At 40.9% G+C, this 120,427-nt stretch overlaps 5 protein-coding genes across 6 annotated transcripts in view; 3 read left to right on the top strand and 2 right to left on the bottom strand.

The window, feature by feature from the left end:
• The first annotated feature begins 20,943 nt into the window (after positions 1-20,943).
• Positions 20,944-23,047, top strand: LOC117488314 (calcium-activated potassium channel subunit beta-2-like). Its single transcript, XM_034137142.1, has 4 exons — positions 20,944-20,993; positions 21,547-21,720; positions 22,324-22,519; positions 22,763-23,047. The coding sequence occupies exons 1-4, from the start codon at positions 20,944-20,946 to the stop codon at positions 23,045-23,047; spliced, it is 705 nt and encodes a 234-aa protein (XP_033993033.1).
• A 5,696-nt stretch (positions 23,048-28,743) lies between these two features.
• On the top strand, positions 28,744-52,579 carry LOC117488737 (phosphatidylinositol 4,5-bisphosphate 3-kinase catalytic subunit alpha isoform-like). Its single transcript, XM_034137802.1, is given in 21 exon segments — positions 28,744-29,095; positions 31,767-31,915; positions 31,917-31,977; positions 32,071-32,321; positions 33,095-33,340; positions 33,554-33,639; positions 34,349-34,454; positions 36,544-36,696; positions 39,170-39,304; positions 40,080-40,204; positions 40,330-40,411; positions 41,555-41,719; positions 41,867-41,970; positions 42,874-43,045; positions 44,608-44,714; positions 46,584-46,705; positions 47,069-47,147; positions 47,338-47,508; positions 48,616-48,733; positions 48,817-48,968; positions 49,748-52,579. Coding segments are annotated over 21 exon segments (3,207 nt in total). The 3' UTR covers positions 50,019-52,579.
• A 4,111-nt stretch (positions 52,580-56,690) lies between these two features.
• LOC117488631 (calcium-activated potassium channel subunit beta-3) lies at positions 56,691-61,705 on the bottom strand. Its single transcript, XM_034137640.1, is given in 5 exon segments — positions 56,691-56,852; positions 56,854-57,057; positions 58,687-58,894; positions 60,203-60,409; positions 61,594-61,705. Coding segments are annotated over 5 exon segments (867 nt in total). The 5' UTR covers positions 61,680-61,705.
• A 1,955-nt stretch (positions 61,706-63,660) lies between these two features.
• On the top strand, positions 63,661-77,894 carry mfsd8l2 (major facilitator superfamily domain containing 8-like 2). The gene is made up of 11 exons (XM_034137098.1): positions 63,661-63,736; positions 63,916-64,101; positions 64,636-64,698; positions 64,798-64,917; positions 65,095-65,174; positions 68,957-69,239; positions 71,836-71,909; positions 72,933-73,146; positions 75,878-76,000; positions 76,117-76,247; positions 77,814-77,894. The coding sequence occupies exons 1-11, from the start codon at positions 63,661-63,663 to the stop codon at positions 77,892-77,894; spliced, it is 1,431 nt and encodes a 476-aa protein (XP_033992989.1).
• A 37,015-nt stretch (positions 77,895-114,909) lies between these two features.
• ephb3a (eph receptor B3a) overlaps positions 114,910-120,427 on the bottom strand; it is a 40,709-nt gene continuing 35,191 nt past the window's right edge. For both annotated transcript variants that reach the window (XM_034138182.1, XM_034138183.1), the window contains 3 exons: positions 120,073-120,222; positions 117,318-117,511; positions 114,910-115,278 (listed from right to left, as the gene is read on the bottom strand). In XM_034138182.1, the coding sequence (XP_033994073.1) occupies positions 115,167-115,278; positions 117,318-117,511; positions 120,073-120,222 (456 nt within the window). In that variant the 3' untranslated portion in view covers positions 114,910-115,166. The remainder of the gene's footprint in view (positions 115,279-117,317; positions 117,512-120,072; positions 120,223-120,427) is intronic.

Raw genomic sequence — 120,427 nt, 5'->3', positions numbered from 1 at the left:
TTCCCCGGTCATGTTATTTAATATCAAGGATTCACTTGAGGATTGTGTGCTGACCTTTAATGTTGCTGTATATGTTATTTCGGTTGTGATTGGTGGCTGTCCCTGTTTAAGTGGCTGCATTGCCTCTATGCCTTTTCCTCTGCGAGATGATGACATAGCGTGAAATGTGGAATCAGCGAACCATTCTATTAGCTGTGCAAGAGCAGTGACTGTGCTGCATATTCAGCATCAATGGCACTGTGACTTTTTATCGTTACCACAAATATTTATTATGTGTCTCTTTGTGGTCATTATGTTTCTCATCATGATGGATCTCTTTATAGTCAGTTTGGGGTTGTTTTGTCTCTCTCTGTAATCATTTTGTGGCTTTTCAGTGTCATATTTTGTCTCTTTGATTTATTTTTTGTTGTTTTTTTTGTTGCTATTTTGTGGCCCTTTTGGTGGTATTCTGTCTCTTTGCTTATTTTGTTTCAATGTTTTGGTTATTTTGTGTCTTTTAGTGGTCATTTTGTAACTGTTGGTTGTCTTCTTGTGGCTATTTTTACTTATTTTGATTTTCTCTTTTGGTGATTTTGTGGCTCTTTTGTTTATCTTGAATCTATTTATTGATGCTTTGTAGTTTCAGTCTGTCTTTTTTTGCACATTTTTGTCTATTAGGGACTTTCCCAAAAAAATGTTAGCTGTAGCTTCAGACAGAGGCCCTGGCCCAGGGGCCTCCTAACCTGTAAGGGTCTGTGCCCTGTAGACCCAAGCAATAACCCATCTATCACTCTGTGCATCCTCACAAACAACACAAGATCATAATAACATCTGTTAGCCAAATTGCAAAAAACACTCCTCGTCAGCAGCCAACATTGATAATATACCAATAGAGCAGCACAGGCAGTATGGGAAAAATAAAGAACTTACAGTATACAGTATTTGCATGCAATCAGATGGTAAAAGTCTCAAAGGATAGCCTATCCGTTGTTAGTTGATGGATGTGGCTGTAACAGACAGACACTCAGGCTACTGCAGTCCACTGACTTCTTCCCTCTGCTGCCTCTGAGCTGTTTATCCTCCCACTGCATTATATCAGTGCTTATCTTTCCTTATGTCCACATCCATGCTATTAATCCACCACACACCTCTATGGCTCTAATATCTTGTGCCACACATTCACCAAATGAAAAATTACGCTTTTTGGGGTTTTCCCTTTCCTGTAGTATTGTATTGGTTTTAGTGCTTTTAAATGGTCTGCAGATGCTAGTGATTCCTCGAGAGGGATTTTTTCTCCCACACACTCCCCCCCTTCCTGAAACAGCTCCATATTGTTAACTTCTGTAACTAGGAACATCACTATGTAACACTCACACTTCTATTGGCTACCGCTCCAACACATTGTACGTGATGCCAGCCAGCCAGCTAACCAATCAGAGCAGACTGGGCTCTGGTTTCAGACAGAGGGTGAAAAGAGGTACTGCAGCACAGGCAGTATGAGAAAAATAAAGAACTTTTTGAACATTAAAGCATGGAGACATGTCACAGTAGAGGCACAGAATGAATCTGAAAGGAGCATAAAAGGGCTCCTCTAAGAAAAACTAAGAGAATTCCATCAAAAGTGATCTGAATGTCAACAAATCTGATGAACTGCAAAACATGCTTCACTTTCAGTACTGATTACTGTTCATTTATGGGGATTTCCCACATTCTCACGCCTCTCACTTATATCTCCTCAGGCCAGGAGAAACAGAAATATGTGCTCCTCCCACTGCGAGCGTGTTTTGGCTGCCAGTGAAGAAATGTGAAGCAAATTCCTTGGCTCCAATGCCAAGCTTTCCACAATATATGATTCACTCTAGGGGCCAAAATAGTGAATCGACTGACCTCTTCTCTGTGAATGTATCCTACTTGAACATTGTTTACATGCACCATGTACACTGAACATACATTTGCAAAAATCTCTATTTATTCAGTTTGTGCCGACAGTGGATCTCCATGAAATGAGATTAGCTTCCCTCCATAAAGTGTGTGAGACTAGAAGGAAATATAGCAGTATGGGATCTGTGTGGGGGCGGGGAACAGATCTGCAGGACAATAACACGAGGTTGCTATGGATGTGAGCACAGCGACTCACTGATAAACGTGTGCTCGACCTGTTGGCATTGTGTAATTGCTTGGAGACTGCCGCACAAACAGCAGTATTGTCTTTTCTTTCATTTCTGTGTGAAGAGGGAAGACAATTATCAGGAGATTAGTGGCTACATCTAAGATAAGGATGAGTAGTTTAAGATTTTCAACACCATAAAAATGACATCAAGGTTCAATAATAAATGGATATCAGCTATATTTAGTTTTTACTTGCAAACCTATTATAGTATTTGTTAAGTAATGCATAAAGAGAATAATCTGAAAAGCATACGTTTAATAGTTTTCTTTATGTGCGATACCAGATGTTAGACTATTGTAATTGTAATGTTAACTGTGTTACTCTAATAAAGAAAAAAGACTGAAGCTAATTTTGACCCTTACTTAAATCATGTTTATTTATATTGCTTATCAATTATATGTTCACATATGTAAACTATTTATAATGCTGTATTTGTATCTTTACTAGGAAAAGCAGCATTATCTATTATTGGTGTATTTTTTATGAGAATATTTAAGGGTTTTTAGTGCATGTAAATGGTCTGCAAATGCTAAAATCTCTGTATTCCCTCCAGAGGGAGTTTCTCTCCCACACACTCCCCCCCCCCCCTACCGGGGGAAACGCTTCCATTGGACTCCTTTGTTTACCGCCGTCACATAATGACATAATTATGTAACACTCCCACTACTATTGTCTAGCACGCCAACAAATTGTACATGATAGGCTAAGTGGCGGGAAATCTCTAAGTGGCTGACCAATCAAAACAGAGCCGGTCAGCTAACCAATCAGAGCATTGATCAGTCTGAATAACAAAAATATTGCATTTTTGTATAAATAAATGTGTACATTTCAAATGTACTAATTATAGTGAAACTATGTGACTGAAGTGAAATGTGTTACTTGTTGCACATTTTACATTTTAAATCTATTGTTTATTTTTGTATTTAATTCTGGACAGATTTTTCCTTGTGTGGCAAAATAAGAATCGTTTTGATTTGATCTCTTTTATAACAATGGCATTGTGGCCGTAGATAACCCTGATTCACAGCAGGTGACTAACCCACCACACAAAGATCAATAACGGTCCTTCCTTGTTTCCTACATAATAAATAGCATGCAGTAACCACGTATAGTGTCAGACCAGCTCACCCTAATGGCTGTACTACATTAAAGCCCATCTCACATGAATCATTAACCTGAGAGAGTGAAGGACAGAAAAAGAGGAAACGGAGCAGATTGTGCAGCTCAGCCTCACTGCCTGCTCAGCAAGACCTATTTTTAGGTTCCTGTGAAACAAAGGAGCAGAATCTCCTTTCATCCCCCCCGTCACCATGTCGTTCCATCTCACATTGTGGAACTGGAAGACAGTCTGCGTCTGTTTGGAACTATGTTTAGGCCTAACCTCAAATACATATCTGTCTGCCCTTTTCTTTTTTCTTTTCATCCTGCTATATTTGTGCATGTATTTCCTGCTGACTGACTAAATGTAATTAATAAATATATATTTATATAATTTTTAAGAAAATGATTTGCCTTAACCTTAACCTTAACCCTAACCCTAACCCTAACCCTAACCCTACACAACAAAAAGGGATACAGACTAAAACTAAGACACCTCAAATGACTAAATGTCTCCAAAAGTAAACCAAAATGAATAAATAAAAAAATAAAAAAATATAAAATCTAGAACAGAGACGAAAACATGAACAATAATTTGCAATAAAGTATACAGTTCTTTATACCTCCACCATTTTTCCATATGGTCAAATAAATTACCTTTCTTATTCTCATGGTTATTTAGTCCATTACATAACATTCATTTACAAGATCCGATACATTATTTTTCAAGCCTATTTCTTAGTCCAGGGTATATTTCAATGGGGAAGCATCAGCTAAGAGGCAGTACAGAGGAGTTTTTCTGGATAATTGTCTTGTATTAATGTGTACTATCTGAAGAACTGATGTGATGCTGCTGCCTGGACACATTTTCATAATCACACACAGACAAACACACACTACCTTCAGAGAAGTCATTGCATTGAAAACAGCTCCTAAATATGACGTTTTCTGGAACATATATGCCATGGTCAATTTAAAAATGATATCAATGTAAACATATCTCACAGAGGTCTGGCATGTAAAGCAGAATATGTAAGTAAACAAATCTGTAATAAAGAAAAAAAACAAAGCAGTTCACAGTTTTCAACATTCCTTTCATTCTCCTGCTCGAATTTGCGGCATTTTTGCAGCGACAATACAAACTTAAAGGGCCCATGTCATGGTCATTTCTACTGATCATATTTCCATTGTTGAGGTCTACTAGAATAGATTTATACTGTGCAATTTTCCAAAATCACATTGGTTTCTCATACAGCATCTCTGTAAAGTATGTGTATTCACCAGGTATTCACTCTCTGCCCTAAACGGCTTGTTGGAGCTCCTGCCCCCCCCCCCCCCCCCCCTCCCTGTGAGCCCAGTGTGCTCTGATTGGTCGGGAAGTTGCGAGGCTCGTTGCTGCGAGCTGCTGCGAGGAGCAGACAGGCTTCCGGGTCGGCGATACAGCGAGAACAAGCGAAACTCATCCTGAGCACACACAAACACTCACAGCCGAAGTAAAAACAATAAGTGTGGCTTGATATTGAGTAAGAAAAAGGTTTATAACGCTGTGAGAATGGGTCTGCGGAGAGCATTTCTCCGTGATCCCAACTCGTCTATTACCAGCGTTCAGGGAGCTCTATGCAAGTCAATGGGGACTCCCTGTTAGTTAGCCAAGGGATCCTGGTGTGTGAGGTGCTCCGCGGATTGGTCCATTTGGACCAATCCGGTCATTTGTTGTTGATTTGGGTATTCACACGTCACAGAACCCAGGAAGAAAACAATGGAAAATGAGAAATCTCCAACGAGGCGTTCTGGGGCAGCAGAGACAGGTCTTTTCTGTGTTAGAGTTTTACTCGCTACAGGGTGTACTTTGAGGGTTTTGACTCTGCAGACCGTTTACATGCATAAAAACCTTCATAACACACAAGGGGACGGGTAATAACCGGAAAAGCATGACATGGGACCTTTAAGAACAATGGTGATGGTGTGACTTTTCTTCAACAACACATTGAGAAGTAACAATAGCTTTTATATCTGCAAAATAAACTAAATGAGAAAAAAAGTGAAAAAAGCATAGAAGTAAAAGTTTGTAATGATGTGCAAATAAATAAATAAAAGATATATCTTTATTAACAACACACATTCATCAACACCCAACAGTGGTGGAAAGAAACTTAGTTAATTTACTCAAGTACTTAAGTATATTTTTGACATACTTGTCCCACTTTATGCTACTCTATACTTTTACTCCACTACATTTTGGAAGCAAATATTGTATCACTACATTTATTTGACATCATTAGTTACTTACAGGTTCATATTATAAATATATTTAAAAAAATTGACCAATGATTTATGACATATTATTGTGGATTAAGACACCTAGCAATATAAAGTTAGCTCCAAATGTACCAGCTAGGCATTCTGCATAATAGTCGAATAGTAAAAGTTTGGGCGCTTCAATTTTTGTATTCTTTATTTATTTTGATGCAAATACTTTTGTACTTCTATTAATTAGTTGTTAATGAATTAGCCTCTGAATGCCAGACATTTACTTGTAACAGAGTATTTATACACCGTGGTATTATAACTTTTACTTAAGTAAAGGATCTGAGAATAAAATAAAATGTCTCACATTTGCACTTTCACCAAAATATAATCATCACTCAAAGAAAATGAATACAGTTTCTGAGGCTGCAGCGACACCTAGTGGCAGGATGCGGCTGTGTTTTCTTGTCAGTTCTTGAAGCTGTGGCCTCCAGGCTGTCTACACATACTGAACATATATCACATTTAAATTCAGAGGTGTTAGAAATAACTGCTTCTAAATTCCTCTGTGGATGTGCAACAAACATATCCACAGGCCCAGAGTGCAGCCAGTCAGAGGCAGTTATTTGGAGGTACAGTGGACATTCATTTTAAGCATGACGACATTGTTCAGGGAACTCGTATTACTGTCACAGGTATGGCAGGCATTCTGTTCACTTGGGTGAAGAGTTTAAATAAGAGGTAGCCAGCTGCTGACCTGGGGAGAGAGCGTGCTGGAGACCCACTGCTGACAGTTGTAGCACAGAGTCTGGATTATCATTACAACACCGCAACAAGAGGTAGGATCCCACAGATATTACCACTGCTGCTTTAACTCAGCACACACAGGAGCTGGGGCTTACTGTAATGTGGATATGGAAGGATAAGAGATGATTACACGAACTACAGAGCGTGTGCTATGAAGTAATCCAAAAGGGGTTCCACACAGCAAGTACCTGGGAATTCTGGAGTTTTATTTTCATACATGTGAAATGGATTTCTACAATTATAACCACCTTGATGACTCTTGACTGCATAATAATGGTAGGAGTAGCAAGACACTAAACAATTGCAACATACGAATGGATGACTGTTTTATGACCAGCGGTGGAAGAAGTATACACACTTTTCTCTATTGTAAAGGTCTTGAAATCACAGTGGAGAAATACAATTTAATTCAAGTTTATCATTCAACATTTTATTTAGGTAGAAGTACAAAAGTACCATCAGTATTCAAATACATTTTAAGAAATAAAAACAAGTACTTATTGCACAAATTGGCCCATTTTAGAATAATAGTAGATTGGTATTATTGGATTATTATTATTCATGCATGGGTTAGTGTGTAATGTGTTCACCACTTTAATGTCACTGGAAAAAGAGGAGCATGCTTTTTCTTCATTTATCTATCTATCTATTTATTCATCTTTTTATTTATTGTATTACTTCATATGCTGTAGCTTGTGAACACCAAAGGAAAAATACAGTTTTATCTTTACTTTTCAATAGAACATGTTCAATTATGTGTTGATTATATTTTGTATCATTAATATAAATCTGAATGTTCCAAGTATTATTGTCAAATGAATTGTTCAAAGGGGTTAATGTAAGAGTATAAACTGTAATATTAGCCCCTGAAATGAACTGAAGTGGACTAGAGTAGCAAAAATGGAAATACTTAAATGAAGTCCAAGTTCCTTAAATGTGTACTAAATTACATTACTGAATAAATGTTCTTACTATCCACCTACGGTTTTAACATATAATATATAATGCATGTTTAATGTGACTGACATGCCATTTTGAATGCCTTTCATTGTTGCATTGGCAGTGTTTGCACCTCAGGTAAGTGTTTATTGATCGGCTTTACCTCTGTGGCGTGCCGTGCAGTGGAGCATGTGGTTCTTTTTTAAGGTTCTTTAACACTATGACACATGACAGGGGAGCAATAATCACTGGAAGGACGAGGCAAAAAATACATCATGCATTCCTTTTCAAAGAGCGTGTTGATAGTGGGTCGGGCTTTGAATTCCACAGCGCTGTTAAAACATGGGGCGAAAGTAAACACCATAAAGCAGGGTTACACACACATTATAAATCCATAGGATGTTGCTAATAGTCGCATGAAATAATGTATATATTATGAGCAAATGGGTCCCTGAGCACAAACATGAAAAAGCCCCCTACCCATCATGTATTGGAGCAAAACAGCCTGACTCAAAAAGACACACAATGTTCAAGTCATTTGTATTTCAGTTATGTGTCTTTGTGCCGTTTTCTTTTTTTTTTTGGCCTCCATATACTTTTTTGCATCTCCTTGTCGTTGCGTTGTGTCTCTTTGTAGTCAGTTTGCATCTCTTTGCAGTCATTATTATATTGTTTCACATTATTTTGTCATTATTTTGGGGTTGATTGAGTGTCTTTTTATTCAATTTGCATCTCTTTATGGTTGTTTTTATTTGTAGATGTGTGGTGTCTTTTCGTGGTGATTTGTGTCTTTTCGAACTCAGTTTGCGTTGCTTTGTATTGTGGTTGCTTTGTGGTTGCTTTGTGTTGCTTTGTGGTTGCTTTGTGTTGCTTTGTAGTCACTTTGCGTTTCTTTAAATTATTTTTTTGACGTTACGGTCATTTGTGCTTTTTTTAATAATAATAATAATACATGAGACTTGTATAGCGCTTTTCTAGAAACTCAAAGACGCTTTGACAGAGAATAAAAAACAAAAACAAAAAACAAAAAAAAAAGTATTTTGCTTTCCATCCATTTGTCAACACTGCGGTTTCATATTTCTTTGTTGTGTCTCTTTGTTGTCAGTTTGCGTATCTTTGTAGTCGTCTTGTGTCGTTTCACATTCCTTTGTAGTTATATTTTGTCTTTATGTTCACTCATGACTCTTTGTAGTGAGTTTGTGTCTTTTCAAAGTTCTGAGTTTTAATTGTGTTACTTTGTGGTAACTTGTTTTTTCCTTGTAATCCATTTAGGTATTTTTGTCCTCACTTTGTGTTGATTCCTATTGTTTTATATCTGTTGACGTTGTATGTCTATTTGTAGTTGTTTCGTGTCTTTTTGGCAATAATCATGCATAGAAGCAATGCTTTTGTAATGCTTTTGTTTGAAAAACTGCTAATTAACACATGTATTTATCATCTCGTACCTTTTCCTTGTAGCCCATGACAGAAAGATAAGCCTCATGTTTGAACACTCTTTTTGTCTGTTGTGTACATTTGTATTTTTCCCCATTGTTTTCTTCTATTTCTGTATTTTTCAAATAGGCCAATAAAACATGTTTTTTTTTTTTTAACTCAACTGTGGAGTGGAGATAAAGAAACAATCCCTCTGTGTGTAAGATAACACCTGCTCCACAGTTATGTGGTCCACCACATGCCATTTAGGTTTATCACTCATTCAGTCACGTTTTCACTCTCACAATATACGGGACAGAGGCAGCTGGGAAAAATATAAACCAAGGACACACCCATACAGTGAGGTCGGCTGATCCTATCTGCCTCTGGCTCAGGATATGTAGTTCATTAAACTGATAATAGGAAAATGTGAACAATAACTTCCTGCTGGTGTAAGCAGTTTCACAATAGAGCTTCCCCTCACACACCCACTGTCTCCCTCCAGTGCTTCCTCCGGGGACACTGCAGACTCAGTAGCTTTTTAAATAAGCTGTGATATGGAGGATGCAAATACATGGAAAATACATTTAGGTTGCTGACCATCATTTAGAAACAATCTTATCCTATGAATATTATTTCAGTCAGACAACTCATGTGTTTCTTAATATGTTTATTAGAATCAGCATATAGTTTGAGTTTGGCGTCTAGGCTCGGGTCTCATCACTCCACAGATTTACAAAGAACATTGAGTGATGATTAGATAATTATCCCCTGAGCCTACAGGTGGAAGCTGGGGTGGAAGCTGGGGTGGAAGCTGGGGTGGAAGCTGGGGTGGAAGCTGGGGTGGAAGCTGGGGTGGAAGCTGGGGTGGAAGCTGGGGTGGTGGTGGGGCAGGCGAGCAGCAGCAACATGAAACACAGCAGCAGGAACATGAACGTAGCAATAGCAAGTGAACACAGCAGTGGCAGCAGCAGCATAGCGAGGCAGAGGCAGGAAGACCTGGCAGCTTAAATAGAGCGGCATGTTTAGGAGAATGTGTTTGGTTGGTTGTAAGAGGGACGAGGTGCGTCACGTGTTAATGTATCATTGGTGCTCGAGTTGACTGCCTGAACTAGCTCGTAGGCTTCGCCCCATTTCTGATACAAGCCATTTTAGTTTTTCAAGGGTGTCAGAAACTTTACTTGAATACACTTTTAGTTGCCTAAAAACATCCACTACTTTCAATGTTTACCATTGAGAAAAAAAGAAGATCAAATGGCTAAATAAAAAAAATTAAGACAATTATCTTAAACCAGACCAATGTCTGTTGTGAAAGAAATATTAAACTTTTTTTTTAATGTAATGTGTGAGGCCAGGTTAACTGTCTATTCCTTATAAGTTAATAATCAGAATCAGAAAACTTTGTTTAATTCCGGGAGTTATTAGGTTTGGGGATAGTTGCTCCATTATAGAATTAAATAAATACATACAAATAAAACAATACAATAATAATATATGTTTTAATATAAGGAGGTAAGAGAAGGAATGAACAATAGAATACTTTTTTAAATATAAATAAACATGTATGGAAACATAAGAAGTTAAAGTAAAAATGTAAAGTTAAACATTTATTTATAAACTAAAGATATTTATCACATAACATAAGAAGCTAAATAAAATGCCAAAAAAAAGTGAATGAAAATGTTCGCATAAACATAAGAAGTTAAAGTAAGAATGTGCAATACAAATATTTTAGAGAGCAGAATACAAATATTTATATTAATATATTTATCAAAATATAATTGAAGTAAAAACTGCACAGTGTACTGCTGAATTATTTAGGTAGTCACCTGCATACATGAGGCACGGATCCAAATTCCTTGCTCTAAAAACCCTTTAAAACAGTTGGTACAAGGAGTAAGGCAATCTTTCTGAAAATGAGTGTGTTTAGCTGAAATCAATACGCGTGGAGCTTGAAGCACGCAGTCATAATGGCAAGCGTTTACAGAGGAGAAGAATTGGACAGTTGTAAGACAGACCATAAATCTCATGAACCTTTGTTATGGGTGTGAATGCAAAAAGCGCATGGACTGTTTCCAAAAACATTTATGGTTTCCTTCAGATTCCCTTTGTCTCACTGGGCCGGTGTTATCTCCCAGCAACATCTCCCCCAAGCAGCTGGGAATGTGATACAATGAGGAAATTACTCATCCAACAGGAACTTGATGGCTTGTTTTCCAACTATTCTGCTCCTTGAAAGGTTGTTTTCTCCTACAAAAATAAAGAGCATACTTAATGTACTAACATGTTAAAGGGCTACAGAAAATCCAACAATATATCATCAAATCCATGGGGTATTGAAGGGGAGTCAAAAAACATGAAAAACGATAGTTACGGCTGTAACTACAGTTCTATGAGTCCCGGATGACCGCCAGAGGCGGTGCTTTAGCACTGGATATATCCATCGCGCGCATGCGCAGCTCGAGTACCAATACCAACAAAGTCACCTGTGACCCACGTGACACCGGCTAAAGCAGCCGGTGTCGTCAGAGGATCTGTTCCCAGAATCTTCTCGCGAGCACACAAGAATTCTGAGTGACAGGAAACTCTGGCGGTCATCCGGGACTACTGACCGCCAGAGGCGGTGCTTTAGCACTGGATGACTTATACCAACCATGTCATGAAGAATCCAAACACTTACTCCCCTAGCTGGAAGCAGCGGAGCTTGGCAACAGGACCACACCCAGAGGGTGAGGAGTGGTGACATTGACCCGGTAGAACCTGGAGAATGTGCCAGAAGACGCCCACGACGCCACGGCGCAGATGGTCTCCAGGGGCACCCCTCTTAGGGCAGCCCACGATGTTGAGATGCTTCTTGTAGAGTGGCATCTCACCCCTGATGGTGGGGGGCGGCCACTGGCCCCATAGGCATGTGTGATGGTATCAACCACCCAGTGGGACAGCCGCTGCTTAGAAAGAGCATGCCCCTTCCTAGTGCCGCCATGGCAGACGAAGAGCTGCTCTGACTGCCGTATACAGGCCGTAGCCTCAATATACGCCCTTAGGACACGCACAGGGCACAGCAACTCAGGCGTGCCGCTCTCCTGTGGAATGTTAAAGCGTGCCAGTTGGATAGGCCGATTGGAGTGGGCTAGTGGAAGCACCTTGGGCAGGAACGCCACATTCGGCCAGAGGGCAACATCCGAGCCATCGGAGTTCCACCTCAGGCATGTATTGCTTACGGAGAGGGCATGAAGCTCCCCGACTCGCCTCCCTGAGGTTATGGCAAGCAGAAATGCTGCCTTCAGGGACAGCCACTTAAGCCCGACCTGGGCCAGGGGCTCGAAGGGAGGAGATGATAGGGCATCCGGCGGCAGGGGCAGGTCCCAAGCCGGAGCCCTCAGGGTGCTAGGGGGACGCTGCCGTAAAGCCCCTCTTCGGGAAGAGGGACACCGACCTGTGTCACCCCGCCGTGGCGCCGTCGATCCGAACATGTCGGGCACAAATAGCAGCCACATAAACTCAGACTGGAGTGAGAACATCCACTATCTAGAAGGGACTGCTGTCTGGGCAACAGTGTACATGCTGTCCCAAAGAACAAGCACATGCTTGCCCCCCAGTTGGGGTAGAAAGTGCGTGAGTGCAAGCTGCACAGCCCGAAGCTCTAGCACGTTGACATGGCGTGCACCCTCCTGGGCAGACCACTGGCCCTGAACAGTCCTGCCCTGCTGCACTGCCCCCCACCCTGATAGACATGCACCTATGGTGATGGTCTCCTGGCGGGATGGGATGGCGCCCATGGGCACGCCCATCAGGAGATAGGCCCTGCTCCTCCGGCGTAACAGAGAGTGGAGGCACGCTGCGGCACCCTGACTTTCCTGAGCCTGTGCCACTTGGCATCCAAGTGAAGGCTATTCAGCCACATTTGCATGGGACGCAACGACAGCGGGCCTAAGGGCCCAACGGCCGAGGCAGCCAACAGTCTGCCCAAGGGCCGGAGGAACTGAATATAAGGCACCATCTTGCCCGGCCCACGTGGAAGTAGGCCTCCCTCAAGTTCACGGTTGCGAACCACTCCCCCTGCGCATGTGCTGTGGTCAGCATATGGAATGGCAGCACCCTCAGGAATCTGTTGATTCCTCTGAGGTTTAAGATCAGGCGAAATCCGCCGACTTTCTTGCTCACGAGAAAGTACGCAGAGTAGAACACCCTGGGCTAAGCAGAGGGTCTACTGGCTCGATCACGTCCTTGGTCAGGAGGACGGACAACTCTTGGGCCAGAGCTAGGGCCTCTGCCGGATCGCTGACGACTGTCATTTTGGCCCGGCCGAAGGCTAGGGGCCGGAACTGCGGTTCGTACCCCCGGGTTAAGGTGAAAACCACCCAAGGGCCGGAAGTACAGACAGCCCAGTAACTGAGCTCCTGCTGGGAAAGCAGCCGACGACCGGCCCCGAGAGTCTCGGGGCCTAACCTCCCGGTCTCCGGAGCCCCCCTCCGGCCGCCGGTAAGGCTCTGAGGCACGAGGCCGCCTAGAAGGCCGGCGGCCGGGGGCACGCAAGCCCCCGGGAGGCGGATGAGTGGGCCGCTGGGACCTGCGCAGACCACCACTGTAAGCTGGTGGCTGAGTGCGGCTGCTGGAGGGGCCCCTGGGCCTGCTGGGAGTGGGCACAGGCCTATAAAGACCCGAGAGCTGCTGCCTGATCTGCCTAGCTTGGGCAGCACGCTCCAGTGCCTACAGGGCAGCTGCCCCAAACAGCTCCCCTGGCTCGACTGGCACACTACGGAGGACATGTCTCCGACAGTGGTGACTGAGCAGGCCAAACCTGGCTGAAGAGTCTGCACCATTAAGGGCATAACTCGTCCAAATTCCCTAGACATTAGGGCAAAGGCTTACAGTGATGCATTACTGAGGCCCAGCAAAGAAGGCTCAGCCGGAGCCTGCTGCAGAGAGGTAGAGACCGTCAGCATCAGATGGGAGAGGGAGTTTCCATGCCGCTGTGTCGTAGGCCTTACAGAGCAGCTCGTTTGTGACCCTGCACTAAGGCCGAGGGCACCTGGCATCAGGGGGTGAGCGGGGCCCCGCCCCCCCCCCCTTCACATAAGAGGTTTAGCCGGAGCCGCTAGCGACATGGCATCCTCAAGCAGAGGTGTGGCAACCGAAGGAGGGCTGGGCGGCAAGCTAGTAACCCCCACACCGGCCCCTGGCTGAAGGGCCAACAGGAGCGACTTTGTCTGCTCCATGACGGCAGCTAACCGATCCACCCTAGAGGACAGCCTGTTTCTAGTCCTCTACCTGGGGGGTGAACCCAAGCCATCACTCCATCAAGTCGCCGGGAACGGCCAGACTGAACTGGAGGAAGTTGTGACGAGGAGAGGTGCCACCTCTGCGACTCTAGCCACTCTGAGCGCCCGAGGCATGAAGCTACAGCTCATGCAGGCGCTTACCGTGAGAGCCTCCCTTAGATGCTCGAGGCCGAGGCAAGAGGGGCAGCGGTCATGGCCGTCCTCGGGCTCAAGAGAAGCCATACAGGCGCTACATGAATGAGCCATTCTGTAGGTAGCCAGATGCAGCGTAGCCGGGAGCGGGTGCGGGAACACAGCCTTCATCAGCTACCTGCTTAACGGAAAGAGTAGAGCGGTGCTGCTACTCGCCGAACAGAAAGAGGGATGAAATTACACCCACGTTACCGGCAGAGGGAGCGGGAGCGAGAGCACTGCCTTCACCTAGCTGGATTAATAAACAAGGGGGTCTAGCGTCTACCAGGAGACTGGTCAAGTTCGAGACGAATGCCAGATGCAACGTAACCGGGAGCGGGTGCGGGAACACAGCCTTCACCAGCTACCTGCTTAACGGAAAGAGTAGAGCGGTGCTGCTACTCGCCGAACAGAAAGAGGGATGTAACTACACCCACGTTACCAGCAGAGGGAGCGGGAGCGAGAGCACTGCCTTCACCTAGCTGGATTAATAAACAAGGCAGTTTAGCGTCTACCAGGAGCGGGGGCGAGAACACTGCCTTCACTGGTTGAGTCAGAAACGAATGCCAGATGCAGCGTAACCGGGAGCGGGTGCGGGAACACAGCCTTCACCAGCTACGTGCTGAACGGAAAGAGTAGAGTAATGCTCCTACTCGCCGAACACAAAGAGGGATGTGAATGACCTACACCCACGTTACCAGCAGAGGGAGCGGGAGCGAGAACACTGCCTTCACCTAGCTGGATTAAATAAAGAAATTTAACAGGACAGTTTAGCCGGGTGGCTGCTGCTAGAATCAAGTACACGTCTACCAGGAGCGGGGGCGAGAACACTGCCTTCACTGGTTGAGTCAAAGACAAATGCCAGATGCAGCGTAACCGGGAGCGGGTGCGGGAACACAGCCTTCACCAGCTACCTGCTGAACGGAAAGAGTAGAGCAATGCTCCTACTCGCCGAACACAGAGAGGGATGTGAATGACCTACACCCACGTTACTAGCAGAGGGAGCGGGAGCGAGAGCACTGCCTACACCTAGCTAGATTAAACAAAGAAGCTTAACGAGGCAGCTTAGCCAGGCAGCTGCTGCTAAGAATCAAGCAGCACGCAGAACACGCCAGATGTTAGCCAAGCGGCCGCTGCTAACAATCAGAGCAATACGTTACAGGGCAATACATTACCGGGCAGCTGAGTTAATAATGACGCTTAACAGACCATGCAAGGCGTTAGCCAAGCGGCTGCTGCTAACAATCAAGCGAAATCAAGTCAAATAACACAAATGTTTAAGACCAGATAACTAGCTTCCAAAGAAGAGAACAGCAAAGAGCCGTAGTTACAGTAGTAACCATGGCCAGTGCCTACACGGCCTAGAACCGTAGTTACAGTAGTAACTATGGACAGTACTTACACGGCTTAGAACCGTAGTTACAGTAGTAACTATGGCCAGTACTTACACGGCTTAGAACCGTAGTTACAGTAGTAACTATGGCCAGTATCTACACGGCGTAGAACCGTAGTTACAGTAGTAACTATGGCCAATACTTAAACGGCTTAGAACCGTAGCTACAGTAGTAACGATGGCAAAAGTAACCGTGGCCGGTGCTTAAAAGTGTCAGCCAAACGGCTGCACACTAGATAATATAATCTTGGGAGGATAAAATCCTTTTAATGGCCACACATGCAGAGCACACAGCACACACAGTGAAGATTGTTCTCCGCATCTACCCATCCTAGTGCCAGGAGTCTAGTACTAGGAGCGGTAAATACAACAATATAGCGCTACTGCAATCAAAACCATACGTTACCGGGAGCAGGAGTGAGAGTACTGCCCTCACCGGCTGAGTTAATAATGAAGCTTAAAGGGCCCATGTCATGGCCATTTCCACTGATCATAATTACATTGTTGAGGTATACTAAAATAGATTTATACTGTGCAATTTTCCAAACTCACATTGGTTTCGCATAGAGCATCTCTGTCAAGCATGTGTATTCAGCAGTATTCACTCTCTCCACTAAACGACTCGTTGGAGCTCTTGCCCCCCCCCTCCCTGTGAGCCTAGTGTGCTCCGATTGGTCAGCTCGGCCACTCTGTTCTGATTAGTCAACCACCAGAGAGGCTGCGCCCATGTCTAAACGGCTGCTCTCAGCCGAACATCAGTCTTATCATGGCGTCGGTACAGCCGTATATTTTATACGCCAACTAACCGAACTGTAGCTACAACTGTTGTTATAGAAGAGTGTGACGGCCCCAGGGCCTTTGTCTTACGATGGGGTGGAGCTGAAGAGGCTAATCAGCGCGATCACGGAAACCTGGCTGGAGCCGAGGTGCTAGCCAGCTGCCCGGAGTCAAACGGCAGCCCCTCTCTCCCTCCAAGCAGCTCAGCAATCCTCTCCCCTGACCACCTATCTCTGCATTTACCACAATAAATGTGCCGTGGTTTTGTAAACTCGTGTATGTCTCCTTGTCTTTCCGTTGTGGCCTACGAGCCGGTCATAACAAAGAGTAAGTTATTTTTACCCGTTATAAACTACTACTGTTTGATGAGAAATCAAATCATGGTTTGCTATATATGAATGATATGTTATAGGAGCAAATAATTCAGGGAAGAAAGGATAGGCCTACTAAGTATTTCCATTAAACTTTATTTTTAGAAATGTACAAAATGAACGTAAATATACATATATACAAGGTATATCGTCAATTACTCCCCGTTGTCGGCATCTTGCTTATAGCAGCCGGGGCTTTTTGAGACGATGCCTCAGTGTGGTCGTCCAGTCATGTATTGTCCGGCAGGATCTGGCTGGACGAAATAAAATGCAAATCACAAAATATTAGAGAAACTTAGTTGTTTTAGATTCGTTAGTAGTAGTTGTGGTAGGAGTGTGGATCTATCTAATGAACAGCTTGCCTGCTAATATGCTAACCTAGCTTTGTTTACCTTGGTAGCTAACACGATATGAACGTTAGCTTGGAGGAACGGCAACTATAATAGAGTGTAATAAAACTACTATGAACAAAAGCTAGTGGTTCATATTAGGCTAGCAATAACGTGTTTATAATTGCAATATTATACGGGTATTCTGCTACGTTCGGTCATACATTGTAACTTGCATGAATACATTGTTTTGCGCTAGCATACAGCTAGCCTCGTTAGCTATACATGTACTGTCACAATGTACGGTAAATCACCCGGAGTATACTGTATGAGTATTCCGTGTGTGTGACTGCAGACATTCTCCTGCCATGACAAACATGTAAGGCCATCTGCTGACATTGTAGTTGATATTTAAACGCTAGCAACGTAGCATAACAAAAATGTTTTTCCGACCAAACTAAGGTCTAGCTCCGTCGGTAGATCGGTAGCATACACGCTACGCCAGCTATAATGTAATTACGTTTCGCGACTGACCAAACGGTAAATCACCAGGAGTATACGTCTATGACTATTTCGTGTGTGAATGCAGACATTATCCAGCTATGAGGAACATGTATGTAAGGCGATCTGCTAATATTGGAGTTGATATATGGAAACGCTAGCAACTTAGTTAGCACAGTTAGCACTGGCTTAGCAGTCCGAAACATGTTTACACATTTAAACAGTCGTGGTAGCTACCTTGTTTGATAAATACACAAATAACAATGCAAACTTACAGGTTGTGTACCCGAATCTTCCCCTGCTCCAAACGGTCCAAACAAGCTGTGCATATCCGGCCTCAAACTGGGCAATGTTTTGGAAGCTTTCGTCTGTGAAATGCCGGTTCTTCGAACCTCTGGAGGAACAGTGTTAAAAAGAAATTTCAACCACTGACTTCGTCGTGGTTCTTCCGTCGGTAGGACAAACAGCTCAGATTTCTCCTCACATTTCAGGAAACAGGTCCTTGGCAGTGGCATGACTGGATCGATTGTGAACTGAACCAGAGCTTCCAACAGTAAATGTTAGGCTGGCAGAGGGTGCGGCCAGCGCCGCTGGGTGTGGCCATAGCTCTTTGGGATTGGTCCATTTCGGTCCTTGGCAGTGGCATGACTGGATCGATTGTGAACTGAACCAGAGCTTCCAACAGTAAATGTTAGGCTGGCAGAGGGTGCGGCCAGCGCCGCTGGGTGTGGCCATAGCTCTTCGGGATTGGTCCATTTCGTTCCGGGTACCGCATGACATCAGGCCGTACCCGGAACTAAATGGAAGACTCAAATGGGCAGTGACGTATCTCCAACGAGGCGTTTTGGGGAGGTATTTTCTGTGTTAGAGTTTTACTCGCTACAGGGTGTACTTTGAGGGTTTTGACTCTGCACACCGTTTACATGCATAAAAACCTTCATAACACATGACATGGGAGCTTTAACAGTATATGCAAGGTGTTAGCCCAGCGGCTGCTGCTAACAATCCAGCGAGACCAAGTCAAAACACAAATGTTAAGACCAATAATTAGCTTCTAAGGAATAGAACAGCCCGCATAGAACCATAGGCCATGGTTACAGTAGTAACCATGCCGTAGTTACATGGCCTAGGACCGTAGTTAGTAACTATGGCCAGTACCTACCTTACTCTCTGCACCTAAACAAAAAATGGGCAAAATATGGCACCGTGGGCTTTCCATACTAAATTGAACGCAGCTAAGTTGGGAACCCAAATGCTAATAATAGCTCGGGCACAACGCCACAAGCAGAACTTTCAAAAGAGCCTAATAAGGGCAACTTTATGGGAGAGGAAGCGGGAACACTGTCGTCACCAGAAAGTAGCCAAACAATAAACAAGACAGCAATCAGGACAACTTAGCTGGGAGAGGGTGCGGGAACACAGCCATCACCACAAGTTGACACAAACCTGTCCGTCGAGGCTCTGCACGGCGCACAGCCGGCCACAGCTCCTGGAGGACGCGTTAACAACCCGTAGCTCCGACTATCAGTCGCGAAGCTGCACGCGGCCAGCTGTATGCAGAGAAATCCCTCAGATCAAACGTTCAAACCTGAACGCTGTAGGCTACAAGAATGTAGCCACGGTACTCTCGCGCAGCGAGAAGATGAAAAGGAACAGATCCTCTGACGACACCGGCTCCTATAGCCGGTGTCACGTGGGTCACAGGTGACTTTGTTGGTATTGGTACTCGAGCTGCGCATGCGCGCGATGGATATATCCAGTGCTAAAGCACCGCCTCTGGCGGTCAGTAGGGACGAAATAGAACACTTTTTACGGTAATTTATTGATTTTCTAATTTCATATCTTAAAGGTAGGGTAGGTAAGTTTGAGAAACCGGCTCGAGATCGCTAGAATTTGAAAATACACAACCGGAGAAAATCTGCCACTTCCTTACAGAGCCCCTCCTCCAACACACACGAACGCGCACATGACCAATGAGGGCACGAGATAAGTTTGTGCACAGATGGAAGGCTGACAGGCAGGTAGGCCATCCAGTTATTTTAGCCGGGCCGGCTAAAATGATTGGTCATACTTTTTACAGTATTACGGCTTCCACAGATGACATTTTTTTATGGATTTTTTGTCAAAGCACTTAAGATATTAATTGCTATCGGGATGTTAAGAGCATTCCATGGAATATAACAAAAACTGTATCTCGAGCCGGTTTCTCAAACTTACCTACCCCACCTTTAATATCTTTGTTCCCAGTTATGTTTCTGTTTGTTTCAGGTTGAATTTATATTTAAATTCACTATCATGTCTTTGAGTGGGAAACATTTACATAAAGTCACATTACCTTTTCGTTAGATTTAATTATTCCTCATTGCACTTTATACCTATATCTTTAGTTGAAACACGTCAAATATCCGTGAATCAGTAAAGATTTTATAATTTACAACCAAATAGTCTTGGATGCTCTCCAGGCTGCAAAGGTAGACGACTTCAATTGAAAGTAAGCTGGATAGCTATTGTTTCCTTTTTGTATTCCTGCTTATTTTTTTGCCTTATCCTTGAAGAGCAACAGATATTTGTATTTCCACATCACCAATATTTGGTTTCTTAACCGGTGCAGAGTGCAGCGATCCCTATTCTTTCTTCGATATCATTTGATTGATACTGTCTTGATTGGTTGGTATTTCTTATTCAATTTGGGCTTATGATGGAGCTCACCCCTGATATACAAGAAGATGACCAAACATTACTAGCGGAAATACATTTGTCCTAAATTGTGTTTTGGAATAACTGCCTTTGCATCGACCCTCACCATAACCCTTTGGGGACCCACAATAAGTCACAATGTCTCACTTACCCATTTATTGGCATCTGAATCAAGGCTAATGTTATTTATGGGACCGAAACAACATGTGAACTCTGTTTTCTGCAAACTGTAGGACCAGTACAAAGCGAGAGGAAGCATGTGCAAGGTGTCGTGCCAAGAGAGGACCCAATGACTTTGTGTTGACAGCAGAAGTGTTCGGGATACAGCAGGTAGGTTTATCACAAGCGCCTCATCAGCATGACCACCTTTCGTCTGTGGCTATCTGTCATCTTGTTTACCCTTTGTAGCGTTGCTTTGTGTGCAAAATGAGATGTTTACCTGGTGGAGACCACTACGTGCTTTCTGTCCCCACTCTGCACCACACTCTGAGAGTCAGGAACTGCAGTTTGTAGGCTAATGAAGAGGCATATAGTTAGAACTTACAAAACTAGACATATTTAGCGACTTTGACAGCAGCTATGCACCAAAGGTACAGTGTGATTTGTCGTCTTACACATTTGCTTTGTAACCAGTGATTTGGGACTGGGATTTGTGATCCATATAGTAAAAGTGCTTCCGGACAACTAACAAACTCCATTTCACAGGTCTTTTCAGCAATCCTACCGTTCCACATCAGCAAGCAAAGGAGGACGTGGATCATCGAGAAAGATGTTTTTTGTGGCCGGGGCCAAAAATAATGCAGGACGAAATGAAAGGAGGTAACCAATTCATGCATTTGAAAGGGGACCTATTCTACAAAATGTCAGGTTCATATTTGTATTTTGTGCCTCTACTGTGGCATGTTTTCATGCTTTTATCTTCAAAAAGCTCTTTATTTTTCTCACACTGCCTGTTCTGCAGCACCTCTTTTCACCCTCTGTCTGAAACCAGAGCCCAGTCTGCTCTGATTGCTTATCTGGCTGGCTCTGTTGTGATTGGTCAACCACTTAGAGATGTCTCGCCCCTTAGCCAATCACGCATAATGTGTTGGAGGGTTAGGCGAGATGCAAATGTTACATAGTGATGTCATTTTGTTATCGGATGTAAACAAAGGAGTCCAATGGAGGCGTTTCAGGGGGGGGCACAAAAACATTTCATGCACAAAAACCTATATAACACACTATTGGAAAGGGAAACCCCCCAAAAGCATAATAGGGCCTCTTTAAAATGCAAAGGGGAGGAAGGTCATACCTATCGTGCAATTTTCATGTAATAATATTTGCACTGTAAGTTAAACTAAATATTATATTGTCTCCTTTTTTAACTCAGCAGCAAGTCAATCTACCAGAAATTCCGTCAGGTAGATTTGTTGGACAAGAAGAAGACGGTGACGGCTCTGAAGCCCGGTGAAGATCGAGCCATTTTCCTGGGACTGGGAATGATCCTCTCTTCAGTGATGATGTACTTTGTCCTGGGGGTCACTATATTACGCTCCTATGCAGACAGGTACAGGCCTGTTGTTTGATATCCCTTCATTTGTACACCCCATGAAGGAAGCTAAGTGATATAACTATCAGATACATCTTTTATTCATCAGATGCTTTCAGTGCTCTATCAACCTGAAAATTGCAAAAATGAATACTTTATGAAATCAGGAACAAATTATACGTTAAGCCATTTTCTTACCATGCGGAGGACTATTAGTGCCAGGAAAAAGGACAAGACGAGAGAGGGAATATTTTTGTTTTACTTTCTTTTTGGAGATTAGGGAAAGGGATTAGGGAAATGTAGTTGAATTTATTCAAGTTTGGTATTTATTCCAACATATTTTGACTTTACTGTCAAAATGTTGGTTTATTAACACCATTCCGACACTATTCCCTATAGTTGGACTTTATTAAGTAGCATTTCTTAACACATTGACTTTATTCTCCACCTTTTAATACTTAATTCTAAAAATAATATTTCCCAACAAAAAAAATACTCCTTAATTTTTCACATTTGAGCTTTTTTACCCAACATTTTGACTTTATCTGAATTGTAGAAATGTTTTTTCTGTTTATCTTTTTTTTGGTATTAAATCGTTTTTTCATTTAAATCTCATCACAGTGTGTGGACAGAGGAAGGTGTGTGTGTTATACTGAACTCCACGGTCACAGCAGACATGAACTGTTCCTACAACTGTGGGTCAGAGTGCTGGAGAGACTCCAAATACCCCTGCCTGCAGGTCTACGTGAGCGTCAATAACACGGGCCGTGTCAGCCGTTTATCTCACAATGAGGAGACACAGGACACCAGCTCTGAAGTGAGTACAGTGCCAGAGGGGAAAATACTGAGAATTACTGAAGCGTTACAAATGTTGACAATGGCTGTCAAATGTTGGCTTGATTGTAGACCTGCTCTGTTTCCGATTCAGAAAATGTTAGTTGATAGGATTATTTCTGGTCAAGCTGAACGATGATACATGAAGGTTGATGTATTCAATAAAGAACAAACCAACTGATTGCCCCCTAGATAACCTAAATGTCTTTCAATCCTGTCCTTGCAGTGTTTCTACGTGCCAAGGTGCCAGAAAGACAGCGTCGCCATGCATGTCATGATCATGAACATCTCAGAGCGTCTGAAGGTGAACCAGCAGGTCACGTGTTACTACGACCCCAGCGAGCAGCAGGAGAACGTTATCCTGGCTCGGCTGTACGACCAGACCGTCGTCTTCCACTCGCTGCTCTGGCCCTCCAGCATGCTCATTGGAGGGGCCCTCGTCATCGTCATGGTGAAGCTCACACAGTACCTCTCCAGACTGTGCGAAGAGATAGGGAAGATCAAGAGATGAAATGCAATGCAGCAGCTGTCAAAGCCAAGCATATGGTGGCTGGTGATGGACATATGACATGAAAGGGATTAGTGCACCTTCTTCAGATGATAATCAGCTCATTCAATGGCCGTCATCAGTGGCTGAGAGTCAGTATCAGTGTAAATATCTGGGTCAGAAGGGGCTTGACCTGGAAACCCATCGGCCATTGTTGTGACAATGATGAGTCTCTCAGGTTTCCGGTGTAGCCAGTGAATATCCGGGCCATGATTTTTTTCTTCTGTGTGCCAATTGTTTACAGACTGATTTGCAATTTGTGATGCGATATTGAAGTTAGATTTCAGAGACGACATCTAAGATTGGATTTATCCACAAGCTAATTTTAAGTTAATTTAAGCTAAATTGTTGCGAGATGGTAGCCAATCGATTCTGAGATTGCATTCCACCAATGTGTTCCCCCTATTTTGCGTCACACAGACTTCCTGCATCAATCCAAAGCTTCCTTAAGCGGGTTTTGCCCATTGTACCTGGACTTCAAGCGCAAACCAGAACTCATCCAATACCAAATTCTTGTCCAATGCTGCAGATTTATAATAATCAATAATAATAATCAATTTTATTTATAAGCGCACTTTTCATTTGCGTAAACAAACTCAAAGTGCTACAGAGTAAAAAGGGTGAAACAAAACAACAAAAACAATTAAAACAACAGAATAAAAGCAGTGACATTTATGCCGGCATGGCAAAATGTGGGGGTTATAGGATTTCATAATCTCTTTTTAGAGACTAGGCTCTGAACAAGATTATCGTCTTTTCAAACAGTAGCTCACCGATACAGGAACAACAAGGTGGTGACCTCTAGTGGCACTTATAATGACGACGGAACAACGTTCGGTCCCTCAAAATCTTCTTAAGGGTGGGTGGGACTGTTCGATGAATGGGTCAAACAATCACAGGACTTTAGGTCACTGGTGTTTATGTGTGAAACCAAAAACTCAATGTTGAGTTTTTTTTACTGACGTAGCCTACGAAAGTAGGTTACATTATTTACTTAACGTGACTTTCCGTAAGATAAGCAGAGATACTTATTTTTTAACCCAGACCATGACATTTTTCCTTAACCTAACCTTATCATTTTGGAGCAAAACCATTGACTGTAAATAAAAAGTGGTTATAGTCACCAATTGGTTTGGTTTGGGTTATTTCTAAGCTCAGCATTTTGGTTGTCACCATATTGTTTTTTTTGGAAGAAAATACAAGAAACAATATTTGGACAAAATTGTGAAGATAAGAACAACTGAGACTGACTTTTTAGGTGACCAAAATTGTTAAAACTTGTATTAAAAGACACTGAGAAGGAGTTGAAGTTGTAAAACGAAAACATGGAGTATACTTAAACCAGGCAACACCCAAATTACAATTGGGACCATAAACTCATTATATTTACTCAGATAATTACTCAGATGAGATGAAAGGGTATTTCCTCATAGGCTTCTATACAATATGAGTCACCCTTGCTGGCTATTGAAAACAAAAATGAAGATTTAAGAAGCTTCCGTAATGTCTTCACTTTTCAGAACTGGGGGTTTTTCGCTCGGTGAAAACAAAAATATGAGATATGTTTACTGAAGTATTCTATTGTAACAACAACGTAGGCATACTTATTGTATCTTATTAAACCATGATCTTATACCTAAATCTTACCACACTGTAATTATGCAAAGATCTAAATAATTTAAAGTAAAACATAACAAAACTGCAACCCTTTCATAATGTTTTATATGAACCTTCTGGGCTAGGCAAATAATGGGAGCAGTTTGCCCCTTCTGAAGCAATAGAGTGAAAGTGAAAACAACTGAATAGGCCATTTGATGGCTTGATAGCACTCATAAAAGGTAATTGTTTAAACCCAACAACCTCGCTGTGACCTCTTACAAGCTTCCTCAGGTTCAGACATTTGGAAGAGCTGACTATTTGTCCGGAACGAGGATGTGACTGTTTATAAATGTGAAGTGAATGTTTCAAGGCGGAAACTGTCAACAAAAACACTGCATTTTGCATGGTCTTTAAGCATTATGAAGGGTTTTATGGATATTTGTTCACAAGAGTTCTTTAAATGTGTAAAAATTATATGTTCTATAAGTGTACGTTTGCTTTTGCACATATAATACACAGGACAATACCAGCATGTATTTAAGCCAAAGGGAGAAAACTCTGATGTTAGTCCAAAAATGTCCTATGTGGTTGAGGAACTTACCATTTTGAGAACTTCCCCATACTTCCTATATTTTGATAATAACATGTAATCGTAAATGATTTTATTTTATATCCACTATGTTAGCGACCAAATAATATGTGTAAGCCTCTCATTATGAAATGTATTTAATAAATAAACATAAGGTGATGATGATTTTTGTTGGTCATGAGGTTAAAAAAACTATAAAAATGAAGCTCACCAAACCACAATAAACATATAAATGCATAGTATTTAATATACGCTGCATATGCTTGACATTTCTTATGTATTGAGATGTTATAACACAATTTATACTTGCAGATTTGCAGGATAAACATATAGGAAGTCAAATAAATAAATTATCAGGTCAGGTTCTCACAAGTTCACCTACAGGTCATCTCATGAATATAATCAGTAAATAAATCAAAATCAAAAATACACACAAGGCCTCCTATATGTCCTATTAGACCAATACAAATATATTAGGCAAGGTAAGGTTTGTATTTATCCACAGAGGCGGTTCAATGTGCGTTATATAATGACATTTAAAAAAGACAATGATAACACAACAGTGCATAAAACATATTTTTAAATTAAGGAAAACAAAGAAAAACAAAAGGGTATAAATTAAAACAAAAATAAATAAATAAATAATGCTAATTAAAAAGACATGGATAATAATGAAAAAATAAATTGCTATTACATATATCATTATATGTGTAATTTTGTTTAAAAGGCAGTCATGAACAGTCTTAAGCTTGCTTTTATAAGTAGTTTCACTTAGTGCCAATGTAAGATATTCAGGCTGTAGGCCTATGGTCCAACAAATGTCATAATAACTAAAATAGTTTTATTTTATGCGAAGCAAGGGTCGAAAAGGACAGTGGGTGTCATATGCTGTATACATTGTAAAAGGCACATTTGAGGTTCGTGGTATTGGGGCATTTATATAAATTAAACTGATTTGTCCTAACTTAACCTACACATCTAACTGTCTACACAGCATTACCATATATTGTTCTGGAAATTATCTGACAGTTCCAACTTACCCAAGGAAGATGTGAATTCAGATTCCTTCAAAAATTCAGAACTTCTCTCTGTAGCATAAATAAATGTAAATTATATAACCGAGAAGAAGCCAGCAGAGACTAGGGAGTCATGTGTTCGGCTCTCTTGGCCTTTGTTCGAACTCTAGCAGCCTCTCTGAAAGAACTGAAGCCTTGGAGCTTTCTCTGAAAGATCTTTGATATGTTGCTGACTTGTAACTCTGCCCAAGGCCTGCTATAAGGTCCAACTGAATTCCATTGAAATGTAACTTCAAAGTTACACCATAAAAAGCGGGGGAAATATAGTGTCAATGTGGAAGCATTAAAACATTATGCACTTAAAATGAATGACTCAGTCTCAATAATACTTCTCCTCATTCCAGTTTGTATCTGGGGGCTCCATCCACACACACATGCTGGTAACGGGATTTGCTATGAGCTCTGCGGAATATGACCGTATCAAATAGTGACATAACATATTTGGGAGTGTTTTTCATGTGCACTTAAGTCATATTTTATAGAGGTTTTTCATGTCCAATGGCAGAAAACAGCGAACAAGCGGCTTCCCTTCCTATTCTCATGTCATGACGCTTCCTCCAGCTAACGTAAACTCGCTGTATGTGGGACTTCCATGGTGTGGGAGGGCGCTCCATGATGATGAGCCTGCTAGCAGCCTTTGAGCAGGATAGCTGTGTGGAGCTAGCGTGCTACCAAACTGTGCAGTTCATTTTCGGGACCGCACGATGAAGAACATCATGAAGTATTATATACTTATTCCGCCTCAGCGTTTTGACAACATCACTGGGAGCTAGGGGCGTCTTTTTTCCTACACGGCGGGTCCGTCCCGACCCCTCGGTGTCATTGTTTGGATGGATTAACGTTAGAGCTAGCCCCGCTGTTTGAGACTTCCCGAGCGGGCACAAACGGGACACTCGGCTAGCCGCTGCTAATGATTCTGCTGGAACATTAGCTTGGCAGCTAACCGGTTGGCTAACTGACAGAGGTAGCTTTATATTTGTTTTTGTCATGGTTTGTTGAATGTTCGCGTTCCCTGTTTATCAAAGCAGCTACCCACTTACTTCCACGACACATGGTCGGGTCGCACCCTTTTATTGAAGTAACGTTAGTGTAACATGGTTATGTATCAGGCGAGGTTTTTATATTGTAGATGACATTGGTCTGCTTACTGAACTTGGCTAGCATGGTAAGCTAGCAAGCTAAGAAACAACACCTAACACACCAAGCAGCAGCACAACATAGTCGAGATGACTGTCAAGCCCAGGCTACAAATCTACAACTAAGCCATTATTTACTAACGAGTGGGTAATGCTTGTTCGTTAATGTGTTTGTTTACACTATTTTTGTCCCTAAATTCGACATCACTGGACATGTCTATCGATGCTCTCTTTGAGTTCACATGGGTTTAACACCACATCACTAAAGCGAAAGTTTCTTTCATACGTGTTTGCGGTCTCTGATGTGATGACACGTTATGTTGCCTTGCTAAAATGATAATAATTAAAACAATACAGTAAAATGTTGAATTTATGCTAGTTACAACGTTAGTTAGCCAGCTCATTTGTTATAAATGTGTTGCTATCTTAAATGACTATACATAATGGCTATGTGCAGAGGTGGAAGAAGTACTCAGATCTTGTACTTAAGTAAAAGTAGAAGTACCAGAGGGTAGGAATACTCTGTTACAAGTAAAAGTCCTGCATTCAAAATATTACTCAAGTAAAAGTAAAAAAGTATTAGCATCAACATCAACACCAAAGAGTACTCATTATGCAGATTGGCCCATTTCATATATTATATGTTTTGATTATAATTATTGATCATTAAAGTGTTCTCAAAGCTGGTAAAGATGCAGCTAATTTTAATTACTTTATATACTGCAGGGTAGCTTGTCAATTCTCATCAGGTGTAACTAAAGTCTGATTTAAATGTCTTGATTATATTTCACATCATTAATCCAAATCTGCAAAGTATCTAGAGATATTAAATAAATGAAGTGGTGTAAAAGTAAACTATTTACTCAAGTAAATTACAAGTCTCTCAAAATTGTACTTGAGCACAGTACTTGAGTAAATGTAATGAGTAACTTTAACCCACTGGCTATTGGCAATATGGTTAGCTCAAAAACAATATGAACAATATGCAGTGGTGCTACAGAGATTCCTCTGTTATGCAATTTGGGAATTTCACAATATTTTTGGCATCCCATGTTAAATTGGTGAAGTATGTATTTAGAATTGCTGCCTCTATGCAACTCTAGCATCACTTAGGTCAAATGGTTACCACAAGCGTTTTGCATTATTGTGCACAGGTCAGTGGTTCTTATATAATTCTGCTTCCTTCTTTCTGGCAGTTGGTCGGCATCGCTCATCTGATAATTACCGGGCTCTGAAAATAGCAGATTTGTTGGCACGACCATGCCTCCAAGGCCCTCCTCAGGAGAACTATGGGGGATGCACTTGATGCCCCCCAGCATCTTAGTGGATTGCCTTCTGCCAAATGGCATGATTCTCACGTTGGAGTGCCTCCGGGAAGCCACGCTGATCACAGTCAAGCATGAGCTATTCAAAGAGGCCAGGAAGTACCCGCTTTACCATCTGCTGCAGGAGGAGAGCTCCTACATCTTTGTCAGTGTAACCCAGGAGGCCGAGCGGGAGGAGTTTTATGATGAAACCAGGAGGCTGTGCGATCTCAGGCTCTTCCAGGCCTTCCTCAAAGTCATCGAGCCAGTGGGAAACAGGGAAGAGAAAATTCTCAACAGAGAAATAGGTATGGTTCTTCAATTATTATACAGTTACAAACACCTTACTGTGCTTTACACTAATATAGTGTAACAACCATTTGCCTTGGCGATGTCATTACCAGCAGAGAGGACTATACATAACACTGTTGGCTGGAAGAGAACATTTGGTACCTCTTTATGTGGATGTCCAATTAGTGTTTATTGTAAATGTAGTAGGGCTCAGGCTGCACAATGAATATATATATATATATATTTCAAATATGGACTAGTTTTCCATAGACATCGCAGTAAACAGAATATTCAGCAAAGGCAAGAAATGTGAAAATGTCAATCTTAAAAAGTATTGTGGTGCTGCAGAGAAATCTCGGCCTACAAACCGTATTTTATTGTCTTAAAAACACCCCCGTGTTAGGTCCACAACCCCTCTAAAATATCACATCATGATCATTTTAATATCTTTTTTTAATGATGATCTGAACTATGTTTAAATCTAATATTGCAAAACATATTGCGCAATTGCAATAACAGAATCAGAATCAGAATACCTTTATTAACATATATTCACAAAATTCACATTTGTTACAGCAAAGTTAAAAAAGTACACATCTAGGTAAAGAAAAATGAGTAGCATTATCAGATTTTAGAAAAAAGAAGTGTAGAATGTAGTGTGATAGCAGTCAGATATCAGTAGTTAAAACATTAGTAAAAGTATATATCAGCCAATATAATCGCCACAATTATTTTTCTCCAACTTGTGGAGCCCTAAAATCTAGTCTATTGAAACAGATAATTCCTCAGTGCTTAGTTTATCTGCACGCAGCTCCTTTCCTACATGTACCAGGATGCATTGCTCTGAAGTGGCGGCACATTACAGCTTCACACTTTTCAGTTTGTATGTTTCACATTAAAGCCTGCCTTAAATTCATTCAGCCTTGGGCTTTTCTGGCTGCATTTTCTCAACAGCACACTCTGGCTCTAATAAATAGTGCTGAATATCCAAATCAGCCAAAACACTGTACAATGCATCATCTTCCATGACATCCTCTACACTCATGTGTGGAGATTACATTTTTGGTGTTGGAAACTAGTCTCCAATGTGAATAAAGCAAACAAGGAAAGTAGGGATGCTCCGATCGCCAATTTTGGGGCCGATCGCCGGAATCAGTATCGGCCGATACCGATCGCCGATCCGATCGAGTGGGCGGGGCCTAAATGGAAGATTTAAACATCACTTTAAATCTTCCATTTAAAGTGATGTTTAAAACTCAGTTAATGGGGCTCATTCACTGGAGCTTCCACAACAATCAACTTAATTATTACATTCAAATGATGTATATTATTCAAGTTTACATTCACTTTGGATAATACCACGGGAGAAATGAGCAAGCGCTCTCTTTTCCTCTCTCTCCCTCTCTCTCCCCCTCTCTCCCCCCTCTCTCTCCCCCTCTCTCCCTCTCCTGACAGCCCGTCAGTATCGTCTCATGCAGCTCACTGATCCAGTAATGAGTGACCCGACAGTGAAGAATAAACATATTTATAACTAGTTTAGCTTGTTCCAGAGGTAGATAAAATAGCTAAGTGTGTTAGGTCTAACTCTTAGTGAGTGTTCTGCTCCGCTCACCGGTCCGTCACAGCGGGTGGAGCTGCAGGATTTCTGCTTCACACACACGTTGCATACCGCTATTTTACTGTCTTTTTCGGACACCTTAAAATAATGGCAGATCGGTGAAGCCATTTTGGCGAGTTTGTTTTGCCGCGCACAGAGAAAAGTGTCATGTATTTTACGTCATGCGATCGGCCCTCGCGATCGGCATGTTTAGAGAGCACCGATCGATCGGTAGAGAGTGAGTATCGGCAGATCTCGATCGGTGACCGATCGATCGGAGCATCCCTAAAGGAAAGTCTGTTTATTTAATAACTTTGTTTACATAATTGAAGTTACGACAAGGAGTTTTTATTTAAGCGGCTCTAGAGTACGCCCACTGAATATCCAGAGAAATCTGACCTGAGCTAGTTTGTAGTTCTTCCTTGCCACCAATTATGTCACAATCTTATCAAATGGCCCTGCTGGATGCAGGAGAACTCAGAATTGTTGCTAAATCTAGCACAAACTAAGGAATGTATTACTCCAATCGACTACGTTTTACACCATCATCAACACCGATGGATGTGTGAAAAAGTGGCAGATTTCTATATGTGATCAGATTCACATATATAGAGTGGTGCAGTGACGCGTCCTACAACCCGGAAGTAAGCTTCTTCCGGTTCCCTCGACAAAAAAGCAATGCAATTTCTCCATAGGATTTTGGAAAATAGCGCGAAATAAGGTCTGTGGTTGAGACACATTTAAAAGACGGATCACGTTTTGTTCAGTCGGATAATCTCCACATGTCTACCCATCTTTTATAATTTTCGAATCATAAATCTATCGATCATAAATCTATCGATTAGATTAAGAATTTAAAGTAAAAATGTACCACAATATATTAAATGTATACTACAGTATATACAGTGGTGTAAGATTAAGACTAAAACATACTTTGATATAGGTGTATTAGTATAAATAAGATGCTAATGCTACATTTCACAGTTAAAAAGGATTAGGCTGCTTATAATTAATAATGAATACGCCATGGCTCACATTTCACATGTCCCGACAAAGAAAATGTTTTATTAAGCATTATTTTTTCCTTTCAGGTTTTGCGATTGGAATGCCAATATGTGAGTTTGATTTGGTGAAAGACTCAGAAGTGCAGGACTTCAGAAGGAACATTTTAAATGTTTGCAAAGAAGCCATAGACCTCAGAGACTGTAACGGACCCCACAGCAGAGCGCTGTACGTGTACCCCCCCCAATGTAGAATCCTCTGTGGAACTCCCCAGGCACATCTATAACAAGCTAGATAAAGGTAAGACATTTTATATGAGGCAAACATACACACTTTTGCTATGTGTACAAAAGAATTTTCTTCAATTTCGTCTCTTTTATTTCCATCCCTCAGGTCAAATCATTGTCGTCATATGGGTGATTGTGTCACCCAGCAATGACAAGCAGAAGTACACCCTGAAGATCAACCACGACTACGTGCCGGAGCAGGTGATCGCTGAAGCCATCCGGAAGAAGACGCGCAGCATGCTGCTCTCCCAGGAGCAGCTGAAGATGTGTGTGCAGGAGTATCAGGGGAAGTACATCCTCAAAGTGTGCGGCTGCGACGAGTACCTGCTGGAGAAATACCCTCTGAGTCAGTACAAGGTAATCTGATTTAATCTCACTGCGTCTGATGCTATTGTATTTAGGAGAGATACACGTCGCATTACATTATCATCCCACATAAATATGCCTGGCATTTGTCACATGGAATTTGATTTAGGAGAAAAGGAGCTGACTCGAGAGTAGACTGTATACACGTCATAATCTATAAGTAATAAGAGCAAATATATATATATTTATATTTGATAAAGAGGCACACATTTATACAATAAAAATAGTACACAACTAAGGTATAAAATTAAGTAGCAGTGAATATATGTTAGTGTTAAAAGTTAGTGAATATATGTAAAACAGTTAACTAGCAGCCAGTAATAACAATATTTAAATAGAACAAGTAGATATTGCACAATGTTATTTCACAAAAGTGTTGTTACAGTCTAAGGTATTCAAGTAGCAGTCGGTTGTTACAATATTAAACTAGAAAATGTGTACAGTGTATAAAATGTTTTGAATTTTATATATATATATATATATATATATATATATATAATAGAAGTGTTATTGCACAACAAAGTTTGAAATGTATTAAAAACAAGATATACACATACATTATTAGACATAATTAGTCCATTTAGATGTCATGAAATGTTTTCTCTTCTGCCATCGATGCATGAATAAAGACGTAAACAATAAACAATACTAATATATTCGCTGTTTATTTTTCTGTTGCTTGGTTGACTAAACGTTGCAGCTCTGTTGATGAAACTGGAAATATTTGCATGGCTTCAAAATGTCACTCTGTGTGTCCTTGGCAGTATGTGCGCAGCTGCATCATGCTGGGACGGATGCCCAACCTGATGCTAATGGCGAAAGACAGCTTGTATTCCCAGCTGCCCATAGACAACTTCACCATGCCGTCATATGCCAGGCGGATATCCACAGCCACGCCCTACATGAACGGGGAAACAGCCACCAAGTCTCTGTGGACCATCAACGGAACGCTGAGAATCAGAATACTGTGCGCCACCTACGTCAACGTCAACATCAGAGACATTGACAAGGTACACCGCCGCGGTGCTGTGACGACTACAGCGTGTTTTATTTATAGCCCCCCCTGCTTTGTTCTGCTTTGACGAATATAAAATGTGACTGTCTCACACCTTCTGTCTTGAAAGTATTAGAAGATCTTGCAAAGTGTTATGTAGTCAGTGAAAGATATCCTCAACTCTCGAAGGATTAGTAAAGAAGAAGTGTCTTTCTTCGGGTTGCTCTAGATCTACGTCAGGACCGGGATATACCACGGTGGAGAGCAGTTGTGTGACAACGTCAACTCCCAGCGCGTTCCCTGCTCCAACCCCAGGTATGAACAGTGAAGAAAAATGTGATTTCATTTTTTGTGATATTTTTTTAATTCTTTTTATTCACATTGACCAGGTGCAGGGCCCTATTCTGCTCATTTTCAGGTTTCATATTTGTATTTAGTGCCTCTACTGTGACATGTCTCCATGCTTTAAAGGTCCCATGTCATGCTTTTCCGGTTATTACCCGTCCCCTTGTGTGTTATGAAGGTTGTTCTGCATGTAAACGGTCTGCAAATTTACAAACCCTCAAAGTACACCCTGTAGCGAGTAAAACTCTAACACAGAAAAGACCTGTCTATGCTGCCCCAGAACGCCTCTTTGGAGATTTCTCTTTTTCTTCCTGGGTACAGTGACGTGCCCATACCCAAATGGACCCATTGGTCCAAATGGACCAATCCGTGGAGCCGTTACGTTACGTCCGCGGAGCCGTTAGGTTAAGTCCGTGGATTGGTCCAAATTGCAGTGTGGGAGAGAAACTCTCAGGAGGGAACACAGGGATTTTAGCCTTTGCAGACCATTTACATGCACACAAAAAAAAACAATATAACAGAAAAAGGAAAACCCCACAAAGCATAATAGGACCCCTTTAATAATAAGGGCAATTGAGGGAGAATTCTTTGATACTTGTGCCCATAATAACCCTTCAAAAGGTATGTGTTGCATTTTTGGTGGTTGGTTATGCTAATAGCCCCTTCCTATTTCTCCCAGGTGGAACGAGTGGCTGAACTACGAAATGTACATTCCAGACATCCCCTGCGCTGCCCGGCTCTGCCTCTCCATCTGCTCTGTGAAAGGAAGGAAGGGAGCTAAAGAGGTTAGCAGCTTGATCTTTGAGTTGGTTGATTTGACAACATCGTGGTTACTGGTGGTTATGACAAATGTGTCGAGCAAAACCTCCTTGCATACATTATTCATGAACAATAACCTCAGGGACAAGTGCGTTGCGGTTCCTGTGTCCATGTGCTTCATAATAAAAGCATTCACCAGATAAACACTTGAAGCAACAGGAGGAGGACATGTTGTATAAGCAGTAACTGAATACAGCTCTGACACTGGGAGAGTACATCATAAACAGTGAAGCTGGATTATATACATGCATCATTATCCTGTGACCCCTCATGCGTAGGTAGGCGACTTAAATCTAGGGCTGCATTTGTGAACCTTAGATGGGAGCAGCGCTACGTGACTGCCTGCCGAAATAACGGCCCAGCCCACTTTAGGGTGAAAACAAAGAATTGGTGCCAAGAGGAAAAAATAATTGTATCATGCCTAAAAGCTGCCATGTCATATATATTGCAGTCAAACAACAAAAAGATCATATTATTTATACTTTTACTTAGAATAAAGGACGATAGAAGTAAATATCTGTGGCATCAGGCCCTCCACAGAGAGGAGGGAGATTGTATTCAATGGGACAGTGAATACTAGACGTCTGAGGGAAACACTTTATCACAGTTACATTATGATGCTATTGAGGTTAATCACAATCATGAAAGTAAACAGTTGTAGTGTTAACAGTCAAAGTAGTGACTGTAGATGCTGCATTAGAATATAAAACACTGACAAGCCAAGGAAATCCCAGTTTAAGTGTTAGCCTGCTTCCTGCCACTCGTCCACCGGCAGACTGACAGGACATCCATCCTCTTTAGCTTTCAATTTGACTATATATCAACGCCAATCATCTTTCTCAGATGACATGTTTCATTGTTTGCCTGACTGACCATCATAATTCTGCTCCTTGTGAACGGTATTCTTAGTTTGACTTCAGAACCTGTATTTACTGCCAGTCAAATGACAGCGAATGTTTTAACCCCAAAAAGGAGCGGGGCCCTTACGTAGAGGGAAGGTTCCCGGATGGGTTGCTCCCATCTATGGGATGAAGAGAAAATATATACTAAAACCATTGTCAACCATAAATAAAATCAGAAACTAGGTTTGATTTCATGAAACCCTTAGGCATGGTTGCCCTAGGGTTCTTTGAATAGATATATATGATAGATGGATATAAACTTTATTTATCCAAAGTTGGATATATTCAGAAGAGTATCTAAGAATACACAATATAAGATATACATAACATTAGAATACTCTCTCATAGACCAATCGACTACATGGACAGATACATATACACATATTGTACTATATACATAACAAATAATAATACATCAAACACAGGGGCAATGAAAATGCTTTTATTTGCAGTATATATATATACTATATATATATATATATATATATATATATATATACATATATACATATATACATATATACATGTGAAAGAACTGAAATTATTTTAAGTCGCTAAATAATGTTATTTTTTTTCTCTCACTGGAACACACTGGGAACCGTTCACATATACAAGCCTCTTCTTATTAATTGTCGCCTGCGAGTTTCTGTAAAACCTGCTAGTTCTCACAACAAATTCCTAATGTTGTTACATTAATTATCAATAATCTGTGTCTTAAACTATGCCTATCTAAGTTCATGAACTGTAGCAATTTGGGTCTGGAAAATCCTCAAAAAGTCAGATATTAAACTCAGACTTTGTAGGGATTTTAATTGTATATGTTTAAATTCAAATAAGTGCTGTTACGATTAGCTGATTTACAGAATTTTTTAATCCATTAGTCGTTATTGTTTATTTTGTACAAACATGACAGAAAGGGATGTTCCATCAATTCATCAATGATAATAATCCTTAGTTGCAGCCCTTAAGTTGTTATTCAAATCTTTTCATGCTTCTTGTTTGCATTTAATCAGTTAACAAAGGATAATGAATGGGTGGATGGGAAGTAAACCACTTCCTCTTGTTCAACACCGCACCTGTTTGTTCCATAGCCCCGAGCGGTTGCCTCTCATATCATTTTCATATGCATCATCTAAATGGTATTTTCCTGCAGGAGCACTGTCCTCTCGCCTGGGGCAACATCAACCTGTTTGACTACACCCACACACTGGTAGCAGGGAAGATGGCGCTGAACTTGTGGCCTGTGCCCCACGGCATGGAGGACCTGCTCAACCCCATCGGAGTCACAGGCTCCAACCCCAACAAGGTGAAAAACTAATGTCATCATGAACATCTTTTGTCATAGTTTTTTTTAAGGGTAAAAAACAGTTTGACGGACAAGTATAGAGCGGTGCAGAGACAAGTCCTAAAATCCAGAAATGTCTTAATGATTTTTTATTAGATGCCTCAAATAAGATCTATGGTAAACACAAGGTTGGGATGTTTTACTCTACGACATAAAGAACGTCAGTAAATACCCCACCGTTGAATGTCTTGAAAAGGGCCGTTGCTAACAAGTGGCAAAATGAGACTACTAAACATCATTATGTCGCACATTACCCGTCTTCAGCTTAGCGGTGGTGATGCACAGCAAAGCGACTGTGATTTACTTTGTTTATATGTGTCATAAAAGCGGCGGTTGCTAACAAGATACTGGATGAGAGTACTTAGCTTGTGTACAGCCTAACGTTAGCTTTTCACTTCAGGCGATTGCATTTACGCTCTTAAAAAAATCATAAAAGTGGTGTTAATACGTAGAGATAATCCTGATGAATAAATCGTGTAAGTATCATAAACGTGTGTTTGCCACAGGATTCTTTCCCGGGAATATTCTGAAATCCAAGGGAAAAATCCCATTGCTTTTTGTCGAGGGAGCCCTTGCAATACTACTTCCTGGTCGGCCTCCACAAATATTCTCTCTTTTGGAATGTTTTCTCAGTGGAATAGAAAAGACATAATTGCAAACAAAATACAAATGTCTTTATGCCAAAAGTACTCGCATATAAATAATAGGATTTGAATTGCAGTTACTTCAATCTTGAAATTCTAAAATGGTAGAACAACGTGGCACTAGGGGTGTAACGGTTCACAGAATTCACGGTTCAGTACGGGTTCGGTACAACAAGAAAAAGCAAAAAAAAGTCCCTAATGCATAATTCCAGGTTTGTTTTTTATGTATTTTGAACAGTAGTGCAAGTTTCAGTTTAAAAATAAGGAACTTTAAAATGTTGAATGATTAACTTTATTACACAGTTACAAACAAACCACAGACAGTACCACACACACTCAGATGGCCATATTATCTATAATGGCTGATATCAAACAAAAAGGTTTCATCAAGCTGTAAAACTAAAAAGAATGTCTTGAAAATATTACAAAATAAATAATAAGATAGTGTTTCAATCACTGTCAATCACAATCAATAAAAGCCGGGGTCCTCTACTATTGCATAAGGGCGCAGCATAGCTGTTGAAAAAATAGCCTTCTGATATGATTTAGCATGTTTGGCTTGTGTTACCATTAGCATACCGCACCGCTGTCGAACAACGCCGGCACACCGTCCTCGTCCGATCCACCACACACACTCCCTCGTTATTCTAGTCCACAGGGAACCCGAAATGTTCCCACACAGCTGATTTAAAAGAAGCAGGTGGCCGGGTCTTCTAGCTCCTGTGTGATATCTGAACTCGCAATACTAACTTTTCTTCTTCTTGTATTTTGTTTGCGTTGTTGTGTTTTCTTCTTCTTCTTCATTTGTTGTTTAAGGGCGGCTGGCAAACAGCTTTTAGGTGCAATACCTTCCCGTGGATTATATATAGTGTAGTGCAGGGCTATTCAATTGGCGGCCCGCGGGCCAAATCCGGCCCCGGGGTGATATTTACTGGCCCTTTGAGTATAATGTTAAAAAGTCATCAATTTTTTTTTTTTAAGATTTATTTATTTTTATTTTTTTGTGCCATAGTGCCTTTATTCCAGAGAGGGTGTTACATTGAGAGATAGAGGGGTAGACAATGCCTGAAAACTTTGACGGGCTTGGGTTTCGAACCCACCTACTATACTGTAGTGACAACTCCTGTCATTGATTGCATCTCTGCGTGAATGATTAGATAATTTCACCTAAATGAAATCAAATGAAACATGTAGGCCTACTGAGTTCTGAGCCATTTAGATCTAGAAAGGCCTTGGGGCTATGTTGTTTGATTGAATTAAACACAATATATGCACTCCACTATGCTGTTGTAGTATTTACTGTATCTGAAGCTCTTAAATATGAGTGCTCATATTTCAAGCCATCTTTTTCCCGGCCCCTTGCTTTGGATCATTTTCATCAACCGGCCCCCATTCCAAACTAATTGAATAGCCCTGGTGTAGTGGATACTACCCTGAATGACAGACTTTTTTCCCACTCGTAAAAAAAAAAGGCGTATTCGTTGTGTGACTGCATGCACCGAACCGTGACGGTACGGGACGAATACGGATACCATTACACCCCTACGTGGCACCAAACATAATCTTTTCAAAGCTTTTCAAATATGTATCACGCTCGTGTCTGCTCTGACCTCTAAGCCTCATGACTCATTTTTAATCTAAGTGCTGATGACCTGTAGAATTTCAGAGGCGAATCTAAGCCGCCTCGGTTTAATCAGCCAAGCCTCTTATCTTACTTAATTAAAGACTCATTGACACAGGCCTTGTTCTTTGATTACTAATTCTCCTTCCACAACCTTCTCAATCTGCAGGAAACCCCTTGTCTGGAGCTGGAGTTTGACCACTTCAGCTGCCCTGTCAAATATCCTGATATGACCATCATCGAGGACCATGCTAACTGGAACATTTCCAGAGAGCTGGGCTTCAATTACTGCCACACTGGTTTGGTAAGATAAGCTCATGTATTGTTGTGTTTCCCTGTCAGATTCATCAGGAGATCAGCTTTGTAGTTCACTCATACACAGACAGTCACTTAAAAAGTATGATATGAATTAGCTTAAAATTACTACACCAATGTTGTTTTGTTCTTACATTATCCCAAATGTTGCCAACATATTCTAAACCAGAGAATTCTGTTATTTTAATTGAATGTATAATTTTAAGGAAATGTGGTCTCCTGTAATGGCGTCTTATCCCCTTTGTGTCAGTTTTGTTGTTGTCATGAATTCAACTTTTATCCAGTTGAAAGACGCATTTTAACAATTAACTCTTAAAAATGTTACTATTTTTTAACTATATCATTCAACAAGATAAGAAATGTTAGTCAGACGTCTGGAAGTTGTCAGAGAAACAAACTAGCTATTGTTAGCCGTTAGCTTACAGCCTCTCTGACTTTGTCAGCAAGATAAACACTTATTTTTTTACATAAAACTCTTTTACAGTGTTCTTTCATGGGCTTAAATCGCTCTGTCCGTTTGTTTTGAAGAAGAGCATAATTCTGTTAATAATTCAACTCTGGGTAGAAACCCTCTGAATACAAAACAATAAATATTAGCTGTAGAAGCTAACTTCACTCAGTGAGAGACCCCTATTGGCAGAAAATGACATACAGTGCATTTAATATCACATGTTTATTATATTATGTTTCATGTGACACAATGAGGTGTTGACATTGTTGTTAGGTTAATTTTATTTAACTATGTTACATGTGCGGTGTCATAGAGTAACAGACTGGCCCGTGACAACCCCCTGACGGACACCGACAACGAGCAGCTACGCCAAGTGTGTAACAGAGACCCGCTGTCTGAGATCACTGAGCAGGAGAAGGACTTCCTGTGGAGGCACAGGTACGAGTGTGTGGCTGTGTTCTGTTATGTTGGCTTTATGAGGGTTTATTGTGTACTGTCATTTGAGGCTGATCTATATGTCATTAAAGTTCTAACAAATGTATTCTCTCTGTCTACCATTTCAGACAAGACTGCGTCAACATGCCGGAGATCCTTCCCAAGATCCTCCTGGCTGTGAAATGGAACTCCAGAGATGAGATTGCACAGGTAAGCTCCGGTTTCTCCTGCTGACACACCTTTATTTGAAGGACATCACGCCAGTGGCTCAAACATGCAAATCAGCTGATATATACACAGATAGCAAAACTTGCTTGCAGTCAAATAGTCTTTTTTGATCAGGAAGCGTCCTAGCAGAGTGAAATGACCGGGAAGTATTTAAATGTCAGCCGTGATAAGAGCAGTTAGAATCCTCTATATGATGGGAAAGAAGCTTCAATGCTTCCTTTATCATCTTGTTTAGCGTAGGATACAACGGACCATCCTTTACCAAAGGAAAGGAGTTAATGCTGTCCTACAATTCCTTGCACAACATTGCGAAGCACCATTTGGCTTTGCACAGATATAACTAACATCCAAGGGACATAAGTTACAGTGCTTAGTGCATATTCCATCTTATGCCATAACTCGCAAAAGTGTTGATATGTTTTGAACTTTCAACAATATGTTAAACCAAAAGGCAAACAATGAGCGTTACGCTAGTTACTTTAAAATGACCAAGTAAAGTTTTACAGTGTTTACTAAATGGGATGGCGTTTCTTAAGCTTTTTTTATTTGTATTCAATATTTTTGAATTTTGATATGCACAGTAATAGATGTCTAATCCAAACAAATGATGCATATATTGCCTACAGTATTATTTATTCAAATAGTTTCACACGATCATACTAATTGAATTAATGTTGATTTAATACTAGTGGACAGGAGTGTGAGTGCAAGTTTCACTTTCCTTTATTTGAATTCAAACCTTGGTAATGAAGTTATAAAGCCTGCATGAAACAACATGATAAGAATGCATAATGCTAAGTATCTAGATGCACCTCTGGTAGTCCATTCACGTCAAATTGTGTTTTTCACACGGCAAAAGCCAATAAGTAACATCTCAGCCGGTGTAAGTGCAGTCGGATTCGCTGAGGACCGCAGTTGTCTTTTCTAAAGCCCCGATGAATATTCCTTCACATCTTTTCTTAACCCCGTGACCTTTTTCAGGAAGGTAAAGGCAAAGTGGTTAGGAAAAGACATAGGACCTTATTTTATAGACAATTTGACCGTATCCACTGTCTCTTGTTTAATATTTCCCTCCTAAAAAATATATATATATTGGAAGTAAATGTAAGATTTCTTTCATTTAAGATGTACTGCCTCCTGAAGGACTGGCCCACCATCAAGCCAGAGCAGGCCATGGAGCTGCTGGATTGCAACTTCCCTGATCCTATGGTCCGAGACTTTGCCGTAAAGTGCCTTGACAAATATCTAACTGATGACAAACTCTCGCAGTACCTCATTCAACTTGTTCAGGTGTGTTGCATCCTCATTACACTTTAAATATAATTTAATCAAACATTCAATCAAGGTTTAGGTTTCATTTCATATACTGTAGTTGTGTTTTTTTCTGTCAAATAATAATAATGATGTTAAAGTATTTTCTCTGTTTTCTGTGCCCAGGTTCTAAAGTATGAGCAGTACCTTGACAACCCTCTTGCACGCTTCCTGCTGAAAAAGGCATTAACCAATCAGAGGATAGGACATTTCTTCTTCTGGCATTTAAAGTGAGTTCATTAAAAAAGGTCTTCTTTGAAGAATTTGAAGCTGTATGGGACTTGAAAGGTTAAACTGATGTTTGAATGTCACTTCGCTGTCTGGTCTCCAATCACGTTGAAGACAGTTCTGTGAAGACTGCTTTGTGTTTCATGTGTATTTGTATTGAGTCTGAACATATTCTACTGAAGCCATGGGAGGCAAATAAGAAAAACTATTATGTAAAATCCACTTTTTCATGTCTTTTATACATAAATATGTGTCCCCTCTGCGTTAAAGCTACAGACAGAGAATCAGCACTTTAGAAGCAGGGCTGGAACAGAGGGGTTTATGGGATGCTACAATGATCAGTTTGGTGTTTTTGAGCCAAACCCTTCAGAGACATGTTTTGTATATATCGGAGACCTTTAATATATTGTTGAAAAAGAGTATAATAGAGGACTTTTTTGTTGTTTTAATACTCCTTTCACCCACAAGAGGCACAAGTGCACCACTACACCGTTCTGAAAATAGCATTCATGTTTTCTTTCAGATGAGCTTTAATTTATTCTTATACTATAAACATGTATCCATACATGTGTGCTAAAATGATTATAACACAGCAAAAACCTGAGAAAAACATAAAATCACTCAATTTAATGGTGAAATAAAATAAAAAAATGTTACCATGCAAAATTCAACTTGTTTTCACAGATGAATAAAAAAATGATAAAGGACAATAATCATAAAACATAATCATAATTCAACTACCAATTCTTAAGCTATAAACATAGGAAAACAAATATTTAGATCAAACTTAGAAAATGGATGACCAACATATTTCCCCTTTAATTGCCTCCCAGGCTTTCCACACATTTCCCATTCAGACACGGACAACCTCATTAATGTTTATTTTCGTGTCTTCATGTTTGTAGGTCGGAGATGCACAACAAGACGGTGAGTCAGCGCTTCGGCCTGCTGCTGGAGTCGTACTGCCGGGCCTGTGGCATGTATCTGAAGCACCTGAGCAGACAGGTGGAGGCCATGGAGAAACTCATCAATCTCACTGACCTCCTCAAACAGGAGAAAAAAGACGAGGCGCAGAAGGTAACCCGACAGCTGCTAATCCTGATCCACTGAATCCTTCACTTGAATCTTTTTCAACATCCAAACCAATCAGGCCAAAATACAGTAGAGAGATACAGACAGCTTCTATTTTCAGTTTGCCTGCATCTAAACGTCAACCACACATTTCTGAAAGTGTGAGTGAGGGATTTTTGTATTAATTACCATAGATTCATATGCACTATTCTTCAATAAAACCTGGCTCTAGGGGTAGTAAGATATTGAATACACTCCACTGTATCTCAGCCTGTTCTACGTGGGATCATTTGCCCACTCTAAAGGATTATACCACGAACATCTTGTACAAATATGAATTGGCTGGTGATTCTTTAAGCCGCCAGCATGAGACTCGCTTTGGTGTTCCGCTGCTTTCACGGCGTTCTCCCCCTCACACACACTATCCTGGGCAAGTCTTATAGTGTATGAGCATGGATGTGTGTATAGGACTCGTGTTCTTACATCTCAAGGGAAGCAGGGCACAGGGGAAGACTCCAGAGCCAGAAAGTGAAGCTGCAAAGCGATTTTATACATTTGAAAAAGGCAGTTACATTAGACCCCAAGTTGTTCGGCGGTATATCTATTTGTGTATGAGAACTTAATTTCACATTAAATTAATAAGGTAATACATAATAAATAAATTAGGCTAAATAAATACAACTGAATGAGTAAGTATTGAATAAAATATACATTTATGGGAATTCAAAACAAATCTAAAAGAACTACCGCCTGCAAAGCCTGCTGTTTCTGAGATAAATGTGATTATAATTGTGTGAATAATAAATCAAACTTGAAAAAAAAAGATCAATCTGATCTCAAAGTGATGATAAATACCACAGTTTGTTCAGATTAATTTACAAGAATGATCAGGCTGGTAGTGCTCATATGCCATTTATAAGCCGTATCAACTATCGAACTTTTAATAATGATAAAGGTTTAGTTATAAAAACAACAGCATGACATGTGATGATGTCTGCCAGTACTTTAAGCATCATTTTTAATACCAAAATACTACTTGGTATTCTGTTTTTAACAAAAAACGTTTTCAACAAAATACGTATTTTACTAAAAACTCCCTAGGGAAATCAAAAGAGCAGAAATAATGCTGATCAGAACACAGAGATGCTACTTATTAGTATATGACAAGTGGGTTTTTTTAAATAAAAAACTGTTAAGCAGAAAAAGACCCATCTCTTATTATTGTTTTCAAATTAAGGCCTTTTCTCAAGACAATGTAAATACACTTAAATGATGGCACTATTTAAGAATTACCCGTGTTTAAATAGTTTGTAGACATGGCAAACAGTATTTAAGTGTTACTGCCTAATGTCTAAACAAATGAATTGATTAGCTAGCTACCTAGCAAATTGACTTAATATCTAAATACATCATCATCAATGAAATACCATCCTTTTTTTGTATTTGTATGTAAAGCCACACAGCACCAAACGGCTCAGCTGCATCACCTCGTTGCTACAGTTGAATCATTCTGCTGAGGGAAAGCAGCAGAATGTTTTTGAACTTTACATGGGTTTCTCTGCTTTAAGGTTCAAATGAAGTTTCTGGTGGAGCAGATGAGAAGGCCTGACTACATGGACGCCCTGCAGAGCTTCACCTCCCCTCTGAATCCTGCACATCAGCTGGGAAACCTCCGGTACATCTCTCATCTTAGTCTCCCCTCTTCAAAGCCTGGCATTTACTATTAATATTTCATATTTATCTGTTACTTTTCAAAAATATTGATCAGTCACTTGTTTGAAATCCACATGAAACACTCTTCACATGAATTAAAACCACTGCAGCACTTTAGATTTAAAAATAAAATGTTACCTTAAAGCTGGTTCTCAGCTACTCCCTCCTCCTTATTTCCTTGTACTAAAACAGTGATAATGAACACCAGCAGCAAATGCCAGGAGTTGACTTTTCATTATAACTAATTATGGCTGGTTGTTAACTGCATGCCAAATTAATGAGAGCACAAAAGGCCAAATTGCTTCCTAAGTATGACCGGTTACTGACAGGCAATGTAGCATTTAAAAGGCTATTATTTAAATGGAGCCTGGCACAGTGCTCACTCCACCCTAAAGCACCACGGCTACAGAAACATCCCAACAGCCCTCAGGTCACAACAGTATCACAATGTGTTTTAACCAGATTAGATAACACTCATCTGTCCTGTTGTTACAACAGACATGTGAATTAACCACAGACACTTGCCTCGTTAAGAGGACATATTCTTTTTGTTCGATATTTGTTTTTTATGCATCAACTGGGACATGTCTCCATGCTTTAATGTTCAAAAAGCTCTTTCTTTTTCTCATACTGCCTGTGCTGCAGCACCTCTTTTCACCCTCTGTCTGAAACCAGAGCCCAGTCTGCTCTGATTGGTTAAGTGACCGGCTCTGATTGGTCAACCGCTTAGAGATGTCCCACCTCTTAGAAAATAACATACATTGTGTTGGAGTGTTGCATAGTGATGTTACTATGTTCGGATGTCAACCAAGGAGTCCAATGAAGGCTTTCAGGCGGAGGGGGTAGGGAGTGTGTGGGAGAGAAACTCCCTCTGGAGGGAACACCAGGATTTCAGCCTTTGCAGACCATTTACATGCACTAAAACCTATATAACACACTACAGGGAAGGGAAATGCCAGAAAACATAATAGGGCCTCCATATGGACTCGCAGCAGAATAAATAAAGGGAAAACGATTTAGGATGTGACGAAAAATTGCAAAATGTGCTCCTGGGGGCACCTACTGTATGGGAACAACCACAGAGGCAGTTTGGAGTAGCCCTATTTCTTTATGGATGTGGACAAGTGTTGTCATCACAATGCATCAAAACGTTGCAAAATGCACTTATGAAATGTGCAGGTGGTTAGTGTTCGCCAAGCGGCCATTGTCCTCCTCCTTTCTCTTTACGTTCCCGGCCTAATCGGCATCCTATCGCAAGAATGCCTGCATTTGGCGGCATTTCTGGCATTACATTAAAACAAATTGTCAGGGGATCCTGTTCCATAACTATAGAAGCAATACTGATGTCTATATTGTTTGGAGTCAGGGCTCAAAAGCACAGGTTGCCTGGGCCCAGAACTTTAACTCAACCTCCTCCATCAAGTTGACTGATGGGTCTGGCATTGTGACATGAAAATAGCGGCTTCTTGTTTGGAAAAACAATCCAGCCAACAATCGCTATGGGGAACAAACTATAAGCCAATCAGCAGCAAGGGCCAGACTGACGCTGTTGTCAAGCTGTGCAACAATAGACGGCCATATCGCCCAACATTGTTTTTACCGGACTCTGAACTGTGTTTCCAGTCAGCTCCATGGAGTGGGCGGATTCAAAGGTCCGGAGAGGGCAACTCAAACTCTTAAAGCCCCGCGAGTACAGTATGTTGGCATGGCTACGCATCAGTGTCAATGTATAATGCTCATGGGATTGGTTAGGAAGAATCTGAGAAGATGGAAACTTGAGTGTAATGAGTTGTGGTCTTCCTCTTTAAACATATCCCTGTCTGTGTTTCAGCCTGGAGGAATGCAGGATGATGTCATCAGCCAAGCGGCCTCTGTGGCTCAACTGGGAAAACCCGGACATGATGTCAGAGCTGCTCTTTCAGAACAACGAAATCATCTTCAAAAATGGAGATGGTGAGTTTAGTCTCTGTGTTTTCCGCCCTTGCTGCCCACCCTCTGCGTATCACACACACACAGATTTGGAAGAAGCTCCTGCTGAGCCTGCAACATAATTAACTCTAAGCCTCTGGGGCATATCATGGCGCACAAACACAACCTCATCCATGTTCTGTACACAGATTTCAAAAAAAGAACAAGTCACATTATCGGAGTGGCACTAGCTGCGGCTGCCAGAGCGTTTTGCTGCACCATCCGTGACCAAAACTGCCTCTGACAGCTCTGCTCCATAATGTATGGTGGATTGATCAAAGAGCAGCTAAGCAGCTAATATTCACCTGACTGTCACCCACCTCCTCGTCTCTCTCTGTGCCCCCGCAGATCTGAGGCAGGACATGCTGACGCTGCAGATCATTAGGATAATGGAGAACATCTGGCAGAACCAAGGCCTTGATCTCAGGTAGGCTCGGCGCTTCTCCATGACAGCGAGGATGCAGGTGCACATTAAACAGCCGCTGGATGCTTTCATGTCTCTGCGCCTCTGTACCTGAATGCAGATTATCGGCAGGCCACCTCGAGTCATGTAATATGAAGTCCATCACTGACGCCCTAATTATTTTCTGCCCCCTCGTTATGTCTTCCTCTCCCAGGATGCTCCCGTACGGCTGCCTGTCAATCGGAGACTGCGTGGGCTTGATCGAGGTGGTGAGGAACTCTCACACCATCATGCAGATCCAGTGCAAAGGAGGCCTGAAGGGGGCGCTGCAGTTCAACAGCCACACGCTGCATCAGTGGCTCAAGGATAAGAACAAGGGGGAGATGTGAGTGGAGAGAGCAGTGATTTATAGTGTGATCTGCAGGCTGTAGGGAGTGTTAGAGATAATGTAAAGACTAATGTGGAGACTTAGGGTGCTTTCACTCCTGCAGCTCGCTCCATTTAGACCCAACCAAGGAGAACAAAATATGCAATGTGGCATTTTAGTTCTGGTCTGGTTTAAGATATTATAAATGCACCAAGAGGAGAACACTTCAAATGATACAGGCTGACAGGTAGAGCATTAACAGTTAGTTTGTTGCATTAACAGAAAGATAATCGGCAATTATTTTTGGCATAAAATGAAGCCTAGTAAATACAGTATGTAGATTTCCCTTTTCTCTGTTTCAAATCATAAAAGTGCATAACCTTGGGTTTCTGGCCTGACAAAACAAGACATGTAGCATATATTCTTGTTCTTTGGTGTGATATATGCTTCCAAAGTAATAACTGATATAAGAATGATTCAAACTATTAGACAGCAAACCGACCGCATCTCATGAATAATGACTAACAGGTGTAGTAATGACTGCCTGCTTCTTACTGCGGGATTGCTTTCACACAATTTCTAATGTACTTAATGACCTGACTCGGTACTAAAAAGTCAAGCACAATACCCATAATAACACATGCATACGGGTTACCATGGTTACCAAATGAATTGTATAAATAAGTCATGCCTTACACAGATACAATTTAAGATTGCTTTCTGAACAGATTTCACAATCAGCAAATGGATTTATTTTTATTTTAGCTTTGACATCATGCTAAATAAAAAATAATTTAAATAATAAAAGTGAAATAAATGTTATTTATAGAGTGCTTTTCAAGGTATTCAAAGACACTGTTCAAGAAGTCAAATTCATTAAAGAAATCACAAAAACAACAAAGCAGCTCTGCGTAGGTTTTGTTTTGTGATTTGAATATAGACAGATTGGGGAGGCATGAATGTGTGGAGGCAGAGTTCAAGGCAGTTATGGAACAATGTTACAATCTTTTTGCAGAGTTGGCTTAAGTGCTGGAAGGAACATCTTGTCCTTCTTTTGATGGGAATGCATCAAGCCCCTTCATCATTTGGGAGACTGAAATGTTTTCCCTCTGATTGATTCTCCAGGTATGACCAGGCCATAGATCTGTTCACGCGCTCGTGTGCGGGCTACTGTGTAGCCACATTCATCCTGGGCATCGGGGACAGACACAACAGCAACATTATGGTCAAAGATGATGGACAGGTACAGATTACACTCTGATATCCTCTCAATGTTATAAACTCTGTTTCTCTCTCGTTGATGTCCTCATTTTCTTTCTTTCACAGCTGTTCCACATAGACTTCGGCCATTTCCTCGACCACAAAAAGAAGAAGTTTGGCTACAAGAGGGAGCGCGTGCCCTTCGTGCTCACACAGGACTTCCTGATCGTCATTAGCAAAGGAACTCAAGAGTGCACCAAAACAAGGGAGTTTGAAAGGTAAGACCAGCAGCAGGGGACAACAAACAATTATCAGTGACTTATAAACAATTCCAAAGCCAAATCAAGATATAAAGATATATTGAGTAACATATTTTGACATTAAGATATCTAAAAACAACTTGTACTGGTTTCCATTCTGAGGAGCCAACACAATAGACAAAAAAGTGAAAGGTTTATGTAACATTTTCGCTCTAAGATTACTCAAAACAACTACAGCTATGTTTTATATTTAGTTGAGTCGTGTAATTATATCATATCCAATGTTCCAAACTATTTTCATACCTGGAGAAATTGGTAATCTTAAGAGGGGTAAAGTCCATGGCCACCCCTTTTAGCATGACTGATGATTTTGATCTAGTTTTATTCCCCTTTTTCTTATAACTCATTGTTTTTAACTATATATTTTTACTGGATTAAGGATTTTCATATTCTGAATCTGAAGTTATCAGACAAAACAAGCTAAGCAAATGTTAGCGGTTAGCTTGTAGCCCCTCCATCCTATGTCCACTGAACCGTATCAACAAAACAGGAAACTGCTTTATTCAGTGTTATCTCGCTTTTACTCACCTGGTATGTTTGTTTTGGAAAAGAAGAAACCTCTGAAGATAATCTGCCTCGGTGTTAAACCTCCTGAACAACAGAGGACTAGGGCTGACTGCTATGACGGAAATAAATGCCACTTCCTACGTGGAAGATTTGTAGAATATCCTACTCATGTGATTGTTTCCATATTGTCATTTTTACCCCGCTTATATCCATTTGTGTGTTTTCCCCAGGTTCCAGGAGATGTGTTACAAGGCGTACCTGGCGATCCGGCAGCACGCCAACCTCTTCATCAACCTGTTCTCCATGATGCTGGGCTCCGGGATGCCCGAGCTGCAATCCTTCGACGACATCGCCTACATCAGGAAGACCCTGGCTCTGGACAAGACGGAGCAGGAGGCCCTGGACTACTTCATGAAGCAAATGAACGACGCTCACCACGGAGGCTGGACCACCAAGATGGACTGGATCTTCCACACCATCCGCCAGCACGCCATGAACTAGAGCAACGAGAGGACTGTGGCAACATCCGCACACTAAGAACCAAAAGAACAGAAGAGCCAGGTGGTCTTCTGCCAGCGTGTGACTCATGAAATAAGGGTGCTCAGAAGGGACAGTTTCAGGGACACAATGCCTAGATGCTCCTGTTTCTACAGGCGTATGAGCTTCAGAAGGCAGGGTGGAGTTATATTTCATCAGTCGTCTTCATAGGAACTAAGCAAGTGTAATGGACCTCGACAACGTTGGCCTTCTCCCTCGTGTGAACAAACTACGGGCAACATTTTATTTTGTATTTGATTTGTATTCCCTTTCGGTACATCTACAACCATCAGCATTAAGGAAGGAGCATCATGAAGCGGTGTACCTTGAGCACAGCCAGCTTTTTCTAAGATTTCCACTACCTATTTTGGGGATATCACTCACACAGACTGAAAGGGGAAGATAAGAAAAAAACTAAAAAACAATCAACACTACGACAGGACTGACGGAGGACGCGTTGTTAAGCTAGCATTTAACGCTTCTGGTACTCAGATACCACGATTATTTTTACCCTACAGTTTAGAATTGACGCTACATAACAGACTTTTGTACAGCAGTATATCCTTAGACTTGTATGCATTCAGTGCACATATTCCTTTTTTTTTTCTACTGAGCCAAAGTACTACATGTGTAACCCCCCACTACTCAGCAGTCTTATCGTGTGAAAAAAAAAAATTCCAAGCCTCTCGTGTGTACTCATAGCACTGATCTCCGCAGTATTTGTTTTTGTCTATCAGTATTATTCTGTGTCAGCTGTCGGGGCGCGACTGTCCATCAACACCCCCCCCCCCCCTCCCCCCCATGCAGACGGGGCGCGGACAGACCCTGGGAAGGATGGTCAACATGTTGTGAGTTGTTGTGGAGCTGAGGAAAGGCGAGAGACGCAGAGGGAGATGTGCTGCGCTGTTACACTATGCAAGTTGTGATATATGTACTGCAGAAAGGAAAAGAAGATAAGTTGAAATGCTTTTACCCCGACATGCACACACAGACAAGTGGACTTTGTACATGGAAGAGAGAAAAAAATGCTGCACTGTAACAGAATCGGCTGCTTCTTCCCGAGAAAAAAGAACTGAAAAACCGCCTTCGGACCCCGCCTTCTCCGCTTCTCCTCACCGGGTTTTTATTCTGATCTTCAATTTTAAAGCCATCTGTAAAAATGTTAAGAGTTTTCTCCTTGTCCTACTTGTCCTCGATCACACAAAAATAATTCACAACTGATCATTTAAAGGAGAACTTCACCCCCAAAATGTGTTGATCAGTAACTCACCATGTGCTACCTTGGATTCTGGGAAATGTAGTTTTTCACGCATGCCTCCGCAGGTCTTAAAGAACTATTTTAAAATATCCTTTCCTAAACTCTCACCCTCTTGCACTTAAACCCAAGTCTAATATATCTAGTTCTTATGCTCATTTCTTCCGCATCTTCACTAAAACCTTACATTTGAATACCAAAGTTCTTCAGGTCCTTAAGAAAATTGGGAATTTGAAGACAACAAACCTTGGAAGTTTTTGAAAATTTACATAAGGAAATTCAAGTTCTATTGTTATTTGTGAGCTTCCGTAGAATTTGCTAGATCTCATTGTTTACATTCTACGATTGTGTCTCAATCGATGTGTCGGGTCCTGGAATTTGAGGGAATATGGCCTCGAAAGTCCTTGAATGTTAAGGGGTAAGTAGGTGAGCGATACACACTTCCGGATAAACAGTGTCAGGCAACTAATGCGTTTGAGTGCAAAGTGTGTTGAATAGTTTCACAAAAAAATACTTGTGTTTGGGAAGTAGTGAGCAGATGTCTTGATATAGTAAGATTGACCCTATTTACTTCTATTCATCAGGCTTTTTTAATTCTTCGTTGACCGTCGAGGCATGTGAGAAACACTTTTATTCAAGGTGACACGGGGTAAGTAACTGATACAGAAATGATCGTTTTGATGGTAAAGTATTCCTTTAAGACGGCCCGTTTCCTCACATTTGCCACATCGTGACATCCAGGTAGAGAAAGTAACCGGAGTGAATTATTTTTGAACCAAGTGTCTTCTTCCCTCCACTCTCCTATGATTGTCGCGCTTATGTATGGACGGTTGCAGGTTTTGCATACGTAAGAGGTCAGTTCATGTTCCAGCTTTACCAAATGATACCCAATGGGCGGTTTCCTGGACACTGGAGTCTGTCTGAAAGTCCATTTGATTCTGTACGTGGGAACAGACTGAAACTGCTCAGAAAGCCGCCCCTGCTGAGATGCTCCTGTACCGGCTACAGAGCAGTGGGCCGGACCCAGACAACAAAAACAAAAGACCCCATATACTTTATGGAAGAACTCTCTGAAAAATGCTATTTCCCTTTGTACCGTTCTGTTTCTCACACTGCATTATGCATGAGGTCCTCGAATATCTACTTTTATTTGTTGTTTTTTTCTGTTGGTTGACCTGATGTTGTTTACTTGAATCTCATGTATAGAAATGACCTTGTTACTTGTGTGAGGTACAACAAAGTCACAATGAAGATAACCGAAAAAATACTACATCATGTGCTTTCCTTGAATAACTACAGAGGTAATATATTTTTGTATTTTTAAAATGTACGCAAACTCGTATATATGTAACTGCTAACCAAAAGAAAAAGGAAAAAAAAGAGGAGGCGGAGGAATCATGAATTAATGTGCAACATCCTCATCCAGAAGCTAGTATAATGAGAGAAGAGTTGTCCAATGAAGGACGTCGGAGTACGCTCCTCACATCAAGTGGAGGTCTGTAAGCACAATACAGAGGAAGACCCTACCCTGCATGTTTAAAAAAAGATCCAGTCATGTGTTAGTTATATATCCATCTGTATATATATCATTAAACCTTTTCAATTATTCGTTTTACTCATCCGCATATGTCTGATAAGAAACATGCATTCATTTATTGTACTATTGAATAAAAACATTTCTCCCTATTGAAACACATTTTATTATTCTGTTGCTTTTTATACATGTAGACAACTGTGAGTCATTTATAAGGCACTTCTTTTGCATTGTGTGGATAAAGATTGACATTCATGTGGGATAAGGCTTCAAGTTGTAAACAATTCTTACATCCATCTTCCCACAGGCGACAAAGACTTGATGAGATGGACTGGTACACACTTTGTTGTTTTTTAAATACAAAATGGGGCTGAATGCTATAAGTAACATTTAAAGAGTCCTAATCTGCTTTTGGGGGTTCCCTCTCCTGTAGTGTGTTCCATAGGTTTTAGTGTATGTAAATGGTCTGCAAAGGCTACAATCCCTGTGTTCCCTCCAGAGGGAGTTTCTCTCCCACACCCTGCCCCCCCCCCCTCCCTGCATGAAACGCCTCCATTGGACTCCTTTGTTTACTTCTGTAACATAATGACACCACTATGTAACACTCACACTTCTATTGGCTAGCATAATATGATATATCCTCTTTAACAAATATGAAATGTCATTAAATACTGACAGCATCCTTTCTAAATGTGTTTCCTTGTGCATTGAATCAGCCAATGGGAGTTTCACACCTGGTTAAGCACAGTCAAGATGCTACAAACTCATTCATTCACTTTGGAAATCAATATTTGCCATGTTTTTCTGAATGTATTATCATCCCAAAGGTTTTAGAAACTGTTTCTAAGGGAAAATAAATCTTCTCTTGTTTTTCCAAATAACGAGATGCCTCAAAAACCAAAGACAAGCTCTCAATTTCATGGAAGCAAAGGCCCTAGACCCGCGATTTTATGAGGCCAGAAAAACTGTGAATTAGGACCCGCCGGCCGGTACTAGGCCAAGTGGAAACGCAACCAAAGACGGGCCGCTGACGTCACAGCCCTCTTAAACCGTGCTCCGCGCTGTAGTGGAAACGCGCCAAAACATGTCTTGCTGTTTACTTAATTTAACACTGAGAAGAATGACATGAGTGCAATTGCCGGAGTTGCCATGTTACCAACCTGAATGTAATTTTAGATGCATTTAGATGAAAGGAGCTGTATAAATAAACTTGCCTTGCCTTATTTCGGAACAACTGCAAAGCCCTGGAGTGCCTGCGCAAGGTCCAAGGTATAACATTATTTATAGACATCTCCCGATGTCTCAAACCTAAGATAAAAAAAGAAATCTAGCTCTGGATTTTATTCAATGAAAACCTTTGTCAGAATTCTTAAACAGCAATCATGTAAATTCAGAAAAACTGGGCCCATAAACATTACTACGCTCCAGTATTAACATCATACAGTATGTGCTTCAAAATAGTGAAGCATGCCTTGAGTGATTTAGCCAATATCGGCTCCTTTTTAAATTCCTGTCAGCATTACATTGTTTTTCTTGTTGAAATGTGTGTGTGACTGTACCAGTTATTCGCTGGTCACTCCTCAGTGAGCTCAGCAGCCTCTGGAGTTCTCTAAATTAATTTGGGAGCGGTGATTAATTCTTTAAATGTACGATTTTTCTGCACGGCTCAAGAGAATAAGGCTAGAAAGAAGCCTTTCTTTGATGTTAGACTCTCGTGAGCCCTGGTTCACATCATGTTGCTATATTGACCTTTGGTTTTGCATGTTGCACAAATGAAGGATTCTTATATAACATATATTGTTGTACATTGTGCACATTTTTACATTAGCTTGTTATCTTTATAAATATTTTAATTCTAAATTTGTTAATTATTTTATCGGAGATTCTTACTTTAACTCGTCATGTTTTTTTTCTATCTTTTCTATTTCTATTGGACATTCTGACTTGAACCTTTAGTGTTTATATACATATTTGACTTTAACTTCTGATCTTTAAATATATATATATATTTTTTTGTCATATTTTAATGGTACATTCTTACTTTATTTTCTCACCTTTGAATAAATATGTGTGCTCTTTTTTTTTAATATTTATATCAGACATTCTTTAACTTTTTTGTTTCTATAAAACATTGTTTTAATTATGTTTATATACATTTATTCCAGTACAATGTGCACATTTTACTTTAACTTCTTGTTTTTATTTTAATATATTTCATTTTCACATTCCCACTTTAACCTTTAATGTGTGTGTGAGTGATTCTACAATTTAGGGTACATTCCATGTCCATTGATGTCCATTGATGATAATTATAATTATTCTAATTATTTTCTTCAAAAATATCATATTTTGCCTATTATTGGAAAGCATGTTATAATATCACACAAACATTATGTGTATCCTATGCTTTATTTAGCTTGAAATGTGTCATGATGTTCTTAAATTGTCAATTTTTGCTCTGTCCGTTTTTCAGTTGAGGGTGTCTTGGTTTCAAAATAATGAATAAAAACCATTAAAGTAAATAAAAAAAAGTATTCATTTATTTTAAAAGTCTAAATACTAAAGAATAATAACATATTTTTAATTGATTTCCTCCTTTAAATAATTTAAATATCTTAATATATGAATGTCCGCAAAAGTTCTGTCAACTATGTTACTAAGAGAACTCCCCCCTTTAACTCAAAAATGGTTTGTCCCAATACCATGTCACCAGCATCACATGATGCCATGTTCCTCTTTGGCAGACATTTTGAACACACTGTGGTGATTGTCCTCTAATTTTTTACAATATTTTATGTATAATAGCACATGGTCAATTAATATACTCATTGACAATCAACAATGTTACGTACATTGTTATGGTTTACAATTGTTTAATGATTTTAATTCAATTATATGTTCAAATGTGATGTTAACCTGTTCAAGAAAATGACATGTGGTCATCCAGGCAAGGCCTACCATTGAAATGATGGGTCAAAATAGGGAAATTGTCAACTAAGTTACCTGTCAACTGAGTTACCCAGTACTGTAATAACTGTAGTAACTTAGTTGACAGGTAACCTAGTTGACAATTTGTAGGACATGTAGACGTCATTACACATCATTATCAATGGAATTTTGCACTTCTGCCTTGAAATTAACATAGTGCTGATGGTTAATAATGTGTCCAGTCAACTATGTTATTTGCGTCAAATGTTTGACTTTCATTGTCAACTATGTTGCACCTCATTTTTTCAAATTTAAAATATCTAAAATAGTGCTTCTGATATCCTTTATAGTATAATGTATATCTACACAGGTTGGAGTTTTACATGACATCTCTTAAAACTATCAAAATGACCTGTATGGTAGTTTTATAATACAAAATATCCCTAAACTTAATGACAGTGCTGAACATATCACATGAAAAAACAAAACTTTAATACAATTATTTTTTAAACTTTAAAAAATCTTTGGATATATGGTAGAATAGACTCAAGAGCCTTTCAAATGTGATTTTACTTGAAGTGCAGGACTTAATCAAATGATTGTAATGACATCAAGTTTGTCCGTAACATAGTTGTGAAAACATCCTTTCCCTTAAAATAAAATAAAATAAAAAAATGTTTAAGCTTTGCAACTAGTGGATATGTTACACTGAGGAATATACTAACTTGAACCACTGATTGTTCTATTGAGAAAGAACACTTTCTTTGTACTGTTTTGTTGATGTGAAATGCACCCTAAATTATAGAATCACTCGTGTATATATATTGTATGTTTATAGAAATCTTTTTTATTATATTTTTTTAAACTTAAACCTCTCACGTTTACATAAATATGTTTGATCTATCTACAGACCCTGATGTTAGGGAGGCGTCTGGGAGCTGGACCTGCGCAGCACTCGGTACAGTTTCCCCTGAGAGTGTCTGGATGTACGCCGGCCCTCTGCAGCCTCACTGCTCCCTGAGGAGAGGTGGGCTAAGCACTGCGTCAGCTTCACCAGCCCCACCAGCAGAGCCCCCCCCCCCCAGCATCAGGCCGGGCCACAACAGGGTAAACAGAGCGATCCTCAGGGTGTACTTCCTGTTTAGGATGACGTCCCTGGGGTGCCCTGAGGGGTCAGCGATGCACGACGAGGTGACCCCCATCTGAGAGTCCAAGCTGCTCTTCACCTTCAGGACTTCATCCTCCAGCTCTGCTCTGTCCGTCTGACATTTGGGAACGTAAAAACACTGAGAAAGAAAAAGATGATTCAAGTGTAATTCTTTATCAAGGGGGCTGCTTGATACAGTCGGCTGATTGCAATCAGGGAGACGAGCTGCAAGGTTCTTTTATGATTTAGTATTTTTTCTCTATTTTTCATGTGCAGAACTGGTACAGAATTGTCTTTCCTATAATTCCTCTGAATGGAGCAGAAGTGCTGCATGAGAGTGTCTCCTTATAATATCTGCTGTTTTACTCACAAGGGTGCAGAACGTTTCCACTTGTCCATCCTGTCAGTTAGTTCAGCTTTTTACTTTCACTTCTTTCTCAGAAGCTTACTAATGTCCTTGCTCGGATGCCTGCCATAAAGATATACTTCACAGAGTAGTCCTACTGTAAGATGTAGCACATTAAGTCTTAATGCTCAAATCCACTATCCTACAGTCTGGTAGGAGTCTACTACGGTGGCTGACAGGTGCTAACGCGTTTTTCTTATTTTATTTTTTATGTTAAAGGTAGGGTAGGTAAGTTTGAGAAACCGGCTCGAGATACACTTTTTGTTATATTCCATGGAATGCTCTTAACATCCCGAGAGCAATGAATATCTTAAGTGCTTTGACAAGAAATCCATACATAAATGTCATCTGTGGAAGCCGTAGTACTGTAAAAAGCACGACCAATCATTTTAGCCGGGCCGGCTAAATAACTGGATGGCCTACCTGCCTGTCAGCCTTCCATCTGTGCACAAATTTATCTCGTGCCCTCATTGGTCATGTGCGCGTTCGTGTGTGTTGGAGGAGGGGCTCTGTAAGGAAGTGGCAGATTTTCTCCAGTTGTGTATTTTCAAATTCTAGCGATCTCGAGCCGGTTTCTCAAACTTACCTACCCTACCTTTAAGTATACTGTATGTATACTGTATGTAAGTAATTTAGCTTCATCACCTGTGTATATACAACTTCTTCCTATCCTTTATCTAATAGTGGCATTTCAATATGTTCTGTATTTGTTTTATACTGTGGCAGGTGCAAACGTTACAACGGCCAAAAAGATTTCCGTTTGGGGACAATGTGCTGCACTTTTAAGAACGATGCAAATAAAAAAAACACAAATGTTCTAAAACACATAAAAAAGAAGAAACTTTTTCACCTAAAATGTACATTTGATTGGATTATTATGTGATCACATGATTCCTTAAGATATTATTGCAGATCTGCTGTAAGCTAGCTAGCTAACAAAGCTAATATACTGACAAAATACTTACAATTATAAAACAGACTAACTCTGCGAGAGTGACAGGCCAACTTTTTAATCCCCAAAAGTCAACAAGCGCTTCTAGTCCCAGCTGTGTGCATCACTTTTTATTGTCCCCGTTTCCATAGTTTTTTGAGCTTCTTGCAGCTATTTTTGATTTGCTGCGTTTTGTGTTTACAGCGTTTAGTTTATGAAACGCTTTTAGCAAACGATGCGCATGTTTTTTGGTGCTTTTTTTATTTGCATAGTTTTTGAAACTGTAGCGTATTTCTCTTAAATGTAAGTGTTTTGGGTCGTTGTTACGTGTTTGCCTCTGTCGGCCACCATATAATTCAGATCCAAACCCACAGTGCATTCAGCTGAAGGGTGGGACTTTAAACCTGGAGTTGACTGACATACAACTCTACCTCAGGAGCGAGGAGGAGAGGCTCCTCGTCAAAGTGGAGGAGAGCCCTCTGATTGGAGTCGCTGAGGTTCACCGTCACCCTGAGGCACGGCACGGTGCTCACACCTCTGCAGTCCACCCACTCCTCCAGGATGTCAGCCTGCAGCAGCACACAGCGGACCCCCTCCTCCCAGTTACTTGAAAACAAAGAGGAACAGCTCCAGTATAGACAGATTCACACCAGAAAGGCAGTGTCTTCTTTTGTTTCCTTTCTTAGATCTCTGATGTGAGGTATGTTTTTGTGTGCTTGTTTTAGCTAATTGTATGGAAGCCCATTTCTTCCAAAAAATAGATTAAACGCTATGCATTATAATACTCAACACACACAATTATAAAATACTTACTATCTTAAAAATGTATATTGTCTTATTTTTGACACGTCAAACTTAACATTTGATTTAAACATGCTACACATGGCAATGCTGGTCTGTCAGTTGGTCGGACTATCACTTTGGTCTAAATATCAACTCAACTATTGATTTTTAGCGTACACAGAGGACAAATCTGGACGTTGGTGATCCATTAGCCTTTCTTCCACTTTCATAGGTCAACATCGTGACATGCACATGGTAGTTTGCCATTACAAGTTTTACGCACGTGCATTTGATTCCTTAGAGTATTTTAGCTTATGACCAAAAAGCTGCAAAAAAAATCATTTTCTTTTGTACTAATCTTTAAAAGTGGCATGCTAACATGCAAACATTGGAAAAGCTAGCATTGGTTCTTTGAGCACTTGTGATTTTTTTGTGAGTAAAAACAGAATGAATGGATCTGGTATAAATCAACTTGGTCCAGGTTGGAGGAAAATAAGGTTTGCTGTTTTGGTTCTAACTATGGAGTCTACAAGATCATATAAATCTGTACACACCATCATTGGTTGATGCCTTTATTTTCTCGTGTGAAACTTTCGCCTTAAAACATTGTTGGTCCATGCAAGTGTTTATAGCAAAAACGAGTGCCAAAAAATACATTTCAGTCAGACAAGTTACATTTGCAATGTTTATCAACAGCAGCAAATAGTTTGAGTTTAGCCTCCACGCAAATATTTTTTACATAACTGTTGAGGATTAATGATTAAATAGCTATCCCCCAGAGCCTACAGGTGGATGATGGGGTGGTGGTTCGGTAGAAAGCAGCAGCGTTGCAGAAGCAGAGGCAGAGAGGTTGTATGAGAGGCTCAGACCTGTCACGTGTATATTTATCATTGATGCTAAAAAAACAACGCCCTGGTGGGTAAAGGTCTTTGGTTGAGCTTTTGTTTTTCTTGGTAGAAATGGGCTCCCAAAACATGTAGTTTGCATACAAACTCTGATAATAGATTTTAGATTTTGGTCAGACATTTAACTAAACAGTCTCCCATTGAAGAAAAATGATAATCACCAGTTCAATCAAAGAAAAATGATTAGTTTCAGCCCTAATTGTATTGTTAAAAAGCACATGATATTCTGCCATTGTCAAAAGTCATCATCACAAACTACCTGTTCACATAAGGTTGGACCATAGTGATGAAGACCACAAAGAACATGAGCACGGAGAAGGCCATCATGGCGAAGCTCAGCAGGATGGCTCGGTCCTCCCCAACACTCGACACCGGCGCCTGGGTCCGAGCTCGCTGCGGCCGCCCCCACACATCCAGCCCTCTGCTCCACTCCTGCTCCTGCGCTGCTGCTGTGTGGAGGAGCTCTCTGTTTCTCCCACATACACACACACACACACACACACATACACACACATACATTACACACACATATACACACACAAATCTTGTGCACAGACACCAGGGTAGTAACGATTTTATCCAAGAGTGATACAAATTAGAATTTTGATTCAAGGCGTCAACAAATGTAATGTGCAACATAAGATTTGGTTTATTTGATGAATTTTCTATTCAAACTACATGATTCCCCTTCAGGGCTGAACATCTTCGATTCAAATCGTTTTGGAAACAAGGCACATTTGCATTTTTTCAGATATATTGCATCAGGATTTTCTCTTTTTTCATTTAGCTTTTAAAAAAAAGAGAAATTAATATATAGAGTTCCGTTGGCAATGTTTCAATGAGAAGGAACTTTAAAGGAGGACTCTGCCAATTTAGTATTTTACTGCCATGTTTTTGAGAGAGCAGCTCTTTGCGGCTAAACTTATGCACAGTGGTGCTTTGGGCTAAATGCTAACATTAGCATGATAACATGCTCACAATAACTATGCTAACCCACTGTTCTTTAGCAGGTAGAATGTTTACCATTTTCCCAACATGAAAAGGTATCCCCTTGTTGAAGGAGGTGTGAATCTACTGTAGACATGAGGCTTTCTTGAGCTAGCTAACGTTAAAGCTTAGACAAGGGCGCTATTGATGTTAAAATCCCACTCTGCCACAAGTCTCTATTTCATGAGTATTTACCAGTTCCTTTTGTGTGGTTATACAATAGAAATAAAAGTTTCTTTATTTAACTGCTTTCAACAAGTCTGTGGATTATCTTGAGTAACAGGGCCAATATTAGAAAAGGCATTGCTTTTCAGTTTTGCAAATGCTTTTTTTTTGTGCCTTTAGCAACTTTACGGTCAACATCTCCAACTAACAGCAACTCACACTAAGACTAGGGTTGATAACAATCAGTACGGGTAAGAGGACAAATCGGAACTTTTCATATTGGGCTAACCGTCTCTTTAATTAGCTTTATCTGCAGGATGTCCCTTTAATGAAATATGAATCAATTTTTGTCAATCCAAACTTTTCTGATCTGACTTCTCAGACAACGTTTGTTTAATCATACATGCCAATATGTGTCCAAGAGTTCTAAATCCGAATGTGAAGTATTGTTAAAACTTATGAAGGCCACCCAGTGTTTTTCAGTCCTTGCTCTCCTACCGTGTCTGCCGCCTCCGAGCACCCTGCAGGTTGATGTTGATGGGGATGGTGAACGACCTCCGGGGAGACGCTATGTTCAAGAACATTCCCACTCCTTTCTGTCTCAGACACCTCCCAGCCCAAAGTATGTCCACCTAACAAGCTGCTCACTATCTCAAAGTCTAATGTCCTGTCAACAGCTGATCTTTCACTGTAGTGTGCCAGATGACTGACCAGATTGCCGTTTGTTCACTGGGGGACTTCCTGTTGTTTACCAAGGCTCAAAGGTGACTGCGACAACACCTTCCACCCTCCTGTGTGTTTCTATAGAGACGAGCACAGGTAAGGCAGGTAGGATGCTAATGGCCTCTCAGTGGGCCTGTGGTGCTCAGCTGTAGCAGTTTGTCATGGAAAAGATGAATGAATCCCTTCTTGATCACATGTTACATCATTCAATTTGATTACTTTTAAATCCCCCCATTGTGGGCCATCCCTCTGAGGCTGACAGTTGGGAAATAGCAGCATCTATTTGAAAATGACTGAAAGTACTTTTTTATGACTAGAAGAATACAGCACTACATATCCCAACCCCCCAGACTCTAAACAAAGTCATATTATTTGGTTGAAAAATAGTAATACTGTAATATTGTCTTTTTGACTCAACCTATTTCCAAAAAGTTGTTTTCCTGTACAGTAGCATTTTTTAAATGTATTCTAAAGATGTTTAGAAAGAGTACAAGTGAATAATTAAAATAAAAGTATTATACTGTACACAACATATGGAGGGAGATGTCCCGCCCCTTAAACTATCATACAATGTGTCAGAGCACTGCCAATAGGAGCAAGACTGTTACCTAGTGATGTCACTATGTTACTGAAGTAAACAAAGGAGTCCAATGAAGGTGTTTCAGGCGTTAAGTTGTCTTTAAATGTATTTTTCTTCAGTCCAATTGTCAAAGATTTTGACATTAATATGATAAGAAAACTGGGTAAAGCAGGAAATCTCTATAATTTGAATAAAAGCTGAATTTTCGGACATTTTTACATGACAATATACCTTTACAGTAAGAGATACTGATCCGAACATGTGTGTTCTGCCACATTTCCTCTCCTGCAGGCCTGTTTGAGCAGAAACCTCTCAGATTGTCCCCGCACCGTGTGACACGAGTGCAAGATGCTGAGCGAGTGTATTTGCGTTATTCAAACACTCAAACACCCTGTATTATTCATGGGTTTCTGGAAAAACACATGGAGGTATTAACGTGGTGACAGTTCTGTTTATTATAACAAGCCCAGGGCTAGGAGAAGCACAGCAGCTTGAAAATCGAGCCACCCGTTCAATAAAACAGACAGCGCTGTCATACCTAATGTATTCACTATTTAATACAATACAGCGTTTTGTTTTTGGGGAATATTTCCCATAACCTTTTACTGCACATTTGAGGGTACGGCTTTACATAGTTTATCTGATTTCATTTCACCCATATCTTTTTATTACTGTGTGTGATGTATGGTGTTTGTGAATAACCGAGTCTCTTTTGTACAAAGTTCTTCACAGTTTGAACCTACAGGAGGGCAGATAAGTCTGGCACACTTCTTCACTTCTTCTTCGCAGCAGTGCTAGCATCAAGTGCTAGCATCAAGTGCTTTTGATGAAACCGGAGAAAACACGATTAAATATTGATGAAGCTCAGTGCACTTTACCCCACCTGGTAACTGGAGACATTGCCCTGACCGTGAGGCTGACAGCGTGGCGCTGCTCCTCCAACGGGCCTCAAACAGAATTCCATTTTTAACATAAATGCCTAATGGGAACATCTCAAACTGGACCGTGTTGTTTTCTTCGCAGGTTTTTATATATTCAGTTTTCACGTCTCGCCCCTGCTGAGCCTCGTGTGATGACGCTTTTCAAAGAAGTTCTGAAATGACCTCCACAATGGCGGGACAAATTCCTTGCAGTTTCCCCGGCCTGTGTTGTAATTGGACTCACAGTGTGTCCTGTTATCTGATTATGCCTCTGAACAACATTTCTGAACAACATGCGTAGCCAGAGGTCTGTGTATAAAAAAGAGGCAGAAATAAGTCGCTATGGATAATCAGCAGAAGAGGAATCTAACTTTTCTCACCATCGGACTGATATTTATGCTGAGCGGCATTGAGTACGGTAGGTGGAATCTGACAGCTTTATGGATTTGAAGACGTGAGATAAAAAGCTCATTAGATTAGAATCCGCCTGGCATTTTGTCTGATATTTAATAGAAATATATGTTTTTGTGGGTAAACAAAGCTTGTTGTTTACACATCTTCCCTCTGTTTCCCCCTCCATCCTTCTGTGGTGGTCAGCCGTCATTCTGCCGACAATATGGAGGTATCTGCAGATTTTGGAGGCCCCCCCCTACTTCCTGGGCCTGGGTCTGTCTGCCTTCAGTCTGAGCAGCCTGCTCACCGGCCCGCTTTTCGGATTGTGGTCCGACCGCAGCAAGACTACAAAGACCATCATCCTCTTCTCAAATCTATTTGAGATCGTCGGTGAGTAATAAAACACGAGACAAATCACATGATGACACAGAGTCAGAACTTAGGAGCCATTGGCATGACTGTAATGGTGTAAAGTAACTAAGTACATTTACTCAAGTACTGTCCTAAAGTACAATTTTATTTTATTAGCTGAAACATTAATTCCATTAAAACATATTAACTTTTCAATGATTATACTCAGTGCTAAAATATATGATTCTGAAATGGGCCATTCTATACAATGAGTGCCTTAACTTGTTTGTTTTTTAAGTATAAAAGTATATTTTGATTCTAATAATTGAAATATTTGACTTAAAAACCTTAATTGCATGACTTGTATTGGAGTACTTTCTACATTGTGGTATTTCTAAAAACGAAAAATAGAGTACCGACTCTGCTTTTTACAAAAAACTATCAGCGGATCAAAAGGTAATTTGGCTTCATAACCTGGGTAAAAAACACCATTGCTATCTGTAGTGGTGGGGTTTTTTCAAAATGTCTTCACTCTGAATTTGCATTACTCAGCCTGATGATTTTTCTCCTCAGGTAACTTCATGTATTTTCTTGGATACTCAAAATGGCTGTTGTTAGGCAGTCGGCTTGTAGCAGGTGACACAAACACACACACACACATGAAAGAAAACTGAAAGCATGTACAGTATCCATGGTATCAGCATGTGGAGGTGTAACACGAGGCCTCCCTCTCAGGTGTTGGTGCGGGAGCGGGCTCCTCCATCTTCAGTTTCCTGACTCGGAGCACGCGGCCGGACGAGCGCGCCGGCATCTTTGCCGCCATCATGGCATGCCGACAAGCCGGCCTGCTTGTGGGTCAGTTTCATTTCACCCCCCTCTGTCTTCTGAGAGATGTCAGTCACTGGGGAGGATGTGATATCTTCTTTGATGTTCACTTTCAACTCTGAGGAGACTTTCAATAAAATCACTAAGGTAGTGGACCCTGTCTCCACACATCCTCTGTTTCTAAAGTTTCTCCCCCTGTCTCTCCAGGGCCGGCGTTCAACCTGTTCCTGCGGCTGTGTGATTTCAAACTGGGGCCCTTCGTTGTGAACAAATATACATCTCCTGGGGTAACAGCATCCTGATAATCAGTAATCTAATGGCGCATTTCCACTGCAGGGCGTAGCACGGTTTAAGCGTGCCGTGCCAAACCCGGACCATTTTTTTTTGCTTTTCCACTAGGTGTAGTTCCGGCTCAGGGCTACTTTTTCACCTTTTTTCTGGCCCTCCAAAATCGAGGTTCTTACCGGGCCATCAACCGGGCTGAATATGCTAAACTAGTGATGTAAACACTCTCGACTGCTGAATGGTCAGAGAGAATCGCTGGCAAGGGGGCTACAACTACAACAACATGAACATATTTGACCGTGATTTAATTGTAATACACGTTTCAAAATGATGCCAAAGTAACAACATACTGATACCGGTTAGTAAAAACCATACAGACAGACGGCAGGCGAAAAACCTTTTAAAATGCGTGTTTTCTAAATGGAGATCGGCTAAGCTAACGCAGTATATGCTCCGACCGTCCACACTCACAACAACGGCCTACAGGTAAGGGATAATGTGCAGCGACGCGGTCATTATGGGGAAAAGAACACCGACAGGCAGATCAGGAGCCCGACGCGAAGCGGAGGGATCTAGATCGGCATGAAGGCTGCTTTTCGGCCAAACTGTATACAGTTAAATCGAACGGACTTGTTTGTGCAGATGTGAGCGTCCTTAACAACGGTCAATAAATCCTTGACAGCGGTCTGTCTGTTCTGGATTAACAACGTGTCACGTGTTCTGAATTGACCAATCAGAATCGAGTATTCAACTAAGCCATGTAATAAACATAAATAAACAACCCAGTCTCACGGCATTTCGTGTTTAATTTAGAAATTAATTTAATCTATTGATTCGTGTTCACCAACACGATTTTCACCTTTTTTTCGTGTCACACAGAACGATTTGAAAAGCAATGTATTTCTATTGGTAGTGTGTTTCGTGCCTGCAACACGTCTTTTTGTCCGGTCGGGTCTTGGAAGACCGGAAGCTGTGTGGTTCATAAAAACATGTTCTTACTCAATATCTTACCCTAAGCCTAACCCTATCCCTTTATTTTAAATTGTATAATGTCTGAGTTTTTTTGCCGTCCGCGAGGAAAAGAAATGGGGCTCAGAGCCTCAGAATACTGAAATCTGTATTTTATGTCATCTTTTTTTCCTTCTAATTTGTTATGATTTGGTGCAGGCACGAAACATACTACCAATATAAATACATTGCTTCTAAAATCGTTCTGTGTCAGAATACTTAAATCTGTATTTTTTTAAATGTCTTTTTCCTTCTAATTTGTTATTATTTACATTGCTTTTAAAATCGTTCTGTGTGACACGAAAAAAATGGTAAAATCGTGTTGGTGAACACGAATCAATAGATTAATTTCGTGACTATAACACGAAATGCCGTGAGACTGTGTTGAAATAAACCAGCGACTGTACTCGCCATGACACAGACAGTCTGTGGTTTGTACTTGTTTAACTTTTGTCTAGTTTCTGAACAGATATGAGGAGCTGTGAGCTCTGAGTGTGTGCTAACAGCTAACGGCTGATGTTGGTTTTGTGGTTCGCATTGAAAATTACGTCACGGCTCCGCCTACACTGCGTTACTATAGTTACTGCCCCAGCTACTAAACTGTAATGGAAACGCAGCATAAAGTGAGCTTGTCCTACCAAGGCCTAACTATACCGTACTAAGCCGTGCGAGGCCCTGCAGTGGAAATGCGCCATAAGGTTCTCCGAAAGCCTCATGAATACAGAAACAACAGAAATAGTCCCTCTGCATTATGCCCTCCTACTGTCTCACATGTATTATATCTTCTTTCTTTGTTCTGCTCCGAGTAAGAAGAATACAAAACTCCTGCAGTGATACTCAGGCCCATAACAACTGGCATCGATCTATTTCCATCTCAGGAGCCTTTGAATAAAACACCTGTAGGACGGATGAGGCTTAAATGAGATAAAACAAAGCTCCTTCGACTACTTCCATTTTCCCACATAATTTGACACCGCACGACACGTCTCTTCATTGCACTGTGCCAGGGTTGCTTTATATTTTGAATTCTCTCCTCCACATGTCAAATACTTTAGCTTTCCTCATAGTGTTTTAGGATTTTGATATTGTAAAAAGCAGCGGAGTAGCAAGGTTGGGGGCAGGGGGGCTTTTGGATCTCCTGCTCAAAATGATCTCTCAAAAGTAGGCCTAATGAAGTTTTTACGTTTTTAATATACCCTGCATTTTTTTCGTGTCACACAGAACGATTTGAAAAGCAATGTATTTCTATTGGTAGTATGTTTCGTGCCTGCACCACGTCTTTTTGTCCGGTCGGGTCTTGGAAAACCAGAAGCTGTGTGGTTCATAAAAACATTTTCTTACTCAATATCTTACCCTAAGCCTAACCCTATCCCTTTTATTTTAAATAGTATAATGTCAGAGTTTTTTTGCTGTCCTTGAGGAAAAGAAATGGGGCTCAGAGCCTCAGAATACTGAAATCTGTATTTTTTAAATCTTTTTTTCCTTCTAATTTGTTATTATTTGGTGCAGGCACGAAACATACTACCAATAGAAATACATTGCTTCTAAAATCGTTCTGTGTCAGAATACTGAAATCTGTATTTTTTTAAATCTCTTTTTCCTTCTAATTTATTATTATTTACATTGCTTTTAAAATCGTTCTGTGTGACACAAAAGAAATGGGGAAATCGTGTTGGTGAACACGAATCAATAGATTAATTTCGTGACTATAACACGAAATGCCGTGAGACTGTGTTGGCCATATACACCAGTCATTTGTTTTAGTCTGCATTGTCTCAATTGAATTCCTTTATCAACAGCAAAATATGCTACCTGCGTCAGATTTGACGTATATCTCTTTTCACTTGACCTAGCCAATCTCAGTTGGAGAGTTAGCACAACACATAGCCAAAGGGAGTAACATTATTTATTAGCCTGAGCCTATTCAATTAAATATTATATGAATTTAAAACTCTATGCCTGAAATCAATCGCGGTGCTTGAGATTTTTAAGCATTGTAGCTAACCCAGCTAGCATTAAAAAAAAGATTTGTGGCGGGAATTTCTTTATTATTTAATGCATTTTTTCCAAAATCTCACATTAACACCTATGTGCTCCTGAGGTTGAAATATTTTGTAATGAATTTCCATAAAAGAAACATTCAATTTAAGCATCCGGTAGGATAGTTTCCATTGTTGTTCCCCTCTGTCTCTCTGACTAAACTTTCAAATAATAGAACAACATATTTATTACTGGGGGAATATTCTCATCTATTGGTGCACCCTAACATTGACATGGGTGGGTTGTTATCTTCCGTGTGTCATGTTTTATTCTGTCCTGTCATTTAGTTAGCAAGCTTTAGCTTGTCAGCTATTTATATTCCATGAGCTAACTAGCTTATATGAGCTAACAAGGTTATGGACTATTGACGCGTTTGTTCACAAGAGTAGTGCTAGTTACTAGAATATATTTTCAGAACAGGAATCAAAACATTGGATGAAATCTCATAATGGAAAATAGGGTTTTTGTCCTTGACAATTGTAACATCAGACATTTTTGGCCTCATTTTAAGTGGCTGGTATGGAAAAGGAGAATGGAGTGATCTTTTTCTCCTTTGCAAATTAGTTTTTTTCTAAACTGATTTACAGATTCTTAGGTATTTAATTAAGATATGTTTTATCATTCTAATGACCTTAACCCTTAGTGTTTACAATGTCTTGCATTGTTTTTAGTATATGGGGTTAAAGCAATGATATACTGTAAGAACATTCTTGTTTCCCCCCTTGTTTGCTCTCAGATCTTCATGTGTCTGTTGTGGGTGCTGCTTCAGTTTGTGGTCCTGGCTATGTACTGGGATGTACCGCCCCTCAGCTCAGAGGGGGACACAGTGATGCTGGAGATAAAACGAGAGGAGAATGATGAGGAGGAGGTGCCGCTAATGGGCTCCGACGATGAGCCGGTCCACACCTACAGAGCTGTCAACTCCGACCAATCCGATGCCTCTGCCTCTTCTGACATGCAGCCCGTCCACGGCCCCTTGTCGGCCCCCAGCCCCTTCAAGAACTTCAGCGCCAGCAGAGGTGAGCCAGCAGGTTTGACTGCCCGTCCCCAGCAATGACTGTCAGCCTTCCTCCGCCCTATTTGTGGGGCTCAGGTAGGAAGAGGTGTCACTGCCAATGCACATGTTTCAAATCAGCTCCATTGATTCTCTTTCACACACACATACTTGCACACACTTTCCATTCTCCAAGTCTCTCTATGGAATTCTGTGTGGCATGTAAGATCAGATTCCCAGTGCATTGATTGGAGCTGTGTGTGTGTGTGTGTGTGTGTGTGTGTGTGTGTGTGTGTGTGTGTGTGTGTGTGTGTGTGTGTGTGTGTGTGTGTCCTTTCTGTCAGAGTGTACATGCATATGTATGATGAGTGGTGTCCTACTGGATTAGTGTCATAGCAAGTTTACATGCAAGCAGTGATCGTGTGTCGCTATTGATTCACTTTTCATGTACTTTGTCAGTCCGTGTGTGTGTGTGTGTGTGTGTGTGTGTGTGTGTGTGTGTGTGTGTGTGTGTGTGTGTGTCAAGGCTTCAAATCGATTCCCTGACTCTTTGAAGATGTGGCAAAGGCATGGATAGCAGACTTCCTTTTTTATTGACAGGCTTGCTGTGGTTGACTTGTGGATGAAATGGAGACAGAATTGGTAATGTGGCCAACATTCTTCTTATCGATTTATTTTTGATTTGAAGAGAACTGGAAGATGTGTGCCTGTTAGCCGTTACAGTCTATCCCTCTTGAATTATTGATCTTCCTCGTCCTTTTGTGTAATATAGCAGGATCTTTGAAATTCAGACTGATCTTTCACGTTATTTTTATTTCTGTGGGAGTTAATGCCAACAACATGAGTAAAACATTTAGCTTGAATAAGTATTATAACAGTGACTAATGTTTCGAAGACAGGGTTAAATATTTTGTTAGATATTCTTTGGACACTTATGCCGATTTGGTGTCGCAAAGCTTTACAGTTCAGATCAAAATAAAGGCTGGGTTCAAAGATGGGTGTGGTCCAAACAAACGAGCTGGAACTATGTGCTAGGAAGTAAGGAAGGGTCCAGGCCCGAATTGGTGTCAAGGCTTCTGTGATCCAAGATGGTCCTAGTTCCTCACCAAATTATCCTCAGAGGTATTCTCCTCTCAAAAACCAACGTACACAGCAAGTACAACATGTTAGAAAACACAGAATAAAGCAGTTTAACTTGACAGAAAACCAGGATGAGTATTTCTCCTTTCTGAAGAAGCTTGGTCAAATTTCAAGGAAAATATCCCTGCTGATGTCATGGCTTTAACTTGAGGACCTACAAATTCAAGTTGACAAGTTTGTGTCACAGTAGGGGAGCTGGAGTGAAGGATGTGACAGTTAACTCAGAGGGTCTAATAAGGTTATCTTTTGGCATCATGTAAATCGTAGGATGTGTCGATAGTTCGGAAAAACCTAATATCTCTGAATCTGCTGTGGATATTTGAAAATCCGACATCTTTGTACACATGGAATAATACATCCATTAAAAGCCTTTTGAATAACCACTCCACTGGTTGCAAGATTGTTTAGAAGTCTAGGAAAAAATGTACCCTATACTTCTCCCTGGATTGATCATCTCAGAATGTGTTTTCCTGATGAGATTAGGGCCTCTGCTTGGAGTTTTTAACCCTAACCCTACAGCATAATGTTCAATTAGTATATCATGGTCAAAGTAAGAGTGAAATAGCCAATAAAGCGGAGTATGATTTTTGGTGGGGCGACCTTGTGATTGACAGCTCGCTAACACACAGTGTTGAACGTGTTTTGGTCTTACAACTTCAATCCTTTCGCAATATAGTTTCAGTTTTGAAAGTTAATGGTAACATTTTAGTTGCCCAAATAGGTCTTGTTCAGCGGTCAGTTGTACTTAGCTCGAACATATCAGCAAATGATCAACTGGTTCCAAAAAAGCAAGATGGCGACAACAAAAACTCAAGGCTTAAAACTGAGTCCATGAAGGAGAGATGTCTTGGTTAAAACATCCACACACACACACACACACACACACACACACACACACACACACACACACACACACACACACACACACACACACACACACACACACACACACACACACACACACACACACACACACACACACACACACACACACACACACACACACACACATTAAGATACAGTCAAATTACATTTGAACACTACACATGCAGTATTTTATGCAGTATAGTAAGAGACAGAACAGAGAGTACTCAGCCATAGTAGACCACACTCATCCAGCCATCTGGCATGTACTTCCAAATTTAGCAGCCCAGCTCATTTTTCCTCCTATCCAAGTCCATAAGGGAGTTTGTGTTCCAGGAAAAGCTGGGATCCGAATTTGGAATTCATAAAACAGAATATCTCATGTTATGAAGTTTTGGGGCTTTGAAAAATAGCAGAACTCTTACTTATCTCTAGAAAAAAGGACGGCATGATCGAAAGACTCATCACAACTTCAGTCTTAAGATTACTTTGAGATTAATACGTTTTTCTTTTCTCTTTAAACTTCTTTATCTCAACCGAACTTGCCATTCGAAACTTTCAATTCCACGGCACCACTTGATCTTCTTTTATGATTTTCTCTCCCTCTTTCTCTCCAGAGTTCCTGAGAGAGGAGGTGGTTGTTCTCCTCACGGCTCAGTTCATCACTCTCTTCAATCAGACAGCGCTGGAGGTGAGAGCAGCTACCGTTGAGATCCATCAGCCGGGGTTTCCAAGCATTTCACACAGTGTCACACTATTTTACCCTGAGTTTCATCCAAACTGCATCAATCTGAGCCTTACCTTGAAAGACCCGCGCCAGAAAAGAAAATCAAGTATCGCTTAGTGCTCAAAGTAGAAGTGATGTAAGTGAGTGTACATAATCAGCCTTTATGTCCCAGACGTAAACCATGAAGAGGTCTTTTTCTCCTCTCATTAAACCGTGGCCACATTAGTCACAGTGCCGACCCGGATTATACATCGATTTCAATATCAAAACAGAACAAATCTTCAGATCTGGACTGAATGAAGCGGTTGAAGGACCTAATAGTAAGGGTGGGGCAGAATAAATTGGTTTATGTAAGAATCAAGATTTTTATCTTCCAAGATGATAAGAAAAAATGTAATTGAAAACTATTTAGAAAAATAAATAATATATTTTACATCTTATTTTATTTAATTAGAAAAACAGATGAGTATCTGTATGTCAATTTTACAAATTAAAATGTAATTAATACTACCTTTTGTCTACGGCTTTAAATGAAATCAATCGGGCCAGCTTTGTTGTGATTTGTCAATAAATTATGTATAATAATTATTATTAATGTGTGCAAGCGCTAGCCAATAGAATCACAAGTGTTATGTAGTGATGTCATTACGTTAGGGAAGTAAACAAAGGAGTCCAATGGAGGTGTTTCAGGCAGGTGGGAGTGTGGGAGAGAAACTCCCTCTGGAGGGAACAGAGGGAGTTTAGCTTTTGCAGACCATTTGGATGCATACAAACCTATAACACACTTCAGGAAAGGGAAGCCCCCAAAAAGCAAAATAGGGCCTCTTTAAATCGTGACCCAAAGAATTAAAATTAGAATTGTGAGATAGCAAAATATTCACACCTCTGATTAAAAGATGCTAGTTTCAGCTGTTTTAAAAACATCCTCCTCTTAAATAAATCCCTTTGTCTGACTGCCTGAACATCTTCTTTCCAACACCCCCCAAGACCATGGTGACTCCTCTGACGCAGCGCCACTTCAGCTTCGGCGAGCTGGGCAACAGCCTGATGTACGGCCTGTGCGGGGTGGAGGTCATCCTGGGCTTCTTCTTTGTGCGCTGGCTGAGCCGTAGGGTGGAGGACCGCGCCGTGCTGGGCCTGGGTCTCATCATCTGCTGCACCGCCTGCATCTGGTGCCTCGTCTTCCTCTGCGACCCCCGAGGTGCTCACCTGTCCAGGAACACATACAAACAGCAATAGAGAGGCACACACAGCCGTGTTCTGTGCCAAATCCTTTTCTGTGAGGCTGTTGTTGGGGTGTGCAGCGCAGAGGAGACATATCTGGCTGAATTGAATGTGCTCTGTAAATGATATCATTCAGCAAGAGATCACAGACACACAGATCCTGTATGCTGGCCCCGCGTCTGTTGCAGCTCGTCATTTTTATCGCTCTGATTACAAGTGACAGGTGCTGCAGCCGGGGAGTCCGTATAAAAGGATTACAGTAATCTAATTAGACAAAAATGCTATTTCTTAAAGCATACCCTACTTTTGTTTGCCATTTGTTACAGTAACAGTTACCAACGTCGGCAGACACCTGATGAAAAACAAATTTTCTCGTGGACTGGCTTTTGGTGAAATTGCGTTTTGATCATAATATTACAGACTCCTCAGATCGTGCATAGACATCCAACAGTCTGAGTGGGCACACGCTCACACCAACATGTGCACGGTGCAGAGCAGCAGAGAACAAATATCTGGTGGCTGCCAGCTTGGCAGTGGTTTAGTTCTCAGATAGAGCTATCTGTGCTGGTGCCAGCCCACTGGTGGAAGGAGCTTAAAAACCCAGAGAAGGGATGGAATTCATCCGACACACACTTTGAATCCATATAACCGTATATTAGTCAACACAAATATTATAGTTTGATAGAAAGTGATGTACTTACTAGAGCTGTCAACGTTAATGGGTTAACGCTTGCGATAAATATTGAAACCTTAGCTTAGAGAGATTAACATTAACAGGGTTTTGAATATTTCTCAATTATTAGCATGAGGTCAGATGATTTTCCTGCAGTTAGCTAAAGCATCTAAAGAGCCGCTGTGTTAGCACTGTGTATAATATTTTTTTCCTTAAGCTGGCTACACACCAACCCGATTTTGGGAGTCAGAGGCAGTCGGGCATTCGCGGCGCCCTACTCAGGTTGGTGTGTCCCGCACCGTCGTCTCTTTACGGCACCTTTTCACACCTCGCGGGAGGTCAGAGAAAGTCGGCCCAAGCAATCACTCTGATTGGCTGTTCACACTACCGCTGCCTGCTGGTAAGGACAGTTATTGCCACTCGTCGACTGAAGTATTTGCGGTGTGTTCGTAGGCGGGCGGCGTAGCCTGACGTAAAAGTCGGGACGCCTTCGGTACGCGTTCTTTGGTCTCAGGTGGGTGTGTAGCGGCCTTTACACTGCCCTGCAATTCCCTGTAAAACCTGCGCTTACATTTTTGGAAGAAGGTAGGTGTGAATTTTTTAGGCGTTTCCAGGTTGTTTTTGTTCAGGGGTAACACAGCGGCTTTGTCAATGCTTAAGCCAAGTGATCCCATTAAGAGTAAATAGTAAGTAAAGAAGAGCAGGATTTTTGGGGGGGCTACCTTGTAGTTGACAGCGATCTGTCAATAAAAAGGTATTTTTGTCTTACAACTTTTACTCTTTCACAATGCATTTTCAAATGAAGTCAACATTTTGGCTGCCTATCAACTATTGAACATCTGGTTCCAAAAAAACAAGATGGCAACAGCAAAAAAAAAGACTCAAGGCTTTCAAACCGTATTCCCAAAACCAAAGTGGTGACCATTGATTTAGAACTACATCTGTAACAATTACATTCCTACATAGAACGTGCAAATATACAACAAATACATTAAAATACAGGCATACAGTACTTCACATGTGAAAAAGGTTGTAGTGCATATTGTGTATGGATTATGAACTACACTCCTACCTGGAGCCAAGTGTTGAAAAGTTATCTAACTTCATGCCAATAATTCAGAAATCATCCACACTAGGCTGAGATTTTAAAATAAAGTAAAAAACCTGTAATTGTTGTTACGGATGGTCCAATAGTCTCCAGTCAGTGCCAAATTAAAATTGCCATTTCAATTCATGGTAAACATCCGTTCTGGAATTAAATTGCCATTTCAATTCATGGTAAACATCCGTTCTGGAATTAGAGGAAGTTGAGGTCAAATTAAAGGGGGCCTATCATGCAAAATGCACTTTTGTACGTCTTCTATACATGAATATGTGTCCCTGGTGTTCCAGGGAACTCACCAAGTGTCAGAAAACACAACCCTCTCTATTTTCCTCCATACCCAAATCTCTAAAAACGGGGCTGCAACGGATCTGATACAGACTGATACAGATTTGAACATTTCTCTGACGTCAGGACGGAGGAGCTGACCTATCAGGGGAATGAGAGGTTGCCGTGGCATGGTAACAGCATGGTAACACGACGCTCGTAACTCGGCCCCCTCCTTTGCAGGGGGGCGTGGTCAGCTGCAGCGCATGCAAAGACAGGGTGGAGGAGAGCAAAATAGAGCGAAATGAGGCATGGCTAAAATGCATGATCTGTTTGGTATTTTGAAAAAGAAAACGTATAAATATACCTTATATAGGTATGACCCTACAATATATTATTCAAATACATGTATAGCATGATAGGTCCACTTTAAGTAAAGTGATTCATTTAGGTGAATGTTTTTCAAATAAGGTTTCCATATTGCTAGTGTTAACGTGTTAACATTGACAGCCCTACATTTATTAAATAGAGATTGACTGATATATTCATTTCTGTATGTAAAAGTTGGTGTTTGCAGTCTGTAAATATAATTGTTTAATGACATGTTCCCTATAATACGGGGCTACTACTATAATCAAGTAATAGCAGGGTACATCTCTCTGTCAGGTGGATATGAGTGGGAGCTGACGGCCTTCATCATCGGGGTCTTCCTCCAGCTGCTGGGGCTTCCCTTCGTGGCCGTGTCTCAGGTGTCGCTCTTCTCCAAAGTCACCGCAGAGAAAACACAAGGTTGGCTCTTTTTTACCGCTTCACAATTCAGCATATTAGATCAACAGATTGCTGCTCAGCATATGTAATGCAAAGAAACACTTATACACGTTTTTTTTTTGTGACGCTCACCACAGGATTCAGCCAAGGTGTGAGGCGCTCAGTGGGGGGCCTAGCCACCATCCTGGGGCCTCTGTGGGCAGGGGGGCTGACCAACAATTTGTACGTAATGCTGGGCATGATGCTAGCTCTCCTCATCATGATCACAGTAAGTACAACACAGATCATTTGACTTTTAAAAGCATCAGAAAGTTGGAAACATGAGGAATTAAAAGATTCCTTTTTTTCTCGCCAAGAGTCACATAAGAAGATTGACAACCTTCTTATGTCTTTACAGTAATTACGACGCTGGAGCGAACAGCTAGTTAGTTTAGCTTAGCTTAGCTTAGCAAGGCTGGAAACATGGGTTAACAGATAGCTTGGTTCTTTCCAAAGTTCAAGACAACTGGATACAGTAACAGCAAGGATATTGAAACCAATTTGACATGGTGGCCAACTGTGAGGTCATAACTTTGAGGTCCGTGAACAAAAATGTTTTACTTGAATGGTGAAAGTGACATTATGAAGATAATGAACTTCCCACTGTAAAATATTAAAATGGTATTGTCTCTGTGATGCCACCTGTAGGAGCCATTTTATGGGTGTTGTTGGTGTCTCAGTTTACTTTATTTATATTTATACTGCAATATTATTTTTGGACACTTGGTGGCGGGGGTTAGCTGTACTGGGTGTATAAAAGAGGTCATAGGTGACCGGAGAGGACGAGGACACAGGAGGAAGAGCACACCGATTCCACCAGCCCGGCAGATGCTCATACCACAACCTTTGACACAGTATAATTAAACCTTGGTATGTAAAGCAAAATAAACATCATTCTAAACTGCAGCAAAAGACCAGAAAATCATCTGTTTGTGTCTGCGTCTGGATCACTCTAAACCCTCCTGTGTAATGGCAAAGGATATAGGACATTGGAAGCTTACAATTGCCATTACACCACCAATTGGTTCCTGATCTGATTCATTTTATTCTTGGCAGTTTAACTTTTCTGGCTTCATGCGCCACTGAGCAACTGTCACACTGTATCCAGTTCTCTCAATCTATTCTATTGTGTTTGCTCTTTAATAACTACATTTAATCTGTGTTTAATGTCATTTTATATTGCCTGTGTATGCTTTGATGCTTTTATTGTTTTTTTGGAAAGCACTTTGAATTGCCTTGTTCTTGAATTGTACTTCTATACATCTAATATGTAAATTAGTGAGCTTTTAGAGGTCCTTTTTATATTATTTATTCTGTTTTCCTCTCTATCCAGTCTTTAAACTAAGGGGCTCCTGACTGTAGCTTCTCATTTAAAAATCCATCTACAGAACCAGCACATCTAAATCTCACTAAATAACAAGTCATATTTTGTTCATGCCATACAAATAACAAAGTGTAAAAATGGCAGTTTGTCGTTTGATTGTAAGTAATGTGCCTCACTATTTCTTGGCCAGGCACTGCCACTTCCTGCTGGAGCTTTATATATTCTTTTGGCAAGAAAGAAGATAAATGTAGTTCCCTGAATGTTTATATATTGCCTTTCTTTTCAAACTCTCAATGAGCTGGAACTGGCATAGTTCAGCCAGCCTGTTTCTCTATTAGAAACTATTTAAAGCTTTTCCCACACTGAAAAACAGTCACCCGTAAAACCCTTAACTCAGCACTCTGCTTATTACTAACTCATGACTCGGTGCTCTGTATTCTCTAAAGCCATCTCACTGTGTGCATTTCTCAGGTAATGACAGTGCTGTCCTACGACCGGCTGACTGAGCCCAGGGCGGTGCAGAGCGCCCAGAGCTGTGACAGCGGAGGATAGAGCTGCAGACAGACAGACGGACTGAAACTCTGCAGAGGGAACTGTATGAATGTGGAATAAAAATGTTCAAAACACATACCTTACACAGCCTGCCATAGAGGAGAGCACACAACTTAAACGTTTTATATGCTTTGCACAATCTCTCTGTTGTCACATTTGATTAGAATCTACCTTTGCACGTATATAACCATCAAACTATTAATTATACTTTACACAAGGGGGCACCATTGCTCTCATATTGAATATTCAGAGGGGTAATTGAAGATGAAAGCTATTATTTTTAAACTGAACTATTTATATTCCCAGGTGTTGATGAAAAGATAAGAGAGCAGCTTTTTTTTCCTTGTGACCCATGTACTGAGTTTTCATTTCTTGTCTTCCTCTAAAAAAAAATCCTAGTTGAAAATGAAACGGTTGACACAATGGGTGCAGGAGTGGAGTTGTCAACATCTAAGCAGCTCCATGTCAGTGCAGCTGATAGAAGAAGAGGGTCGAAGAAAGTGAAGCGCTATTTATTTGACGTATTGGAGGAACGTTTCTAGTGTTCATGCAGAGCCTTGAATAAAGCGGATATATGTTATCTGTGCAAATGAGGAGCTCCTGAATTAAAACCAAATTTAAGAAAAGCTCGTTAATTAGCCATCTCTATCGTTCGTTTTACTATCGGGGGAATTAAAGTTTAATTGCCTGTATTCATAATTCAGAACATGACAAGGTGTGACTTGTGTATAGTCAGCTGTTCTCTTGCCTATCCTCCTCTAGGATGTGCTGTATACTACACATCTCCCCTGATTAGAGCGCGCTGTAAGCAACATCAAGGCATTATTCCCTTTGTACCAATGAGCATGCGTTTGGCCAATCTCTGTGTTTTTGCATAATTGCAGATAAGGCTCAGTAACCTTTTCCCGTTTTCTACACTCAGCATGTGATGTTTGGCTTTCCAGAGGCTTTTCGCCTGAAATGGAAATGTTAATCTTTGGGACTCAAGGACACAATATATATAAGTACTTTCATGCCCTGATCAGCGTATTCAGGTACTTGACATTTTAAGGGAGATAACGGGTTGCAAAAATCAGGTCAAGCTTGAATTTACTCTCTTTGAAATAGCTTGTTCTTTTTCCAGCATGATTCCTGATGCTCTGTGTTCTGAAGAAACTCACACACAACAACCTTAGTGACCACAAAGACTGAAGTGCCTGAAAATGTGCATATAGGGTGAGTACGAAGCTGGAGCCAGCATCCCGTTAGCTTAGCATAAAGACAGCTAGCATGACTCTGTCCAAACTAGTTTTAAGCAGATGTTAAAAGAAGAGAGTTCTCACCAATTTTAACACAGTAGCTAAACCTTACAAAATGTAAAATCAGGTAACATCTGACTTAAATCTTCAGTTCTCTTCCATAACTTTAACTATTCATAGATAGATGGATTAATAGATCAATATTTCAATGGTCGAAAGGGAGTAATCATCCCATAAGTCGCATCTGCTCCCACATGCATTGTCCACGCCTCATGCCACAAATGTTCCTAAAATGTTTTTATAGTGCCTGAAAATGTGCATTAATGTGCATGTCTGAAGCTAGAGTCAGCCTGGCCTTAGCTTAGCTTAGCTGAACTTAGCTTAGCATAGCGTAAAGACTCAAAACATGTGTAAATAGCAAGCCTGGCTCTGTCCAAAAGTCCTGAACATTGATGTATAAAGAAAACCGGATATAGTAACAGCACCAGGCTTTTCACCAATTGAAAATAGTAGCTAAAAACCGTAAGTAGTCAAATCTTTTTTTTTTCTTTCTCAATAACTATTTATAGATAGATCAATATTTTAATGGTGTTATCGCAGAAACTACAAGACAAACTGGAGATATCCATCAATATCTTTCCCTTGAGTAACAAGTTAAGCGTGTAATAGTCCCATGATTCAGATCTGCTCCCTCATGTAATGTCCTTGTCCCACGCTACCTCCTTCCACCAAATTCCATACAATTGGGCCAGTGGTTTTTTCACAATCTTGCTGAAAAACAGACAACAAACCAAAAACATAACCTTCTTGCAGAGGTGATAACAAATAAGAAAGAAGTAAACACACTGTACCTCACCAAGGGACAAAACAAAAAAGCCTTATGATGATGAAGTATTTTTTGTGATTTCTTTGCCCTGCAGACACTGTAAAAAGTAAAGGTGATGGAGTAAAGGCCCCGAATGTGGTTGGAGAACTTGGCTTCAAATCTAAAGTATTTCAGTAAAACATAAAACATTTATGACTAAATAGGAATACCAATTGTAGGTTATATTTTGGTGTTGATGCAGAAAACTGTGAAAAACGTATTGATCAGGTCTGCGTGGTTTGATTGATGGTTCTAACAACATTCAGATTCAACTGCTGGAAATTCTGATTGATGTACACAAGTAAGGAATATTTTCTAACCAATCCTTGCAAGCTTTAAACCAGCAAGGACATCAGAGAAAGAAAAATAAACTTTTCAAACAGAAAAATATGTAGTAGATTTCAGATGTAGGGCCTTTAGGGGGATTGCATTAACGGTATCATAGTACAATTAATTAAAAGGTTTTCCTATACGTTGTTCCAGGCAAACCACTCCTTCTCTACAGTACATCGTGATCATTCTGCTTTCATACACATGATTGTCTGTATCAATGCAGTCAGCTATGTAGCGACTGAGCCTATAGAGGCCGCACACAACCCCCCAAGGACGTAAATAGAAAAGTCAGAGTCCTTGGGCTTTTACGGTAAATATACCAAAGATAGTCACAAGTTATGAAATTTTAAACATACACGGAACAACCATTTGATCCAAGACCCAGCAATTATTTCTGCGAAGCACGGATCAGCGTTTGTCGCTATGGAAATGTAGTTTCTTGAAGGGGGCGGGGAGTAAAGAACCTCAGAGAAAATATTATTATATAATTGGAGAGTTGGAACCCTGGTTACTATCGATGATGGGGGGGGGGGGAGTATCATCTGCATATTTTACTACTACCTTACTATAAATGGCTCAGTTTGCTCTTTGACTGTTTTCATGCCACGTTGAGGAAAATCTATTCAGCAGTGTAAAAATATCTCGCCGCTCCAACTCTTCTTTAGTGTTGAGTTGCTGCACAAAGAAGTGAACTGTGAACACTGAACTACATTTTAGGCTGTTACATCCCAGTCTTGTCGTTGACGGCTGTTAGATCACACCGTGCCTGAGTATCTCTCTGCGTACTGTAGCCCTGAGGCAACACACACACACACACACACACACACACACACACACACACACACACACACACACACACACACACACACACACACACACACACACACACACACACACACACACTTTGTCCCCTTCCGTTTTAAATATACAGATTGTGCACTTGGACAACATGTTTTTGATGAATCATTGAAGTCGCTGCAATATATTCCGGGTGACAACACCTTTTAAGGAAGCAGAGCCAGTGAATACGTTAACATGCAGAACATATTACGTTTTTTGCCCTTTTCCCAAGAAAGACAATAGGCGCTTTCACACCAAGTACTTTGCCGTACTTAGTTCATCAGAACTTAGTTCATCAGAACTCTTTAGTTCTGATGAACTAAAGAGCAGATCGCGTTCACACTGGAATAAGTCCCTGAGGGAGGATTAGGCAAATGAAGCCGCTGACGTCACTTCTTCTCTTCTTCTTCTGCTTTGGGTTTACTGGCAGGCCGCAAACAACTTCACGGCGGGGGGGGACTGGCTTCAGTAGAAGCTGCTGGGACTCCCAGCAGTTTCTACTGAAGCCTTCCGAGTAAATCGCAAAAACGCCGACACCTCCTCATCTCCACCGCTCCCATGTTTTCTTTTGTGTTGCCATAAGTTAGTCTCTCTGCGTTTGTGCGCTGGGCTAATGCTAATGCTAATAATGCTAATGCGAGGAAAATAAAATGGCGGCTTCACAAAACTTTTTGGGAGTTTTACGGGGCATCGTTTGCAATCCGCCCAGCCAATCAGAAATGGGAACCTTTGTCTCCCATGAAAGTACCTGCTCTCTAGCAGGGACTGCAAAGGGGGTGAAAAGGTTCTCATGAACTAAGTTATAGTTCCGGATTTTTTTGGTGTGAACGCACATTTTCGGAAGTATATCGGAACTATACTGGGAAAAGTACTCTGGTGTGAAAGCGCCTAATATTCCTATTAAGCTGTTTTCATTGATATAGAGTGGTAGTGACAATTCAACTTATATTTCCAATTACATTCAGCAGTGCAAACTCAGACTAACATGTTGTTAATCACGTCAAATTATAGATATTGTGATTGACTTTGCATCAAAATAGGACTTGTACGGCTCTTTGATGCCTCCTCTCACCTTTTTGAAAAGGTCGCAACTACAATATTCAAAAACCTTGTGTCCAAGTCTTGTTTGAAAGTAGGTGTGATTCTTCTTTTTCTTCTTGTAGAAATGCCTTTCTACCACAGCCTTGCAAATTGTTGGCTAGTTGGTTTGTGTACCACGCACAGAGCTGTAAGTAAACAGTCGATAGGCTGCGGGTCATAAATTGTGTTAAAACTTTATTTGAGACGAATATTCCAAATGCACTGCATACATAATGCTTAATATTGTCGTATTCTGAATAATAATAATGGAATAGTAAGTGTGCATGTAAATGTAATGAATGTCGCACTATAAAAGGAAAGGGTCACATAGATTTGCCTATTTAATGCCTCTAAAATAAATTCTTGTGAGATAAAATGCAAGCATGTATATATTTCTAAACCCAGAATTTCTACTTGTTGCTTTAGCCACTGATTAGGAATATGCCCTGATCAAAATTGGACTATGTTATGTCTATTTGATAATACTCCTTGGACATTGGTAGTCAGGATGAGTTTTGTAGGTTTTTACCTCTCTAGAATCAACAAATATAACCCAAAATGTTTTTCATTTTTTAAGAATTACATACGTTTTGATGGTAAAAATAGCATTTTGTGAAGGTTCTGGTTGCAGAACCAAAACAGAAGCCAATTAATTGTTCTACTGTACAGGACTATGAATGTTCTTGTTTTTACCCATATGGTACATGGAGGGGGACTGACATATGACCTAAATCCCCCCAAAAACCCAGAGGTGGAGGAAGTACTCAGATCTTTAACATAATACGAAGTGGTGTAGAGGTATAAAGTAGCAGGACATGGAAATACTCAAGTAAAATAGCTACATTTAGTACTTTAGTACAGTACTTGTGCTAAGTTACTGTCCACAACTGCAAAAAACACAACTCATGCAGCAGAGGTTTAATAAAAGACATCCACTTTTCATCAAAGAGCACTTTATCCAGGCCTGTTTTCACTTTTTTTTTTACATTGACCAGCTATGAAAGCAAATTGACGCTGTCGTCTAACAAAGATAAAGGTAATTGAGGAAAACAGCATTTGACTGGAGCCAGTGCGTAACAATTATGTTAGCGGCAGGCGAGGGCCAGAGAGTGGCTCTCCTCTTCCTGATGGCATTACTGTGCAGGGCTGAGGACGATTGTTAATGGCTCGTAGATGATAGATGAGTTATCGTCTGGTGAAAAATAGCAATGGTGGGGGGGGGGGGGGGGGGGGAATCAGGCCAGCAATACTCATTCCATGATTCACTTCATTTTCTTATTCTCTCGCTGCCATCTATTCTTTGTGCAGACAGATTTATTCCTGCGAACCATTTGTAACGATATTTAACTTTACAGGAATATATTTATTCGGGATGGAATTTATTTCCGTGGTGGAAGCAATTCATTAGAAAATCCTTTAAATAGATGTCGGCGGCTGGTCTGCTGCCAGCTTGTTCCAAGATTTACAGTTTCCCCATCATTGTTGCTGACTTAAACCTGGATGTCATTGCCAGGGTGTGGCCTCAGTCCAAAACTGTGTGTGTGTGTGCAGTCAGAAAGAAAAGGACAATTTGCTAGCAATTACGTGATATTTTTCTCCATTTAATCCGCAGTATAATGTGTGTGAGCCGGTATAAAGCTGTTAATGTAAGCCTTTTAGCAATATAGGCTAGTTGCCAGCATAGTGAACCCCGAAATGTTGAGTACACCAAAGTTTTATGTTAGAAAAGTAGTACGGGTTCCCAGCACATAGAAACTGCCGGATGCTAACTTGCTAACACAATTAGCATAAGTTACGTTAATCAGCAATAAATAGCATTATAGCAATAATTAAATTGTAAACAATAATTAAAAAATGGCTTGGCCGATTTGAAAAATGTTTGATTGGTTTTGGCGGTTATTTAGGATGCTGAATCAATTTCTGCCATTTCTGTTAAAAATAGCAGTTTTAACCTGAAAGTGGCCATATTTGTACCCCGTTGGGCTTAGCTTATTTTGACTACCATGTTGCAACCATTGGATATAGAGAGCACAAGATGAAAATGATTACCTCCATTGTGGACCATTTTTTCTTAAATAAATAAGCAATCTGTCCAAAAACAAATGATCCAGAGTCCCGTAAATCTTCAATATCGACCCAAAATTAATCAAAATTAGAGTACAAATATTGCCATTTTCTGGGTAAAACTGCAATTTTTTATCCTGAAAAGGTCAGAAATGCATTCAGCTTCAATAACCCCCCAATTAACGCAACTTTGGCTAATTGTGCAAATTGTCCAACATATGCAATTTATAGCATCAGGCAGTTTCTATGTGCTGGGGATACTACTATACATTTCTACAGAAAGCTTTGGTGTACTCAACATTTCCGGGCTCACAATAGGAGCTGGCAGCAGGACTAACATCAAGATGGGCGACTAATGAGCTGACAGGGGAGAAAACCAAGGGACGGCATGCTCGTACCTCGCTATCGATGAATTACCATTTTTTTTTAAGTCCCTTTTATCATAAGCAGCTTTAGATTCGACTGGCTGAAAGGCAAATAATTTGATTTATCACATGTGATGGCAACGCTCGGGGGTATGAGTATGTGCACAGGTAGCCCCCTCTGCATTCTTACAGCTCCCACCACTGCCTGTTTGTATTCTGCCTGGCATCGCCTCAGATACATTGAATCAATTGCCTCCACCCACGCCTACCATCCACCCCCATACTCACATGTGAGCCTTGGTGAAATGAATGCCTACGGGTCGTACACGAGCCCGGAGTTTAAAGCAGCTTGCTCATTGATTGCAGCTCATTGTCGTGGCGATGGAAATATCTTCAGATAATTATCAAGCTCATTTAAGTATGTGGCGTGCTTATGAACCTGCTGTTGCTTTGCGAAGAGAGGGGTTTTTTCCCGCAGCTTCAGAGCACACAGTACATTTGCTCATCAACCGGTTTCGTCCCGGTGTGAGGTAAAATTATCCAATATTTCACGGTCTGGCCCTTTGAAGGTGGCGTTACTCAGAAAAGCTCAATGTGAGCCAAAATTAAATAGACCTCAAACTGACGCCTTGTTATTATGGCTGGATTGAGGCCTGCTTGAAGAAATGAGGAGGAATAACAAACTCTGTTGTAAACAAATCAAGTAACATTTCATCCTGCCGTGTTGGTTAAAACGCCCGGTCATGCTTGCTGATGGAGATAAGGTCAAGGTTTATCTGTCTGAGGACATGTTGGAGCCCATTGATCCCATTACCAGTATGTGTGAGGAATATTATAAAATGATGAGAACTTCATAGGAGGTCAGAGGAGGATCAATATTAAATCCTATCTCGTTTATAATCCCGCTGAGCAGAGAGGCTCCGCGGGGCTTAGCTGCTTAAAGTAGACAGCATTTGACAATTTACTTTAATGCTCATATGAATAAATGTAATGACACACAAGTGCTTTGAGATGAAATGTTTTTTATTGTCTGTTTGTAGGCACTTAAGTGCTGTTTCGTTGTCAGTGAATGCACTATAAATACACTGATGGATTGACCGAAAAGCGCTCGCACACACAAACATGATCAAGCGAAGTATTGACATAGGAAATTAAAACCAATCCATCAAATGTTTGTTACATCTCCTGGCAGATTGATGTTGTGTCTGTGGCTATTTTTAAGGAGATTTGGCTGCTCTTATCTGCAACCCTTTTTTCAGCGTCTTCAGATCAAGGATTAAGTTTCTCATTTCACATATCACTCAGAGGATAAACCCGTTCTCATCTCCAGAAAAGTTATGAATCTGAAAATTCAATGAAGGGGTTTCACGAGATTGGTTTTCTGCGATGAACCTCCAGAAAACGTTTTCTCCCACTCTCCTAAAAATCAAGGAATGTAACCTCTGATTTTGTTCGTTCCTGAGCCAATTAAGCTGTGAGATTTGTTTGAAGTCGTAGATTGAAAGGAGAGCTCTCCGGCTCCGGGCCCAAACAGTGCAGGGAGACCACGGGGGTCCAGGTTCCCAGAGCCTGCATGTGTAATCCAGTCTAACATGCATGCAAATCTCATCTGTGCCCTCACACAATGGCCTGTCTGTGTGGATGAGGGAGGAAGGGGAGGGGGAGGCAGAAAGACGAGGAAAAGCTGTAAGTGTGTGTCCACTGTGCCGAAGCATGTGCCATGATGTGTCTTCAGAGATAGACACAGTAAGGTCCACAGACTGGTACGAGTCTTTAATCGCGGTTGATATTCAAACATCAGCGTAATTAATCCAATATCTGTGGAGCTCTCTGCAGAGACGGGGAAAAAAACATCGCCCGTGGAAAAAGAACATTGTGAATTCCTGGCACTGCTCTGAGTGCAGTTCTTCTTCTCCGCGGCGTAGAAACAAAAGTTGGCAACCCAGATCTCAGGGGAAATTAAAAATCTTTGTCTTATCCAGCCAATTAAATGATATACACCTTTTGATACATGGCTGGAGCTGGCCCGCGGAATCTTTTTTTATGAGCGCGTTGTGGCTCCTCACCGCGGAGAGCTTCACCCTGAGGGGTCGAGGATGGGAGTCATGGGTGAGGATGACTTTTTTTTCCCAGAAGCAGAGACGCAGAGAACTTACTTTCCATCTGTCTCCATCGTATAGATTTAAAGGATTAAGCCAAATGCTGTTTTAGTGCTTTAGAGGCTCAACTCTTTCATGTGCAACATTGGATTGGATAGTCAACACAGGCCTTTGTGCTCTCCTTTTTTCTGCCATCCTATTATTGTGTTTCTGTATGGACGCCACGCCTCCAACTTGATTACATTTCGATAACTTTATACATGTGTGCGTCTTCATTCTCCCAAACTGGCACCTCCGCTCCATTGGGACCCCGCTAGGCAGACCATAGCTCACCAGGGGGCCTTCTCTCCAATTTGCCATCGTTTGTCACCATTTGTTCGTCCTGACAAACAAAATGCTGGCCCTCGGTCCCCTCCAGTTTGGCCGCAGTCACACATGGCTTCAGCTGCTCTTCTTTCTTCTCATGGCTCAATTCTTTCCTTTCTTTGAACTGAATAACTCTGCTTTAGCCGGGGCGGGCTTGTGCTTAAAATAGTTTGCCTCGTCTAATTACAGCATTTCATCTGACATTAATATTGTAGCGTGGTACTGTTGCATTATTGATGCTGTGTTTGTCTTGGTGTATGAGATGTTAATTAAAAGATAAACTGGCGCAGTGGCAGATCCTTTATCCTCCATTTCTTTGCTTTGACCCCGTCTTTTGTGTCTACTTTTGATGCAGTCAGACGTCTCGACTCGTGGTTCCTGCTCTCTTTTACAGGCCTTTAGATTTCAAGGTAATTGCATAATGCCGTTTTTTTAACCGGTTTATGATAAACTCGGTCTGGACGGACTTCCACAAGGCCAGCCGGGGGTCGAGCGCTGACGAATGAGGTCGAGATGTTTCAGGCAGATATACTGTAGCAGGCATGGCAAACTTCTCCCGTGGTGAGTCAGATGGCTAATGCTGATTTCCTGCCTCATATCACTTTCTTGCATCTCAGCTGGTGCGGCAGAGAAAGTAAAACATGTTAAATTGCTCCCCGGCTCCATAAAAACACAGGAAGGTCAGGCAGTTAAAAGAGGCTTCCTGGGAGAGCAGAGCCCCTCTTTGGATTGCTGGCAAATGGACAGGCAATAAACTTTAGGTGACTTTACGGTGTGAGCAGCGAGGACTGGATCCAGTCTGTGATCCTGTCTCCTCTCTTCCTCCTCCTCCACCCCTCTCTGATGTTCTGTGTCGTAAGGTTTCAGATCTGGAGTGTGAGATTAACACATTTGGGGTGTAACGGATTACATGTAATGGGATTACGTAATCAGGATAATATTTTTTTAACTGTATTCCCTTACAATTACATAAAAAAAGACGTAATCAGATAACTTGTAAAAAAAAATTAAACAGGGTTTACATGCAGTATTACAACGTATCAATACATATCAATATACTATGGGTAGACATACTGCCTGCATTTTCTTTTTGGTTTTCATTTAGGCTTTTTTTATATCTATATTATTTAACGCAGTAGGTGGACCTGATTTATTAAAACTAAAATAGAGTTTGCTTTTAATTCTCATATTAAACTTCAACACTTTTTGTAAGCTCTACTATTCTCTACTAAGTCTAGCCTAAATGTAAGAACACACATTTGTTATCCTAAATATCTTGCTTACCTCTTTTCTACAGTTGTTGTCTTACATAATAAATTGAATAAAAAAACATCTTATTGATAATTCTTTCTCTTTTCTTCATTTGCAATGCGCTTGGTGTTGAGTAACGGAAAGTAATCAGGTTACATTGCTTTTGTATTGTGATACACTGAAATTAAATTTATTATGTCAACAGATATCACATAACTGTATTAGGTTAGTTGAAACCAATAATATTACGTTTAAAAAAATAATATTATTGCTTTCAACTAACCTAATACAGTTATGTGGAACCTGTTGACATAATACATTTAATTAAAGTCAACGGTTCAGTTTTTTCAGTGTACTTTGATTAGGTTACTGGTTGCAAAGGTAACTACCGGTAGTAATTGTAACCGATTACATTTTCGGAATAACCCTCCCACCCTGGAGATGAGGCGACAGATGACCGCACCATTAGGCTGAGTGGCTGCTGGTCAATGGGGCCGCGGTGACAAATAAGTTGGCAGAGATGTAGACAAGGGGCTCCTTGGCACCGAGGCCCCTGCTGCCTCTTTTCAGCCCAATGAGGGACGGAGAACAGATGTCTGGTTTGTAGCCACACAGTTTCTCTTCAGCTGTAATTTGTGTCGTGTTTGAAGTGAGCCCCGAGGCCTATCTCATTTTCAGCCCTTGTACCAAATCATATGCATACCTTTATTCACATCTTGAAGACTCTCATTACGTGAAATGAAGAGTGTCAGATACGGGGAAACTATTAAGAAAGAGCGGCGAGCCACTGGTCTGTCGTAATTGGAGACACTAGCGCTGAGATGAGCTTTATATTACCAACGCCACAGTAAATACTGACCTTGCTGTTTTCCTGTTTGTGGCCCTGGGGGTGTTTTTAGTCCTTGGTTGTGACTCATAGAAAAGTAATGGTGAGACATAAATTCAGAAAATAACACAAATATGTTGGCATTTGCCCACAAAGAAGAAAAATATATATGGATCATTAAAAAGATTTATGCACAAGAAACCCAGTAAGCTTAAAGGATAAGTCTGGTGATATTTTAGATTTTTATTGTCAACAAATCACACAAAAAAAGACCACCACCAACAAGAATGATGTGTCTAGCTTAAACCTGATATATCTTATTTTATGTGCCTTCCTTGTTATTAAAAAACGATTACATTTAGATGGAAATTGTAGTATATTTCGAGTCGATCCAACATGCTGTCCTGCTTCTGTAAATACTCACTAGAGCACAAAATGTGTGTTAATCCTCTGCAGAAAATAATCCTTGACAAATGAACTCCTGCAAAAGAGACATTTGCTAAAAACTGCGTCGCCCAGCTGTTTAAAGACAATTCTGAACCTTTTTGTAACTAAAAGGTCCCGCATTCATCAGAGCTGCTTATCGGATGGTCTGGTATCTTCAGAAACTCACTCCCCCCCCCCACACCCTTCTGACGTCAGATTTGTGACCAACTATTTCTGTTATCTTCCAAAACAGATGACCTGACATTCACACCCACATTTATGGTGTTGCACTGGTCTTTATACAGAAACTCTGCATCAGGAATAATATTAGAGAGCTAGAGAGGAGTTCAAACCAGTGCAGCTGGCCAAACATCGAGCAAAGATGGCGATTCTGACGTCGAAAAAGTGTTTAGGGGAGCTCCAAAGCTGTTCCACTATAGATGAGAGCAACGTATCCTGGTACTCTCCCTCTACGCAAGGCCACGCCTCTTTTTGGGGGGAAAACCATCGCTGTCATTTGAGTGTTGGTAATAACAAATTCTGAAGTTTTTGTCAATCCGATCCCAAATGTAAGAAAACGTTGGATATCTACAAGGAGCCCCGATTACAATGTCCAGTAAGGCAAACAATCAAACGACACCATTGGAGATCAACATAGGGTTGATCTAGGGTTACATTGAAATCAATAGGGATTGATGTCCATTCAGTCTGCTGGTGGACAAGTGGACAAATGACCCGCCCCAATGGCCAGAGGTGTCATATCTATATGATGTACGTCCTCTTTGAATAGCCTGAAGCCACAGATCTCTTCTTTTATGTCCTTTTTGTTAGAGGAAAACGTAACTCTGGATTTATTTTTTATGTTTGACGTGCAATACACCACACAGCAGCTTTTTGGCATGATAACACTATTGTTTTCCGCTTTGCGCCAATGCTTTGTTTTCCCCGAAAGTGGGCAGGGCCGAATTTTGCCAGGAAGTGACGTTAGCGTTGCTCTCATCCATAGCTGTAGTCTTTTATTGACTTGGGAACATTACTGGAAAATCAGATCCACAAAAGGTTAAGAATTTCCCTGTTCCATACAGAACGAAATATATTCCGTGTGAGGAGCGATCACACTTACTCGAAATACGCTTTTTGTTCACGCCATAGGTTTACATGAGGGGTACACCTGAGAAAAAGCCACAATATAAGAGAGATTAGATCGCAATCATTTAATTGGCTTTTCATTTTGAGTATGAACAGAGTGTCTTGCCGTATCTTTAATTTATCCAACGATTTAAGTGTTTTCCCATTTCGACAGATATTGCCAAACTTGTCATCACCTGTGTGACATTTCGATGGTGTCTTCGTGTGAAGGTCCCTTCTTTCCTACCCATCGATGTTTGTTTTCTTCCAGTTTGGTGCCAACTCACTTATGGCGCGTTTCCACTACACGGCCTCGCTCGGCCCCGCTCGGTATGGCTGGGCCTCGTTAGGACTGGCTCACTTTATGGCGCATTTCCATTACAGTTTAGGAACTGGGGTAGTATCTATAGTAACGCAGTGTAGGCGGAGCCGTGACGTGATCTTCAGAGAACCCCAGAAAAACAACACAGCCGTTAGCTGTTAGCACTCAGAGCTCACAGCTCCTCATATATGTTCAGAAACTAGACAAAAGTTAAACAAGTACAAACCACAGACTGCCTGTGTCATGGTGAATACAGTCGCTGCTTTATTTATGTCTGTATAGGCCGTTGTTGTGAGTGTGGACGGTCGGAGGATATACTGCGTTAGCTTAGCCAATCTCCATTTAGAACACACGCATTTTAAAAGGTTTTTCGCCTGCCGTCTGTCTGCAGACTTGTCAAAGCATTAATTCATGGTTTTTACTAACCGGTATCAGTATGTTGTTACTTCGGCATCATTTTGAAACGTGTATTACAATTAAATCACGGTCAAATATGTCCATCTTGTTGTAGTTGTTGCCCCCTTGCCAGCGATGCTCTCTCTAGTTTAGCATACTCAGCCCGACTCAGCCTCGTTGTCTCTGGCCCTAGACCCGCGATTTTATGAGGCCAGAAAAACTGTGAATTAGGACCCGCCGGCCGGTACTAGGCCAAGTGGAAACGCAACCAAAGACGGGCCGCTGACGTCACAGCCCTCTTAAACCGAGCTCCGCGCTGTAGTGGAAACGCGCCATTACTGTGAGTTCTCTTGAGAATGAGCAGCTCTATTCACACTTGGCCATTATACATTGTACCAGGGGACTCTCAGGGCAAAGTCTGTAAAATGCCCGCTGGCTGTGACTTCCCTGAGTGACAATGGCAAAATGCATGAGTCTACCTACAAATAACACATACATCTTTTATAATATTCACACAAAAGATAGGTAGAAAATAAAATGCAAACGCTGAACTTTTCTTTCATTATGTTTAGTAGCCAAATGTGACTTTTAAAACTTCAGCCATCTGATTTCCATTTCCGGTATAAAAATGATCCCAACAGCCCAATTTAATGACCTCCGCTGTAGTACTGCAAAAGATAACGAGGACAATTCTAGCTTCTGGTGTGTTGCTCATATTAAACATATTATTTTGGATCTGCTTTCTCTGTACCACTTTACAATAAGACTACCCTTATATAGGATTCATAAAGGGTTTATAATTAGGTTATTAATTAGGTTGTAAACACTTTATAAATCATTAAGAACCATTTATAAACCAGTTCTAACGTAGTTTTCATACATCAACACAGGCTCACTATTTGGCAAGATGACTAAGCCTTATATTGGCACTAGCTTACTTCTTCTTCATCATCAGCCAGCATCCTTGGTATCTGTTGTTCACTGAGTTGATTCCCCCCTTCCATCTTGATGTTTCTTGGCATCTCTTTATGACCATTTATTTATGAGTTACTAACATTTATAACTGCCAAAAGGGAGCCATGTAAAGTGTTAAACAAATCACCATTTATTAATGAGTTACTACCATTTATAATTTGTTTAAGTTATATTAAGCCTTAAAGTTATGCATAAATTAGGGCGTGGTCACATTGAGTGGCAGGTCATTCCAGTGACTGCTGTTGTTAGCTTCCTGTCTCTCTGCTAGCAGCTCTGTGATGCTACAGGGGCTCTGCCTGCTCAGCTTATCCGGGGAACATAACTTGAACTCGGCCGTGTTTGTTGTGCTGGTGCCTTGTGGACTATTCTTCATGCTTATATCTGACTATTGTGACTCGCTCTGCGGTTAAAACAGACGGTGCACGAATGCAGTTTTGTGGTAAGTGAAATTCAAGTACTTTATGTGTTGCTTATGTTTTGAGTCAGCTAACGTTAATGAATGTTAAGGCTTTGGTTAGCATGTAAGCAAGTGGTAGCTACATCTGTGCTAACGATGCTAATAGTAGCCTCCAAGTTAAAACCTAATAGAGAAGTGTTAAGCATTAAGTGGGATAATATTGTAGAATAAACGGCTTCTGTTTGAGGTTGGTAAAATAAGGTCATCCTTGTAAGTTAGAGAGATATTTTATTAGGTAGGTAACTTTATGCATTGATAAGGTTAATTTAAATTCCCTATGATCGATTATGTAGACAAGCTAACGTCAAAGTAGTGTTGAAGAGCGGCGTAGTGTATGTGAAATTAACCTCACAATAAGATGTGTGTATATTACAAATAATAAGGTCATATTTCAAGATGATAACTTAGATATTACAATATGGTTGATTGAGCTGGAGTTCATTATTGAGCTTACACGTTAACGTCACAGTCATATCTGAAGAACGAACCCAAACCGTGTTATTTTTATTAATTGTATTACCAAATTGGTATCAAATAAATAGTAAGCATTGGTAACACCAATGCTGATACTTATTTGAGTATTTGTGTCTGGGAGAAGGTTCCTATGTTCGGCAGTTATAGACTGGGCTTTCTTGTATAAGAGAATACTTTAAAAAAAAAAAATCAATATGGACCATTACTGTATAATTATCCTTAAATTATGTTATACAATGCACCTAATAAACAAGTATGGCATTTGGAAACATGATGGGCAACAATTTTTACTGTAATTTGTGTGCATTTTGTTGTTAACTAAGATGATGTTATGATTTATTTTTTGTTAGTATGCACGCGGACGCTTTGGACATACCTGGAGAAGGAAGAAATGGGTCTTCGGAATGATGGGAGTTAAAGACAAAAGGCGGAGACTAGTGTTGAAACTAGTGGAGAAACAAGATGCCACCTTGTCCCTCTGATTAGACGGCATGTTAAGGCCTAGGCTCCACGAGGACGAAAACGGGTTGAATCCGCATATTTCTCATGCGTATAGCCCTTTAAGCTCGACGACGCCGTAACAGAAACGTAGAAACAGACCCCGCAAACGACAACGGGTCCAAAGTTGGATAGATCTGGGAACGGAGCGCTCTGGGGGGTCCAACGGGGCCGTGGGGTCGCCTATACGGTCACCCGTTTCATAGCCCCGCCTCTCCCCGCCTCTCCCCACCTCTGCTGCTCACCCCCGCAAAAGTACACTGCACACTGAATTCAGATTATTTATCTTTATCTCGATATGAACATAAACGCGAGTGAAGTCTAATCTGACAGGACGGAGACACGCAGCTCCTCCGGCTGTGAAGCAGCGGGAGCAAAACACACACTTCAAGTCAGATCACCACCCTTAGCTATTTTAATTACCTCTCAAACTACCTAAACTAGTTATAAATATGTTTATTTTTACTGTCGGGTTTACTTACTGGATCAGCTGCTGCATGAGGAAGCATGAAGATTTAAACTTTAACACACATTGACCGGCGAAAAACTGTTCCCTCCGCCCCCACCGCGGAGAATAAACAGAAGTGCAGCCATGACAACCATTCTTCTTCGCTGCTTTTGTGGAGGAAGTTGCTGCTTTTGTGGAGGAAGTTACAGCGCCACGTACAGGTTCGGCATATGTACTGCAGCTTTTCCAGCGGTTGGATGTAAACGGAGCCGTCTCGTGGAGCTTGACACAATCCGGTGTATATTGCGTGTGGTCGGAAGGTTTTGTGCGGTTGCGTTTGCGTTACTCCGATGCGTTTTGCCGTATGTGTTCTCGTGGAGCCGGGGCCTAAGTCAGGAAGTAGCATTATTAGTGATGAGTGGAGGGCATACAGGAGAGTGCTGAGTAACATGGGGTACAACCGCTACACCATAAACCACAGCAGGTGGTTTGTGAACCCCCAGACGGCAGTCATATCCAAAGAGCTTGGTCGACCGTCAAAGGACATGTCCGTAGACTGAGAGGAAACCGTACAGAGAGTTTGTTGGAGGAACACCTCAAGGTTCTTGAATGGTCATCTTGGCTTGGCTCTGCTCACCCTGATGGACTGCTTGGACGCTTGTTCAAGGATATACACAAAGCCTTTCCAGTCTGAGTACCATTATGTCTTACCAGGTCTTTCATTTATGTCTGAGAAAAGCTTTTATGTTTAAATATGTGTCATACTAAAGAGTCATTATTTTGAGTCCTGATTTTCTTCATGTGTGAATAAAATGTTTTGCTTGGTTCTGTTGCATCTTACTTTGCATTTCATGTGAAAAATGTGTATTAGGTCCGCGTGAATGTTATAACTCATTCATAAATGAACATGTGTATTAAACTTAAAAACAACGCACCCTTTCAGTAGTTATTAGGGATGTGCATCTCCATCACTGAGGCCGATGCGATGCGCATCTCGATACGTTGCCAACGATACGATACATTAACGATACATTTGAAACACCAGGCGATGCGATACGATACGATTCACCCCTGTTGCGATACAGTTCGATACGATTTGATTCAACATTATGCGATTCGGGGCGATACGATGCGATTCAACACGATGCAAAATAATGATACGACATAAATTAACAAAAAGGTGCTTTACATATTTGGTTCTCTACTAGTACTGCGCATCCCATCATGCTGTTTCTTTTTTTACCTTTTTTACCTTAAAAAACTCTCCAGAGTACAGTACAATTGTATAACACCTCACAGTTAAACAATTTAAGGATGCATTGCCCATGATTAACAATGTGCAAATAACAACTACCATAGTGCAATGCCCATACAACTGCCAGCCTGATGTGCTTAACACTCATTCATAGGCTAGTGAGCAGAAATCAGTGGTGTGGTTTCTATATGAACAATAACAAATACAAATAACCTTTCACAAACAGGTATTTCATAACTGCTTACAATTGTAAGGAAGACATGTAAACTATTATTGGCAGTCACAGGCTGCTGTAAACTAAACACCACTCTCTCTGACATAACACCTCACTGAGTGATTTAACTCATGTCTAACTTTCAGGTTTCTCTTTTCAGCTGCAGACCCCATGTCGCCTCTTTATGTGCGTCGCTAAGTTCCTCGTACTACTTGTGTACTTTAAAGCGGCACGGCATCGTTTACAATTTGCGAGCGATTTTTCAAGTTGTCCGTCTTTCTTGAAAAATCAGAATTGTTGCCAAACGTTTGATTTTTAGGTATTTTTCGGTGCGCTGTGTATCTCTTTCTCCTCGACTTCCATGTGTGTTGATAACTGAGACTCTCGGCCTCCGTAGTGCGGAGCAAAGATCAAAGATCGTCTCTGCTGAGTGCTGACAAGATGAGGTTTTTTACCAATGCAAAGACGCTACAATCGATGCATCGCGAGTTCAACCCAAACTGTAGCCGATGTGCACTCTTTCAACCGGTGCACTCGCATCTTGAACGTTTATGCCGGTGCACCGATGCGAATCGGTGAATCTTAACATCCCTAGTAGTTATACATGTTAGTGACTCATCAATAGATGGTGATGTGTTTCACACTTTACAGTAAGGCTCCCTTTTACCAATTATAAATGGTAGTAACTCATTCATAAATGGTCATAAGAGATGCCAAGAAACATCAAGAGGCGTGTGGCGCAGATGATAGAGCCTTGGTATGGGGATCAGATGGTCACAGGTTCAAACCCCACTGCAGTCAGCATGTCGTTGTGTACCTGGGCAAGACACTTTACCCCAAATTGCTCCTGTGGGGATTGCCCACAGTATTGAGTATGTAAGTCGCTTTGGATAAAAGCGTCTAACAAGTAACATGTAATGTAATGTAATCAAGATGGAAGGGGGGGAATCAACTCAGTGAACAACAGATACCAAGGATGCTGGCTGATGAAGACAAAGTAAGCTAAGTAGCCAATATAATGCTTAGCAGTACAGATAAATGTGGGCTCACTATTTGGCAAGCAACCGGTCACAGTTGCCCTGTTTATCTCATGTCTTATAAAAGCTTATTAATGATTTATAAAGTGTTCAGAATCTAATTAATAAATTAATTACAAACTATTCGTAAACCCTTTATAAGGGTAGTCTTATTGTAAAGTGGTACCACTTTCTCTCCTCTTGTTTGTTTGCCTTCCACACAATGCATGATGGAATATAGTACTTGGTTAGTGACCATCGGTTGTAAACTACTTTTTACGATGCATTGTGGAACACTTTATAGGGTATGATAATTCTCACTATGGGTTGGGACAGCAATACAAAATGTCTATTTAGTAGACTAACAGTGAGTAGTGAGTGATTTGAACACAGCCGATCTTCGTTTGTAGCACGTTATTATGATATGACATTTAAGTAGCAATAAACAGAGGTACGGTTGAGGCTTAAGGGAATGTTATTCGCTTTGCAGGTATATGGTCATAAACAAAAATGATCGGACTGATTAAAAGATGTCATGGAATTACCATTTTATTTGCAATTAAACCTGAAAGGGAACACCAATATGTGCACCAAATTGCATTGAAACCCAAACCTGGGGCTCACCATTTTCCATAGGGTTCATCCCCTGGGGACCATGACTGTCTGTCAATCCATTCAGTAGATGTTAAATTCATTTATTCTGAACCAAAGTGCCTGACCAACCAATAGGCCGGAACCAAAATTCATTGAGCTATCATGACAAATTATTGAAACTATATTGTGACCCAGTTTTTGGGAAGAACCAATTGGCTCGAGCGGAGTGCTACAGACAGGGTTTGGATGGACAGATACATTGTGTTATAAATCTTTTAATGTATTCTAGCAATTAAATATCCTGTAGATAAAACCGAAAAAAGTCTTGGTACAACATTAATGCGTTGAAAACCAGGGTCCTCAAGATGATCATTACTCTCTATAAAATGATTTGATATACGAGCCCACCACTTTGATATCTAAATTATTGATTTAAGTGGCTGCAATAAAACCTCATCAGCAGATATATTTTAATTGACAGGGGCTAGCTGATAGTGTCGTCACTCCTCGGTTGATTTATGTTTGAGGTTGATTTTATTGGCATCGAAACTCACCCGGGGATATTAATGTGGAATGATCTCCATTTGTAAATTCCCTTTCACTTCCCCCCGCTCCACAGGAGGTTGGAGTATATGTCTATGAGTTTTGCTTTCCCTACAGGGGATTTAATGTGACTCTGCTGATTAAAAGTCTTTAGTTATTACAAAACTATGTCCATAATTCATCAATCTGATCAACATCAAGTCAATGTAATATTGGTCAATTACAATTACTTAAAATCAGCGCCCATTCAAGTACATTTCTGTTATTTTTGGGTCGTAACATTTGTCGGTCGTTAAATGTGTATAAAAGCATAAAATGTGTTGTTGTAAGTATTGATACGTGTTTAAAAGAGAAGTGCAATCATCATATAAGCATTAACTGAATTATTCTAGACTTCATTTCATAACCAGCCACCATTTTCTAATCAAATCTCTTTCATCAAGGGCTCATCTAGTTGTTGAAAACTATGTTAATGTGTTAAAATGAGCATGAGGGTGCAGCAGTGTTGTTGCAATCAGCAGACTTTCATAACTGTATGTTACAGAAATAATGGGAAGGCACAGTTGAGGAAAAACAAGGCGAGTATAAGTCAGCACCGAGAAACAAGTCTCCCTTCTAATTAAGTCAAGTGTGCCCTTCTCTTTGCTAAACTTCCATATCTTGTTTTGATCACGCGGCGGCTGTTTGTAACCTGCATAGGACCTTTTGAAATAAAGTCAAGAATTTAAGCTCCCAGAATAACATTAAACTCTGGTCCTTGCTGGATTCATCAGCACCCTTAAATGCAAATGACTCCCAAATAAAGTGTGTGTTTCATGCAGACAGTAACTCTAACCAGCAACTGCAACTTTAGGAGAAGACTTCAAAAATAAACTTTACCACGATATTTCCAAGAGGCTTATAATACTCTTGCTTTTATATTTTCAGGGAAGAAAATACTATACATGTGGGGATTCTGTTCTAGGTATACAGTATAAAAGTCACATTTTTTAATATTACAAAAGAGAAGTGTCAAACTCTCAAAGGACATTTAATTGAAGTTTTGTCCTCCAGCAGGCTGCGAGTCTGGCTATGATGTTTGTGGCTATTATAACATAACATTCCACTTAGAAATATATAGTGGTGCAGTGATGACTTATCTTTGTAGGCCGACATGGAAGTAAGCATCGCAAGAGCTCCCTCGACAAAAAGCAATGGGATTTCCCCATTGCTTTTTGGTATATTGCAGAACATTTGCTTTATGGCCAACACACGTTTGTGACGCTTAATACGTTTAATGAAATTGGCAAAATTATAAACGAACATTATGCTATAAACAAACCACATCAGTGTTCCATGGCTGCGCATCAACTAAGCTAAAGGTGGACTTGTGTCGTGTGATGATTAAGTAGTCTCATTCAGTCACTTGTTAGCGTTTTTATGACACTTAAAGGAGTTGGACCTTCACAAGTGGGTTAATACAAAATGTGAAAATCTCTTTGGCTTGTGTTAACCATAGATCTTATTTCAGGCCACAAACACGTTAAACAAACCGTTTGTCTTCGAGACAAGGGGAACCGAACGTGGTAAAATGCTAACTCATTCTCATTTTAGGACTCATAACTGCACCACTTTATAGGAAATGAAGATACAAAACCATTGTACAGTAAGTGCTGGTTCATGGGTTTCAATTGAGCTAAATATAAAAATGTTTTTAATGTTAGGTTAATGGCCAACGTGCAGTGGAAACTCATGGGTATTCAGTGTGTGTAGACTTAGCAGTCCAGATATCAACAGGGAGCTTGTTCCACCATTTTGGAGCCATTCCACCATTATATTATAAAGCATATAAGAGGAAAGAGACCAACGCAGATTTCTAATGCTTTAAATCAGTTATAAGCCTTTAATAAGAACAAAGGTTGGGCTCTCAGTTTATGAGTGTCCTGATTGTTTATATCAGAAGCAAAAGGAGAGTCTCTTCTTCTTCAATCCTCCTAAAATCAGATTACATGAGTCTGAACTCTTGCCAGGCCTTTGATGACCAGAATACAATGAAGACACGAAAACTGGCCGGAGACAATTATTTTTTCTCAGAAGCTTATAAAACAGAAGAGCTTTTTATCTTCACTGACTATGACTCTGTAGAAAGATGTTTGTGTTCTTGGCAGAAGAAGCTTGCAGGGTATGAAGAGGAATAACCATCACTCATACATTAGGGACAGTGAGTTGACAGAATGTGCAACAAGCTTACTGAAGAGAGGCATCTGTCAACGTAACGTTAAAGGTGAACACAACCTAAATTAAGAAGAACTAAATGTGGCCAAGGAAAATTAAATTAATATTGAATGAAAATGGACTTGAGCTACTCTCTCTGTCTTGGTCGATGCGATCACAAGTGGACTGTTTTAAATAAGTTTAAAGCGACCACCAAGATGCAATGTGATCCGATTTCTAGAACCATTTGGTGGACTATGCATACTTTAACTTTTGTAGTGTAGTGTAGAGCTAATGCTTCCTATTTGTCCCTACTTTTTCTCTCATTTTTCTACAGTAAGCGAGTGCAGCTGAGAGTTATGGGTTGTGCTTATACTTATTAAGGTAATAAAATAATAACACTGTAGCTTGAACCAAGATGGCACACTCTTTCTTGCTCCAACATTATCAACAACAGCCAATTTAAGTAGTTTTTAACCTTTCACAAAAGAAGCCCTAGACAACACTGACTGCATCAATGCTTAGCAGAGATAACTTTAATTTCCATAAAGCACTTTGCTCAAAGACAATTCAACAAAATAGCTTACACTGGTTCTGTCCACAATGTCTACAAAAATATATATACTTGCACATCAACATCCTCAGTGATTTAAACTTATTTCCCTCAATTCCCCCTGCATTCTAGGCACGCAAAGTGGATTGCTATCCCCTGGTCATTAACAATGTAGTTGCAAACGAAAATGACGGAGTGTTTAAGTAAAGAGTGTGGACATGTGATCCAATCACAAGTGGTCAATTGAGACGCAGGTGGAGACACATTCAAATGCTCGGTGTGAACTGCTGTACTTAGCGCTGTTCACTTGGGACCGAAGACACATGATAATGCTCGGTGTGAACAGTCTCTGTGATCTGGAACATCTTTCCCACGCATTGTTTACGGAGCAGTTCTGGCTTCATTTCAGTTTCACCACTGTGGCTTCTGAATATGGCATAGATTTCCATGTTGTCTTGTGTTTTTGTGCAACATATATGCATTTTAAAACATTTACTGGGTTTCCCTTTTATAACATACACATATCTTAAAGTGGACCTATCATGCTATATTTGAATAATATAGTGTAGGACCATACCTATATGAGGCATATTTATACTTTTTTTTGTTCAAAATACCAAACAGATCATGCATTTTAGCCATGTCTCATTTTGCTTAATTTGCACTTTTGTAGCTCTGTTTTTGCAAGTGCTGATTCTGTGAGAACAGCACCATCTACAGGCCTGGCATATGTACTACAGCGTCTCCAGCGCTTTCAAACGGCAATGTCCGTGGCTGTCTCCTCCTGATTGGTGGAGTTGGCCCAATAGCCGTAGCGCCACCGTCCTGACGTTAGGACAGTGTTCAAATCTGGATCAGTTTTTATCAGATCCGTTGCAGCCCCTTTTTTAGAGATTTGGGTATGGAGGAAAAGAGAGAGGGTTGTGTTTTCTGACACTTGGTGAGTTCCCTGGAACACCGGGGACACATATTCATGTGTAAAAGACGTACAAAAGTGCATTTTGCATGATAGGTCCCCTTTAAACATTTATATTAGTTTGATTATGTTCATCAAGGCATATTTAACAAGCATTCTGGCATATTGCTAATTGCCTCTTATAGTGGGGAAATAGATTATTAATCGTGACCATGTCATGCATTATAATATAAAAAAATGTTTTATTCAGTCTCAGAGCGCTGATTGGATTATCCGTTTGACCTCGCTTAAGATGTCAGCAGCTGTGTGACGGGTGCATGTGCTAATTCAGTATGAATACTAAAAGCCTAATTCTTTCCATGTTTTGGAAATGTTTTGGCATCTTGGTGTGACAACAACATGAATACAACTGTCAGTTTATCATACATGAAAAGGCATACAGTGAAGAAATACTAAGTGAACTAAAGCTGACATTTTATCTACAGATTTCTGCTTACTGTAAACACGTATGTACTCCCTGTGCAAATATCAAGACAAATTTGATGTACTTAACAGTTTCTATTTTGCCCTCTGGCTGTATGGTTTATATTTATGTGGAGATGTATATTACCATTAGCATAGGGAAAAGCCCATTTACATGTTTAAGTAAAGTCAGCTTTCAAGTTTGTTGTGTTCTCTCATTTAGCGCTGAGTCAGTCTGGCTCAGATCCCAAAATCATATTTACTGCTCGGTGCTTAAAATGTGCAAATGCTGCAAAACAATCTTTGTGTTAAATGAAAAGCATTTTGATTTTAACATAACATAATTTGTGTAGAAATTACATTACTGATGATGAAAATTGGGGATATTTTGGTGCTACTACAACACTCGCAGGACATTATGTTAGGAAAAGGACAAATCCTAAAGTCCCTCTTCTTCGTGCTGAATCTCCCATCTTCTCCCGACTTTTCATTATCCTTACAAATCTCCCAGTGTGCTAACAAGCCGCTCCGCTCAGCGAGTGAACAGACGGAGCTCAGGGGGGAGAAGAGGATCAGAGAGACTTGGAGCTCTTGGGTTGGTGTGTGCTTAGAGATTCACTTTTTTTCTCCCTCCACATACAGCTGGGGCTCAATTAGTGTCCATTTTTACTAATTAAGTACACTCTGCTTGAATCAGTGGTGCAAAAACTAACGTTGTTTGTGAAATCATACGCTGTATCCGGCGCGCTGCCCCTGAGGCAGGCTGCAGGCCTTTCTCCTGTACACTGCTACTCCTCTTCCTCTTTTCCTCTCTTCTTGTGCTCAGACACGAAGAGAGGAAACGAAGCAGTCCCAGTGGTTTTCTTCAGCTAGCACGCCTTTTTTTCCTAGTCTTGTTTACACAAATTCCAACATGCAACAGGATCAGTTTTTTACCCATTTAAACAAAAAAAGAATATCAAAATTGTCGATATCTGATCCGACACGTTATGTAGTCTGGTCCCTTGGATTTCTATGTCTGCATGACATCCGTTAGCACCGTGCTAAAGCCCCGCTATGGGCATGCTAGTGGAGTTTTGTGCATATTTCCCTAACAATGTGAGGCAGGGTAAGCTTGGCACAGCAGATAAATCCTAAAGGACTTGAAGAAGAGACCCAGTCACAGACATTTACAGTGTGAAAATGCCCTCACTAGTGTCTGAAGTTAACACTTTGTAGTATGATACGTGTTAAATTGCTACCACAGAGAGAATTGGGTTCGAGGCTGTCAATCTCTGCACACCATCTGCGTACGCTTTTAATTTCCCAGACAAGACGCCGGTTCTTCTGCAGAAGGGTCAGACTTCTCCGAAATGATCTGTCAACCCCTTCATCCCCAGTCGCACTCTTATCAATGCTGCACACTTCCCTCTCCACTGTTGCCATGGCTACGGTTTGGCAGGGATGAGCGGTATCAAAAGCGCTCTGGAGTTTAGCGAAGACTCTTCTCCACACTTACCTCTGTTATGTTGCTCTAATCCCTTCCTTTTGATCTCCTTTTGATGGAGACATTAAACCCGGGGGATTCAGGATGTACCTTTCTGAACCTCATGCTGCTGTTGGACTGGATCCTCAGTGGACTGACGCTCGGTCCGGCCGCTCTGCTCTCTCCCAGCTAACAGATAGCGCCTCATTATCTGCAGTCCACAGATAGAGAACCGCCAGCAGTCGGGAGCACAACTTTCTTCTACTCTACGCTTTGAAGCTCAAGCAAAAACAAAGAGCTGCAATCTTTCAGCTTGCAGAAAAGCAGCCCTCTTTGTGCCGAAATTATGACTTTAAAATACTTTGCAGACACAAGACCAAAAAAAACCCGGAAATCTAGATTTTAAAAGAAGACTAAATGCCCTTTTTACATTGCAACCCAGATCTTCGTTCATATTGATAATACACATATGATAAAATCATGTAAATACTGATGTTACAGACCGTCTCTCAACAACCCTACACTCATGCGTAGGGCTGTGGATTATATTTATATTATTTAGATATCTGGATATAAGACAACATACTGTATCCTTTTTTAGTTTGGATGTTGTAATATCGCAAAATGTCTTGCCGCATAATAGTATAGAGATTACATTTGTTTCAATTTAGCAGACTGTAGTTGCAGGTCTATATTAAGCTTGTACCTATTTAGACAAATAATCCACAATTCTAATAATTATTTATGAAAAATATTTTGTAAATATTGAGTGAACCCACTAATATTTAACCCTACAGTATGGTCGCAATATCGATATTGGGCTATTTGATTTTCTCCATATTGCCTAGCCCTACTCATAGTTAGAGTCTGACTGATAGCATTATTTTCGATTTTTCAAATGTTCTATAGACAATGTGATAATATCATTTTGCATTGCGTTTAACTCTTTAGGCTAGACTGAAGCCCTTTTCAACACTGCAACTCTGATATTTGCTCATAGTAATAATATCATGTAATTAAATCAAATCAAGTTTTATGTATAAAGCACATTTAAAAGCGATTTGTGGCCGAGCAAAGTGCTGTACATGCAATAAAAACACTTTACTACAATCACAATAAAAGACAATAATTTACAACAGAAATATAAAAAACAAAAACACAGGGAAAAGTCAGGAGTCGTGCTCCGCTCTAACTAGAAGGCCAGAGAGAAGAAGTGTGTTTTTAGTGTAGATTTAAAAACCCCTAGGGTCTGGGTCGACCTCACATGGAGGGGCAGAGTGTTCCAGAGCCTAGGGCCAGCTGCTGCGAAGGCTCGGTGCCCTCGGGTTTTGAGCCTGGTCTTGGGCACTACCATCAGCAGCTGGTCAGCAGACCTTAAAGCTCTGGCTGGGGTGTAGCGATGAAGGAGTTGGGCTATATAGGCCGGAGCCAGCCCATTTAGTGCTTTAAAAACAAATAAAAGGAGTTTAAAATCAATTCTGAACCGAATTGGAAGCCAGTGTAGTGAGGCCAGAATTGGGGTGATGTGGCGACGCTTTTTGTGGCCAGTCAGAAGACGTGCAGCTGCGTTCTGGACTAGCTGTAAGCGTTTGATTGACGCCTGGTCCATACCCACATACAGAGCGTTGCAATAGTCCAGTCTTGAGGTAACAAAGGCGTTAATAACCCTTTCTAAGTCTTTAAAAGATAAATACGACTTGGTTTTGGCCAATAGTCTTATTTAAAAAAAGCAGGATTCGACAGGTGCTGACCTCTTGTCGAATTGAAAAGTGCTAGTGAAGGTCACTCCAAGGTTCATGACAGAGGGGAGGATGTTTTCATTGAGAGAGCCCAGAATATCAACCGGAGAGGCTGGAGGTTGGGGTCCAAAAAAGATGACCTCTGTCTTGCTCTCGTTGAGGTTAAGGACGTTTTTGCTCAGCCAGTATACACCTTTTTATTGGTGTACTCTTTCGTAGAGTTATGTTACAGATTGTCTCTCAACCTCCCTATTATTTAAGTGTTTTACCTGGTTTTAAGGGCTGCATTACAGTAAAGAAATGTCATTTTTTGAACTTACCAGACTGTTGTAGCTGTTCTATCATTCCTATTTAGACATAGTATCCACAATAATGATGATAATTTATCAAAAATCTTTTGAAGCACCAATAGTCAACCGTACGACATGGTCAGAATATCAATATTGAGCTATTTGATTTTCTCCATATCGTCTAGTCCTACTTATAGTTAAGGTGTAATTAAAGCTATGAGTTTGACTCATAACGTTATTTATATCTTTCAAATTAAGGTTGACATTGTGATAATATTGTTTTGCGTTGCGTTGAACTCTTTAGGCTTGACTAAAGCTGTTCTACACGGCAACTCTAATATTTGTTCATACTTTACTCATCTAAATACTTCTAAATTTTTCACTGTCTCTCAACCGGTAGGTAGGGCTGGGCAATATATCAATATTATTTCAATATTATTATATAACATGTCGTCTATAATATTGGATATCGTAATATCACCAAAGTGTCATTCCCTAGTTTTATAGGCTGCATTGCATTGCTAATATTATGTTACATGTTATGTATCTGACCCTTTTATCTAAAGCAGCTTACATACACTCAATACCGTAGACAGGCCTACAGGACCAACTGTGGGGTGAGGTATCTTGTCCAAGGACACTTCGACATGTTGTCAGGAGGTGGGATCGAACCGTTGACCCCTAATCAGCCTACTTACCTCTCTGAGCTACAGGGCTATTATACCCAATGAGCAATTATATACAAATTACTGATAGTTAGTCATCAAAAATGGCAAACTTACAATAACATTGCAATATCAATATCGTGAATAATCAGAAGTATCAGGATTTTCTCCATATGGCCACACTCTACTCGAAGTTTGAGTGTAATTCATTGTCAAAAAGAGGTACAAAACATACAATAATCAAAGTTAAAGATGAATGTGACTGATAACAATTTCTCTATTTTTCAGATTTTCTATAGACATTGGCGTTACCGTGAATTATTTTGGCTTCGATAATCGTGTTGTTAAAATCCGATATCATGACAGCCTTATCTTGCACTTTACTTTCACCCTACCTCATTTTTGTATTCCATTTCTTGCACCACCGACTAAAATTGCCTGCAGTCCAGCATTAAAATAAAACCCCCGGGTGTTTATAGGTGCCCCAGGACTCGGTGTGAAGGAGTGATGAAAGTTGTGTGTGTCTACGTCTCACAAATATTTCCTCACTCTCACTCCTTTCCTCCATCCTGCGCCCTGTAGCCCTCTGTGAGAAACATCAATACCACTGACAGATGGTAGAACCGCAGCGCGAGTGAGGAGAAAAAAATAACAGCTTCATACAGTTGGTGTATTTGTGCTATGTGAGCATCCTCACCTCGTTTCATTTAAAGCCAAATAATTTCCGCTTCTGCTTGTGTTGATGCTAAATGAGGCTGTGATTCCTGAATATTCATCCGCCGACGCCACACGCTTCACCGGCTGATATAAACTATGGCAACACATTAGAGTCATCTCGACAAATTCACTTTCACCTGTCATATTAACTCTAACGACTGACAATTAATGCGGAGGGAAGTGCATGATGGGATGCGACAAGTTGCACGTCCCGGCAGCCGACATGCGGCTCGGCCCTAATAAGGGGATTCGATTTTGAACGCATCACCATGCACAGACATGTTTGGTGGAGCTATTTGTCATCGGCGGGTATGAAAAGTTGACTGTGTGACGTGTTGTTGTGAATATGCTGGAGTTTATATGGGCTGCATGATGAATAGCTGGTGTCAGGTGTTACCATGGGGATGATTACTTGAAAGCAGCCAAGGCACTATAAGCATTTGGGATTTCTAGCCAACCCATCAAATGCTTGGCAGGCCATTTATTTCGAGTATACAGGTAGTTTCAGGCGATAAGAATCCATGTGTGTGTGCAGGTGTGTGTGTCTCTTTGTGGATGAAAAGAGATCGCACTGCATTCCAGTCAAACAACCTCCACCCATTTAATTACAAAGCAGCGGTGACACACATCGCTGTCGACATCAGCGGCGCTGACCCCGCTAACGGAACGAGGCGCCAGAACACACTGGCTTTCAGCTTGGACGACGAGGAAGTGTTTTTTGTTTCTTGTCTCTCCTCATCTTTCCAGCGAACCGTTAAGCCCTCCACATGTAGAGCAGAGTCCCTGAAGACAGCCGGCCAAGCCTTTTCACTCACGGCCATGTTGCTAACACGCTCCAAAGGCCAAAACAAGAGGGGGCTCTGAAAACAACCTCTCAAAGACTTTGACTGGCAGCCCCAGCGGCGCGATGCTCCACACAGATACTTTGCAGATTTAGAAAAAAGACAGGAGTTAAGCTCACCGATCCCTTTGGTCTTCTTTTCTTTTCAATTTGAGACATCTGCCACAACACACACCCCCACTAGGTTTACTCAAAAGCCTAAAGTCTGCCTCTTCCTGCTCTTCTCTGTCCGTGGCCTTTCCCCTCCCATGGTGCGGATTTGTCATTCAAACTGGGTTGAGGGACCCTAAACCCCTCTATCTCATCAGCAAACATACAAATGCATAATCTTCTCATTCTTTCAAAGCCATTCACATGCATGCTAATGATCTCTGTTGGCCCCCTCTTTTCACCAAGAGCTCACTGCTTTGCTTTGAAACACACACTGGCAGTCAGATGTGTTCCTTTAGAAGCTGCGGCAGGCTGGATTCTGCTTTATTTTCACTGTGTTCCAGGGAGAGTGTCACATTGTTTCTTGTTTTTTTTCTACCTCATGGCGACACGACAGTCATGGCTTCCTAGTCCAACACACACATAGCTGTGAAATGTCACATCCTCGCCCTGTCACCGTGAAGAACAGTTTGAGATTTGATGAAATAAAGCGTGGTAGCTTTCTCGCCGAGAGTTTAGGTGAGAAAAATGACACCAGTCTCGTGTCAGGTAGGGTCAAATGTAGAGCCAGAAGCTAGAGCTTAGCTTAGTTCAGAGTGGAGAGAAACAGCTCACTTGGCTCCATGCAACAGTCACAAAACCAATCTACCAGCACTTCTAAAGCTTTACACATTACAGTGTGTTAGTTTGAAACTGAGCAGTAAAAAACAATATTAGAAAGTATATTTACTCAAGTGCTGGACCTACGTACAATGTTGAGGTACTTGAGCTATACTCAAGTACAGTATAATATGTGACAATTCTGCATTAAAATGTCAAAATTAACTCAACCGTTGTTATATTTTTTGTTGAGTTGCGTTCTCAAGTTATCCCAAGTGTTTCGTAACAGTGTGTAATACACAACGAATAAATCCCATTGGCCATGAGTTGGCATCATACATTGACTTCTTATACAGTTTTATGCTACATTTTTGCAATTCACTTGGTTGTTTTAAACTCAATATTATAAGCCTATTACTGTAGGAATTTTAGTGATTGGATGTCTGGATCCTAAATTTAGTCAAACATGCGCTTTAGCATTAGGGTTAGGGTAGCCGTAGCCAAACAGCATCTGAAAAACACTGACTTGAAACCTGAAGCTGTTATACAGTGAAAATAAGACAATAACATGAGCTATATTATGAGTGCTTCTATTTTTGGTACTTTTAGTATATTTGAATGCTTTTCCTTTTTGTTTTGGTAACATTTTGAATGCAAGACCATATGAAAATGAGCACTAACCGTATCAACAAATGGAATAAACCATTCCCAATAGTGTTGAGGTTTTTTCAGGCTTGGTATTTAGCTATTAGTGTTGGAACATATGTCAAATTACCCAAAACACATTTTGTTACTTTGTTCCTGAAAGATCCAGCTCTTTATTTCTTGGCCAACTCCATGCACTTTAGGCCCCGGCCAAGAAATAGTCTGGCACCTAACCCCCCGGTAATAAGGCAAATGGTCATTTTTACACTTCTGCTTTTGTACGGAAGTGTGAAAACGATTAGAGTCAGGCGGTTTTTACTCCTCTTTCCAGTCTTTGGGAAGGCCAGAGGCACTTTTCTAATGCAGTATCCTGTCCTTCAAATCCAACAGGGCACTGACACCCGTTAATCAATGTCCGGGGCTTTGGAGGCCATTTAATGGATCACACTCTGCAGAGAGGGAGACCTCTGAGCACAAAGTGCACTGTCATGCTAATCATCAGTCCCTGCAACACTGGGGGCTTTTATGAGGAAAGTGCTGGGAGGTAAGAGCTACATTAGAAGGCAGTATTTACTTGTGTGTGCGCAAGGGTGTTTGTCTTGTCTTTTTTTAATTAAATGCGAACAAATCAATTGAGGGGAAAATTGAGTATTTCTTTAATGAGATCGTTTGCAGCTTCACATTTATATTTATATTAGTCCTGATTACTGTTGCTTTTAGTGGCAGCTGCTTCACTGATATAGTACTTGAAGACTAGGGTTAGGGATTATCTTTAACGAGATTACAATAATCTGGTTATAAGAAGAAGCTAAATTAATCCACTAATTTGGATTAAAAAGAAGAATGTCTCAGAGCGGGTGGCTGTATTCTGAATTAAAGAATTATAGTAAAATCATGGGAAAACTGGGAAATTAACCACCATTTTCAATTAAAGTCTGTGAATAGGGAAATGTAATTATGTCTTCAATGGGTTCTATGTGCAGTTTTTAAGTAAAGTGCAACTGCAGTAGTTCATATTTGATGTGGAAAGTTCTGCAGAGGGTCCTTATGTGCAAAATGATGCTGCATATTATCAGTGATATGAATATGGATCAATGCAATCTGCCACTTTGAAAGTATTCCGTAGAAATCTTAAGGCTTCATAGTGAACCTTAAGAGATAGATGAACTCCAAAATCAAAGCTGATTCAAGTAAAAACAGCAGATAGAAAATATATTCAATGCACCGTATCACATGTTTCAGCATAACTGCAGCTATCTCGCCTTCCTTCATTTGCTGCCTGTGCAGCATCACTCTGCTGTGCAGTATCTTAGAATATTCAATTAAAATACAGCCCATTTTTTACATAAAAAATGATTGCTGAAAAGACTTTGATTTCCATTTGTGCTTGCGGTGCAGAGATGCAGAAATTCCTCCAGTGCAGAAGAGCCGGTCGTTTTTTTTTTTAAAGAAGCCTGATATTTTTGTGTCTCTCCCCACAGTTTGGGCTTAGTGCTGCATGCGCCTCGCCATAAAGAGGGTAGTTTTCCATTGATGAGCCGGCGCAGGCAGCTTCAGCAACCGGCAGCAGCAGCAAATCACTACTCTGTTAAAAGGCCCTGATGCGCAGCAAACTCTCCTGCCAAGCCTCCTCGCTCCAAATCTGCCTGCTTGCAGACCCCCCTGTAATTGGAGGCATTAAACTTGCTTTGGACAGGATGGCAAATGAGTGCTTTGAGCTTGAAAGAAAACTGACTGGTGCATTCAGAGGGACTACACGAGTACATGCAGCTAAATCTGACAAATCACTGCCAATCCTGCAGATCTGTGTATGAGTGGGGGGGGGGGGGGGGGGGGGGGGGGGATTTGCGTTCGATGTGTGTTTTCTTCCTATGTGTTTTGGTTGGCTGGTTGTGTACATCCAGTATAAGGCTTGCTGTTAAGCTCGCACTAATCGTAGGGATCATTCTGGGGAAGTAGGGATTTGACGTTAACCCGCCGATGGCCTGGTCACTGACGGGCAACCAGCAGCCGTGAAATAAAAACTGTCTGTCATCGTGCCATCACTTCCTCCATTTTCCCTCCACCAAGCACGCTCATTAAAACCTCAGTGAGAGCCCGTCGCAGCTGATTTCTCATCACTTAATGGACTGTAATACAATAATGAGATATTTTTTCCTTTAGGTCCGATGCCATTTTGTATCATGTTTAAGAGGCAGCGTTGAAAAACATCCCGCTCTGTGAGATGGGGGTCTGCGAGGGGTTTCTCTGGTGAGCAGTGAGCCGCAAAGCTGGATACGCTTCAAGTCTCTAATGGTAAACAGGATGCAAAATATCACTTTTGACATCGTGTCAGATCTCGGACGCAACGGTAAACAGAGCGAGCGTGGTTAGAACAGGCTTCTCTTCTTCCTCTCAGAGCTTCATTAAAACGTTGGTCCGTTTCAAAATGGAAAAATACAGCTTTTCCCCTGAACACTTCCTCCTCAGCAGGCTGGTACGCATTATATTCTCCACCAAGGTCAAGCATTTTTTATCTCTTGTCTCGCATTAACAGAAACAGCAGATATGCAACCGTGAAGCAATTATCCAGTGCCCTGTGAATTCCGTGATGCGGAAAAACACGGAAGGAATTGAGGAATTTGATGGGCTAATAAAACTGTAAAACACGGAAAATCATGAAATCGATGAAATTTGGATGGCTTTAAGATTTAGTTTTTTTGGTGTCATTTTCAGGTACTCTGCTCTCTGCTGCTCTCTGTGTCGGTGTTTATCAAGTGCGAGCTTCAGCTACTCCCCCCACACAAACTTCACAGTGATGTTGGAGAGGCCCTGTCTGAGAAGGCTTCATCCATCAATAAAACTGAGGTATTAGCAAAAATTTAGAGCAGAGCAATATTGACTATTAAGAGCCAGGAGAACAACTAATCTGTAAGTATAGCCAACATACGATCAATGCCAGAATCCATCAGCTTTCAGTCTGACGATGGTAAGCCTCCTGAGGCAGGAGCAATATTTCTGGGGTTCAGATGTAGCCAACAGGTGTCCGGGCTAAGAACTATTTTTCTGTTCCATTGCTTGCTTTTACAGTCTAACCATTGACTTGAAAATGCAAGTACAGTGTTGAAGTTGAGAGATATGTCGCAATTTTACAATCTTATTCCTATCACATTCAAAGCCAAATCCTTTGTCGAACAATAGCCAATAGGTATCAAGATTGCAGTCCAGCCAACCAAAGCCTGCTCAAAAGTGATTGGTCAATCCTACTTGCACTACAGAAATGTTCCTTCCCTAAATTATTTTCCTGTTGCTGGCAGATTCTGGTAGTGTGTGTTGTAATATACGAGTGGATTGACCTGTAAGAATATGTACAATGAACACCTACAATCAAAAACATAGCGCATTGTCATGTTGGATGATGCACAATATTTGTTAATGGCCAAAATACGAGTTGAAATATGAATAAGGTATTGTGGAATTGAAGAGATATCCAGCCCACAAATTGTAATCCGGACTCAACAAACACTTTTAGAACAGCTCCAAATCACACCCTGACCATTTATATATATTTTTAATTGATAATGAGAATAAAGATGCACACATGATAAATCCCTCCTTTTTCTAATTGCAATATAAGTAAAAAAGAATCAATGAGTTATTTTAAATATCAAATTTAGCTTATTTACTTATTGAACCGTTTTTCATTACAACATAAGTAGACTCAATTTTACGATCTAAGGGTGACGCTTAGAATTCCGAAAACTTCAAACGGAAGACACTGAATTTGTGAAAAATAGAACAACATTTGGGGGAAAATCAAAGCAAATGGCCCTACATGTATCTCCAGTCTGACTGCAGAGCTTTGACTCTCGTGATAAATGCCACGCTTGGTGGGTCGCTCAGCAGAATGGCTCTCGGTGGCTCTGAGTCTGCATAAATTGCACATTTGGATCTGTGCGCTTGACGAGACCTTAGTGTTGCCTGGCCTTGTGTACATCCTGTGAGAGCAGCAGCCATGATTAGAGAACATGCAGAGAACACCACATCAGCACTCATTACGTTTCTGCAGCTGCTGTCTGAGCAGGGAGGGTAGGTATGACTCCCCCCCCCCGACAGAAGAGCTCCCTTTCAGTCAATAAAAACAGAAGGTGACAGCTTCACTCATCTGCACTGGTACGGAAAGAGAGCCGGTTTGGGTCCTGGCTGGCGGATTAAAGCCAGACAACACTGACATTTGGTGTGAAGCCAGATTAACTTCGCCTCCTTGAAGCCTCTCCAGCAGCGACAGAGACTGAAGTCCCCCAGAATAGTCCTGTGGTCTGGCTAATTGGCCCTATGATTAATCTTATATCTTAATGAGTCCACCCGAAGCCGCAGTGATATATCTGAGGAAGGAGGTAAAACACACTTGCTATTCCCTCTCTTTTCATCCCTCGGCCAGATGAGAGGAGACCCGGAACTCCAGCCTGGTGAACCCGCCGACAAATCAAAGAGAATACCAGAGATCCGTTTAATAATTTATTTGCATATGATTATCGTAAAAATACTGAAAGAGAAATGCTTATTTTTCGTTCTAGTTTTCTGCCATTTTTTTTTTTCTTTTTACAATCTAATACACCTTTTAATTGCACAGGAAAAAGTCTGCCCTAACAGACACACATTGTTCTTCTTTCCTTGGGACATATAGTTTCAGATATGTAATGACCATTTAGACTGCAGTTCCTCCATGTGTTTGCTCCTCGACAATAAACAAACAGGCATATAAAGGAGGGTCATAGAGAGGCCAGAATCAGGCCAGATGGTTGTAAATGCTGAGCTGACTGGTCTAATAGAAATATAGTATTATATACAGGCAGTTGATTTAGATAGGAACTGCGCTGACAGCTGGCACGCTGCAGAAAACACATGTCAGGAGAAATAAACCAATGAATGATTCTTTCTACATGGGTGTTTCAGGTCAGGTCAACATTAAGGTCACCAAGCTATCATCTGGATGACGACCTTTGTAATTCCCACTGATCTGCAACAAATCGCCAAAGTAAAATGTACAACACGTCACGACCACAGGCGCTTTTCATTTAGAAGTATTCCGTCCGAGCAGAACATATTCACTCATTCAGTCTGTCTGGTTGAAAAAAACAAGCATTGTAATAAAAAAGTTAAGCCCCGGTTCTCGTAATAAGAAAGAAACACACAAAAAAACCAACTCTTTGCGATAATAACTTAGCATTCAAAACAATGCGTATATGAATCAAATGAGATTAGGAAAAACGCGGACGTTAAAGGCCGTACAGCAAAGATGCCACCAAAGCAAACGGTTAATGTGGAACTTGTTTGTACTTTTCTCACAAAGAAGATTCCACTTTGGCATGCACATGAACGTGTCCCGCACAGTGTCAGTTATGTCCCCGCGCAGAAGGACGGTGTGAAGACTTGGATGCTTTGTACAGATTTGTAAATCTCCCGGTACATGTGGAAGACAGTATTTGAGAGGAAGCAGATGAAACGTTTTTATCCTGAAATTAAAAAAAAGCAAAAAAAAAGAACAGGTTGGGTTTAAAAAAGAAAAAGGTTGATTGGAGTGAAGGTCTACAGATGTTGAGCTGTCTTAAAAGTTCCTTTTAAGCCAACATTTGTTTCTTCTTGGCACTGTTGTCTCATCTGAATCGTGTATCTCCTCAGATGTGAGGGGGGGGGGGGGGGGGGGGGGGGGGGGGGAGACTGATTCCCAACCAGCATAAAAACTCATGCAGACATGCAAACACAACCTGAGAGGGGGCAATAGGAAGTTTGGCTTTATGTCAACAAAGTGTCAAGTAATGAACACACACACTGCAAAGGACAGTTCTCTTTAAACGGACTTTAAATCTCCAGTTGAGAAGACATCTCCAAAACGGTCCTCCTTCTTTTATCTTCTCTTTATTTTACATCAGGCTCCTCAGGATAGAGTTTTAGGTAGTTTTCTGTTTTCTTCTCGCAGCAGATCACACTCGGATGGGGAGAGTTTGGCTCATCTGTTGCCGAACGATTTCCTGACTGCTGTCCGGACTCTTCCTGTTGTGTCCCGGCAGAGTGCCTCCGAGCCGCAGCAGGTCCCTGCCAACACAGAGCAACAGGTTCACATCCACTTGAAACAAAAGATAAGGCTCATTATTACACCGCTAAGTGCTCTCATCGAAGGAGGATAAAGGTCCCATCCATCTGAGTGCTGTATAGAACATCGCCAGCACCTTAGACCTCATGGCTATAAACCAAAAAAGACTAATCTCCTGATCTACAGATGTAAAAAAAACCTAATTCCAAGCCAAATATACCCATCTCATTTCATAGTTTTAATAAAAAATGCAACATATTTCTTAGCTATCATGGGAAACAGCCTCCGTGCGTCCTTTGTTGCTCGGCCAGCGTCCTTGTTTTGAAGGATGTAGATACTGCAGAGATACGCCGCGTCTCATATCCTCTCCCTCCCTCCCGTTATCTGCCCCAAAATCAGCCAGCAGCCAATGGCAGGTGAGTGGGAGCGAGCGCTCACACGAGAGAACACGGGAGACGCTCTCTAAACCGTGATCCGACAACACGACCCTATCTCCCGCCTCCTCTGCCGCCGTCTCTGCTGCATACAGATGAGGCCATAAATTAATCACTGGCATATGATCTGCATACAGCGACACGTAGCATAACATCAACACACACACACACACTATTCGCTCAGCATTGGGCGCGCCCTCCCCTGATGCATTAAAAAGCTCATTAGCAACCTAATTAAACACATTCCTCTCTTTTAGCTTCTCCTCAATCTCCCTTATTACTCACACTTCATCACCTTCTGCTTTTCCACATCAGCAGCTCTGGCTTCTGTCTGTCCTATCACCTAAATTCCAGCATCCAGCCATGTATAGGGGGAATTAAACCGAGGTCAGCCATTACATTTCCACACACAATTAGCTTCGCTGAGCCCAAATGCTGGCAGAGGGATCGCCCTGGGGCCTCTGTGTTGGAGTGAGACTGAGAGCCAAGGAGCTGGCACAAGACCCTGATGCCGTATGTATGAATTCTGCCTTTGTGCCCGTCGGAAACAGGAAACTGTGGCATTGTCAGGGATGAGGAAGTGCTCTTGATGAAATATACATCACTACAGAGCTCAGGATCTACCAGCACTAATCATACTGGATGCCAGGCTAAGAAAATTCAGAACAAACACGTCAGTAAAAATTGGTCGGGGCGTTTGGAGCCATTGCGCTAAAAACAAAAGTTGAAAAACAACTTGTCAATGTGAGCATACCTATGAATAAGTCAACTACACTTTCAAAGGAAGCTTCGGAGAAAAAAGGCAGACGTCTGTCAGCACATTCACTTCAAAGAAATCTCTAGAATTAACCAAAAGCACAAAACAAAACTAACCCAACAAGTACGAACCTCGGTATGCTTCTTTTTAGTACAGCCATATATTTATATATGTTTTCTAACTCTAACATCTTATTCCAAAAACCTAGAGGCACCAGGAGGAGTCTTTACCGTGCACTTCACAGCTGCCAAATACAATATGGGTGACAATTTCACACAAGGTGAAAGAGAAAGAATTGCATCACTCCTTTCATGTGTTTGCACTATTCAGCTGTTATTGTGGAAAAAACCTAAAAAGTAAAAAGTGACTATATGGAAAACCCAGCAGAAAAATGCATATATTTTCAATAACAGGTAGCAGCTGTCAAGTCCGCCCACAGCAAAAATAAACTACAAGGAATACATTACTGACTTTATGATCAAAGTACTAGCAAATCTCAACAATTTTCCAACATGCTTCTGCATTTACTATAAATGTTGGTTGCTGTTGTGAACTGAGATTCTTTAGAAGTTGAAATATTATTTTGAAGATCAACATCCATTTGGTACAACCCTTTACACCCATAGTGAGTAAATCAAGAGTGTCTGAGAGGTTGCTAAATCTCACTGCCAAGATGGCAACGGTTATTTGCTTTGGTGTTCTAACAAGAGCTAAGATAAAACACATTTCCAAAAGGAAACACTTTCCATTGGCATTGAAACCTTTATCCATTCACTTCAACGAAACAAAAACAGTTTGAGAACAATGCTCAGTGCTTAACAATAAGCATGTGAGAAAGCTACTTCCTCACCCTGAGTAGGTGCTGGTCACCACCTTGAGGCTGGCGGCGTTGCGGAGCAGCTTGTCCAGGGTGCTGACGATGCGGGAGAACTTGGGCCGCAGGTTCCTCTCCTTCATCCAGCACTCGAGCATCAGCTGGTGCAGCACCATGGGGCAGTCCATGGGGGGGGGCAGCCGGTAGTCCTGCTCTACTGCCGTCATCACCTGAGGGACAGGAAGTTATTCTTAATAGTCAACCCAGTCTCACGGCATTTCGTGTTATAGTCACAACATTTAATCTCTTGATTCGTGTTCACCAACACGATTTCCCCCTTTTTTTCATGTCACACAGAACGATTTTAAAAGCAATGTATTTCTATTGGTAGTATGTTTCGTGCCTGCACCACGTCTTTTTGTCCGGTCGGGTCTTGGAAGACCGGAAGCTGTGTGGTTCATAAAAACATGTTCTTACTCAATATCAAGCCACGATTATTGTTTTTATTTTAAATGTATAATGTCTGACTTTTTTTGAGGAAAGGAAATGGGGCTCAGAGCCTCAGGATACTGAAATATGTATTTTTTAAATCTTTTTTTCCTTCTAATTTGTTATTCTTTTCTAAATAACACACTGTTATTTACTCAACAATAACACACAATTATCCTTGTTTTTATTTATTTGTTTAATTCTATAATATCGGGCTTGCTTTTTTCAAAATAAAGTCACCGGAAACAGACGTAGACACACCCACTGAACTGATTGGTTGAAGCTCGGTGATTGGATGTTTTAGCTTCAATGCACGTTGGGATATGGTGTCCTGATGAAGGACCATAAGAAGACTAGAGAAATCATGACAGTTAAAACTGTTTATCCCCGGGCTTGGGAACTTGAATATTTATAGCTAATCCATCAAATATCTGACAAAAGCTTTTACCTAAAACCATAAATGTCAACGTTATTATGGCGCCTTGAGGCAAAGACAGAGGATCAGCAAAGTAATTAAAATGTATCCTCTGGGACCATAAATATCAGAAAAACACTTTACAGAAATCTATCCAATAACTATTAAGGTATTTCGACTGAAGTCGGCGAATGAAATTGCCATCCATAGGCAACCAGCATGGCTAAATATGCAGACATGTTCAAATTAACATAATACTACCCTTTAATCACTACATGTACACAAATGTTGTATTGCTTATAGTGCAAAAAACATATTTCTTTAAAGTTGGGGTTGGTGGCATCGCAAAGTAGCATGGGATCATAGGCGTTTATCATTCAGTAAGCCTTTCTAGGATTTCTTTCATTTTTCATTGCTCAGGAGGATGAGGAGCGAAATTATCCAAAGACGTCTCCTTATTGCCAAAACAAACAGACAAATAACATTAAGTTAACAGTTCATGATAAACATGACTGTTTTCCCAGGGGACACAGGGCGGAGCAGCTACATGCTAAAGGCTAATGTTTGCTCAGCTTGTTCGTATGATAATTTAAGATCCAGATGTCTAATGATTACATTTCCTCATCCGGTTGAAGTATATAGTTAAAAATACCAAGAACTTAAAAGTCAAAATGTGGGTAGGATTCAAAGAACTGTCAAAGTGATAACATTTGTCTCTGACTCATTTGTGTTAAGCTCTCTGTTTGGCCTTTGTTAGTGTGGTGGAAGAATAATCCCCAGTTACTGTATTCTGTCCCACATTAGACCGTTTCTCGGCTCATGCTGTCACACTTTCCAATCTCTCTTAAGCATCTTTATAACATTCTCAAGTGTTTTCAAAGTTATCACTTCAAAACTGGCATGATTGATAGGAGAGACAATAAGTGGGGGATGAAAATGTTGGAGCATTGATTTGATTTCCCTCCATAAGCTCGGCATGGGTTTTAACTCCCCACAACAATAAAAAAAATGCCATTTGGAAACAATAAAACATTTCTGCTGCACCCCTCTCCTGCTGTTTGTCCTTTGATTTTGATGTCGTGCTTCTAGCCGGCGAGCACCTCTGTTTATACCTCGCGTTTGTTGACTCTGTTGCTTATTGAGCGACGACTGTGGCACAAAGGCTATTGGGAACAATAGAGGGCTTCTACTTTGATGCTTTCATTACTGCATGTGGGTTTTGTTATGAAAGTTATACATACATTACTGGCATTTCTTTTCATTCGTGCTCCATTTTCCCCCTTTATTGCTATCAGTGTTACAACTCGCTTTTTGAAGCACAATACAGAGTTATTCCTCCGAGAATAAAGTGGAGGTGTGCGCATTGCTTCGCTTTGTTCAAGGAGGAGGAAGCAAGAGATTTCGTTTTCTTTCCTGCTGAAGTTACAATGTCTGTGCAGTGCAGATAGCCTACAGGTAAAACGGCCCGTTAAAAAGCAGAAAGAAAAGGATTTTCCCGAGTTTGCCTTTGTGTGTGAGGGAGGCTTTGCAGTATGGATTTGTAGAGGGTGGGCAGGCTAGGGCTGTAAATAAAGTGGTTTAAAAAATAGAACACAGACACACAGCTGCACCAGCATCTGCAATGAGGAGATAAAGACAGTAAAGCGGGCCCAGGTCCAACGTGTACCGCTGGAAATTAAAATAAGCTCTCAGCCGGCACTTAACTTAAACATAAAACTCCCTGAATATTCATTAGAATATGTTGGAAATACAGTCTTTGGGGTTGATTGACACTTGAGACCACATGGAAGCCTCAACATTTTCAAGGATCCTCCCGATTGCCTCCAGGTATTTGACCCACTTTCTATAGGTTCATGTTTGCACCATGACATTATCTGGCTAACTTACATCCTGGTTGCTCATGTCCCAGTATGGCCGCTCCCCATAGGACACCACCTCCCACATGACGATGCCGTAACTCCACACGTCACTGGCGGAGGTGAACTTCCTGAAGGCGATGGCCTCTGGCGCCGTCCACCGGATAGGAATCTTCCCTCCCTACACACACACACACACACACACACACACACACACACACACACACACACACACACACACACACACACACACACACACACACACACACACACACACACACACACACACACACACACACACACACACACACACACACACACACACAAATACAGTCAAATTACATTTGAACACTACACATGCAGTGCATACTGTATTTTATGCAGTA

This window comes from Trematomus bernacchii, unplaced genomic scaffold (assembly GCF_902827165.1).
Source record: "Trematomus bernacchii unplaced genomic scaffold, fTreBer1.1, whole genome shotgun sequence".
In the NCBI taxonomy this organism is placed as follows: Eukaryota; Metazoa; Chordata; class Actinopteri; order Perciformes; family Nototheniidae; genus Trematomus; species Trematomus bernacchii.
This window is presented reverse-complemented; position numbering and strand designations above follow the sequence as displayed.

Excerpts from the sequence above, each read along its gene's own strand:
- LOC117488314 (XM_034137142.1), top strand. The coding sequence starts at position 20,944 with ATGTTTTTTGTGGCCGGGGCCAAAAATAATGCAGGACGAAATGAAAGG. Across the intron at positions 20,994-21,546 it reads GCAGGACGAAATGAAAGGAG|CAAGTCAATCTACCAGAAAT; the intron begins GTAACCAATTCA and ends TTAACTCAGCAG. Across the intron at positions 21,721-22,323 it reads TTACGCTCCTATGCAGACAG|TGTGTGGACAGAGGAAGGTG; the intron begins GTACAGGCCTGT and ends ATCTCATCACAG.
- mfsd8l2 (XM_034137098.1), top strand. The coding sequence starts at position 63,661 with ATGGATAATCAGCAGAAGAGGAATCTAACTTTTCTCACCATCGGACTG. Across the intron at positions 64,699-64,797 it reads AGGCAGTCGGCTTGTAGCAG|GTGTTGGTGCGGGAGCGGGC; the intron begins GTGACACAAACA and ends CCTCCCTCTCAG. Across the intron at positions 71,910-72,932 it reads TCAATCAGACAGCGCTGGAG|ACCATGGTGACTCCTCTGAC; the intron begins GTGAGAGCAGCT and ends ACACCCCCCAAG.